The sequence below is a fragment of the Megascapheus bottae genome, chromosome 7, assembly GCF_031878675.1.
Source record: "Megascapheus bottae isolate mThoBot1 chromosome 7, mThoBot2.hap1, whole genome shotgun sequence".
NCBI classification, from domain to species: domain Eukaryota; kingdom Metazoa; phylum Chordata; class Mammalia; order Rodentia; family Geomyidae; genus Megascapheus; species Megascapheus bottae.
The window spans coordinates 13,148,143-13,289,077 of record NC_143515.1 but is presented as its reverse complement, the minus strand read 5'-3'; the positions used below and the strand labels follow the sequence as shown (position 1 = coordinate 13,289,077).

At 43.3% G+C, this 140,935-nt stretch overlaps 1 pseudogene; it reads left to right on the top strand.

Moving 5' to 3' along the window:
* The first annotated feature begins 21,916 nt into the window (after nucleotides 1-21,916).
* LOC150060342 (ubl carboxyl-terminal hydrolase 18-like) lies at nucleotides 21,917-135,526 on the top strand (annotated as a pseudogene).
* The last annotated feature ends 5,409 nt before the right edge of the window (nucleotides 135,527-140,935 follow it).

Sequence of the window (140,935 nt, the reverse complement as noted above, 5' to 3'; positions counted from 1 at the left end):
CTTATTTTGCTCATGGCTAGGTCTCTACCATTTGAGCCACAGTATCACTTCTGGGTTTGTTATTGTTGTTTTCCCAGATCTGGGCTTGAACTAAAGACCTGGGCACTGTCCTTGGGCTTTCTCAAGCCAAGGGCCCTGCTATTTGAGCCACAGCATCACTTCTTACTTCTTTCTTTTTCTATGTATGCGGTACCAAATCAAACCTGGGCCTTCGTGCATGCTATGTAAGCACTTTGCCATTAGGCCAAACTCCTGGACCCATTGCCAGTTTCTTTTGTGTATGTAGTAGCAAGGAATCAAAACCCAAGATTTCATGTATGTGAGACAAGCATTCTAACACTAGGACATGCTCTCAATCCCCATTTCTGGGTTTGAGGAGCTAGATAGAGACAGGAATTTTATGGGGACTTTTTTGTCCAGACTAGGACTGGGATTCTCAGAGCTAATCCTTGCTAGGATTATAGTCATGAGCACCAGTGCCCAGTACACACACACACACACACACACACACACACACACACACATATATATATAGAGAGAGAGAGAGAGAAAGAGAGAGAGAGAGAGAGAGAGAGAGAGAGAGAGAGAGTTTCTTTATTTCTTTATTTGTTTTTATTTTTGCCAGACCTGGGCTTCAGCTCAGAGCCTGAGCATGGTCCTTGGGTTTTTTCTCAAGACTAGAGCTCTACCATTTGAGCCTCAGCACCACTCCCAATCATCTCATTTTCCCCATTGAGAGAAACCGAGAGAGAGGGAGAAAGAATGAGAGAGAGTGAGAGAAAGGGAGGGTCCGGAGTTTGGCCTAATGGCCCCCTCCCAACCATCTCGTTTTCCCCAGTGATATCTTTTCCAGTTTTTAGACCAGTATGGGTTATTTAGTTGCAAGATTCTATCTCTGCCCCGGCCTGCAGGGTAGTCAACTGGAACTCTAGGAGGAGTACACCTGAATGAGAGACAAACCAGACACGAGAAAGGAGACCAAGACAGTATTCTGATCTAGGTCTCAATCTTTATTTTTGCACAGCAGAATATATACGTTTAGCAGAAAGGTGATTGAAGCAAGCAGGTTGCCTAGTGATATTGCTTAGTAACTATCTCTATTCAACATGTACCTGAAACAAACCTGGGGAGGGGGTCAGGAGGTGGTCAAAATGTTTTGCCAAACAGGATACATAAATCAAGTTCTTTTTGCTTACAGAATATTGCAGTTGAGTCATCATGGAAGGGGTAGTAGAAACAATAAGCAATTCTTTCAAGTTACAGACAGATTCTTACAAATAATAAGTTCTTTTTAGCTATTACTAAGTTCTTTCAGCTTACAGAAACTTATAGTTTCTGGATGTCATAGCAACAGCTGTTTGGTTCCCAGCATCTCCTCCATTTTTATTTAACTTATTAAAAGGCCAAATATTATTATAATACAGGAGAAGCAGTTTGAAGCAAAGCCATATCTTAGAAATATCAATTTTTAAGCAAGGTTGGCGTTAACTCATGGAAGGATGTAGGGACCCATCCCCCTGGAAAGCTTTACAGGATCCTTTTTGAGAGGAGGGGATTTTTGAAACCAGATCCAACCTCTACGCAGATGGGTTTGCTTCCACGAACACAAACGGCACTTTTGCATTGAGCCCTCGTCGGTAGATATCGCTCAGTTCTACCCTTCCATAGGTGCCTATGGCCTACATCTAGCCAGTTAGGGTTCAGGCCGCCTTAGTAGAAATGCTGTTCTTTGTTGATCTGCTTGGATAGTAGGAGATGGTGGCCTCCGTGCCTTCACCTGCCTCTTGAGTGGCTAAATCTAGCCTATGATAATGAATTTGAAGGGGTTTAGATGCCAGGGAGTCAATTTGTTGTTTTACAAAGCTCATGATTCTATTGAATATGCATGGTCCTATGGATAAAATAATCAAAATACCAAACAAAGGACCTAGGAGGGAAAGGAGATAAGGCAACATTCCATTTAATCCAGTCCAAAAGGGATGATCAAATAATTCTCGGCATCATTTAATCAAGTCCTCTTGGAGTTTCTAAATCTTGTCTCCCACAATCCCCGACTTGTTTGCATAAAAGCAGCACCGCTCCTGTAAAGCCAAACAATTTCCTCCCTGTTCTGTGGTGAGTAGATCTAGCCCCCTTCTATTCTGAAGATACCTCAGCCAGGGAATCAATCTGATCCTGCCGGAATATCCTCTATTAACTGATTGGACAATTTGGTGTAAGAGGGTAGTGACACTCCCAATCCTGCTGTTCCTGCACCTGGGGCTGCAGTGATTCCCAATCCTGCCAGGAGGGGAATAAAAACAACCCGCTTATGTCTTCCTCCTATCATTTCTAAGCTGGGAATTGGCAAAGTTTCACCTCCAAGAATAATGTCTATATCGGGGAGCAATGAAGCAAGTACACAAACTCTGGACCAATTTATAGGAAGTTGGGTCAAGGCCAAGTTGCCTCCACAAACAAATACCTTTCCTACAGGAGGGCAAAGGGAAATAGTAGGAGAGGAATAATTAATAACTGCTAAACAATCGCTAAAAGAAACTACTACATTTATATCAAAGGTATTATTCTGAGATTGACCAAAAAAGCACAAAGAAGCATTAAAGCCAATAGGTTGAATTTTAAAGAAATGGTTAAGGCTTCAATTTAAGGTAGAATTAATAGGGCTAAGGGAGTTATTGCTTGGAATAGCGATTGGGATTGGTGTGCCCATTGACATACACAACCAACAATTTTCTGCTAATGAAGTATTGGAATAATTAAGCATACTATGAGTAGCTTCTAAAATATTAGCAGTATGTACATCCAAATCTATCTGTTTAGGCTTGGGGAGGGCTAATGAATGGTAATTAATTTTAGGATATAATTTTCTTTTTAATTTTATTAACTTTTCATGAACTTTGGCATCTCTGGTAACATCATTTGGGCCTCCTCCATCCGAACTGTGAATTGATGCATGCTTGGGCCAACAGCTGTACTGTCCTACAACTCCCGAACAGGAGGCCTGGGTATATTTATTAGTGGAACCCAACACTTGAGGGCTATTACTCCAATCGCCATCTGCTACAGTATTTTTTGTTTATTTTAAAACAGCAATGAAATAATAAATATTATTAGAAACACATTCCTGTACTTTATCATAGCAGGGGGAATGCATCTGGTTTACATAGGAACATGAAGGAGGACATGATCCCGGTTTGCCTTTATAGGGGGGAATGGTCTTAGGCTTATCAGCACACTGCCATTCTGGTTGCTGAAATCCTCCCACACTACTGCTTATGAGTGGCAAATAAGCATCAAAAGCACCCCAGTCTACATGTTGAATATATTTAGTGGGAATACTACTAATCCATCCCCCATGACAATTACAGGGGTTGCCAAAAATGGAAAGTAGGAGGGCTTCTTTATCTAGTAGAGGTCTGTGTCCTCCGATGACTGATGGTGGCAGCAACAGCAAGACTGATATTTGTAGGATCCACAGCATTTTTGACGATTTCCTAGAATAAAAGAAAGGGTTTTTGTTCTCAGGGAGCTAGCCTTCCCTGGAAGGTGTGTTATCAATAGGCTTTACAAGGCGTTCTGAGAGCCAATGAGCTGCACCTTCTTTATTATCAAATATACAGGCTGATCCTCTTCCCCAGATTAACACTGGGTCAGGGCCCTTCCATTGGGATGTCAGAGGATCCTTCCACATGACAGTGGCATAATTATTAATGGTTTGGGGGTGCCAAAGGGGATCAGCTGCAGATCATTTATTAATGTCCAGTGTTAAAAAAGTAATAACAAATAGAGCATGGTAAAGAATATTTTTTGGATTTCCTTTAGTGGGATAAAAGGTTTGTGTTTTTAACTTTTGAAAAGTATTTGTAAGGGTTTGATGAGCTTCTTCAACAATTCCTTGACCTTGAGTATTATAGGGAATACCAGTGATGTGTTTTATTTGCATCTGGTGGCAGAAACGTTGAAAATTCTTGCCAGGATATCCGGGGCCATTATCAGTCTTAATAATTTTAGGCTTTCCCATAACTGCCATGCAATTAAGGACATGGGCGATAACATTCTTGGAAGCCTTACCAGAATGTGGTGTGGCAAAATAAATCCACTAAAGGTATCAACAGTAACATGAAGATATTTAAGAGTACCAAAAAGTGGAACATGAGTAATCTCCATTTGCCACAATTCATTAGGAACCAATCCTCAGGAATTGACACCTAAATGGGGTGTTGGCAACAGGGTAACACAATTTTAGCATTGTTTGACAATTTGCCGTGCCTGCTCTCTGGCGATTTTAAAAAGAAGATGAAGGGTCTGGGCATTAAGGTGATGTAGCGAATGAGCTTCTCTGGCGTGGACTATTGGATCATTTTCAGCTAAAAGTGCCAATTGGGTACCTTGGTCTATTGTTTATTGTTTCATTGCCTTTTGTCAAAGGTCCAGGGAGTACAGAGTGGGCACAGATGTGGCCTATAAAGAAGGGGCAACTTCTAGTTTGAATGTATTGTTGAATTAAGAAAAATAGGGGAGCAGCATTTGTAGATGGCTTAATAAAAGGCACTGTTTCAAGCAAAGGTATAGAATGAGCAATATAAGTGCTATCAGTGTACAGATTAAAAGCAGAAGTAGGTAACTTAGCAAAAACTTGTAAAACTGCAAATAATTCAACCAAGTGGGCAGAACAATAGGGGGATTTTGAGGAAGTAATTTTGCCATTGATAGAAAAGGCAGCTTGCTCGTTGGAGGAGCCATCTGTGAACACAAGGGAGGCATTAGGAAGGGGCTTTGGGGAGGTCTGTACAGGGAAGGTAATGGGCTGGTATCGCAAAAATTGAAGAAGTTTATCTGCAGGATAATGATTATCAAAGGTGCCTAAAAAGGAAATGCATGAAACAGCCCAATTATCATCATTTTGAATTAACCATTGAATCTGAGAGGGGGTATATGGTAAAATTATTTTATCTGGGTCTTTGCCAAATATTTTTCTGCTTTGTTCCCTTCCTATTTTAATTAGCTCCATCACCCACGGAGTGTAGGGTGTAAGGACCTTAATTGGTGCAGCAGGCAGGTGTACCCAATAAAGGGGTCCTTTCTGCCAAAAGACTCCAGTGGGTGTGGAATTAGAGGCACAAATGACAAACTGTAAGGGTAGTTCATAATTAACAAAGGTAATTTGCTGGTTGGAAATGGCTGCCTCTACTCTGGAGAGAGCTTCTCGAGCAGGAGCATTCAAAGAGCATTTAGAAAGGGGGTCAGAATTTCCTCTAAGAATATCAAACAAGGGTTTAAGCACACCCATAGTCAATTTAAGATAGGGGCGGAGCCAGCTGATGTCACCTAAGAGTTTTTGGAAATCATTAAAGGTTTTAAATTGATCAGTCCTAAGTTGAATTTTTGGGACAATATTTTATTAGTAAAAATCTCAAAGCCTAAAAATAGATATGGAGGTTTTAACTGAATCTTATCTGATGCGATTTGCTGACCTCCACTGGTAAGAGCATTTGATAGTTGCTGAGAAAAATGAAGAAGGTAATCAGCAACCGGTCAAGCAAGAATATCATCCATATAATGAATTATATAGAGAGAGGGATCCTTTAATCTGAATGGATCTGTAATTTGAGAAACAAATTTTTTAAAGAATTTATTAACGTTGATTTTTACGTCATATTTTAAAAGACAAGTTTAACATACAAGTGTTCAAGGAGGGAATCTATTTACAATCACTGGGACTTTTATGTCTATATACTTTTTATGTCTATATAGTTATGTTTATATTTCCATTACCATGTACATAGCTTTGGGTATGTGGTTATTGAGTCCTCGCTCCTGTACTCTTTGGATTTAATAGCCACATATTAAGGATACCATGCGCCTTTTGTTCCTTAGGTCTTGACTTGTCTCACTCAACATGATTCGCTCTAGATTCATCCACTTCCCTGCGAATGCCATTATTTTATTTTGTCTATTGGCTATTTAGAATTCCATTGTGTATATATACCATATTTTCTGTATCCATTCATCTGTAGTAGGGCATCTGGATTGTTTCCATCGCCTGGCTATTGTGAATAGTGCAGAGATGAACATAGCTGAGCAGGTGTCGTTATACTATCCTGGGTCATGCTGTTCAGGATAGATGCCCAGAAGTGGTATGGCGAAATCGTAGGGAAGGTCTATTTTCAGTTCTTTAAGAAACCTCCACACTGCTTTCAAGAGTGGCTGAACTGGTCTGCATTCCCACCAGCAGTGTAGTAGGGTTCCTTTAAAGACCCTAGGCATAGGGTCTTTAAAATTTACTACTGGTAAACTAAAGGCAAAGTATTGGCGATCCTCTGGATGTAGAGAGATGGTGAAAAAGCAATCCTTTAAATCAATGACAATTTTATAATATCCCTTAGGAATGGCAACTCGAGTAGGAAGGCCAGGTTGAAGGGCACCCATGGGAATCATAGCTTTATTAATTTCCCTAAGATCTTGAAGCAGTCTCCACTTTCTTGATTTCTTTTTAATTTTTTTATTTTTTTAAATATTTTTATTGTGATTAATAGAGGGGTTACATTACATTTACCAGATAGAAGGTGCATTACTTCAATGATTTCTTTTTTATTACAAAAATGGGTGTGTTCCAAGGGGAAGTGGTAGATTCAATGTGGCCTGCAGCAAGCTGTTCCTGTACTAACGTTGTGGCTGCAGCCAACTTTTCAATTGTTAGAGGCCACTGATCAACCCACACAGGCTCTGTCCTTTTCCAAGAAATCTTATCTGTTTGGCATACAGGCATGTCAATGGCCACTAAGGAAAATTTTTATACCCTATGCCAGCATGATCAGCTTCAGCATCGACCTGAATGGGCGACATAAGACCCTGAGAATTTTTTCCTAGCCCTTGGCCTGGACGATATCCTTGATTAAGCATCTGTTGAGTAATCAATTCATTGGGGATGCACATAATGAGTCCCATCTGAGAAAGAATGTCTCTGCCCCATAAGTTAACTGGGAGGCCGGTGACCACATAAGGCTGCACCGTGCCTTAGTTTCCTTCCTCATCTTCCCACAGAATAATTTTAGAACTCTGAAGAGGGTTAGAAGTTTGTCCAATTCCTTTTAGGTGAGTCATAGAAGGGTTAAGGGGCCAGACTGAAGGCCAATCACTATTGAAAATAATGGTAGCATCTGCTTCCGTATCAACAATGCCCTCAAAAATCCTTCCATCTAACTTTAACTTTAATAAAGGTCTCTTATGTATAATTTCTTGTGCCCAATAGGTATCTGAGGAACCAAAATTATGAGTGCCTCTCCAGTGTTTGTGACTGGGGTTGTCAGCAATGAGAGGTAGCAATGGCAATTGAACAATCCTGACCAGGGAAAATAGTTATAGGTCCTTGAGAAGCAGTTGCCACTATTCCAATGGAAAGGATCTGAGTCCCAGAATCAGGAGTTAATTTTTATTGGGAGGAGGCACAGAGGTCCAGTCCTGCACTACCTGGCATTGCTCGCATGAGGGAGATGACATTAGATGAGCTGGAGATTGGGGGACGAACCTGACAGCCCCAGGGTTCGGTCCCATAGTTGACTTGGGGCCCTGGGGTGGGCCCCTCATCAAGTTTCCCTGTTTCGGGGGTAATAGATTTCCCTGATTATCAGTTTTTGATCGGCATTCCGAGGACCAATGTTTCCCTCTTTTGCATTGGGTGCAAAGGGGCGGGAGAGGAGGCCACTCTGCCTTAGGGGCTGGGCATTCTCTCAAAAAGTGGCCAGGCTATTTGCAATGAAAGCATGTCTTAGCCTTGGGTCCCTGGACAAAATCTTTTAAGGCAGCCATGATACCCAATCCAATGTTGCAGGAGGCTGGGTCAATATCAGCACACAGTCTGGTGTAATCAGAAAGAGTTTTGCCACGGCGATGAGGATGTATTGCATCCTGACAGGCAGAATTGGCATTTTCAAAGGCAAGATGTCTAATGAGTTCATTGTCTGTTTCTTCACGCCCCATTAAACGTTCTGCAGCCTCACTAAGGTGCCTCACAAATTCACTGAATGGCTCCTGGGGTCCCTGACGAAATTTTGCTATGGAAGAACAGCCGATCCTTGAGAAGGGAGGCTCTTCCAAGCCTGAAGGGCTGCCTGCTGAATCTGAACAAGTAGTCCTGGGGGAAATTTGGCTTGTTTTTCCTTGTTGTCATAGGAGCTTTGTCCTAATAGTTTAGTTAGGGTCCATGTCTTAGATGGACCTGTAGCAGTCACATTGCGATGTGCAGTGTCCTGACATCTTTCATTATAATCAGCCTTCCATGAAAGATATTGGCCTCTGCTAAGTGCAGCTTTAGCTAGCATTCCCCAGTCATTTATTGTAAGCCAGTCTTCACTCATGGATTCTAAGAGAGAGAGAGTAAAGGGAGAAACTGGGCCATACATGGAGTCAGCGCTTTTAAGTTCCTTAATATATTTGAATTTTAAGGGACGGTATTTTTGGGCTTTAATGATTAGGGGAATATTTTCTTCCTCTTCTCTGGTGATTTCTGATTCTTTACTACCTGGATCCCCTTACTTCCTGTTCTCTTCCTCCTCCTCCTCTCCTGTACCATCTCTTTGATTTTCTGTTTCATTAGGGGGCCTCTTGGCTGATTTTACCTGAGATATAGTTACAGGAAAGGCATGGAGAGTCCGTCTATACTTTGTCTTAGCTTTCGGTGGGGTATTGGATGGGGAACTTATTACTATATCTAGTTCTCGAAGCTGCTTAAGCAAATCAGACTTTTCCTTTTTAACTTGAAGAAGAGTCTTTAAGGACTGGGCTTCTCTGGTAACTTTTACAATGGCTTGTCGGGTAATTTCTGTCAAGTCATTTATGTGCACAGAGGCAGGAGCACAGAAGGGAGGCACCATTTTATAACATGGAAGCTTGGTTGAAAGGGAGGCTGTTGGAGGCCAATTGGACTTATGATATTTGGCTGCCTCTTCCTCTAGTGAGGCCTCCTCTTCTGGGGAGAGGACATCATCACCAACATCACCAAAGTCTATACCCAAAAGAACAGGATAAATGGACTTTGGCTTATCTGGCTGAGCTCCAGTGCCACTACTATCGGTGGTTATAGGGATGGCGATGGAGGGACAAGGAGAGGTGGCAGCAGGGGGATGGGAAGCTTTGGAAGAATCTTTTTGAAGAGAAGCCTGGCTTCCCTTACATTTTTCCTTCAGGAAGGCTTCACTATCTTTTATTACCTCAGAGACATCTGCTTGATAATGGTGAATCTGTAGGACCTCATTTATAAGATTCCAATAAGAGAAGGCCTGAACAGGCACCTTTTCGGGACCAAAAGTGTGACAAAAGTGTTTAAGACAGTCACCCACACAATGCCATCTGTCTTCGTCTATGATTCCCTCTTGTGGGAGCCAAGAACAAAGATTTTCTAAGAACATAAAAAATCTACTAAATGCTTTTTCTTTATCTGTGTTCCTCGTGCCTTGAGAGACTCTTTAAGCCCCTGAATAAACAATTCGTGTTTACTAAGTGTTTGTCCCATAATTGCATCGCCTCTCTTACTCCATGGACCTGTATTGCAGAAAGGCGCTCTGTAGTGGCCCTTATGTGGATCTTCACTCACTGGCTGGGTGGCAATCCAATGAAAGTGATGGAGCTCTGCTCCTTTAGGTGACATTCAGCTCAGTGTTCTGTTCCTCGGGCCCCACGTTGGGCACCACTTGCTCCTGCCTGCAGGGAAGTCAACTGGAACTCTAGGAGGAGTACACCTGAATGAGAGACAAACCAGACACGAGAAAGGAGACCAAGACAATGTTCTGATCTAGGTCTCAATCTTTATTTTTGCACAGCAGAATATATATATTTAGCAGAAAGGTGATTGGTGCAAGCAGGTTGCCTAGTGATATTGCTTAGTAACTATCTCTATACAACATGTACCTGAAACAAACCTGGGGAGGGGATCAGGAGGTGGTCAAACTGTTTTGCCAAACAGGATACATAAATCAAGTTCTTTTTGCTTACAGAATATTGCAGTTGAGTCATCATGGAAGGGGTAGTAGAAACAATAAGCAATTCTTTCAAGTTACAGAGTCTTACAGTTACTAAGATCGTTTTAGCTATTACTAAGTTTCTGGATGTCATAGCAACAGCTGTTTGGTTCCCAGCATATCTCAAATTATTGAGGTAGAACATATCATAAATATAAAGTAATAGATACTGAACTGTTTTCCTCACAATGCAACAGAAACAATACAGGCCATAGAAGCCATTTTACATCGACAACTAATTTGTACTAGTTTGAGACCTAAAACAATATAGTAAACCATAAACCAGTTGCGCAAATTTTCAAGATTTTTACCTTTACTTGCACTTAATAATTCTTCACTTTCTAAATTCATTGTATTTAATTTTATGCTAATGATAGTAACAACCAAGAATTCTGTGATAGACAAGGAAGCTTAGAAACTGATGTTCTTACATAATGATAAATCTAGAATAAGATTCCAGTTCTACAGGCATCTTCTATTCTGCCAACTTACCCTGAAAATATAAATGAAAGCCAGATGTAGGAGCTAATGCCTATAGTCCTAGCTACCCTGGCATCTAAAATTGGAGGCATGCGCTTCAAATGCAGCCTGTGTGATTCTTATCTCCATTCGCCAGAAGATATGTGAAAGTAGAGCTGACTTAAGTGGGAGAGTGCCAGCCTTGAGAGAAATGTGAAAGGAGAGTGCCAGACCCTGAGCTCAAGTTCCAGTATTAGAGTGTTTTAGATTGTATTTTGTTCTTTGGGTGATTTAAAGAGGGGTTACAATTACATTTGTAATATTACTATTTTTCAAACTGAGTATTCTATAACTGTATCAAAAAGAGGAAATAAATAGGCAGTGAAAATTTTACTAAAATTATACTTTACAGTAGTTTCTAAAATTTTGTCTGGAGAGTGGTAATTCTGGAAGATAAGAGTGAGAAATTAGTAATTTTGAATCAAATTTTTTAAGCTGTTGGTGATATTTATATCAATTTTTTAATTGGATTACTTCTGGGAGGAAAATTTTAATATAATATCATACAATTCCTGCCTACAAACAAAAAAATGATCAGTTTACCAGATTGCTCCTCTGACTATTTCTCTCAGTGCTGCTTAAGATTTATATTTCTCTTTGATACTTCTGTGCCGAAAACTGTAGTGTATACAGCTCCTTTTTAGCATGATTGAATTGGCATTTAAAAAGAACAGTCACTGAGATATAAATTAAGGTAATTTGTTTTCAATTCAGTTTGATGACTTTTTAAACTGTAATTAGTTAACGAAAATTAAGCACTCAATGCAACTGTATGAAATCAGTTTTTCATACTACTATTTGCTATATGCAGGGCCTATTGAATTTTGATAAATATATATATATATATGTATATATATATGTGTGTATATATATATATAGTATTATTTATTTTGCCAGTCCTGGGCTTAAGCTCAGGGCCTGAGCACTGTCCTTGGGTTTTTTTCTCAAGGCTAGAGCTCTACCACTTGAACCTCAGCACCACTTTTGGCTTTTTCTTTATTCTATATATGTGGTACTGAGGAATCGAATCTGGGTCTTTGTGCATGCTAGGCAAGGACTCTACCATTAGGCCAAACTCCTGGCCCTCCCTCTCTCTCCCTTTTGCCACTCTCTCTCCCTCTCTCAACGTGGAAAACGAAATGATTGGGATTGGGTGGGTACCCATCCTCTCACAATCATCTCATTTTCCCCACTGATATCTTTTCCAGTTTTTAGGCCAGTATGGGGTATTTAGTTACAATAAACAGAAGAAATTGATCATTTTAATGTGATAAGACATTATTCTCACAGAATTCTTGGATCAGAGCTTAAGAAATACATTAATGCTATTTGAAAAGACCACAGAAGAGTGGTCTAATTTGAAATATTTTGAAATATTTAAAATATCAATTGTTCGGGAGATGGCACTGATACAATAGGAACCCAGCCTCTCTCTCTTCTACAAAAGGCGAGAAACAGGGAGTCCTACGAATCAATTACCTTAAGAAATCCACAACTACAAATTCAAGAAGCAATGGAGAAGGACTCAAACTGGAAAATAAATCCAGTTAAAACTTACATCCAACTATTTCATAGAATTTGAAATGCGAGGACACCTCCCCCACCCCTCACCACCCACTCCAAGCCAAGGAAGCTGAGACAGATGGCAGCACGCTGGGAAGACCCAACAGCCTCAAAAACCATCATAGACCGGGCCAGTGAGTGGCAGAATCCAGATGCAGGAACCAGCACAGAGCAGGCCAGCAAGCAGTGGCACCCAGATGCAGACAGGCCGCAGCTGAGATCAGACGGGAGTGAATGATTCTCCAACAACATGGAGCAGCTCACAGCCAAACACAGAGTAGAGAGTAGCCCAGCGGGTAGACCTGCCAGTAGCCCAGCGGGTTCCCCAAACCCATTGGGAAAGCAGAGCTGGTGTCGAGCAATAGAACTTAACTCAGACTCCTCCACCCCGCCCGAGAAAGACTGGCAAGTGCAGGGAGGCAAGGACTTTAGAACCATGTCCCATCCCCCAACAGACCCCTCTGCCAGGCCATAGACTGGAGACTGACAGGTGGGCGGGCGCTAAGACCCAGCACCCCTCCAAATGGGGCAAAGGTGTCCATGCTCCCACCTGCCCAACAGGTTCCTCTCCGAGGCCACAGGATCTGGAGACTGGAGGGCATTGAGACCTTGCCTTCCAACAGTAGGTGGGGTGTACCAGAGTCTAGGAGCCAGCACCTCTCCCATAAATCTTGAGGCAGGCACCCTGCTGCTGGGAATCTCCAGCAAGACAGCACCAAGGGGCCCCACAGAGTCACAGACAGACTCTGGGCAATAGCGGCTGCAACTCAACAGGAAACTGAAGGGCAGACCAGTAGCCAAGCTCGCCCCTGGAAGCAGGTTAGGAAAATCAACCATCCCTCAAGCGCGCTAAGACTGAAGGGTGCATATCCATCCCATGGCCCACTGTGAGGCCATGCGTTGGGCTGAGAGCTAGTTGGGCAGTGGAAAACAGCCTCTGAGAACAGGCCGAACACCTGCAAAAACTGAAAACTCTGACTTAGTCAGCAGCAGAATCAATTTGGCCAAGAAGCACAGATACACACAGATTCCCAGAACCACCGATCCCAATCCAAGTAAAGACTGCCACCTATCGACCACAGAGTGAACCTACAACAACAGTTCCTGATGCCTAGGAGTGTGCAAACACAAATCATAACATACATACATAATCAAAGTCCCACACAAAGCCCAAAATGAAACAAGAGGGAAGCAATGAGAGAGATGTCTCCATCCCAAGAAAAGACACCTGAAGAGACACGAAATATGATTCTAATCAAGGAGATGATTTTGGACATGACTAATGAATTCAAGGCAGAATTCCAAAAACAAAAGCAAGAAATTTCCAAGGAACTCTTTGAATTCAAAATAGAAATGGAAGAAAAGTTCAATACCCTCTCAGCAGACATGATCAGCTCTGTCCACAATTCAAGCAAAAATGGAGGCTTTCATCAGGAAATTGACTGAGATGGAGAATAGAGTACCAGACAAAACACAAGAGTTGGAACAGAGAATTGCCACCCCAGAAAGATTAGTCTCAATCCAATAGAGAGAACTATAGGACATGGCAGATGCAGCCAAGAAATCTAATCTTCATATGATAGGGATTGTTGAGAGTGCTGAATATCAGGACAAAGGAAGGCAACCCTTATTCACCAAAATCATAGCAGAGAACTTCCCCAACCTCAAAAGGGAAAATACATTATTGAAGGTTTCAGGACTCCAAACAGGCAAGATCCTAGAAGGAACTCGTCTAGACATATAATAGTAAAGACACTAGACCCGAATACCAAGGAATTGATCTTAAATGCTACAAAAACAAAGAAAGAGCTATACTACAATGGGAAAAAATTAGAATTACAGCAGATGTCTCTTTGCAAACCCTAAATGCAAGAAAAGCGTGGAAAAACATCATTCATGTCCTGAAGACCAACAATTGCCAACCGAGACTGATATATCCAGCAAAACTAGCATTTACATTTGAGGGAGAAACAAGAATATTTCACCCCAAAGAGATGCTTTATGAATATGTGCACACTAAACCAGAGTTAAATATATTAATTAATCAAGAACAAATTATAGAACATCAAGAACCCCATCAAGAAGCAAATATCTATAATTCACTAAACACAAAAGTGAAAAAAGAAAGAAAGTTAGAAACAAAAATAAATAATGACGAAGGACACTGACCACTCCTCCATAATTTCCCTAAATGTGAACGGGCTGAACAATCCAATCAAAAGACACAGAAGAGCAGACTGGATTAAGAAACACCACCCATCCATATGTTGCCTCCAAGAGACCCACATCGCTGCCAAAACAGAACAAAATTCCAAGTGAAAGGATGGAAATGAATTTTCCACTTCAAGGCACCATGCAAAAAAGAAGGAGTAGGGGGTGGGAGTTTGGTCTACTGGTAGAGTGCATACCTAGTATGCATGAAGACCTGGGTTGTATTCCTCAGTACCATACATAGAAAAAAGCCAGAAGTGGTGCTGAGGCTCAAGTGGTAGAGCTCTACCCTTGAGAAAGTACAAGGAAAGTTGTAAAGCCCTGAGCTAAATCCCAGGACTGACAAAAGAAAAAAAGAAGAATGGACTTTTGAGGCCGGGAGTTTGGCCTAGTCGTAGAGTGCTTGCCTAGTATGCATGGAGGCCTGGTTCAATTCCTCCACACCAAATACATAGAAAAAAGCCAGAAATGGTGCTGAGGCTCAAGTGATAGAGCTCTAGGCTTGAGAAAGTCCAAAGAGAGTGCTCAGGCCTTGAGCTCAAGCCCAGGACTGGCAAAAAAAAGCAGGAGTAGCAACTTTAATCTCCGACAAAATTAACTTCTCAGTAAAATCAGTAAATACAGATAGAGGTGGCTATTACATATTAATAAAGGGTACAATCCGTAACCACAATATTACAGTTATAAACATTTACTCCCCCAACATGGGAGTACCCAAATTCATCAAACAAGCCCTCTTACAGAACAAGATAGACTCAAACACAATCATAATGGGAGACCTCAATACACCACTCTCAACAAATGCCAGGTCTGCTCAACAAAAGTTAAGCAAAGACACCATCTACTTAAATGACACCATAGCCCAGCTGGGTTTAACAGACATACACAGAGTCTTCCACCCTAGGCAAAACTTATTACATTTTTCTCAACAGCACATGGAACACACTCCAAAATAGATCATATAATAATTCATGCAGAAAGCTTTATCAGATACATGAGGACTGATATAATCCCATGCATTCTATCAGACCACAGTGGAGTCAGACTGATTCTGAACAATAGAATCAAAGTCAAAAAACATTCAATAACTTGGAAGCTGAACAACACACTTCTGAATAACTCCTGGGTAACAGATCAGATCAGAAAAGAAATTAAAAACTTCCCTGAATGTAATGACAATCAAGAAATATCACAAAGGAACTTATGGGACACAGGAAAGGCAGTTCTAAGTGGCAAATTTATCGCACTAGGAACGCATATTAAACAGACAGAAGAAGAGCAGGTAAATAACCTAAAAAAACCCTGAAACACATAGAGAAGCAAGAAAAAGTGAATTCTAAAACAAGTAGAACCACAGAAACAACAAAAATAAAATCAGAAATATCAGAGATTGAAATAAGGTCTACTATACACAAAATTGGTAAATCAAAAACTTGGTTTTTTGAAAGGGTCAACAAAACAGACAGACCCTGGCAAGATTATTCAAAAAAAGGAGGGGGTGTTTCTTAATCCAGTCTGCTACTCTATATCTTTTGATTGGATTGTTCAGCCCATTCACATTTAGGGAAATTATGGAAAAGTGGTCAGTGTCCATTGTCGTTATTTATTTTTACTTCTAAGTTCCTTTCTCTCTATTCTTTCCCCCTTTTGTGTTTTATGAATTATAGATATTTGCTTCTTGATGGAGGTTCTTGATGTTCTACAATTTGTTCTCAATTAATTAGTATTTTTTCAATGATGGTTTAGTGTGCACGTGTTCATACTGCTTCTCTTTGGAGTGTTAATTCTAAAACAAGTAGAAGGACAGATATAACAAAAATAAAATCAGAAACATCAGAGATTGAAATAAGATCTACTATACAAAAAATTGATAAATCAAAAAGTTGTTCTTTGAAAGAGTCAACAAAATAGACAGATCCCTGGCAAGATTAATCAAAAAAAAAGGAAAGGGAGACTCAAATAAACAAGATTAGAGGCCCCACGGGAACAATCACAACTGATTCCAAAGAAATTCAGTCCACAATTAATAGGTACCACCAGGGCCTATATTCAAAGAAAGAAGAAAATCTAGTAGAAATGGATGATTTCTTAAACAAATATAGGCTACCCACTCTGAATAACGATGAGGTAAATAAATTGAACAAACCAATCACTTACAACAAAATTGTGGAAGCAATCAGGGAAATGCCAAACAAAAAGAGCCCAGGTCCAGATGGATTCATTGCAGAATTCTAGAAGACGTTTAAAGATGAAATAACGCCTATACTCTTGAAAGTCTTCCCAGAAATAGAAACAGAAGGAGCAATACCAAACTCATTTTATGAAGCTAATTTTACTCTCATTCCCAAACCAGGAAAAGACACAACAACAAAAAAACTACAGACCTATCTCTCTTATGAACACAGACGCAAAACTCCTCAATAAAATATTAGCCAACAGAATCCCAAAACAAATAAAAAAATCATACACTATGATCAAGTATGCTTCATCCCACAGATGGAAGGCTGGTTTAACATTCGCAAATCAATCAATGTAATACATCACATCAATAGAGCTAAGGATAAGGATCATATGATAATTTCTCTGGACGTGGAGAAGGCATTTGACAAAATACAACATCCATTCATGTTGAAAGCACTAGAAAAAATAGGAATACGAGGTACATTCCTCAAAATAGTGAAAGCTATATATGAAAAACCTACAGCCAGTATTATACTCAATGGTGAAAGACTGGAACCATTCACCTTAAAATCAGGAACTAGACAGGGATGGCCACTCTCTCCACGTCTCTTCAATATAGTGCTGGAACCCTTAGCCAGAGTAATAAGGCAAGAAAAGGACATCAAAGGCAAGAAAAGGACATCAAAGTGATCCACATAGGGACAGAAGAAATTAAACTACCCTATTTGCAAATGACATGATCCTCTACTTGAGTGACCCAACAGACTCCTCTCCCAACATCCTAGAATTAATAAACTACTTTAGCAAAGTGGCAGGATACAAAAGTAATCTTCAGAAATTAGTAGCCTTCTTATACACCAACAATACACAAACAGAAGGCCAAATCAAGAAAATGATCCCATTCACAATACCCCCCCCCAAAAAAATAAAATACTTAGGAATTAACCTAACGAAAGATGTGAAGGAATTATTCAATGAAAACTATAAAACACAAATGAAAGAAATTTATGAGGACACTAGGAAATGGAAAGACATCCATGCTCATGGCTAGGGAGAAACAAAATAGTGAAAATGGCAATACTGCCAAAATTGATATACAAATTCATCCATTCTTCTTTTTTCTTCTTCCTTATTTTTTCTTCTTGTTTTCTTCCCTCTTCCTTCTTTCTTCTTCCTTGTTCTTTCTTCTTTATTGTTCTTCTTCCTTCTTTCTCCTTCTTTCCTTCTCCTCCATTTTTGGGGGCCAGTATGGGGCTTGAAGTCAGAGCCCAGAGTCCTTCGGCTTTGTCAAGGCAAGTGCTCAACCACTTGAGCCACAACACCACTTTAACTTTTTGCTCTTTTTGTTACCAAATACTGGCTTTTATCTGTTTGTGGTACCAAAGAATTGAACCCACAGATTTGTGTATACCAGGCAGGCACTCTACTATTAGGCCAGGATCCTGGCCCCTCTCTAGTTGTCTTCTGATACTGGGTACATTTTCTCCTCAGAGGCACACAGGCAGAGGAAGTCAACGTACCACAGATTCTAGGCATCCAGGAGTCTGATTAAGGATAAACAGGACCTGGAACGTCTGACAGAGAAGGAAAAGTGCTAGGATATGCCTTCTGCTTTCCTCCAAAGATTGTTATTAGAAACTTGGCAAAACCCCACTTCTGAGGCATAAAATGGAGGTCTTAGTGTGGAGTTGCTGACCTAACCTGTGGAGAGCTGTGAACATAATTCCACTGGAATTCACCCATGCAAATTGAAATGCCTTGGAATGTCTGATAAAAATGTATGTTAGATGTATATAATGAAAGCATAAACAGCTGTCACACATCCCCTTACTCCCTAATCCCCATATCCTGTAGAGGACATTGCTGAAAGCTCAGTGAACACTCAAAGCTGAGGATACAGACTTAGAATAAGCCTGCTGTGGCAAAGGGTGTCCTTACAAGTACCAACTTAACAAGCAGGAAAGCATAGACTGCCCTTCCTCACACAAGTCTTCATTTCATTCACCAGGCTTTGGTATGAACATGACTGGAAGCACGGATACAAACCTGATACAGACTTAAGACACAAGGTTGGAGACCTAAATTTAGCATGAGTCTATGAAAGAAGCTGAGGGGAGGAGGTGTCAGTCAGGCCACTTCAACATTAGACCACAAATTCCGATTCTTCACACACAATTCCAAATGTCTGGACTCCACATTTTCTTCTGATACTCAGCACGTTTTGCCCCCAAAGTACTTCTGGTCAGAAGAAATCACCACGTAACAAAGCGTGAAGATGCTAGAACTGTTCCACAGGTCAGTGGGATTTTTTATAATGACAGAGGGAGACAAAACAGAAACAGTCACCCAGGAACCCCTAGTAGAAAACTGACATATAACATCAGTCTAAACGAACTGATTGAGTCACTAGACAGAAAGCAGTGAGGCTCAGTGTTGAGGCTCTTGCCTTGGTTGGGGGAGGCCATGAAACACAATAAAATTTAAATTCACCAAAAGAAATTTAAATGCATTGATAGGTTGAACAAAATGTGTATATGATCTATGTAATTACAAATGAAACTTCCCGCATTCCCTCAGCTCCAACCCACAGGCACTGAGAAGGACATGACCAAAAGCAGAAGTGAAAACACAATGATGATTCAGAGACCTGGGAAGGGCCCTAGGGTCATCAAAGTTATTCTGACAAGCACAAACTCACCCACTTCTCTAGGATCTAGAATGATCAAAGTATTGATGAAAACTTGATGACATTTGGAGAGAGAACAGGGGCCTGGGCAAAGTATGAATTCACCAGAACAAGTTAAAATGGAGTCCATCCAGGACATTCTATGTTGGGCCATGCCCACTAAACCTGTATTCACAATCCCAAGCTTCCAGTCTCTCCAAATTTTACCATGACACTGTGCATTTTCTTCTCAAATTGCCTATAGTCACAGGAGGACAACGTGCACAAAGGCTGGAAATAGTGAAAATCAAAGGCTGAGGTGCTTGCCCAGCTTGTGAGAGACCCTGGAACACAATATCACAGGAATTCACCAAACAGAAATTAAAATACCTTTGTGTGTCTATTGGACCTATACAAGCAAAACAAAAATCTTTCTGTGCTGGTCCTGGTGCTTGAACTTAGGACCTACGTGTTCTTCCTGACAAATGTTTGTTCAAGGCTAGTGTTCTACCACTTGAACTCCACTTTAGCTTTTTTACCCATTATTGGAGATAAAGAGTCTCAAGAACTTTCCTTCCAGGGCTAGGTTTGAATGGCAAACCTCAGATCTTGGACTCCTTAGCAGCTAGAATTACAGACCACCAACACCTGGCAAAAAACAATGCTTTCCACACATTTCCTCATACCCTAACCCCCATGCCCTATGCAAGACGTGTGCTGGGAGCAAGATGTGTTGGGATCCATACACCAATCCTACATTTGAGTGTACACCCGGATCCTACACTTATGATTTATTCAAAGGTTCTGGATTCTTCATCTTTTCTCATCACAGCACCTAAAATTAAAGGAGTCTCTGAAGAAAAATGGCTCAGCATCGTGAGGCCTCTTTTCTGCTGAGCAGGATCTGGGGTATAGCTGACACAAAGTAAAAAAGAAAAACTCATGTAGACCACACTTTCTGCTCCTGCCTTCTGCTACCCCACAAAGCTCCTCATGAGGCAGATCCCAGGCCAGGCCTGAGGCAATGATGTTGTCCTGAGACCAATGGAGGACATGGCTCAGCATCAAGTAGCTTGTCTGCCTGGGGAGACATGCACCAAAATCTAGAAAAATTCTGATAAGCCCAGTACAATGTGGGAAGCCCACAATACTGAGGATGAATGAATGATGTCCACAAGAACATCTACACTGGAGAATGATAGATGTCCCCAACAATGTCCACACCAGAGAATGAATGATGTCCCCAGCAATGACCCCAACCAACAGGCCTCAGGCCCTGAGAAGGGCAGGGAGGGGACATGAGGGACAGGAGATGGGGAGGGGACAGGAGATGGGGAGGGACAGGAGATTGTGAAAGGATTGTACATGGGGAGAGGACAGGAGAAGGGGAGGAAAAGGAGACAGGGAGGGGACAGGAGACTGGGAGAGGCAGAAGATGGGGAGGGACCGGACACATGGAGGGACAGGAGACAGAGAGGGGAAGGATATGGGGAGGGGACAGGATTCGGGGAGGGGATAAGACATGGGAGGGGACAGGACATGGGGAGGGGACAGGAAACAGGGAAGGGAAAGGAGATGGGGAGGGGACAGGACACGGGCAGGGGATAGGAGACGGGGAGAGACAGCAGACAGGGAGGGAGAGGAGACAAGGAGTGGTGAGGAGAGGAGGAGGGGACATGATCTGGGGAAGAGACAGGAGATAGGGAGGGATAGGAGATGAGGAGGGGACATGAGATGGGGAAGGGACAGTACCCAGGAGGGGACAGGAGAGGGGGAGGGCACAGGAGAGGGGAGGAGATAGGACAGGTGGAGGGGACTGGAGATGGGGAGGGACTGGAGATGGGGAGGGGACAGGAGATTGGGAGAAAAGAAAACAGGCAGGAGACAGGAGACGGGGAAGGACAGAAGCTGAGTAGGGACAGGAGGGGACAGGATACGGGAATGGACAAGAGATGGGGAGCGACAGGTGACACGGAGGGACAGGAGGGGAGAGGGGAGGGGACAGGAGAGGGACGGACAGGAGTAGTTGGAGAGGGGACAGGACACTGGGAGTTAGAGGAGACTTGGAGGGATAGGAGACAAGGAGGGGCAGGAGACAGGGAGGGAACAGGGCACGAGAGGTGACAGGAGTCGGGGAGGTTTAGGGTATGGGGAGGGACAGGAGGGAGAGGAGATGGGGAGGGACAATGGAAGGGAAGGGACAGGTGGGACAGGAAACAAGAGGGACAGGAGATGGGGAGGGACAGAAGATGTGCAGGGGACAGGAGTTAGAGAGGTACAGGAGACAGGGAAGGGACAGGAGATGAGTAGGGGACAGGAGATATGGAGAAGATAGGAGACAGGGAGAGAACAGGAGACAGGGAGGAACAGGACAGGACAGGAAGTGGGGAAGGGACAGTAGGGGACAGGAGATACGGAGGGGACAGGAGGGGACAGTTTTTGTCTAGAGGAAGAGACGAAGTGGAGCAGACCTCATCTCACACGTAGACTGGGGTGGGGCAGTAGTGGGGGGAGGTGGGAGAGTTTTACCAGGGCAGACAGAGGCCTTAAGTGAGGGGGGAGCATTACACAAGTGGACAGAAAACGGAAGTGAGGTTTGGGAGCATTATGGGAGCAGAGAGGCCGGAAGTAGGGTCGGGGAGCATTATGGGGACTGACAGAGACGGGAAATGGGGAAGGGGTAGCATTAACAGAGCAGACAGTGATCAGAAGTGGTGGTAGGGTAGCATTACAGGGGCGGACAGAGACCGGAAATCAGGCGATGACTGACAGGGGAAGCAGCACAGGCCTGGTCTGCACTGACTGCTTCCTGCCATTACAATGTCATCCGCGGGCCTGGAATGAGAAAAGTAAAACAAAAGAGGAGGAAGCGGCAGGTGGGTTGCCACGCCTCTCAACTCTCTACCAGGCCCTGGGCCTGCCTGCACTGAAAGCTCACCGCTGACTGGGAGCTGGCTCCAGAGGCCTGGCTTAGGCCTAACATGGCCGAAGCCACTTCAGGAAGAGGACAGACGAAGCAGCAGGCCCCTCTTCTCACAACTTCACAGAAACCACAAACCCAGGCCCCGGGCCTGTCTACACTGAAACCTCACCACTGACTAGAATCTGGCTCCGGAGGCCTGGCTTAGGCCTAACATTGCCAAAACCACTTCAGGAAGAGCACAAAGGATGAACACAGTGCAGCAGGCTCCACTTCACACACCTTCACAGGCACCATGCGCCCATGCCTTGGTACAGACCTGTCAAGAAGCACCGCTTTACTTCAAGAGCCCCGGCCTTGCTCACAAACACGCGGTGTCTGGTAGAGATAGCCTCCTTCAGGCACTTCCCCACAAATAAAAGCTGACGGCACCTGACAGGATTGGTGAACAGAAAACAGATGCCCTGCCTCAGGCCAAGAGTGACCCACCCAGCTCTGTAGGCCTGGAACAAACACTGCCCTCTCAGAGGATGGCAGCCACCCTAGAGCACTCAGGGGTCTGACTCATCCCAGGCAGAATCGATCCAAACCAGTTCAGAATCCTCAACCGGCCCGCAACCCCTCATGTCCTCACTCCACCCCACTCCTCTTATGCTCTGACCTGGCAAGCCTCACCCCTGACCCCTCACGTTGTCGCTCCACTCCACCACCCTTGGGCTCTGACCCCACAAGCCCCGCCCCTGACACCTCACATCCTCGCTCTGCCCCATCCCTCTTAGGCTTGACCCCACAAACCCCTAACCGTATCCTAACTCTCTAACACTAAACCTCTATCCCTAACCCTCTAACCCCCTAACCCTAATCCCTAACAATATACCCTAATCTTATACACTAACCTTATACCCTAACTCTATACCCTAACCCTTAACCCTGACCCTCACCCTCACGCCTAACCCCTAACCTCTAACCCTTAACCCCAAACCCCAACCCTTACCCTAACCCTAATCCTTAACCCTTAACCTTAACTCATTCCCTAACCCCTAACCCTAACCCTCTAACCCTAATCCTAACCCTAACTGTAACACTAACCATAACCCTCTTAACACTAACCATAACCCTCTTCACCCTAACCTTCTTCACCCAAAGCCTCAGCCCTAACCCATATCCCCAAACCCTAACCCCAAACCTCTGACCCTAACTGAAACCCCCTAATGCTAATCCACTAACCATACCCCCTAACCCTAAACCCTACCCTAACTCCTAAACTCTAACACGTAATGCAAACCCACACCCTAAACCCTAAACTCTAACCCCAACCCCCTAACCATAAACCAAACCCTCTAATGCTAACTTTAACCCTTAACCCTAACCCTTAACCCTAACCCTAAACCCTAACCCTAATCCCTAACTCCTTATACCTAACCCTAACCCTAAACCCTAACCACTAACCCTAAAACCTAACCCCAAACCCAGCCTTAGCCCTAGCCTTAAACCTAACCCTTAACCTCTAACCCCTAACCTTAACCCCTAACCCTAACCCCTAACCCAACCCTACCCCTACCACTTCTAACCCTACCCTTTCTAACCCTAACCCTAAACCCTGGTCCTAACCCTAACCCCTAATCCAACACTACCACTACCCCTACTACTACTCCTACCCCTACATCTACCCCTTCTAACACTTCTAACCCTTCTAACTCTTCTAACCCTAACCCTTATAACCCTAACCCTTCCAAACCTAACCCTAAGCCCCCTAACACTAACCCTAACCCCTAACCCCCTAACCTACCCCCAACCCTACCCTAAGAATAAACCCTAACCCTTCTAATCCTAAACATAACCCTAACCCCAAACCCAAACCTAACCCTACTGAAACCCTCTAACCCTCACCCTCTAACCCTCACCCTCACCCTCTAACCCTAACTCTCTAACGCTATCCCTCACCCTGACCCTGACGATAACCCTGACCTACATTTGACCCTACCTTGACCCTACCCAAACACTAACCATACCACTACCCATACCCCTACCCAACCCTACCCCTATCCCGACCCCTAACACTACCTGAACTCTACCCCTAAACCTAACCCCTAACCCTTCTAACCCTAATCCAAACCCTAACCCTAATAAAAACACTTCTAACCCTAACCCAAACCCATCTAACCCTGACCCTTGACCCTAACCCTAACCCTAAACCCTAACCCTAAGCTCTAACCCCTAACCATACAAATTCCCCTATTTAACCTACGACTACCCCTAACTCTACACCTACCCCCACACCTACCCCCTAACTCTAATCCTACACATAACCCTAACCTAACCCTAAATCAGCCCTAATCCTCTAACTTTAACCCTCTAAACCTAATCCTAACCCTCTAACCCTAACCCTAAACCCTATCCCTACCCATACCCCTAACCCTGACCCTGACCCTAACCGTAACAGCCTAACCCTAATCATAACCTAACAAGGAACCTAATATGGAACCTAAGGACTAAGGTTGGTGGAGGGACTACAATACCTCTTAAGGGTATGGGTCCTCTAAGCAAATTCTGACCCTACCATTAACATCAATAACCATGTTCCTGTACTCTGCCTTAAACCATACCAACAATAATAATAGTAACCCGAACAATTCTAACCCTTACCAGCACCTCCAACACCTAGAAACCTAAGTTTCTTAACCTACATTCCAACTCCAACTTACCTGGCACTTTCTACAGCATCCTGCATCCCTGGAGGTGGATGGCCTTCTTTTGCGGAACCTGCTTAAGGTGGGTCCAAGCTTCCAAACAGAGATGCACTGTACTCGATCCCCATCCATACCCTTACATGTGTCCACATGGCAGATGGGTCAACAGAGTGAAAGCACAGCTATGTGCTCCTGTCTCCAGTCTCCCACAAAGTTAGGCAGAGTGGGACCCATACCATCAAGCATGGTAGGGGAGGACCCTAACCATAATAATAACAACCCCAACTGCTAAGGACCCTCAAGAGTGGTCTGACACTCTCTCTAAACCATATTGGTTTGGAATCATGAACACTAAACTATACTTCAAACTTCCCCTAACTTTAACCCGTCATAACCTTAAAGAGATACTCTCACATGCGTGCTAACCCTAACATGTACTTTAAACCTAACATGTACTCAAAAGATAGTAAGTACCCAAACAGGTACTGTAAACTGTACAAGTATCCCTTATATACACGCTAACATTTAGCTAACAATGTACCCTAACACATATTCTAACATGTACACTAACATACTCTAACCCTAATACATATCCTAACATGTATCCTAATCACCAATACATACAGTAACAACTGCCCCTGAAGATCTACTGTAACAACATATACCCTAACAAGTACCCTAAACTTCGACCAATGCACATCCTAACATGATGCCTAACCCAAAACATAACCATCACCTTAACACATGCCCCAAAATGTACCCTGAACACATACTGTAAAACTTAACAGGTGCCCTAACATGTACTCTAATGTGTACTGTAATTCCTGTATGTACCATTACATGTACCCTAACATGAGTCTCAAATGTGCCCTAAGATTTCCTAATATGTAGACAAGACACTAACTCATATGCTAAAAAGTACCCTAACACAAACTCAAAGCCATATGCATACTCTTATATGCACTGTAACATGTATTCGAAACTAACCTAAGCTACTCCCTAATAGGTGAATACCTAGCTTTATTTTAACCCCAGCAGGTTTCTGAATAGTATATTCACTATAACACACTGAAGATGCTCTAGACCCTAATACATATAGTAATGAGTACCTAACACATACTAACTATAAACCATACAGGTAACCCTTACATGCCCCCTGAACATACCCTAACACACTCTAACATTAAATCAAACCTGACATGAATATACACACCCTAACATGTACCCTAACCACAAATATGTATTCTAACAAGTATCCTAAGATGTACCATGATAAATACAAGTACCCATACAAACATCCTAATATGTACTTCCAGCACACCCTAACATGTTCCTTAATCATAACATGTACTCTAACAAAGCATAGCAAGTAATCTATTCACGCAAGTACCCTCACATGTACCCTAACAGGTGTTCCAATGTACTGTAACACATAGCCTAACATGTGTCCTAACCCTAACAAGACCATAACCTTCAAAGATCCCTTATCAATGACCCTAACTCTAACACATACCGTAATATGTACCCCATACCATAGGCTGACACATATTGTAACACATATCTTAATCCACACTCTATAAACACTGACAGATATGGTAATGAAGACCCTAAGGTATAGTGTAAACTGTAATTACCCTTACACATACACTAACTCAGCTTAACACAAACCCTGATAACTGAACCCTAATCCAAATGCTAATAACCTTATATATACCCTGACCTCAACATGTATCCAATATGTACCCTAACCTGTAACACATACAGTAATAAGTACCCTAACATATACAGGTACTCTTAAGTGCATCCTAACATGTACCCCTGATGTACCCTAACATATGCTCTGACACTAACACTAACCAAAATGTATTGTATGTCCTAAACCTAATGCATAACTTAACATGTACCCTAATCATATCCTAAATAGATCCTTACCAGGAACTCTAAGACTAGATACCCTTACATGCACCATACGTGTACCCAAATGCACAAATATCCTAGCAGTATTCAAAAACACCCTTACAGGCACCCTAACATGTATCCCAAGTGTACACTCACATATACTCTAATATGTGTCCTATTCCTAAAAGGTACCTTAATCCTAACACTCACTAACATGTACCATAACTGTAACATGCACCCTAACATATTCCCTAGACATGAAATACATACAGAATCAAGTACTCAAACACACACTCTAAATCACATAGGTGTCCTTACATGCACCCTAGCATGCACCCAAAACCTACAGCAATGCTTGCCCTAACATGTAAACTAAACCCTAACACTAACAGGAACCTTAAACCAAACATTATCTAAACATGCCCCCTAATATGTACCCTGATATACACCCTAACTCTGCCATACTAACATCTTAACTTGTGCCCTAACCCAAACTACAACAAATTACTGTCATGTACCACCAACCTTATGCCTCACCCTAAAGCATCTGCTAGCCCAAATCCATATGTAACTGCATAACTCACACTTTTTACAATCCTAATCCACTCCCCAAACCTATATAACAACTTTCCTAACAAATTCTCTGCTCCTCACCTGTTCACTAACAAACTTTGAAGACCATTCCATAATATATCTGAAACCCTAACGCATCCAAATAGTTCTTCCTCACTCGTTCCTTAACCTTCAACCTTTCCTGAACCCTTAGAGAACATTTTCGTCCCCTACATCCCCAACTTCACATTTTGTCTACCATATGCCCTACACTCTGCCCCAACCTTAAACTTGACCTGTTCCATAATCCAAATGCTAATCTTTTCCACAACGACTACCAGATCCATAACATTAACCCATTCACTAAACATAATTCCCTGTCTTTCTGTAACACGTAACACTGACCCTAACTTATTAACCTGCTATGTAAGGATAACGGAAAACCCACCACCAGCTCAAACCTGTTTCTGAACCATGACTACAAATTTTATTAGAACTCCCATGCTGAGTAACCTCAATAATACCCAACCTTAACTTTATCCTTAACATCAACAACCCTACATCTGAACCCCAATCTCAACCATACCAACCCTAAACACAGTAGCCCTAACAACCCTAACCATGTAATATCACCATTGACACTAAAAACACTACTCCTTAAGCCTACTGCTCCTCCCCTGGCTTTTAGGGATGGGTTGGGGTTGCTGAAATGTGTTTGGAACACACCTATGCTACTAATTAGAGTTAGTAAATGGTTTAGGCTAAGGCGTAAGATTGGTGGGCAGCTTATGATACATGGTAAAGTTATGGATCCCCTATACAAATCCTGACCCTACCATTAACATCAACAAGTCTATTCTGTACCATTAAAATCAACAAGTCTGTTCTGAACCCTAATTTAAACCATAAAATCCCTAACAATAGTAAGCTTAACAACTCTACCACCTACCACCACCCCAGACAACTAACAACCTTAACTCCTTAACCTACATCCCTACCCCAACTTAACTGACACCACAGTGTCCTGCATCCTTGGACGTAGGTGGTCTTCTTTTGTCCAATATTACAGAGAAACATAGCACTCTATCCCACACCCTCACACATGTACACACGGCCGTGTATGAACAGAGTGTGTCAGAGTTGGTTAATGGGTTAGGCAACAGTGAACGTATGGATTTGCGGACAGAGAGCTTGGTTGGGGCCTAGAGTCATCAGTTGTTCTGACACTTCACAATTTACCAATCAGGAAAGAGGAGGCCTCCCTTCCTCATAAATGCTTTCATCCACTTTTCTCTAAGTACCAAAAGCAAAGACACTGGAGGCCTAAGTTGGACCTCGGTCCACCAAAGAAGATACTGGGCTGTATACCCAGACTCTACGCTCACAATTCAAAACATGAAGACTGAACAACTATAGTCATCATTGTCATCACTGTTGCTGTTTTCGTCATCACCATCACCTCTTCTTCTCCCTCCTCCTCTTCTTCTCTTGCTCCTCCTATTTCGCCTCCTCCAACTCCTCCTCCTCTTCTTCCTCTTCCTCCTCCTCCTCTTCTGCTTCACTTCCTCTTCCTCCTCCTACTCTTCTTTTTCTCTTCTTCCTCCTCCTCCTCCTCCTCCTCCTCCTCCTCCTCCTCCTCCTCCTCTTCTTCTTCTTCTTCTTCTTCTTCTTCTTCTTCTTCTTCTTCTTCTTCTCCTTCTTCTTCTTCTTCTTCTCTTCATCCTCTTCTTCTATTCTTCCACCTCCTCTTCTGCTTCACTTCCTCTTCCTCCTCCTACTCTTCTTTTTCTCTGCCTCCTCTCCTTCTCTTCCTCCTCCTCTTACTGCTTCTCCTTCTCCTCCTCCTCCTCCTCCTCCTCCTCCTCCTCCTCCTCCTCCTCCTCCTCCTCTTCTTCTTCTTCTTCTTCTTCTTCTTCTTCTTCTTCTTCTTCTTTTCTTCCTCCTCTTCTCTTATTCTTCCTTCCACTCCTCTGATTCAGTTTCTCCTCCTCTTCCTCCTCCTGTCCTCTATCTCCTCACCCTCTTCTCCTTCTCTTCCTCCTCTTCCTCCTCCTCTTATCTTCCTCCTCTTCTTCTCTTCCTCTTCCTGCTCCTCTTCCTCTTCTTCTCTTCCTCATGCTCCTTCTACTCTTCTTCCTTTCTACTTCTTCCTCTTCTTCCTCACCCTCCTTCTTCTTCCTGCTTCCCCTCCTCCCTACTCTTCTTCCTCCATTCATCCATTCTTATTTTTTCTTCTTCCCTCTTCTTTCGTCTTCCTTTATCCTTCTTTTTTCTTTTCGTCTTTCTTTCTTTCTTTCTTTCTTTCTTTCTTTATTCTTTCTTTCTTTCTTCCTTCCTTCCTTTCTTTCTTTCTTTCTTCATCTTCCTTCTTCCTTTCTTATTTTTTATTGTTCTTCCTTCTTCTTTCTTCTTTTTCTTTCTCCTTCATTCCTCCTCCTTCTTTTTGGGCCACTCCTGTGGCTTGAACTCAGAGCACAAGCACTGTCCTTTGGCTTTATCATGGCAATGCTCTAACACTTGATCCATAGCAAGACTTCTGGCTTTTTCTCTCTGTGGTACCAAAGACTGCTTTTTTCTGTTTGTGGTACCAAAGAATTGAACCCACAGTTTTGTGTATACTAGGCAAGCACTCTACCATTAGACCAGGCTCCTGGCCCCTCTTCAGTTTGTTTTCTGACACTGGGTACATTTTCTCCTCAGAGTACACACAGGCAGAGGAAGTTAACACACCACAAAGGCTAGGCATCCAGGAGCCTGGTTAAGTATAAACAAGACCTGGAAGGTCTGACAGAGAAGGAAAAGTGCTAGGATATGCCTTCTGCTTTCCTCCAAAGATTGTTATTAGAAACTTGGCAAAACCCCACTTCTGAGGCATAAAATGGAGAGCTTAATGTGGAGTTGCTGACCTAGCCTGTGGAGAGCTGTGAACATAATACCACTGGAATTCAACCATGTAAATTGAAATACATTTAATGCATGATAAAAATGTATAAAGATGTATATAATGAAAGCATAAGCATCTGCCACAGATCCCCTCATTCCCTAACCCCCATACCCTATACAGGACATTGCAAAAAGCAAAGTGAAGACTAAGAGCTGAGGATACAGGCTTAGGATAAAACTGCTGTGGCAAGAGGTGTTCTGACAATACCAGCTTATCAAGCAGGAAAGCATAGACTGCCCTTCCTCACACGTGTCTTCATTATATTCACCAGGCTTTGGTATGAATATGACTGGAAGCACAGTTAAAATTCTGATATAGATTTAAGACACGAGGTTGGAGACCTAAATTTGGCATGAGTCTATGAAAGCAGCTTAGGGGTAGGAGGTGTCAGTCAGGCCACCTCAACATTAGACCACAAAATCAGATTTATCACACACAAATCCAAGTGTCTGGACTCCACATTTTTTGATACTCAGCACATGTTGCCCCCAAAGTACTTACTGTCAGAAGAAATCAACAAACAACAAAGACTGAAGATGCTAGAACTGCTTCACAGGTGAGTGGGATCCTGTATACTGTCAGAGGAAGACAAAACAATTGCTAGTTCAGTTCAGTTCAGAACGTGTCATTTAAATCATTTGCTGACTGCTCAAGACTTTGAATTTTAAAGGGTGTTGGTTGGATATTCTCACTTACTGAATGTACTAGGACAGAAATGATTGGTAAAATACTCAGGCACTGTTTACCCTCATTTTTCTCGCTTAAATAAATGAACATAAAAGAAACACATAGTCATAAATAACTGTGCCATTAGTAGTTTCAACCCCAAACTTGAAACCTGAGGAAAATTTCTCAGTTAAAAGAAAAGGTATACCCAGCAACAACACAATATACATTTTTCTCAGCAGCACATGGAACATTTTCCAAAATAGATCACATCTTAGGCCATAAAACAAACCTGGACAGATTCAGAAACACTGAAATTATTCCATGCACATTCTCAGACCACAAAGGCATCAAACTGGAACTGAACACACATCTCCACCAATGAAAACCCTGTAACTCATGGAGACTGAACAACACATTGTTGAATCACCAATGGGTCATCGAAGAGATCAGAACAGAAATCCAACACTTTATGAAATTTAACAGTAAGGAGAACACAAAATACCAACTCCTTTGGGACACAGAAAAGGCAGTACTCAGAGGAAAATTTATGGCGCTGAGTGCCTACAACAACAAGTTGCAAAAATTGCAAACCAACAAGTTAATGTCTCACCTTAAGCTCCTGGAAAAAGAGCAACAAACCAACCCTAATCCCAGTAGAAGAAAGCAAATTATTAAAATAAAAGCAGAATTAAATGATTTGGAATCCAAAAAAACTATAGAAAGAATCAACAAAACAAGGAGTTGGTTCTTTGAAAGAATTAACAAAATTGACAAGCCCTTAGCAAATCTTACCAAAAAAAGAAGAGAGCATATAGAAATAAACAAAATCGCAGATGAAAATGGTAATATCAAGACAGAAATTACCAAGATCCAGAATATCATGAGGGAATACTTCTCAAACCTTTATGCCAACAAATTTGAGAATCTAGATGGAATGGATGAATTTCTAGACAATGTTAACATCCCCACACTGAACCAAGAAGACCTAAGCCAACTCAACAGGCCTATTTCAAGCTCTGAAATAGAAATGGCAATTAGAGAACTTCCACCTAAGAAAAGCCCAGGGCTAGATGGATTCACAGCTGAATTCTATAAGGTCTTCAAAGCAGAGCTCACACCAATACTCCTGAAGCTCTTCAATGAAATTGAAAATGAAGGTTCCTTACCAAACTCATTCTATGAAGCCAGTATAACCCTCATCCCCAAACCAGACAGAGATTCATCAAAGAAAGAGAACTACAGACCTATATCTTTTTTTTGCCAGTCCTGGGCTTGAGCTCAGGGCCTGAGCCCTGTCCTTGCACTTTCTCAAGGCTAGAGCTCTACCACTTGAGCCTCAGCACCACTTCTGGCTTTTTTCTATGTATGTAGTACCGAGGAATCGAACCCGGGTCTTCGTGCATGCTAGGCAAGCACTTTAACCACTAGGCCAAACTCCCGGCCCCAGACCTATATCTTTTATGAACATCGTTGCAAAACTTCTCAACAAAATACTGGCCAACCGTCTACAACAACTCATCAAAAAAATGATACACTATGATCAAACTGGATTCATCACAGGGAGGCAAAGCTGGTTCAACATATGCAAATCAATTAATATAATTCAACACATCAACAGGAGCAAGGACAAAAATCACATGATTGTCTCAATAGACGCGGAAAAGGCATTTGACAGGATCCAACACCCCTTTATGTTAAAAGCTCTGGAGAAACTAGGAATCCATGGCACATTCCTCAATGTAATAAAGGCTGTGTATGAGAAACCTCCTGCTAGTATTACACTTAATGGTGAAAATCTAAAGCCATTCCCTCTAAAATCAGGAATGAGACAAGGATGCCCACTCTCTCCACTCCTCTTTAACATAATACTAGAATTCCTAGCCAGTGCAATAAGGCAAGAAGCAAGCATAAAGGGGATCCAAATAGGGAAAGAGGAAATAAAACTATCCCTCTTTGCAGATGACATGATTCTGTATTTAAAGAATCCTATAGACTCTACTCTCAAGCTCCTTGAGCTGATTCAAAGCTTTGGAAGGGTAGCAGGCTATAAAATCAACCCTCAAAAATCAACTGCCTTCCTTTACTCCGACAGTGAGAGGAACAAGGCAATAATCAGGAAAGAAACTCCTTTCACAATAGCCTCAAAGAAAATAAAGTACCTAGGAATTAGCTTAACTAAGAATGTAAAGGACCTTTTTGACGAAAACTTTAAAACCCTAAAAAATGAAATTAAAGCAGAACTAAGGAAATGGAAAAACCTCCCATGCTCCTGGATTGGAAGAATCAACATTGTGAAAATGACAATCTTGCCAAGAGCTATCTACAAATTCAATGCAATACCCATCAATATCCCAATGACATTCTTTAAAGAAATAGAAGAGGCAATCCAAAATTTCATATGGAATAATAAAAGACCCCGTATAGCAAAAACACTTCTTAGCAGAAAGAACAGCGCTGGAGGAATTTCAATTCCAAACTTTAGACTCTATTACAGAGCTATAATTATCAAAACAGCTTGGTACTAGCACAGGAACAGGCCTGAAGACCAATGGAATAGAACTGAGGACCTGTTGGGGACCGACTGTGGGGTCAATAACCTTGGACCTGACCTTGGACCTACACAACTGTATACACAAGGAAGTAATTCTTATCAGGATGACTTTAAGCAATGTCAATCAGTTCTTATCAGGATGACTTTAAGCAATGTCAATCAGTTCTTATCATGATGACTTTAAGCAATGTTAATCCTTTCTCATTTATCCTGTATGTGATTTGTTTACTATTTTGTATGAATGTAGCCTCTGGCAGTTCCCTAGTTTTAAGAAGAGTATTTAAGGTCGGAACTTAAAATAAACAAGACAGAGTCTTAGGCGGAAGTCTGGAGCTCACAGCCTTCTTGGACTGCTGACTTGGGCTGTAGTCCTCCCGAACTCCATCTGTTTGTCTCTCTTCTATTTTTTCCTAGTCCTTGCCCCTATTTCAGGAATCCCAATCCGCGAATCCTGGTTTGCTGCCGGCTGGCCCCGGCAACTGGCGCGCCTGAACAGGGACCCTGAAAATCTGGGATGAAGGCGGAGGACCCCGCTGTGGTGAGTAACACATCGTAGGACTGATAAGAGAGGATTTTAAGAGAGTGAGAGAGTGGGAGGCTGTATTGTCCAGAGTAAAAATTATAGCTCAAGTTAATAGCTATACGTCATATTTACCGATCTTAACAGGCTTAATCGAAGCCCACGGAACGTGGGTGGAAAAAGGGGTGCTTCAGAGCTTCCTACAGTTTCTCGAGGAGGCATGCCCGAGGTCTATAGAGGAGGAATTCCAAAAAGCCTGGCAGCGGATAGGAAAAAGAATTCAAGATTATTATAATGTATATGGCCCCGAAAAGACCCCAGTAGAGGCTATTGATATATGGAATTTAGTAAGTGAATGCATAGATCCTCAACATGAGAATGCTGAACTTAATCTTGAATTAAGGGAACTTTATGAATTAAAGGACCCTTCTGAAAAACCTGAGGCTGAGCCATATGCCGCAGCCCAAGAGAGTCTAAGTGAGATCTTGAAAAGGGAACAACAACCAGTAGATATTGAGTATCAGAATTCAAATTTTAATATGAGGGAGGAAAGTTATGATGAGCCGATGGAGGACCGGATAGCTACGATAGAAAAGAGGTTAGAAGAAATCCTACATCTACTATCTAAAATGGGGAAAGAGCAGAGAGCCCCCCCAGAAGTAGGAAGGAAATATGACCCTCAGGCCACTATGGTGTCTGATTCTAAACCTTACCCCTCACACCCACCGCCTCTGGCTGCAGCCTTACGGCCCCAATCCCTTTTTCAACCTTTCAAGCCTAAAAGCCCTAGCAACAAGTCCCTTTTAACAGGCACTACAACCAGGCACAGTGCATCGCAATTAAACCTGGCTCAGGCTGCTAGAGAGAGGGAAGATATTTCAGGGCCTCGATGCTTCCCTAGTTTAGTTGATCATGATGAACAAGTATACCATCAACCTGTTACTGTTAAACTATTGCAGGATTTCAAGAGTGCCTGCTCCCAATATGGGCCAACTGCCCCTTTTACTCAAGTAATATTGGAGGCCGCGTGTGCTGGTATTGTATGCCCAAATGACTGGAAGCGGCTTGCCAGAGCATGCCTTAGTGCAGGAGAGTACTTATTATGGGAGACAGAGTTCACTGCACAGTGTCGGGCTAAAATTGAAACAAATAGGTCTAAGAACCTGCCTTACACTTTTGATCAGTTGTTAGGAGAGGGAACCTATAAAAACACCAAAGATCAATTGGGCTATGCAAAGGAAGCCTATTCACAAATAAATGCTGCAGTGAAAGAGGCTTGGAAAAGGTTACGTAATTCCAATCGTACAAAAAATTTAGTAGAAGTTAAACAGGGACCAAATGAACCTTATCTAGAATTTTTGTCTCCATTAATGGAGACTGCAGACTTCTTAGTACAAGATGAGAACGCAAGGAAGATTATAGTTAGACACATAGCCTATGAAAATGCCAACGCCGCCTGTCAGGCGGCTATCAGACCCCATAGGAATAAGGGAGGAATCACAGACTTTATTTCACTGTGTGCTGATATTGGACCCTCCCATGTACAAGGCCTTACTTTAGCCGCTGCTCCTCAAGGAAAGACTGTTACTGAATTTCTAAAATATAGAGGTCAGTGGCATTCCCGGGCTGCTAGACCCCTTGGGAGTTGCTTTTCTTGTGGACAAATAGGACATTGGATGACGCAATGCCCACGCCACGCCAGGCAAAAGAGAGAAAAATCACCTGACACATGTCCACGCTGTGGTAAAGGGAAGCACTGGGCTAAAGATTGCAAGTCAGCAACAAATCGCAATGGCCGCCCGTTTTCGGGAAACTGGAGAAGGGGCCAGCCTCTGGCCCCGTAAAACCATGGGGCAGTCCCTCCCTCTTCTCGGCCACAAGTACATCTTCTAACAACCCCCCAAAATCAGTCTCCAGCCTCTTCCGTGCCACCCCAGGCAGCGCAGGATTGGACCTCTGTTCCTCCACCTGCTCAGTATTGACCCCAGAGATGGGGACACAAGCTCTCCCCAAGGGGGTCTTCGGTCCCCTTCCCCCGGGAGTGGCTGGATTGCTGTTAGGGAGAAGTAGTTCAGCCCTTAAAGGGATACAGATTACACCTGGCAAAATTGACCAGGATTTTACTGGAGAAATCAAAGTTATGGCCTCTGCCACGAAACACGTGGTATCGATCCCAGCTAGTCAAAAATTAGCACAACTAATACTTGTCCCTTTATCTCATGGGGAGACTGCTAATTCTTCTGCCCCATGCAGACAGAGAGGATTTGGATCCTCTGATATCTATTGGGTACAAAGCATAAAACAAGAGAGGCCTGAGATGACTATATTTATACAAGAAAAACCCTTTAAAGGAATATTAGACACAGGAGCAGATGTGTCTGTAATATCTAAAAAGCATTGGCCAGCCCAATGGCCCCTGACAACCTCTATGACTTCCCTACAGGGGATTGGGCAAGCAACTGACCCACAGCAAAGCAGTGCGATCCTTGTTTGGAGAGATGAGGAAGGGCACTCTGGTCATTTTCAGCCATTTGTCCTGGATCATCTGCCAATTAATTTATGGGGTCGTGATATCATGGAAAAAATGGGAGTGTATATGTTTAGTCCTAGTGCTGTGGTCACTAAGCAGTTACTTGATCAAGGCCCCCTCCCCTTTAGGGGACTAGGCCGAGTAGTACAGGGGGAGCTAGAGCCACTCCAACCCCAGTCTCACCCCCCGAGACAAGGATTAGGGTATTCTTTAACGGGGGCTGTTGTTTGCCCTGCCCCTCATGCTGATCCCATAAATTGGCTCTCGGAAGAACCGGTATGGGTCAAACAGTGGCCTCTCTCTCTAGAAAAGATCGTTGCAGTTCAGCAGCTGGTACAGGAACAGCTGGACTTGGGACATGTGGCCCCTTCTAACTCTCCATGGAATTCTCCAATTTTTGTTATAAAGAAAAAGTCAGGTAAATGGAGGCTGTTACAGGATCTGAGAAAGATAAATGCAACTATGGAACTGATGGGAGCCTTACAGCCCGGCTTGCCTTCCCCCATGGCAATCCCAAAGGATACTTATAAGATTATTATAGATTTGAAGGATTGTTTCTATACTATACCCCTGGTGCCTCAAGACTGTAAGCGCTTTGCCTTCAGCGTCCCCTCTGTTAATTTTAAAGAACCCATGAAGCGATATCACTGGCTTGTGCTCCCACAGGGCATGGCAAATAGCCCAACTTTATGTCAAAGTTTTGTAGCCAGAGCCATTTCTTCCACCCGTGAAAATTTTTCTTCTGTTTATATTGTTCATTATATGGACGACATCTTGTTGGCTTGTTCTGACCCTATCATTGTACGACAAGCCTTTGCACAACTAAAACAAGATCTGAGCCTCTTTGGCCTTATAATAGCAGCTGAAAAGGTTCAGGAACACCCCCCTTTTACGTATTTAGGCCATATATTAGGCCCACACTATTTTAAAAGCCAAAAAATACAATTAAAAACTTCACACTTAAGAACGCTTCATGATTTTCAGCAATTTTTAGGAGATATAAATTGGCTTCGGCCTTATTTAAAGCTGTCCACAGGAGAGTTAAAACCCCTCTTTGATCTCTTAAAAGGAGATACCAACCCTACATCCTTGCGCAATTTAAATCCCGACGCCAGGAGGGCCATCCAAATCGTAGAAAAGGCAATTTCCCAGCAACAAGTGACCTATTGTGACTACTCTAAACCATGGGGAGTTTACATTTTAGCTACTTCTCACTCCCCAACTGCTGTATTGTGGCAGGATGGCCCACTTTTATGGTTTTATCTACCGTCAACACCCGGCAAAGTGCTGACCCCCTACTACGAATTGGTAGCTAATCTGATACATATGTGCCGAGTGGATTCCCGTAAATATTTAGGTGAGGAACCTCATTTTATCTGTGTCCCATATAATTCACAACAACAAGATTGGCTATTCGCCCATTGCGATTGTTGGGCCATTGCTTGGGCCAATTATACGGGAAAAATTTTGCATCACTACCCGTCTAACAAACTTCTCCAATTTGCTGCGTGTCATATGTTCCTATTTCCTTCCATAGTACAGGCCTCGCCGCTTTGGTTTTTACAGATGGATCCTCTAATGGAATGGCTGCTTTGACCATTAATGGGAAAACTCAATCATGGGTTATGGGGTTTTCCTCCGCCCAAGAGATAGAATTAGAGGCTGTTTTACAAAGCACTCGTCCTGTTACAAGATGAGCCCTTTAACTTATACTCAGACAGTCAATATGTAATTCGTGCTCTTCAAGTCATAGAAACTGTTCCCTTTATTGGAACTACTAACTCCAATATCCAGACCCAATTTTGCCAAGTACAAACTTTGCTTTGTTCTCGCAACCACCCCTGTTTTTTTGGCTTCATTCGAGCTCACACTAATCATCCTGGCCCTTTAAGTGAGGGTAACGCAGTTACTGATTCTGCCACCAGAGTTTATTTAACTCAAGTTGAACTTGCTAAGCAGTCACATGCCATTCATCATCAAAACAGCCGAGCCTTGTGCCGACAGTTTAAATTATCTAGAGAAGCGGCACGTCAAATAGTTAAAACTTGCTCCAACTGTGTGCCCTTCTCACCAGCTCCTCATTTAGGTATAAATCCACGAGGACTGCTTTCTAATCACATTTGGCGGATGTCACACATGTTCCATCATTTGGCCAATTAAAATATGATCATGTTACTGTAGATACTTATTCTAATTTTATCCTGGCCACCCCCCCTTGCTGGGGAAGCTACTAAACATTGTATTTCTCACTGCATTCGATGTTTTGCTGTGATGGGGATTCCCTCGCAAATAAAAACAGATAATGGCCCTGGCTATGCAGGCCAAGCTTTCAATCCTTCTGCCATTCTTATAATATCACTCATATTACAGGCATTCCTTACAATCCTCAAGGTCAAGGCATCGTGGAGAGAGCTAATGGATTATTAAAACATCAAATTGCTAAAATACAGAAAGGAGAGTTGTATCCTGCTACCCCTGTGAATATACTTAATCATGCTTTATTTGTTTTAAATTTTTTGAATCTGAATTCAAATAATTTATCTGCTGCTCAGCGATTCTGGGAAAAAAAAGAGAGCAGCGTGCTTTTGCTTTAGTAAAATGGAAGGATCCCCTAACTGGTGCATGGCACGGACCAGATCCTGTTCTAACCTGGGGTAGAGGGCATGTATGTGTTTTCTCACAGGAAGAAAATGATGCCCGTTGGCTGCCCGAAAGCTATGTTCGGATTGTGGAGAGTGACAGTGGTCATCCAAGCAGCGACTCATTGGACCTTCACCCCCAACCCTCCAGTATTGCATCCAGTAATGGGGAAAAGACCTGAATTCATGTTTTTGTGTTAAGTGTAAAAGTCTCTGTTTCTTTGTCTTGTTCGTGTTACATATTTTTTCTTGTCCAGTTTTGTCTTTGAAATTGGTACCAGTTTTAAATATGGATCCTTATGATTTTTCTAAAGTTTTGTTTTGAACCTGGTTCTCACCTGCAAGAGTAAAATTGGCAAAGCTCTCTTGACACAAACTTCCGGAAAATGAATGGCCAATATTAATTTTGTGCACTTTAAAATCTTTGAGTATGAGTGTGTATGAATGAGTGAGTGAACATGTTCAAGGTTTAATCAAGAAAATCATTTAGGTTTGAATTATTGCATTGTTTTAAAGAAGGGGGAGAATGGAACATTAGCAAAAAAAATGTACTTGATGTTCGTATGACAGCTCTTAAGTCCCATTAAGAAGGTCGAATCAGTAGATTGGAGAGAGAACTCCGAGAGCATCAAGGGAGACACTTGGAGCAGAGAAAAGAGCCTCAAGAACCTACTAGTAAGGTCCCAGAACAGCAGAGACAGATCACGTTGAAAACTACTGCAGCTTCTGAAGAACGAGGAATTGCCAGCACTTCAGATCCACCAACAGCCAATATCAAGCCAACTCCTGTTGTTTCTACTCCAAGTAAAGTGACAACTGAAGCTATGGCTGGGAACAAATCAACACCTATGGCCAGTAGCCGTCCAATGGTCACATCTGCAACAGTCACCAATCGAATCACTCCGCAGATCTAAGCCCCAGATGGATGAATTCCCCCCCGAGAGGAATTGCAGTCAAGTATGGGATAAGAGGGGATGCTCTCTGACCAACCTAAGACAGGGCCTTCAGCTTCATCTGAAGAAGTTCCCCATGACGGGTAAGGCAGAGTCAGCGATCCACCCAACCTAAGACAAGCAAGTCCGCATCTTTTAAAAGAAAGACGGGGGAGATGTTGGGGACCGACTGTGGGGTCAATGACCTTGGACCTGACCTTGGACCTACACAACTGTATACACAAGGAAGTAATTCTTATCAGGATGACTTTAAGCAATGTCAATCAGTTCTTATCAGGATGACTTTAAGCAATGTCAATCAGTTCTTATCATGATGACTTTAAGCAATGTTAATCCTTTCTCATTTATCCTGTATGTGATTTGTTTACTATTTTGTATGAATGTAGCCTCTGGCAGTTCCCTAGTTTTAAGAAGAGTATTTAAGGTCGGAACTTAAAATAAACAAGACAGAGTCTTAGGCGGAAGTCTGGAGCTCACAGCCTTCTTGGACTGCTGACTTGGGCTGTAGTCCTCCCGAACTCCATCTGTTTGTCTCTCTTCTATTTTTTCCTAGTCCTTGCCCCTATTTCAGGAATCCCAATCCGCGAATCCTGGTTTGCTGCCGGCTGGCCCCGGCAAGGACCCAGATATTAAACCACAGACGTATGGCCACCTAATCTTTGACAAGGGAGCCAAAATTAGAATGGAAGAAAGACAGCCTCTTCAGCAAGTTGTGCTGGCAGAACTGGTTAAGCACCTACAGAAAACTAAAGTTGGATCCTTTTTTGTCATCCTGCACTAGAATTAACTCCAAATGGATCAAAGACCTGAAGGTAAAAGCTGACACACTGAAAACTTTACAGGAAGGAATAGGAGATACACTAGGCCTCCTTGGCACAGGTCGAAACTTTCTTAATAAGGACCAAGAATCACAACAAATCAGAGAAAGGCTGGATAAGTGGGACTGCATTAAACTGCAGAGCTTTTGTATGGCAAAGGACATAGCTAGTAAACTAATCAGGAAGCCTACAGAGTGGGAGAAGATCTTCACCAACCAAACAACGGACAAAGGTCTCATATCTAAAATATATCAACAACTCAAAAAATTGAATCACTCCAAAACTAACCTCCAAAGTAACAACCATCCCATTAAAAAAATGGGCCAAAGACTTAAAGAGAGTTTTCTCTGAAGAAGAAATGAAAATGTCCTATAGACACATGAAGAAATGCTCAACATCTCTGGTCATAAAAGAAATGCAAATCAAAACAACTCTAAAATTCCACCTCACTCCAGTTAGAATGGCCAGGATCAGGAAAATGAATAACAACAGATGCTGGAGGGGATGTGGCCAGGAGGGATCACTACTACACTGTTGGTGGGAGTGCAAACTGGTTCAACCAGTAAGGAAAGCACTATGGCAGTGCCTCAAAAGGCTAAACATAGAACTCCCCTATGACCCAGCAATTCCACTACTTGGCATTTACCCAACCATCCAGAAACAAGGACATACTAAATCCACTAGCACAACAATGTTCATTGCAGCACTATTCACCATAGCAAAGATATGGAACCAACCTAGATGTCCCTCAGTTGATGAGTGGATCAACAAGTTGTGGTATTTGTACACAATGGAATTATATGCTGCTTCAGAAAGAATGACATCGCCCCATTTGTTAGGAAATGGAAAGACTTAGAAAAAATCATATTAAGTGAAGTAAGCCAGACTCAAAGGAACTTAGGCTCAATGGTTTCCCTCATTTGTCATAATCAGTAGAAACCTTGGGCTCTACTAGCAGAGATCTGCAATAGAGCAAAATCTTGATACATAAGGCCATATAATCTGAAGCTAATTGAAAGGACCTCCAGGATATTGAAACAAAAGCCACATAATGAATGATTGTTGTCCTTAAAGTACTATGTTGTATCTCATCTCCTTTGCTGTCCCTTGGTTATCTCATATTGGTATAATATCTCACTTTGTTATCTGATATATTGAATTTATTTGTATTTGGATATTTGAAATTTGATAGGGAAGGGGGGAAAACCAAGACGGGTGGGGGTGTGGGGGGGGAGGGAAATGGGTACCAAGACATGTGAAAGGGTATCAATGTATGTGAATTAATGCACCTTCTATTTGGCAAATATCATGTAACCCTTTTACTAATTACAATAAAAAATTATTAAAAAAAAAGAAAAGGTATTAGGCAGTATTAGGTGTAGGTATTAACTATTAGGTGACTTAACCTGAAAGAGAACAAAATGGGGGAATGGCTTTTTTTTAAAAAAGCATATTGGCCCACTCCAGCAAAAAAAAAAACCTAACAACCTTACAAAAACACAAGGCAATGGCAGGGCACAAGTGGCTTACACTTGTAATCCTAGCTACTCAGGAGCCTGAAATATGAGGATTACAGTTCAAAACCAGCATGGGCACTAAAGCCTGTGAGTCGCTTATCTCCAATTAATCACAGGAAAACCAGAAGTGGCAACTGTAGCTTAAGTAGTAGAATGCTAGCCTTGAGCTGAAGAGCTCAGAGACAGTGTCAAGGCCCAGAGTTCTAGCTCCAGAACAGAGCAAAAATGAATAACTAAACAAATAAAACCACAAGGCAAAGTGGGCAAGCAGGACAGATAGGCCATCTACTCACGAGAAAACCTTACTTCGTTCTGTTTAAAATTCCATTTTGGAGGGCCCTCTTCCATTGTTGGTAGAAGTAGGAAAATCAAGTTTCTAGGCCTAATGGGGCAAAATCTAGAGATCCCATCTAGAAAAAAGAAACAAAAGCAAAAATGGGCCAGAGGTAAAGCATTAAATGATAAGCATTTCCTGATAAGTTGTGCCCCTGAGTTGAAATCCTAATACCTTCAACAAATTCCAAACTATAAAGTATATTGTTCTATTGTTTTCTCTGAACTGAAAGACAGTGGGGCTGTTCCTCTTTACATATGAACTCACCCAAACAACATGGGTTAGAAACAAGAATGCAACGCTCCACGAAGTGCGCTTCATTACATAATTGAGAATATTTGATTCTAACTGACTAGTTTGCAATCCTAGTAAGTAAAGCTACTTTTAGCAATTTTTATGACTCTAATGAAGAATGTGCATACATACAGGGAAGACAATCAAATTCTCTTACCCTTTTATAAATGGAGTTGAACAGGTCTTAACTTTAGGAAAGGTACAGTAGTAAGTATAAAGTCATGTCTTTGTTCCAAAATCACAGAACTTATGCATCACTACATTTGATAACCATTAAGAACACTGAGATTAGTCTCGGTTTATGGGCAAGATAATCAATAGCATGGGTGTTTGTTCTACTTCATTATCTCTACTTAGATCTCTTTATCTTAGATGAGCCCAACTGACAGGGGAGGATACAAAGGAGCCAGGATCTGAGCTTGGTGATGCACTTTACGAACAGTGGTATCTCAGGATGATGGGCTACTACCTGGAAGTCTAAGACCAGGATGTAGCATCATATGAGCAGCATGTGCCTGGGGTCATTTTCCCTGATGTCCAGTTGCTCATAGGCTGCAGATTGACAGCTTCCCCTGATATGGGCATCAGAGACTTAACTTCCCAGCATCCTCCAGGTTTTTCAGTGACATATGAATGTGCTTAACCTAATCCCCCCCTTGTGTCCTCACAGACTCCTGAGACCACGCCCACTGAATACTTGCCATATTCTCTTTCCATCCCTTGCAATTCTCACAATCATTCCCCTAGACAAATATTCTTGTCGTCATTCTGCAACTGAGGGAAAGAGACTGGGAGACATTAATTGACTTGTCAATACAATGCCATTCAGTTTGGTGGCATTTTGAATCTCCTATTGTTACCCAAAGCCCTTTCTTTTTTTCTTTTTTTTTGCACATGGCCTCATAAGCACCTACTGCACATGATAGGTTTATAGTTCACTGGTGTCTTTTTTCCAAGTAACATACTTGAGAAATTAAAGTCAAACTAATAATAACTCTGACAGTGCTAACGAAATACTGACTTTAGAAGTCAAGTCAAAAGAAGAATGACGTTATGTAAGTTCCCCTAAAATGAGAAGCAAGTGTGTTCAAGTCTTTCCCATCACCACTTTTGATGTTGACTTACAAGGTCTACGTTTCCTTAGAAAATTATGAAGAAAAACAAACCCTTCCATTTTATAGCACAGTGATAAATATCATACTGGACTATGGATTGTTAATTTGGCAATGAAAGCATAATCAAAGGTTTATAGAGGGTTTAGACTGATTTTATCTTGGTCATTAATAATCACATTTATTTAATGCTAAATTTCTTTTTTCTTGCAGGCAGATAAGCTTGAAAGTTCTCAGTAAAGTAAGTAACTATTTTTGAGTTTGTGGGTCATGGGGTTGAACTCAGAGTGGGTGCTGTCCCTGAGCTCTTTAGCTCAAGGCTACCTCCCTACCCTGGAGCCAAGTCCCACTTCCCATTCTCTAGAGGTTATTTGGAGATAAGAGTCTCAGGTCCTTTTGTGCCCTGGCTGGCTTTGAATCTTGATCCTCAGATCTCAGCCCGGAAGGATGACAGGCCATTATTATTTTTTAAACAGTGAGTCACAGCTGTGGGGAGAGGACTGAACTGGGGGATTTCAGGACTGGCCCTATCTTCTGCCTGTGCAAACTGCAGAAATTTTCTAGCTCTCTACCACTTCACTTTTCTCCTAGGGCTTGTAAGGCAAAAGGAGAGTACTAGTCTCTACTTTGGAATCTGGGGTGTGCCTTGTGAACTGACCTGGTACAGGTCACACATTGTTTGTGCTAGAATAGACTCTACTAGGTATAATCAAACAAGTACTTATTGTATAAACATGTGCATTGCACTTCGTGGAGGGCTTTTGCAATGCAGAAATAGTCTTGGATCACAGCCCTCACTAAGAGGAGAAGCATCTTTGCAGAAGATAAACAGGAATGTGTGTGTGTGTGTGTGTGTGTGTGTGTGTGTGTGTGTGCTTTAAAGTATAAGTTGGCTAGAACCTTGTGGCTACTTGTGTAATCCTAGCTTCTCAGGAGGCTGAGGTTTGATGATAGTAGTTTGAAGCCAGCTTGGGTTTCCAGTATTTTACTTTTGGAATGCTGGTGTTGGAAGCAGTAGGGAGGGGCAGGGATTTATGGATGGCTTCCTCCTCCTAGAGCTAGTCACTATTGAATGGGCAGGCTGGCATTGTGGCATACCAGTTTAAAATCTGAGTCTTCTTTCAATTTAGTTTTCTCTTTAGATGCATGAGAGATAGTACTACTGTGAGAATAAAATGTGCCAAAGTATCTAAAGTAAATAGATCTTGCTTATTCTAGACACTTGAAGTACAAAGTTTGCCTCGCTTCCCCATTAAAAATCCAGGGCAAAATAGATACTTACTGATCCGAGCATGGGTGGCTCATGCCTGTGATCCTACGTACTTAGGAGGCTGTGATCTGAGCATCAAGATTCAAAGCCAGTCTGGGCACAAAAAGACTTGAGACACTAATCTCCCATTAACCTCCAGAAAAGATGGGAAGGTGGGGCTTGACTCCAGGGTAGGGGCCCTAGCATTGAGTTGAAGAGCTCAGGGACAGAGCCCAGGCTGAGTTCAAGTACCATAATCTACAAAATAATAATAACAATAATAATAATACAAGCTAGGTGCCAGTGGCTCAGGCCTATAATCCTAGCTACTCATGAGGCTGGATTTGAGGAACTCAGTTCAAAGCCATCGCAGTCATAAAAAGTTCATGAGGTTCCCATCACCAATTAAGCACCAAAAAACCGGAAGTGGTGCTGTGGCTCAAAATATTAGAGTGCTAGCCTTAAACTGAAGAGCTCAGGGTGTCTTCAGGCCCAGAGTTCAAGCCCCACTGCGAACAAATTAATAATAATACAGAGATAGTGAACACTGGTGCCTGTAATCTTAGTTATTTAGAAAGGTGAGATCTGATGTCACCATTCAAAGCCAGGCCGGGCAGGAAAGTCTGTGATACTCTTAATCTTAAAGTAAACTAACAAAACAAGACAGTAAAACTGCAGCCCAAGAGCTAAAGCACTATTTTTGAGCAATAGAAACTCTGGGACAATATCCAGGCCTGCAAGTACCAAGACCTGCATAAACACACAAAACAAAACACACAAAAACACCACCATGAACACCAACAACAAAAATAGAGACAAACAGACCTAAAATATTTTTTAAAGGAAAACAGAAAGAAGGGAAAGGAAGAAAGAAAGAAGAAAGATTTAAAGGAGGAGGGGGAGGAAAGGAAGAAGGTAAAGAAAAAGAAGAGGGGAGGAGTATGAAAGGGAAAGTTGGATATGTTTATTTTATAACAGAAAATTAAAAGTAGAAAACCTAGAGATTTCACTCTGCTTTTCTAATTACACATGATTTTTCAAGTTCAGAGCCCTCAAGCAAAAAGTCAGCTGTGTCTTGATGAAATCAAACCAGGACTCCCCTTTCCACAGTCTTCAGGCAGTACTCATGGGCTTTCTAGCCCTCTCCTGGGAGTTGCCTGAGAGCCCAGGTCCATCGGATTGAGCACTTTGAACTCAGGTTCAAAGACCCCAGAAGACTCAGTGGGGAGTTTAGAAAATCACTTATTAGCATGGATACATTGCCTTTGTGATTAATCCATAGATTTACTTTGCTTTGCTATCCATAATGAAATGTGTATTCTATTTCTAGAGCCATGAGGGACAACAAAACCTTTCAAAGAAAGCAACTGAACTGTTGGCTAGATTCATACAGAGCAGGCATCTATTGGCAAATCGTTGCTGGATGTTTCTTATCTATGAAGTACATGTGACTCAAAACAAATTCAAGGTCATCCTAGGTTACAAGATATCTTAAGAACCTCCCTAAATAGCCCCAGCTCTTGGGATCTCATCTGCATAGCCCTGATTTATAATGTTTCTTAGACTTCAGACACCTGTGAAAATATGTGACCTCATCCAACAAAAAATGCACATTTATTTGATGACGTATAAATATATCATAAGGCAAATGCATAGGTATTGGTACTGAGGGCCTAGCACCTGCGTGGCTTCCTTGATCATGCTTCATGCTATACCACTTGAGCAGTGCCTCTAGCCTGACTTTTTATTGTTTAATTGCAGATAGAGTGTCTGGGACTTTTCTGCCTGGCCTGGCATTGAGTCTTGATCATCTAATCTTGGTCCTCTGAGCAGCTAAAATTATTATCACTTGTCCCAACTCCCCCCCCCATTTTTTGCCAGTCCTGGAGCTTGAACTCAGGGCCTAAGTACTAACCTAGGGTTTTCTCAAGGATAGATCTCTACCACTTAAGCTACCCCACTTGTCCTGGTGTTTTCTATGTATGAGATACTGAGGAATTGAACCTAGGACTTTGCACATGCTAGGCAAGTTTTCTACCACAAGGACAAACACTGAGCCCCTAGATAGGCTCATTTTAATGGACTTTTTTCTTGTAAGCTTGAGGCATACATACAGTGTAATGCTTCATGCATGCTAGGCAAGTATTCTAGAACTAGGACAAACTCCTGGCCCCAAACTCCTGGACTTATTTCCAGTTTTTTCTGTGTATCTTGTACCAAGGAGTCAAACCCAAGAGTTCATGTATGCTAGACAAGCATTCTAGCACTAGGTCATGCTCTCAACTCCCACTCTGGTTTTGAGTGGCAATTTAGAGACAGGAATTTCATGGGGAATTTTCTGCCCAGACTAGCTTTGTACTGGAATCCTCAGAGCTAATCCTTGCTAGTATTGTAGACATGAGCCATCAGTGCCATATATATATATATATATATATATATATATATATATATATATATATATCTTTATTTCTTTGGTTTCTCTTGCCAGTCCTGGGCTTGAGCTCAGTGCCTGAGAACTGTCCTTGGGTTTTTTCTCAAGACTAGAGTTCTACCACTTGAGCCTCAGCATCAGTGTTCGCTTTTTTTCTAAGTATGTGGTACTGAGGAATTGAACCTGGATCTTCGTGCATGCTAGGAAACACTCTACTATTAGGCCAAACCTGGCCGTGCATGCTAGGAAACACTCTACTATTAGGCCAAACCTGGCCCTCCCTCTCTCTACCTCTCTCACTATTTCTCTCTCTCTCATTCTCCCTCTCTCATTCTCCCTGTCTCCTAAAGCAGCAAACAAGATGATTGGGAGGGGGAAGGTACCCTCCTCTTCTCAATCATCTTCTTTTCCCTACTGATATCATTTGCACTCTTTAGGCCAGTATGAGCTATTTAGTTGCCATATCATATCTCAAAATATTATGGTAGAACATATCATAAATGTAAAGTAATTGCTATTGAACTATTTTCCTCACAATGGAAAAGAAAACAATACAGGCCATAGAAGCCATTTTACATCGACAGCTAATTTGTACTAGTTTGAGACTTAATCATTTGTAATAAAAATTAATTGATCAGTTGTCTGGAAAACAGATTTCATACAGTTGCATTGAGTTCTTAATTTTTGTTAACTAATGACAGTTTAAAAAGTTAGAGGGGAGGACGATGGCACCGCCACAATAGGGATGCTGCCTAGCTCTCTCCCACAAAAAGAGAGAACCAGGGAATCCCACGAGCCAACTACCTTAAGAAATCCACAACCACAACTTAAGAAGCAATGGAGGAGGACTCAAACCAGAAAAGAAATCCAGATAAAGCTTATATCCAACATTCTCAGAGAATTTGAAAAACAAGGACCCCCTCCCTCCCCTTGCTACCGGCTCCAAGTCGGAAAAGCCGTGGCGGAAGGTGCTGGGCCAGGAAGCCCAGACCGCCAAACAAACCACCATAGACAGGGCCAACAAGCGGCAGAAGCCAGACTCAGGAACCAGTGCAGACCAGACCAGCAAGCAGTGGAACCCAGATACAGAGCACAGGCTGCAGAGCAGCTCACAGCCAAACGCAGAGAAGTGAGTAGCCCAGGGGGTAGCCCAGTGGGTAGACCAGCAGTTCCCCAAACCCATCGAGAAGCAAAGCTGGTGGCAAGCTATAGAACTTAACTCAGACCCTTCCACTCCGCCTGAGAAAGACTAGCAACTGCAGGGGCAACATTCTCCTCCCCCAGGCCATTGACTGGAGACTGACAGGCGGACAGGGGCTAGGACCCAGCACCCCACCAAGCGAGTTGGGGTCGTCCCAGCCCCACTCTCCCAACAGCCTCCTCTCCCAGGCCATTGACTGGAGACTGACAGGCATTTGGACTCTAAGACCCAGCACCACCAAAGGGGGCAGAATTGTCCCAGCTGACCCGCCCAACAGGTTCCTCACCCAGACCACTGATACGGAAGTGGGGAGCGCTGAGGTCTTGCCTTCCAACAGCGGGTGGGGTGTGCGGGAGTCTAGTATCCAGCATCTCTCCCACCCAAATCTTGAGCAGGGCACTCTCCTGCTGGGAATCTCCAGCACAACAGCACCAAGGGACCCCACAAAGTCACAGACAGACTCTCGGCCAAATTGATGGAAACACAGCAGGGAACTGAAGGGCCGACCCGTAGCCAAGCTCACCTTCTGAGAATCAGAAAGGCGTGGCCCCGTCCTTGGAGTCAACGTCTTCGGCTGGGCCCGGCCCCTGAGAACAGAGCGGAAAACAGCTGATCTAGGGGAGAACCCATGGAAATTCCCAAACTCCAGACCCTTGGACTGGGGCCCGCCCCTATAAGCAGCCCAGGAAAACCAACCATCCACCCAACCTGCTGTGACTGAAACGCGCTGATCTATCCTATGGCTCACTGTGAGGTGACTGGTTGGGCTGAGAGCTAGTCATGCAGCAGCACACAATCTCTGGGAACAGGCCGAACACCTGCAAAAAGTGCAAGCACTGACCTAGTCAGCAGTGGAATCAATTTGGCTGAACCACAGGTATAAACAGATTCCCAGGACCACCAGTCCCAGTCCAAGTAAAGACCTACCGACCACAGAGCGAATCTACAACAACAGTGTTCGATGCTTAGGAGAGTGCAAAGACAAATTATGACATACCTAAATTATCAAAGTCCCACACAAAGCCCAAAAGGAAACAACAGCATCCCAAGAAATGACCATGATGAGACACGAAATATGACTCAAATCAAGGAGATGATTTTGGAAATGACTAACGATATTAAGGCTGAATTCCAAATACACAAGCAAGAAATTTCCAAGGAACGCTTCGAATTCATAAGAGAAGTGTCTCAGCAGACATGATCAGCTCAGTGTCCACACTTCAAGCAAAATTGAAGGCATTAATCACCAGATTGACTGAGATGGAGAGTAGAACATCAGGAAGGAAGATAAATCACAAGAGCTGGAACAGAGTATCACCACCTTGGAAAGATTAGTCAGAATCCACCAGAGAGAACTCCAGGACCTGGCAGATGCAGCAAAGAATTCAAATCTTCTTATAATAGGGATTGATGAGGGTGCCCAATTTCAGGAAAAAATCATAGCATAGAACTTCCAGAACCTCAAAAGGGAAACTACTCACATTATTGAAAGATTCAGGGCTCCAAATAGGCAAGATCCTAGAAGGAACTCATCTAGACATATCATAGTAAAGACACTAGACCCAAATAACAAGGAATTGATCTTAAATGCTGAAAAAACAAAGAAAAAGCTATACTACAATTGGAAAAAACTAGACTTAAAACAGATCTCTCCATGCAAACCTTAAATGCAAGAAAACTTGGAAAAGCATCATTCATGTCCTAAAGACCAACAACTGCCAACCAGGACTGATATATCCAGCAAAACTAGTATTTACATTTGAGGGAGAAACATGAATATTTCACTCCAACGAGAAGATTTATGAATATGTGCACCCTAAACCAGCATTACAAAATTATTAATTAATCGAGAACAAATTGTAGAATATCAACTACCCACCATCAAGAAGCAAATATCAATAATTCACTAAACACAAAAGGTGAAAAGCAGAGAGAGAGAAAGGAACTTAGAAATAAAAATATATAATGACAATGTACACTGACCACTTCTCCATAATTTCCCTAAATGTGAATGGGATGAACAATCCAATCAAAAGACTCAGAGTAGCAGACTGTATTAAGAAACACCACCCATCCATAGTTGCCTCCAAGAGACCCACCTCATTGCCAAAGACAGAAACAAATTCCAAGTGAAAGCATGGAAACAAATTTTCCACTCCAATACACCATGCAAAAAAGCAGGAGTAGCAATCTTAATCTCTGACAAAATTAACTTCTCAGTAAAATCAGTACATAAAGATAGAGATAGCCATTATATATTAGTAAAGGGTACAATCCATACCCATAATATTACAGTTATAAACATTTACTCCCCCAACACGGGAGCACACAAATTCATCAAACAAACTCTCTTATAATTACAAAACAAGATAGATTCAATCACAATCATAGTGGGAACCCTCAATACACAACTCTCAACAAACGACAGGTCAACTCAACAAAAGTTAAGCAAAGACACCACTGACTTAAATGACACCATAGTCCAGATGGACTTAACAGACATAAACAGAGTCTTCCACCCTATGTCGAAACTTATTGCATTTTTCTCAACAGCACATGGAACACACTCCAAAATAGATCATACAATAGTTCTTACAGAGAACTTAAGCAGATACAAGAGGACTAATATAATCCCATGCATTCTATCAGACCACAGTGGAGTCAGACTAATTCTGAACAATAGAATCAAAGTAAAAAAACATTCAATCACTTGGAAGCTGAACAACACACAACTGAATAACTCCTAAGTAACAGATCAGATCAGAAAAGAAATTAAAAATTTCCTTGAATGTAATGACAATCAAGAAACATCACAAAGGAACTTATGGGACACAAGAAAGGCAGTTCTTAAAGGCAAATTTATCGCACTAGGAGTGCAAATTAAAAAAGACAGAAGAAGAACACGAAAATAAACTAAAAAAACTGAAGAACCTAGAGAAGCAAGAAAAAGTGAATCCTAAAACAAATGGACAGAAATAACAAAAATAAAATCAGAAATATCAGAGATTGAAATAAGTTCTACTATACACAAAATTGATAAATCAAAATTTGGTTCTTTGAAAGAGTCAACAAAATAGACAGACCCCTCACAAGATTAATCAAAAAAAGGAGAGGGGAGATTCAAATAAACAAGATTAGAGACCCCACGGGAACAATCACAACTGATTCCCAAGAAATTCAGTCCATAATGGATAAGTACTATCAGGGCCTATATTCAAAGAAACAAGAAAATCTAATAGAAATGGATGATTTCTTAAATAAATATAGGCTACCCACACTGAACAATGAAGAGGTAAACAAATTGAACAAAGCAAACTCTACAGATTGAAATTGTGGAAGCAATCAGGGAAATGCCAACCAAAAAGAGCCCAGGTCCAGATGGTTGCACTGTGGAATTCTACAAGATGTTTAAAGATGAAATAACACCTATATTCTTGAAACTCTTCCGAGAAATAGAAACAGAAGGAACAATACCAAACTCATTTTATGAAGCTAATATTACTCTCATCCCCAACAACAACAAAAAAAGAAAACTACAGAACTATCTCTCTAATGAACACAGACGCAAAACTCCTCAATAAAATATTAGCCAACAGAATCCAAAAACAAATTTGAAAACGTCATACACTATGCTCAAGCAGGCTTCATCCCACAGATGCAAGCCTGGATTAACATTTACAAATCATTCAATGAAATACATCACATCAATAGAGCTAAGGATAAGAATCATACGATAATTTCTCTGGATGCAGAGAAGGCATTTGACAAAATACAACATCCATTCATGTTGAAAGCACTAGAAAAATAGGAGTAAGAGATACATTCCTCAAAATAGTGAAAGCCATATATGAAAATCCTACAGCCAGTATTATACTCAATGGTGAAAGACTGGAACCATTCACCTTAAAATCAGGAACTAGACAGGGATGCCCACTCTCTCCACTTCTCTTCAATACAAGGATGGAACCCTTAGCCAGAGCAACAAGGCAAGAAAAGGACATCAAAATGATCCACATAGGCAAAGAAGAAATTAAACTATCCCTATTCGCAGATGACATGATCCTCTACTTGAGTGACACAACAAACTCCACTTCTAAACCTTGAGAATTAATAAACTATTCAGCAAAGTGGCAGGATACAAAATTAATCTTCAGAAGTCAGCACCCTTCTTGTACACCAACAATACACAAACAGAAGGCCAAATCAAGAAAATGAGCCTGTTTGCAATAGCCTCCAAAGAAAAAAATACTTAGGAATATACTTAACCAAAGAAGTAAAGGAATTATTCAATGAAAACTATAAAAGCCTAATGAAAGAAATTAAAGAGGACACTAGGAAATGGAAAGACATCCCATGCTCATGGCTAGGGAGAACCAACATAGTGAAAATGGCTATACTGCCAAAATTAATATACAAATTCAATGCCATTCCCATCAAAATCCCAAACACATTCTTTACAGAAATAGAAGATATAATCCAAAGATTCATATGGAACAAGAAAAGACCTAGAATAGCCAAAACAATTCTAGGAACAAAGAGCAAGGCTGGTTAGAATTCCAGACTTCAAACTCTATTATAGAGTCATAATAAGAAAAACCGCTTCCTATTGGCACAAAAGCAGACCAGAAGATCAATGTAACAGAATAGAAGACCCAGAAATAGAACCACATACCTATAGGCAACCTGTATTTGACAAAGGAGCCAAAGATATACAGTGGAACAAACACAGTCCATTCAATTACTGGTGCTGGCAAAAGCTTGCGTTCTGAGAATCAGAAAGGCGAGGCTCCGCCCTTGGAACCCACATCCTCAGCTGGGCCCCACCGGTGGGAACAGAGTGGTCTCCTGCTGGTCCTGCTGAGAGCCCCTGGAAACTCCCAAACCCCAGACCCTTGGCCGGGGGCCGCCTCTGGAAGCAGCACAGGAAAACATCTGCACACCGTGCTCAGACTGAAGCTCGCAGATCCATCCCACAGCCCATTGTGAGGCCACTGGTTGGGCTGAGAGTTAGTCGTGTAGCAACGCATAAGTTTTATCTAATAATTTCCAAATTTTGTACTCAAATATGCTACCTACTTACCAACTTAGGTCAGTTATCCTTACACTATAACTTTTCTTCATTACTATAATAATCTTACACTCCTAAGTTAATCCTCTTGTACCTCCCCTGATCTCTCTCATTCTATTTTTCTATCTCTGGACCTCTGTTCATCTTTCAACCCTTATAATGCATGGATCTACACTTGATTGCTGTAGAGCAATACTGTATATCTAGGTGTTCAATTATACTCTAGGTTCAAAGGGACTTAGATACAATAGAGATTGGATTGAGGGGATTATTGTTTTGGTCATAAATCACTGATCAGTGGTTTTATTAGACTGGTCTGTAAGTACACAATAAGAAAAAGTGATAACACCAATCAAAAATTATGAACATCTAGAGTCTGCTAGCTAAAGAGGTCTAGGTCGGTTGTATCTGAAAATCTATAATTGTGTTTAGTATTTATCTTGCTCCCATTTTCAAATGGGCAGAACAAGAAACTCAAGACAAATGTCAAACCAAGGAATAACACCCCCCATCCAATATAAACAGACAATGGAACAGTCACTGGCAAACCTAGAGGAGAGTCTTCTAAGTGCTATACAAATGCAATTGAAAAACATCATTAATGAAAAATGTGAAAATATAAAGAAAGAGATAAGGGAGGAAGCCATAGCTAAACAAGAGGAAACCATAAACAAGGTGATAAGTGAAAAAGAAGAAGCCATAAAGGAGGCCATAATAAAGGTTTTTCAAAGAAAAATGGATGAATTCATAGAATCCACAAATAAAAAGATGACCGAACTCCAACAAATGTCCAAAGAAAATAAAGCTACTGAGCTAACCACTCAAATGGAAATGAAGGAGCTAAAGAAATCCCTACATGATCTAAAAGAAGACATGCAAGGCATCAAAAATGAGCAATTAGAAGCAAGGGAGATGAAAAATAAAGTAGATAGCTTTGATAGGCTAGACAATGCAGAAGAGAGAATTTCCGGGCTGAATATAATTTAGTTGTTATACAGAAAGAACAGAAAATGAGTCAATCCAAACCTAGGAAATATGAGAGAGCGCTTCAGGAGGTCCAAGATATAATTAGGAAGCCTAATTTAAGGCTAATTGGTATTGAGGAGGGTCTGGAGAAAGAGGTCAATGGTATTGGAAATATACTTCAGGGAATCATCTCAGAGAATTTCCCAAATATCCAGAAGGGCAGGCCCATCCAGATACAAGAAGCTTTAAAACCCCAAACAGACCTGACCAGAAAAGAACATCCCACCGCCACAGAGTAATCCGAACTGGATCAATAGAGACAAAAGAAAGGATCCTAAAGGCAGCCAGGGAAAGAGAACAATCACCTACAAAAGCAAAGCAATCCAAATAACCCCAGATTTCTCACCAGAGACCAAGCAAGCAAGAAGAGATTGTAAACATATATGTCATGTCATAAAGTCAAATAACTACCAACCAAGAATACTGTACCCAGCTAAGCTCTCATTCATAACTGAGGGAACAATAAAAACATTCCATTCCAGGGAAAAGCTGCAACAATATGTAGCAACAAAAACAACATTATAGAAAATTCTCAGAGATGTTCTACACATAGAAAACCAAAATAAATGAAATATAGGGAAAGAAACGGCACCTAAACATCATACCATCTAAGGACCACAAGAACTGTCAAGACACAGGCCCTAATAAAAGCTTTTAAAAATGGTAGGAACTAATAAATATTTCTCAATCCTAACTCTCAATATCAATGGACTTAACTCTCAATTAAATGGCATAGGCTGTCTAGTTGGATCAAAAAGCAAGACCCATTGTTCTGCTGTCTTCAAGAGACACATCTTACCCAAAAAAACAAGCATCTTTTGAAAGTGAGAGGCTGGAATAAACACTATCAAGCTAATGGCTCCCATAAACAAACTGGAGTTGCCATTCTCATATCAGATAAAATAGACTTCAAACGAAAATTAGTAAGGAAAGACAAAGAAGGTTATTACATACTACTAAAGGAATCTTTCCTCCAGGAAGACATAACGATCCTAAATATCTACACACCCAATCCCGGAGCTCCAAAATTCATCAAGCAAAATTACTTTCACTGAAACCATACATAGATCGAAACACAGTGATTGTTGGTGACTTTAACACACGACTCTCACCTATGGACAGATCAACAAGGCAAAAACTCAACAGAGAAACCTTAGAACTGAAAATGGGTGCAAGATTCATACTAAACGAGGTTATATTTTTTCACATATAACCAACCTAGACCTCTTTATCTGGCTGACAATAGATGTTCACAATTTTTTATTGGTACTATCACTCTCTCTTTCTTTTTGTGCACTTACAGAAAAAACTAATACAACCACTGATTACCAATTTATTACCAAAACAATAATGCTCTCAATCCACTCTCTATTGTATTTAAGTCCCTCTGGACCTAGAGTATATTTAAACACCTAGATAGACATTATTGCTCAACAACCATCAAATGTAGATCCATGCATGATAAGAGGTGAAGGATAAACAGAGGGCCAGACATAGGGGAGGTAGGAAAAGAATAATGTAGGAGTGTACAATTATTATAGTAATTAAGAGGTGGCATAGCATAAGGATAACTGACCTAAGGTGATGGGCAGATAGAATATTTCAGTACAAAGGTTAGAAAAGATTAGATAAAACTTATGAAATTAAGTGTAATAAGAAGAATATATAGAGAAAAGAGGGAGGGAGGTATAGGTGATTTCAATGATAAAAAATTTTAAAAAGAAAGGAAAAAAAAGAAACAAAGCAAAACAAAAACAACAACAAAAAACCAAAAACAATACGAAGTAAAAAACAGAAAAACAAACAAAAAAGAAAAGAAAAGAAAAAGAAAAACGTGGAAGTAGATTCCTCTCTATTTTGAGCTCTTACCCAAGAAATACCAGCATTGAGAACCAGGAAACTAAAAAGCATCTGACTGTGTCAGTGTAGATATCGTTTGTATTCAGACTGTCCCCAGAGCTGTCATTATTTTTCCAGGAACAACCACAGTGACATAGGAATGCGGGAAAAGAAAGAGAAAAAAAATTATCATAACATTAAAAAAGGTGTAGTTAAAATGGGAAAGAGAAAATAAGAACACCAAAAATGCAAATGAAAAGTGGTAGAAGAAAAAACTACAAAGAAGAAGAACAATATCAACAACAAAAACCAAAAAAGAAAAAAAGGGTATTCTTCAGGTTTGTTTTTTGGAGGGAAAGGTGGGATAGGAAGCATGTGTCTCTACTAAATTCGGGATCTAAACACTTCAGAAAGTCTTTTTCTCTTGTAATTTGGCTTTGCAGTTTTTCGGATCAGATTACTTGCTTGGGAAAATGAAGCTGAGGAGAGACAGAAGGTGGCGCAGAGACAATAGGGATGGTGCCTAGCCCTCTCTCACAAGAAGAGAGAACCAGGGAGTCCCAAGAGCCAACTACCTTAAGAAATCCACAAAAACAAACCCAAAAATCAATGGAGAAGGACTCAAACCCGAAAAGAAATCCAGATAAAGCTCACATCCAACTTTCTCAAAGAGTTCGGAATGCGATGACCCCTCCTCCACCCCTCGTCGCCAGCTCTGAGCCACAGAAACCAGTAAGTGCACAAAAAGAAACCAATAACACCAATCAAAAATTATGAACATCTAGTGTCTGCCAGCTAAAGAGGTCTAGGTTGGTTTAGTATTAATCTTGCTCCCATTTTCAAATGGGCAGAACAAGAAACTCAAAAAAAATGTCAAATCAAGGAATGACATCACCCACCCAATATAAACAGACAATGGAACAGTCACTGGCAAACCTAGAGGAGAGTCTTCCAAGTTCTATACAAATGCAACTGATAAACATCATTAATGAAAAATGTGAAAATATAAAGAAAGAGATAAGGGAGGAAGCCATAGCTAAACAAGAGGAAACCATAAACAAGGTGATAAGTGAAAAAGAAGAAGCCATAAAGGAGGCCATAATAAAGGTTTTTCAAAGAAAAATGGATGAATTCATAGAATCCACAAATAAAAAGGTGACTGAACTCCAACAAATGTCCAAAGAAAATAAAGCTTCTGAGATAACCACTCAAATGGAAATGAAGGAGCTAAAGAAATCCCTACATGTCTTCTAAAAGAAGACATGCAAGGCATCAAAAACGAGCAATTAGAAGCAAGGGAGATGAAAAATAAAGTAGATAGCTTTGATAGTAAGCTAGACAATGAAGAAGAGAGAATTTCTGGGGCTGAAGGTGATTTAGTTGTTATAGAGAAAGAACAGAAAATGAGTCAATCCAAATCTAGGAAATATGAGAGCGCTTCAGGAGGTCCAAGATACAATTAGGAAGCCTAATTTAAGGCTAATTAGTAGGAAGAGGGTCTGGAGAAAGAAGTCAATGGTATTGGAAATATACTTCAGGGAATTTCCCAAATATCCAGAAGGGCAGGCCCATCCAGATACAAGAAGCTTTAAAACCCCAAACAGACCTGACCAAAAAAGAACATCCCACCACCACATTATAATACGAACTGGATCAATAGAGACCAAAGAAAGGATCCTAAAGGCAGCCAGGGAGAAGGGATCAATCACCTACAAAGGCATTTAATCAGAATAACCCCAGATTTCTCAGCAGAGGCCATGCAACCAAGAAGAGATTGGAAGCATATATGTCATGCCCTTAAGTCAAATAACTATCAACCAAGAATACTGTAGCAAGCTAAGCTCTCATTCATAACTGAGGGAACAATAAAAACATTCCATTCCAGGGAAAAGCTGCAACAATATGTAGCAACAAAACCAACACTATAGAAAATTCTCAGAGATGTTCTACACATAGAAAACCAAAATAAATGAAATATAGGGAAGGAAATGGCATCTAAACATCATACCATCTAAGGACCACAAGAACTGTCCAGACACAGGCCCTAATAAAAGCTTTTAAAAATGGTAGGAACTATTAAATATTTCACAATCCTAACTCTCAATACCAATGGACTTAACTCTCCAATTAAACGGCATAGGCTGTCTAGTTGGATCAAAAAGCAAGATCCATCATTCTGCTGTCTTCAAGAGACACATCTTAACCAAAAAAAACATCTTTTGAAAGTGAGAGGCTGGAATAAACTCTATCAAGCTAACGCCCCCATAAACAGGCTGGAGTTGTCATACTCATATCAGATAATAGACTTCAAATGAAAATTAGTAAGAAAAGACAAAGAAGGTTACAACATACTACTAAAGGGATCTTTCCTTCAGGAAGACATAACCATCCTAAATATCTACACACCCAATCCCGGAGCTCCAAACTTAATCAAGCAAACTTTACTTTCACTGATACCATACATAGATTGAAATACAGTGATTGTTGGTGACTTTAACACACCACTTTCACCTATAGACAGATCAACAAGTCAAAAACTCAACAGAGAAACCTTAGAACTGAACAACTATATAGACCAACTTGATCTAACAGACATCTGCAAAATATTCCACCCAGCAACAACACAATATACGTTTTTCTCAGCAGCACATGGAACATTTTCCAAAATAGACCACATTTTAGGCCATAAAACAAACCTACACAGATTCAGAAACACTGAAGTTATTCCCTTCATGCTCTCAGACCACAAAGGCATGAAATTGGAACTGAACACACATCTCCACCAATGAAAACCCTGTAACTCATGGAGACTGAACAACACATTGTTGAATCAACAATGGGTCATCGAAGAGATCAGAACAGAAATCCAACAGTTCATGAAGTTCAACAATAAGGAGCACACAAAATACCAACTCCTTTAGGACACGGCAAAGGCAGTACTCAGAGGAAAATTTATAGCGCTGAGTGCCTACAAGTTGGAAAAATCGCAAACCAACAAGTTAATGTCTCACCTTAAGCTCATGGAAAAAGAGCAACAAACCAACCCTAACCCCAGTATAAGGAAGCAAATCATTAAAACCAACGCAGAATTAAATGATTTGGAATCTAAAAAAACTATAGAAAGTATCAACAAAACAAAGAGTTGGTTCTTTGAAAGAATTAACAAAATTGACAAGCCCTTAGCAAATCGTACCAAAAAAAGAAGAGAGCATACTGAAATAAACAAAATCGCAGATGAAAATGGTACAATCATGACAGAAATTACCAAGATCCAGAATATCACGAGGGAATACTTCTCAAACCTTTATGTCAACAAATTTGAGAATCTAGAAGAAACGGATAAATTCCTAGCCAATATTAACATACCCACACTGAACCAAGAAGAACTAACCCAACTCAACAGGCCTATTTCAAGCTCTGAAATAGAAATGGCAATAAAAGACCTTCCACCTAAGAAAACCCCAGGGCCAGATAGATTCACAGCTGAATTCTATAAGGTCTTCAAAGCAGAGCTCACACCAGTACTCCTCAAGCTCTTCAAAGAAACTGGAAATGAAGGTTCTTTACCAAACTCATTCTATGAAGCCAGTATAACCCTCATCCCCAAACCGGACAGAGATTCATCAAAGAAAGAGAACTATAGACCTATTTCTTTGATGAACATCGATGCAAAACTTCTCAACAAAATACTGGCCAACCATCTACAATAACTTATCAAAAAAATTATACACCATGATCAAACAGGATTCATCACAGGGAGGCAAAGCTGGTTCAACATATGCAAATCAATTAACATAATTCAACACATCAACAGGAGCAAGGACAAAAATCACATGATTGTCTGAATAGATGCGGAAAAGGCATTTGACAAGATCCAACACCCCTTTATGTTAAAAGCTCTGGAGAAACTAGGAATCCATGGAACATTCCTCAATATAATAAAGGCTGTGTATGACAAACCCACAGCTAGTATTATACTTAATGGTGAAAAGCTAAAGCCATTCCCTCTAAAATGAGGAACGAGACAAGGATGTCCATTCTCTCCACTCCTCTTTAACATAGTATTAGAATTCCTATCCAGTGCAATAAGGCAAGAAGCAAGCATAAAGGGGATCCAAATACGGAAAGAGGAAGTAAAACTTTCCCTCTTTGCAGACGACATGATTCTGTATTTAAAGAATGCTATAGATTCTACTCCCAAGCTCCTTGAGCTGATTCAAAACTTTGGAAGGGTAGCAGGCTATAAAATAAACCCTCAAAAATCAACTGTCTTCCTCTTCCCCAACAGTGAGAGGAACGAGGCAATAATCAGGAAAGCAACTCCTTTCACAGTAGCCTCAAAGAAAATAAAGTACCTAGGAATTAGCTTAACTAAGAATTAAAAGGCCCTTTTTGATGAAAACTTTAAAACCCTAAAAAAGGAAATTAAAGCAGAACTAAGGAAATGGAAAAACCTCCCATGCTCCTGGATTGGAAGAATCAACATTGTGAAAATGACAATCTTGCCAAGGGCTATCTAAAATTTCAACGCAATACCCATCAACATGCCAATGGCATTCTTTAAAGAAATAGAAGAGGCAATGCAAAATTTCATATAGAATAATAAAAGACCCCGTATAGCAAAAAACACTGCTTAGCTGAAAGAGGAGTGCAGGAGGAATTTCAATTCCAAACTTTATACTCTATTACAGAGGTATAATTATCAAAACAGCTTGGTACTGGCACAAGAACAGGCCTGAAGAGCAATGGAATAGAACTGAGGACCCAGATATTAAACCACAGACTTAGAGTCACCTAATCTTTGACAAGGGAGCCAAAAAATAGACTGGAAGAAAGACCGCCTCTTCAACAAGTTGTGCTGGCAGAACTGGTTAAGCACCTACAGAAAACTAAAGTTGGATCCTTTTTTGTCATCCTGCACTAGAATTATCTCCAAATGGATCAAAGACCTGGAGGTTAAAGCTGACACACTGAAAACTTTACAAGAAGGAATAGGAGATACACTAGGCCTCCTTGGCACAGGTCGAAACTTTCTTAATAAGGACCAAGAATCACAGCAAATAAAAGAAAGGCTGGATAAGTGAGACTGCATTAACTGCAGAGATTTTGTATGGCAAAGGACATAGCTAGTAAATTAATTAGGAAGTCTACAGAGTGGGAGAAGATCTTCACCAACCAAACAACTGACAAAGGCCTCATATCTAAAATATATCAACAGCTCAAAAAATTGAATCACTCCAAAACTAATCCCCAAAGTAACAAACATCCCATTAAAAATGGGCCAAAGACTTAAAGAGAGTCTTCTCTGAAGAAGAAACAAAAATGACACATGAAGAAATGCTCAACATTTCTGGTCATAAAAGAAATGCAAATCAAAACAACTCTAAGATTCCACCTCACTCCAGTTAGAATGGCCAAGATCAGGAAAATGAATAACAACAGATGCTGGAGGGGATGTGGCCAGGAGGGATCACTACTACACTGTTGGTGGGAGTGCAAACTGGTTCAACCAGTAAGGAAAGCACTATGGCAGTGCCTCAAAAGGCTAAACATAGAGCTCCCCTATGACCCCGCAATTCCACTACTTGGCATTTACCCAACCATCCAGAAACTAGGGCATACTAAATCCACTAGCACAACAATGTTTTTGAAGCATTATTCACCATAGCAAAAATACAGAACCAACCTAGATGTCCCTCAGTTGAGGAGTGGATCAACAAGTTGTGGTATTTGCACACAATGGGATTCTATGCTGCTGTCAGAAAAAATGACATCACCCCATTTGTTAGGAAATGGAAAGACTTAGAAAAAATCATATTAAGTGAAGTAAGCCAGACTCAAAGGAACTTAGGCTCAATGGTTCCCCTCATTTGTCGCAATCAGTAGAATCCGTGGGCTCTACTAGCAGAGATCTGTGATAGAGGAAAACCTTGATACATAAGGCCATATAGTATGAAGCTAATTGAAAGGACCTCCAGGATATTGAAACAAAAGCCATACAATGAATGATTGTTGTCCTTAATGTACTATGTTATCTCTCATCTCCTTTGCTGTCCCTTGGTTATCTCATATTGTTACAGTATCTCACTTTGTTATCTGATATATTGGACTTATTTGTATTTGGTTATTTTAAATTGGATAGGGAAGGGGGGGAAACCAAGAAAGGGGGGGTGGAGGGGAGGGTAATGGGTACCAAGACATGTGAAAGGGTATCAATATATGTGAATTAATGCACCTTTTATCTGGCAAAATTCATGTAACCCTTTTATTAATTACAATAATAGAAAGAAAGAAAGAAAGAAAGAAAGAAAGAAAGAAAGAAAGAAAGAAAGAAAGAAAGAAAGAAAGAAAGGAAAGGAAGGAAGAAAGAAAGAAAGAAAGAAAGAAAGAAAGAAAGAAAGAAAGAAAGAAAAAAAGAAAGAAAAAATGAAGCTGAAAGATTTGCTTGTGGCTATGCTTACCAGGCCTGTGGCTGGTGCAGGGGATGGAGTTCAGCAGCTCTGGGCCAGATTTCCGGATAAGGGATATCTGGGAAATCCTTTGCCCTATAGAATGATGGCGCTGCCAGAACCAACTCTCAGGTTACTATTGCTTTGCCTGGGTCTTTCCCAGCAGTAAAGATGGCTCTTCTCTCAGCTTTTGGGGGAGGGGGCACCCTCACAATGCCGTTCCGTGAGCAGAAGTGGAAACTTCTCCTCGGAGGTATCCACAAATTGTTGGATTCTCCGGTTCCATGAAGCTGGCAGGTCCGTGCATGCCCGGGTGACGGCACTGGAATCGCGCAGGCTGTGTGGCTGTATCTGCAGCCAGCAGGTCTGTGCCGCAAGAAGCCCTGACTGCTCAGATTCAGAAGAGCAGCTTTGTCTCCGCAGCAGCTCTGAGCAGCTGCCGCCCTTCCACCCTGTCTTCTTGTGAGGGGTTTCTGCCCTTTTCCTCTGTGACTAAGATCTCTGTGTTGCTAAAGCTTACTTAAGATCAATTTTTTGGTTGTGAACTTTCCCCTACGCTGCCAGAACTGGTATGAGAGAATGTTCTTGTTAAATGTCAATTCTACATTTCTAAATAAGAGACACTAGAGTTCTCTGCACAGAAGTATCAAAGAGAAATATAAATTTTCAGCAGCACTGAGAGAAAGAGTCAGAGGAGCAATCTGGTAACCTGATCGATTTTTTTGTTTGTAGGCAGGAATTTTAAGATATTATATTAAAATTTTCCCTAAGGAAGTAACCCAATTAAAAAATCTATATAAATATCCCCAGTAGCTTAAAGAATTTGATTCAAAATCACTAACTTCTCACCCTTATTAACGTGTCTTCCAGATGTACCACTCTCCAGACAAAATTTTAGAAACTACTATAAAGTATAATTTTAGTAAAATTTTCACTACCTATTGATTTTCATAGGAGTTCTTTCCTCTTAGTGATACAACTATAGAATACTCACTTTGAAAAATACTAATATTACAAATGTAACTCTAACCCTTCATTACATCACCCTAAGAACAAAATACAATCTAAAAAACGCTAATACTGGAACTTGAGCTCAGGGTCTGGCACTCTCCTTTTGTATTTCTCTCAGGCGTGGCACTCTACCGCTTAGGTCAGCTCTACTACCAGATATTTGCTGGTGAATGGAGATAAGACTCACACAGGCTGGATTTGAAGCTTAAGCCTCCAATTTTCGACCCCTGAGTAGCTAGGACTATAGGCATTAGCTACTGCATCTGGCTTTCATTTATATTTTCAGGGTAACTTGTCAGAATAGATGATGCCTCTAGAACTGGAATCTTATTATAGATTTGTCATTATGTAAGAACATCAGTCTCTAAGCTTCCTTGTCTATCACAGAATTCTTGGTTGTTACTGTCATTAGCATAAAATTAAATACAATAAACTTAGAATCTGTAGAATTATAAAGTACAAGTTAAAGGTAAAAAAATCTTGAAAATTAGCACAACTTGTTTATTGTTTACTCTAAATCACATAAAATTTATGATATGGAAGAGGAAAAACTTAGGTCTAAGCTATATTTCCATATAAAGTTGTATGATATTTTAAATATTAAAAAGTAGTTCAAATTAGACCACTCTTTTGTGGTCTATTCCTTCAAATAGAATCAATATATTTCTTAAGCTCTGATTCAAGAATTCAGTGACAATTTTGTCTTTATGGCATTAAACTTATCAATTACTTCTGTTTATTAATGAGTTAATAAAAACCAAATACCAATTTAATGATATCAGTTATTTTTTGTGAGAATTCTATCTTTATGGCATTAAACTTATCAATTACTTCTGTTTATTATTGAGTTAATAAAAACCAAATACCAATTTAATGAGAAAAGTTATTTTTTGTTACAAATAATTAGGTCTCAAACTAGTAAAAATTAATTGTCGATGTAAAATGGCTTAATGGCTTTATTGTTTTCTTTACCATTGTGAGGAAAACAGTTCAGTAGCTCCTACTTTATATTTATGATATGTTCTACCTCAATATTTGAGATAGAATCTTGCAGCTAAATAACCCATACTGGTCTAAAAACTGGAAAAGATATCGATTGGGAAAGCTAGATTTTGGGAGGGTTTGGGTACTGACCCCTCCCAATCATCTTGTTTTCACAATTGTGAGAGAGGGAGAGAGAGAGGGGGAGAAAAAGGGAGAAGAGGGAAGGCTGGGAGTTTGGCCTAATGATAGAGTGCTTGCCTAGCATGCACAAAGAGCCAGGATCGATTCTTCGGTACCACATCCATAGAAAAAAAAAGAAAAGGCAATAAGTGGTGCAGATGCTCAAGTGGTAGAGGTCTCATCTTGAGAAAAATCCCAGGACAGTGCTGTGGCTGTGAGCTCAAGCCCAGGGCTGACAAAAAGACAAACAAATAAAGAAAAAATGAATTATGTGTGTGTGTGTGTGTGTGTGTGTGTGTGTGTGTGTGTGTGTGTGTGTGTACTGGGTACTGGTGGCTCATGCCTATAATCCTAGCAAGGATTAGCTCTGAGGATCCCAGCTCAAAGCTAGAATACCACATACATAAAAAATCCCCAAAGCAGTGGTGTGGTTGAAGTTGTAGAGCTCTATCCTTGAGAAAGCCCTAGGGTAGTACTTAGGCCCTGAGTTCAAGCCCCAGGACTGGCAAAAAAGGAGGAATTGGGCAAAGTGCCAATAATCATAGCTGCTTAGAGGACCAAGATTAGAGGATCAAAACTCAATGCCAGGCCAGGCAGAAAAGTCCCAGACACTCTATCTGCAATTAAACAGTAAAAAGTCAGGCTAGAGGCACTGCTCAAATCGTATAGCATCAAGCATGATCAAGCAAGCCACAAAGGTGCCAGGCCCGAGTACCAATACCTATGCACATGCCTTAGGATAGATATATTTATACATCATCAAATCAATGAGCATTTATGTGTTGGAGGAGGTCACATAAATTCACAGGTGTCTGAAGTCTAAGAAACATTGCAAATCAGGGCTATGCAGATGAGATCCCAAGAGCTTGGGGCTATTTAGGGTGGTTCCTAAGATATCTTGTAACCTAGGATGACCTTGAATTTGTTTTGAGTCACTTGTACTTTATAGATAAGAAACATCCAGCAAGGAATTGCCAATAGATGCCTCCTGTGTCTGAATCTAGCCAACAGATAGGCTCCTTTTTCTGAAAGACCGTGGTGTCCCTCAGGGCTCTAGAAGTAGAATACACATTTCATGATGGATAGCAAAGCAAAGTCAGTCTATGGAATAAGTCACAAAGACAATGAATCTATGCTAATAAGTCATTTTCTAGTCTCCCCACTTCTTGCCCAGGAGAGGGCAAGAAGGCCCATAAATATGGCCTGAAGCCTTCGGCAAGGGAAGTCCTGGTTTTATTTCATCAAGACACAGTTGACTTTTATGCTTGAGGGCTCTGAACTTGAAAAATCATGTGTAATTAGAAAATCAGAGTGAAATCTCTCTAGGTTTTCTACTTTAACTTTTTTTGTTAGAAAATAAATATATTCAACTTTCCCTTTCATTCTCCTCCCCCCTTCCTTTTCTCTCCCTTCTTCCATTCCTCCCCTCCTCCTTTACACCTTTTTTCTTTCTTTCTTCCTTTCCTTTCTCCCTGTCTTCCTTTAAAAAATATTTTAGATCTGATTGTCTCTATTTTTTGTTGTTGGTGTTGGTTGTGGTGTTTTTTTTTTATTTTTGTGTGTTTTTACAGGTGTTGGAATTTGCAGGCCTGGGTATTTACCCTGAGCTTCTTTTGCTCAAGGCTAGTGGTTTAGCACTTGGGCTGCAGTTCTATTGTCTGCTTTTGGTAGTTTACTTAAGATTAAGAGTATCACAGACTTTCCTGCTCAGACTGGCTCTGAATGGTGATCATCAGATCTCAGCCGTCTGAATAGCTAGGATTACAGTCATGAGCCACCAGCATTCACTATCTCTGTATTATTATTATTTTGTTGGTGGTGGAGCTTGAACTCTGTGCCTGCAAACTGTCCCTGAGCTCTTCAGTTCAAGGCGAGGACTCTAGCACTTGGAGCCACAGCACCACTTTTGGTTTTCTGGTGCTTAATTGGAGATAAGAACCTCAGGAACTTTTTATTCCTTGGCTGGCTTTGAACTGAGATCCTCAAATCCAACCTCCTCAGTAGCTAGGATTATAGGCCTGAGCTACTGGCACCTGGCTTGTGTTGTTGTTGTGTTAATATTATTATTGTTATTGTTGTTGTTGATATTATTATTATTTTGTGGGTCATGGGGCTTGAAATCAGCCTGGGCTCTGTCCCTGAGCTCTTTAGCTCAAGGCTAGGGCCCCTACCCTGGAGCCAAGCCCCACTTCCAATCTTTTGTGGAGGTTAATTGCAGATAACAGTCTCAGATCCTTTTGTGCCCGGGCTGGCTTTAAATCTTTATGCTCACATCACAGCCTCCTGAGTAGATAGGATTCCAAGCATGAGCCACCCATGCTCAGCTCAATAATTAACTATTTTGCCCTGGACTTTTAAGAGGGAAGGGGGCAAACTTTGTACCTTAAGTGTCTAGAATAAACAAGATCTATTTACTTTGGATACTTTGGCACATTTTATTCTCACAATAGTCCTATCTGTCATGCACCTAAAGAGAAAAGTATAGCGAAAGAAGACTCAGATTTTACACTGGCATGCCACTTGGCCAGCCTGCCCATTCAGTGTTGACTGGCTGTATCAGGAGTAAGCCATCCATCCATCCCTGCCTGTTCCCCACAGCTTTCAACACCAGAATTCTGAAAGTACAATGGTGGAAACCTAAGCTGGCTTCAAAGTATGATCATCAAATTTCAACCTCCTGAGTAGCTAGGATTACAGACAATAGCCACAAGGGTCCAGCCAAGTTCTACTTTAAAACACACACACACACACACACACACACACACACACACACACACACACACACACACTCCTGTTTATCTTCTGGAAGGATGATTTTCCTCTTAGTCAGGGCTGTGATCCAAGACAATTTCTGCATAGGAAAAGTCCTCCAGTAAGCACAACGCACCTGTGTATACAGTACTTGTTTGATTATGCCTTGTAGAGTCTATTCTAGCACAAACAATGTGTGACCTGTCCCAGGTCAGTCCATAAGGCACAACCCAGTTTCCAAAGTAGAGACAAGTACTCTCCTTTCACCTTACAACACCTAGGAGCAAAATGAGGCCCTAGAGAGCTAGAAAATTTCTAGATTTTGCACAGGCAGACAATAAGGCCAGTCCTGAAAATCCCCAGTCCAGTCCTCTCTCCACAGCTGTGACTCTCTGTTTAAAAATAATAATATCCTGTCATCCTACCAGGTTGAGATCTGAGGATCAAGATTCAAAGCCAGCCAGGGCACAAAAGGACCTCTTCAGTGGGCATGGTCTCTGGAGTCAGTGAGGACACAAGAGAGGGATTAGGTTAAGCACATGCATATGTCTCTGAAAAGCCTGGAGGATACTGGGAAGTTAAGTCTCTGATGCGCATACCAGGGAAAGCTGTCAATCTGCAGCCTATAAGCACCTGGACATCAGGGATAATGATCCCAGGCACATGCTGCTCAGATGATGCTACATGCTGTTCTTAGACCTCCATCCTGATATGCCACTGTTTTTAAAGTGCATCACAAAGCTCAGATCCTGGCTCCTTTTTATCGTCCCCTGTCAATTGGGCTCATCTAAGATAAAGAGATGTAAGTAGAGATAATGAAGTAGAACAAATACCTATGCTATCGATTATCTTGCCAGTACACAGAGACTAGTTTTTAATGGTTATCAAATGTAGTCATGGATCAGTTCTGTTATTTCATTTTGAAGCAAAGAATTGACTTTAGACTTACTACTATACCTTTCCTAAAGTTATGACTTGTTCAACTCCATTTATAAAAGGGTAAGAGAATTTGATTGTCTCCCCTATACATATGCACTTTCTTCATGAGAGTCATAAATATTGCTAAAAGTAGCCTTGCGTAGTAGGATTGCTAACTATTCAGTCAGAATGAAATGCTTATCATTTAATGCTTTACCTCCAGCGCATTTTTGCTTTTGTTTCTTTTTTCTAGACAGGATCTCCAGATTTAGCCACATCAGGCCTAGAAACTTGATCTTCCCACTTCTACCAACAATGGAAGAGAGCACTCCATAAATGGAATTTTAAATACAACAAAGTAAGTTCTTCTTGTGAGTAGATGGCCTTTCTGTCCTGCTTGCCCACTTTGCCTTGTGGTTTTATTTATTCATTTATTTATTTATTTATTTATTTATTTTTGGTCTGTTCTGGGGCTAGAACTGTGGTCCTGGGCACTGTCCCGGAGCTCTTCATCTCAAGGCTAGCACTCTACTACTTAAGCTACAGTACAGCGTCTGGTTTTCTTGTGATTAATTGGAGATAAGTGTCTCACAGACTTTAGTGCCCAGGCTGACTTTGAACTGCAGTCCTCATGTCTCAGCCTCCTGAATAGCTAGGATTACAAGTGTGAGCCACTGATTCCCTGCCATTGCCTTGTGTTTTTGTAAGGTTGTTATGTTTTGTCTGCTGGAGGGGGCCAATATAGTTTAATAAAAAAGCCATTCCCCCGTTTAGTTCTCTTTCAGGTTAAGTCACCTAATACCTAATACCTACACCTAATACCTGCCTAATAGCTTTTCTTTTAACTGAGAAATATCCCTCAGGTTTCAAGTTTGGATTTGAAACTACTAATGCCACAGTTATTAATGATTATCTTTCTTTTAGGTGCATTTATTTAGGTTAGAAAAATGAAGGTAACAGAGTGCCTTTGTATTTTACAAATCATTTCTGTCCTAGTACATTCAGGAAGTGAGAATATCTAACCAACACACTTTAAAATTCAAAGTTTTTACCTGTCAGCGAATGATTTAAGTGACACTTTCTGAACTGAACTGAACCAGCAATTGTTTTGTTTTCCTCTGTCCATATACAGGATCCCACTGAGGTGTGGAGCAATTCGAGCATCTTCACTGTCTGTTTGTGTTGATTTCTTCTGACCGTAAGTGCTTTGGGGCAAAATGTGCTGAGTATCAGAAAAATCTTGGAGTCCAGACACTTGGAATTGTGTGTGAAGAATATGATTTTTGTTGTCTAAGGTTAAACTGGATTGACTGACACCTCCTAACCCTAACCTGCTTTCATAGACTCATGACAATTTTCTGTCTCAAACCTCGTGTCTTAAGTCTGTACCAGGTTTTTAACTGCTTCCAGTCATGTTCATACCAAAGACTGGTGAATGGAATGAAGACATGTGTGAGGAAGGGCAGTCTATGCTTTCCTGCCTGTTAAGTTGGTACATGTCAGGGCACCTTTTGCCACAACAGCTTTATCTTAAGTCTGTAACCTCATATTTGAGTCTTCACTGAGCTTTTAGCAATGTCTTCTATAGGTCATGTGGGTTAGGGAGTGAGGGGATGAGTGACAGCTGTTTATGCTTTCATTATATACATCTGACATATATTTTTCAGGCATTCTAAGGTATTTCAAATTGCATGGGTGAATTTCTGTGGTATTATGTTCACAGCTCTCCACAATCTAGGTCAGCAACTCCACACTAAGCCCTCCATTTTATACCTCAGAAGTGGGGTTTTGTCAAGTTTCTAAAATGAATCTTTGGAGGGAAGCAGAAGGTATATCCTAGCACTTTAACTTCTCTGTCAGACCTTCCAGGTCTTGTTTATCCTTAACCAGGGTCCTGTATGCCTAGCATTTGTGGTACATTGACTTCCTCTTCCTGTGTTCACTCAGAAGAGAAAATGTACCCAGTGTCAGAAGGCCAACTGGGGAGGGGCCAGGAGCCTTGACTAATGGTAGAGTGTTAGCCTAGTATACACAAAACTGTGGGATCAATTCTTTGGTACCGTAAACAGAAAAAAAACCAGTCTTTGGTACCACAGACAGAAAAATCCAGAAGTGGTGCTGTGGCTCAAGTGGATGAGCACTTGCCTTGACAATGTCCAAGGACAGTGCCTGGGCTCTGAGTTCAAGCCCCAGGACTGGCCCAAAAAAAGGAGGAGGAAAGAAGGAGAAAGAAAAAGAAGGAAGAACAACAATAAAGAAGAAAGGAAGAAAGAAGGAAGAAGGAAGACAAAAGAAGAAAGGAAGAAAGAAGAGGGTAGAAAAGAAGAAAGAAGGAAAGGGGAAGAAAAAAGAAGAAGGAAGAAGAACAATGGATGAAAGCAGAAGAAGAGGACGGAGGAGGAGGAGCAGGAATAAGAAGGAGGGTGGAAGAAGAAGGGGAAGAAGTAGAAAGGAAGAAGAGTAGAAGTAGGAAAAGGAAGGGATGAAGAGGAATAGGAGGAGGAAGAGGAACAGAAGAAGAAGAAGAAGAAGAAGAAGAAGAAGAAGAAGAAGAAGAAGAAGAAGAAGAAGAAGAAGAAGAAGAAGAAGAAGAAGAAGAAGAAGAAGAAGAAGAAGGGATGGTGGCAACAAGGACAATGACAGTGATGACAATGATGACCACAGTTGGAGAGTCTTCATGTTTTGAATTGAGAGCATAGAATTCAGGTATATAGATCAGTACCTGCTTTGCTGGAGCGAGGTCCAACTTAGGCCTCCAGTGTCTTTGCTTTTGGTACCTAGAGACAAGGGGATGAAAGCATTTATGAGGAAGGGAGGCCTACTCCTTCCTGCTTGGTAAATTGTGAACTGCCAGAACAACTGATGACTCTCGGCCCCAACCCAGCTCTCTCTCTTCAAATTCATATGTTCACTGTTGCCTAATGCATTTATCAACTCTGACCCACTCTGTTCATACACCTGCTGTGTGTGCATGTGTTAGGGTGTGGGATAGAGTGCTATGATTCTCTGTAATATTGGCTAAAAAGAAGACCACCTACCACCAAGGATGCAGGACACTCTGGTGTCAGTTAAGTTGGGGTCTAGATGTAGGTTAAAGAGTTAAGATTGTTAGTTGTCTGGGATAGTGGTAGGGGGCAGAGTTGTTAAGGCTACTATTGTTAGGTTAGGGTTCAGAATAGACTTGTTGATGTTAATGGTACAGAATAGATTTGTTGATGTTAATTATAGGGTCAAGATTTGTTTAGGGGATCCATAACCTTAACATGGATCATATGGTGCCTACCAATTTATGCCTCATCCTAAACCATTTACTAACTCAAATTAGTAGCATAGGTGTGTTCCAAACACATTTCAGCAACCCCAACCTATCCCTCAAAACTAGGGGAGGAACAGTAGGTTTAAGGAATAGTGTTTTTAGTGTCAGTGGTGATGTTACATGGTTAGGGTTGTTAGGGTTGGTATGATTGAGGTTATGGTTCAGGTCTAGGGTTGTTGATGTTAAGGGTAGAGTTAAGGTTGGGTATTATTGAGGTTACTCAGCATGGAAGTTATAATGAGCTTTGTAGTCATGGTTCAGAAACAGGTTTGAGCTGGTGGTGGGTTTTCTGTTACGCTTATATAGCAGGTTAATAAGTTATGGTTAGTGTTATGTGTTACAGAAAGATAGGGAATTATGTTTAGTGAATGGGTTAATGGTATGGATCTGGTAGTCGTTGTGGAAAAGATTAGCATTTGGATTATGGTACAGGTCAGGTTTAAGGTTGGGGCAGAATGTAGGACATATGTGAGACAAAATGTGAAGTTGGGGATGTAGTGGGGGGAAATGTTCTAATAAGGGTTCAGGAAAGGTTGAAGGTTAAGGAACTTGTGAGGAAGAACTTTATGGGATGGTTTAGGGGTTTGGATGTGTTATGGAACGGTCTTCAAAGTGTGTTAGTGAACAGGTGAGGAGCAAAGAACTTGTTAGGAAAGGGGTTATGTAGGTTTGGGGAGTGGATTAGGATTGTACAAAGTGTGAGTTATGCAGTTACATATGGATTGGGGCTAGCAGATGGTTTAGGGTGAGGCATAAGTTTGGTGGTGCATGACAGTAATTTGTTAGGGTATGAGTTTGGGTTAGGGCACATGTTAAGATGTGAGTATGGCAGAGTTAGGGTGTATAGCAAGGTACATTTTAGGGAGCATGTTAAGATAATGTTTGGTTTAAGGTACCTGTTAGGGTTAGGGTCTAGTTTACATGTTAGTGCAAGTGTTGGTGTAGGTGTCGGGGACATGCTAGGGTGCATGTACTGCACCTATGCGATTTAGAGTGTGTGTTCAAGTACTTGATTCTGTATGTATTTCATGTTTAGGGTATATGTTAGGGTACATGTTACGGTTATGGTACATGTTAGGGAGTGTTTTGGATTAAGGTACCTGTTAGGGATAGGACACAGATGAGAGTTTATGTTAGTGTACACTTGAGGTACACGTTAGGGTGCCTGTAAGGGTGTTTTTGAGTACTGCTAGGGTACTTGTACTTGTTAGGCAGGGTGGTACATGTTAATTTTTAAAGTTCATTTAAAGTACACTTTAATGGTCAGGTACATTCTGAGGTACACGATAAGATATAGGTTAGGGTACATGTCAAGGAGTGGTTATGGGCAAGAATTAAAAATGTATGATGGAGTGTATGTTAGGGAACATGTTATGATACATATTAGGGTTAGGGAAAACTCTAGGGTTGTGTTATATCATGCATTTGGGGTACATGTTGGGGTATATATAATTTAGGGTCTGTATTAGTGGTTAGGGTACATATCAGGATAGGTATTAAGTTTAGGGTACATGTTAGGATATGTGTTAGTTCATTGGTTACATTTAGTATGTGTTGTTAGGGTATTGGTTAGAGTTGTTGTTTTGGTTACTATTAAAGCATGCTTAGGTATGTCTTGGGTTACATTTGGGTACATGTAGGGTGCAGGTAAGAGTACCTAGCCTTAGAGTTCATGGTAATGATCTATTTAGGATATGATTAGGGTACATGTTAAGTTATGCATTAGGTTTAGGACATACATTACTGTATTGGTTAGTGTTAGTGTTAGAGCATGTGTTAAGGTACATCAGGGTACACGTTAGGATGCATTTAAGGGTACCTGTATGTGTTAGGCTACATATTGGATACATGTTGAGGTCAAGGTATGTGTAAGGGCATTAGGGTTTGGCTTAGGGTTCAGATATCTGGGTTTGTGTTAAGCTATGAGTTAGGGTACCTGTAAGTATAATTATGGCTTACACTATACCTTAGGGTCCTCATTACCATATCTGTCAGTGTTTATAGAGTATGGGTTAGGATATGTGATAGGCTATGTTTGGCTATGTGTTGCAGTACATTGGAGTACCTGTTAGGGTACATGTAAGGGTATTTGCATGAATAGAGTACTTGCTAGGCTGTGTTAGAGTGCCCAGGAGAACATAGTGAGACAAATGAAGACAACAGCATGAAGAGAAAAAAGAGAGTGCAGCTAAGAGAATGTCTCAGTCCCTGGGACTACCCTCATGGTCAGGAGTGTCTCATTTCTCTCTTTCGAACTGTGCAGCAACATTTTTCTCACTGACAGTACTCTGAAGCCTCAGAGCCTGTGATTGGTAAGTCTTTGTCTCCCGTACTTCAATTTGTACATCTGAAATGGAGCAAACAGTTTTTAGCCTAGCAGGTTGGGAGCATTCAGTGAAGTAACTTGTGACATTGCTTTCAGTGAATGTGTTGCAGATAGTAGCCATCCTATTACCTTTCCACAGGAATTTTGAGATCACCTGCATTCTCCCCTGTTTTTATTCTTTTTTCTTTCTTTCTTTTTTTGCGTCCTTCCCCTTTTCAACGGCTCATCTTGACAGCACCTGAGTTATAGCTAGGAGATTAGTTGCTATTGTGTCAGGATTGCTAATAGCCCCTAAATTTGTTTCTGGTTTTTCATCACTTGGCTAGAAATGTTGCAGCAGGTGAACCTTCCTCACTCAGATCTGTCCTGTTTGTTTTTTCCTTCCTCTAGCTCCTTTCTTTTCTTTCTTTGTTTTCTTTTTTTGTGTTATATGGGTCTTTAACTCTGGGCCTGGCACTGTCCCTGAGCTCATCAGCTCTAGGCTAGCGCCCTTCCCTTGAGCCACAGCCCCCTTCCGGTTTCATATAGGTTAACTGGAGATAAGAGTCTCAATGTTTTTTGTGCCCACGCTGGCTTTGAACCTTGATCTTCAGATCTCAGCCTCCCCAGTAGGGAGGGTGACAGGTGTGAGCCACTGGGTCCGGTGTTCTTACTCCCCATTTTTGTGGTGGGGATTCTGCCACTGGAGTTTGACACAGATAGGTTGATATTTCACCTGTCCCAGAACCCCAAGGACCCATGAATCCCTCAGATAAGCAGTCAGTAATTTTTTTCCCAGTCCTGGGTCTTGAAGTCAGGGTCTGGCCACTCATCTTGGGCTTTCTCAAGGCGAGAGCTCTATCACTTGAGCCATTTACAACCATTTACAACCTTTTCTGTGTATGTGGTACTGAGGAATTGAACCCAGGACTTTATGCATGCTAAGCAATCACTCTACCACTAGGCCAAACTCCCAGCCGTAATGTTTGCTTTTTGAATTTTCTCTTTCTCTAAATGCTTACACTACTACTTTTTTTCAATCAATAATACTCTTTTTGTGACATCTGTTTTTTTCCTAATAGGCTATTCAAACTTACCTCATCAGTTAACATTCCAAAGTTTCATGCTTGATATCATCTCTCCTAATTATTTAAGGGTTATCTAGTGAATTCTTTGTATCTCAGAGAGAATTTCACATGTCATGGCCTTACTAGATTCTAGAAAAACATATGAATTTTGACGAATGCTTTATCTTTCTTTTGGCATTATTTTCTTGCTCCTTTACAGTCCCAGTTGGTTTACACAACATTGGAGATACTTGTCTTAACACCCTGATTCCAGTATGCTTTATGAACCTGGACTTCACAAAGATATTGAAGGGGCAAGACTTTTATTCATGGTGATAAAATTGTTGATTAGTTTTTTTTTCATAGTGACCTGGACTTTAGAGCATTCTGTCATAAATTGCCAGAATAGGAAGATACTTTCCTGTGCATTCTGGGCTGCAAATTAGAATCTCTAAAGGGTGCATGTGTCTGTCTGTCTGTCTGTCTGTCTGTCTATCTTAGGGCTTGAACTCAGAGCCTGGGTGCTGCCCTTGAGTGTTTTTTGTTCTCAAGGGTCCTGCTCTATCTAGCTTTCTTGATGGTTAATAGGTGCTAAGAATCTCACAGACTTTCCTGCCTGGGATTGAATGTGAACCGTAATTCTCATGTCTCAGCCTCTCAAGAGGCTGGGATGACAGCTGTGTGCCCCTGGGACCTGGCAGGATTATTTAAGAAATGTACAAATGGTTGGTGACATCTTCAGTTATCTATGTTCAAGTGGCCTGGGTTGGGGTCTGGACATTGGCTCCTTTCCTTTCGCTTCCCTTCTCCCCTTCCCTCCTTTACTGCTGCCTCAGTTTGTCAAGGCTGACACACCTTCTATGCCTATCCACTTGGTTGGGGATTGTATTTGTTTATTTTTGCTAGTTTAGGGGCTTGTTCTTAGGGCCTAGGCACTGTCCTTGTACTTTCTCATGGCTAGGGCTCTACCACTTGAGCTACAGTACCACTTCCAGCTTTTTCTCTGTATGTGATACTGAGAAATGGAACCCAGGGCTTTATGTATGCTAGGGAAGCACTCTGCCACTAGGTCACACTCCAGGCCACTTATTTTATCTTATTTATTTAATTTGCTGGTCATGGGTCTTGAACTCAGGGCCTGAGTGCTATCCCTGAGCTTCTTTGTACAAAAGAATGGATCTCTACCACTTGAACCACAGTGATACTTCTGGCTTTTTCTGAGTAGTATATTGCAGATTAGAGTCTCACAGATTTTTCTGTCCAGGCTGACTTCAAACTGTGATCCTCAGGTGTGACCCATCTAGCATCAGGCTGGCTGTGATTTGCGCTAACTAACAAGAGCTTAGAACTGCCTATTCCAGTTCACTGTTCTCTCCTTGATGAGATGGATGGTAGGTGATGGATAGATGAAGATTTTCCAACTCACAAGAGCATAGAAGTGACTTTCCCAAGTCACTGTTTTCTATCCCTTGATGAGATGGGTGGTAGGTGATTGGATGAAGACTTGCTCTGCTCACCTGGAAGCTTGATGACCCTCATTCCTGCTGTCCTTTAACCACATGTGTTTAATTTTACTATACTCATAAATCTCTCTTTTTAGGCAGGAAACTGCATATCTTCTGGTTTATACGAAGAGTGAAGGCAATGGAAATTCTTCAGACTCAGAGACTGACACATTCATTTCCTTTTCTGTCCTGGGATCTGCTAAGTCTTCTAGGAGATTCTACAATGAAGAAAAAATAATTTAAAAAATTGCATAATAATTTATATCTTGAGTTATAACCATGGGTGATTGCTGATGTGATTTGAATGAGGGTTGTCTCTCAAAAGTCATGTGACAGGAGCCTGGTCCCTTGTATACCAGTTTTGTGGGGCATAATCTTGTGAGCGGTGAGGCTTGTGCAGGGCATCTGGCTCATGCTTGTAATCCTAGCTGCTCGGGAAGCTGAGATCGTTCAAAGTCATATGGAGTAGAAAAATCCACCAGACAGACTTTCAGCTGACAATAGAATCAAAAAGCTAGAAGTGGAGTTGAAGTGGTAGTGTGCAAGGCTTGAGTGATACAGCTATAGGACAGCACCTAAGCCCTGAGTGCAAGGCCTAGTGGTGTGACCCAAGTGAACAATTTCTTTCAGCTAGGCCCCCATTCTGGATTCTTCAAAACCCTTGAAAATACCACTGCCATCTGGAGAGTAAGCATTTTTCAACGGAGACTATGGAGGACATATCTTATTCAATCCATCTCATTAGTGAAATAGGTACCATATGCAAATAAAGTTGTTTCTCTCAAAAAGAATGTGGAGTGTACAGCTTAATCTGGGAGTAATGAAAACACATAAGATGCAAAGGATTTGTGCTATAGAAATTGGAAAGAAGGGCCAGGAGTTTGGCCTACTGGTACAGTGCTTGCCTAGCATGCACAAAGGTGCTGGTTCGATTCCTCAGTACCACATACATAGAAAAAACCCAGAGGGGTGCTTAGGCTCAAGTGGTAGAGCTCTACCTTTGAGAAAGCCCAAGTACTCAAGCCCCGAGCTCTATGCTAGGATGGGAAAATAAAGAAATTGGAAAAAAGCTGGGATTCCTTCTTTAGTAGAAATCTTGAGGCTGTAGAGAGGTTTAAGGGTTAGGATAGTTCATATACTCTGAAAATACATTCAAAGACACAACTGAGAAAGTCACAGAAATCCACAAACCTAGGTTAGGGTGAGAGCTAGAGTTATTCAATTCACAGAGAAGAGGACAGTGAGCACCAGCCCAGCATGCCCTCTGGTGGTAAGTGGACCTCACAGCACCACGGAGGGGAGGAGGGTAGTGAGCATTCACCCAGACCTCCCTCTGGTGGGTAGTGGAGCTCATTGCAACACTGGGGGGTGGGGAAGGAAGTGAACCTTCACGCAGAGCACCCTCTGGTGGCAAGCGGAGTTCACTGCATCACGGAGGGTAGGAGTGTGATGAGCATTCAATCAGAGTGCCCTCTGATGGGAAGTGGAGGTCAGTGCACCATAAGGGGGGGTGAGGCGGTGATCATTTGTCCAGAGCGCCCTCTGGTGGGAAGCAGAGCTCTCTGCAAAACAGTTGGGGGAGACTATGAACATTTTCCCTGGGCGCCCTCTGGTGGGAAGGGGATCTCAGTGCATCATAGAATGCTCTAGGGCAGTGAATATTCACCCAGAGAGCTCTCTGAGGGCAATCGAAGCTCACTGCTCCAAGGAGGGGTGAATGGAGGTGAGCATTCACCCAGAGCACCCTCTGGTTTGAAGCGGAGCTCACTGCAACACGGGAGGGCGGTTAGTGAGCATTCACCCAGTTTGCCCTCTGGTTGTGAGTGGAGGTCACTGAACCAGCGATTGGTCTAAGACTATTAGCATTCGCCCAGAGCGCCCTGTGGTGGTAAGCAGAGGTCACTGCACCACGGATTGGTCTACAACTGTGAGCATTCAAGCAGAGCACCCTCTGCTGGGAAGTGGAGTTCACTGCACCACAGTCTGGAGTATAGGGGCCTCTGGTGAGAAGTGGAGCTCCCAGCTCCACGGAGTCATCAAAGGGAGTGAGCATTCACGAAGATCTCTCCCTGGGGGGAAGTCTGTGACCATTTGGCCAGATCATCCTCTGGTGGTAAGCAGATGTCACTGCACCACGGATTGGTCTAGGGCTGCGAACATTCACCAAGAGCGCCCTCTGTTGGGACTCAGAGCTCATTGAATCATGGAGGGGGGGCAGTGAGCATTAGCCCAGAGCACCCTCTGGTGGGAAGGGAAGCTCAATGCATCACAGAATGCTCTAAGACGGTGAATATTCACCCATTGAGCCCTCTGGGGCAATCAGAGCTCACTGCTCCATGGACGGGTGAATGGCGGTGAGCATTCACACAGAGTGCCCTATGGTGGGTAGTGGAGTTCCTTGCACCACGGAGTGGGGATGGCAGTGACCCTTCATGCAGAGCACCCTCTGTTGACAGGCGGAGCTCACTGCTCCATGGAGGAGTGAAAGGCAATGAGCATTCAGCCAGAGCACCCTCTGATGCCAAGAGGAGCTCACTGCACACTGGGAAGTCGAGGAAGGCAGGGAGCATTCATACAGAGCTCCCTCTGGTGGGAAATGGAGCTCTCGGCTCCACGGAGGTGTCAAAGGTGGTGAGCATTTACCCAGAGCGCCCTCTGGTTGGTTGTGGAGCTCATTGCAGCATGGAGGTGGGGAAGGCAGTGACCCTTTAAGCAGAGCACCCTCTGGTGGCAGGCAGAACTCACTGCACCAAGTGGGGAGGAGGGTGGTGAATATTCACCCTGATCACCCACTGGTGGCAAGTGGAGCTCATTGCACAATGGGAAGACAGGGAAAGTGGTAGCATTCACCCAGAGTGCCCTCTGCTAGGAAGTGAAGCTCAAAGCTCCACGGAGGAGTCAAAGGCAGTGAGCATTCACCCAGAGTTCCCTCTGTTGGGAAGCAGAGTTCAATGCACCATGGGGTGGGAGGGCAGGCTGTGAGCATTTGCCCAGAGCACACTCTTGTGGGAAGGGGAGCTCACTGCACTGCTGGGCCTCTACGGTGGTGAATATTCCCCTAGAGGGCCCTGTAGTGGCAAGCGGAGCTCACTATTCCATGGAGGGCTGAAAGGCAGTGATTATTCACCCAGAGCGCCATCTGGTGGGATGTGGAGTTCACTGACCTGGGATTGGTGTAGGGCGGTGAGATTTTGCCCAGAGCGCCCTCTGGTGGGAAGGGGAGCTCACTGCATTACGGAATAATCTAGGGCAGTGAATATTCACCTAGAGACCCTTCTGGGGGTAATCAGAGCTCACTGTTCCATGGAGGGATGAATGGCTGTGAGCATTGACTCAGAGGGCCCTCTGGTGGGAAGCAGAGCTCAGTGCAACACGGGAGGGAGCATTCACCCACTTCGCCCTCTAGTGGTAAGCGGTGGTCACTGCACCATGGAGGGGAGGAGGGTGGTGAGCATTCATCCAGCTTTCCTCTGGTGGGAAGAGGAGTTCATAGCACTACGGAGGGTAGGAGGGTGGTGAGCATTCACTCAGATAGCCCTCTGGTGGCAAGTGGAGCTCACTGCACAACATGGAAGGGGGAAGGCGGTCAGGATTCACCCAGAGCATCCTCTGGTGCGTACTGTACCTCACTGCTAAACGGGGGTGGGGGAGGAATGCATTGACCCAGCACACAGAGCACCCTCTTGTCAGAAGCAGAGCTCACTGTAACTCTGATTGGTGTAGGGCAGTGAGGATTCACCATGAGCACCCTCTGGTGACAAGCGGAGTTCTCTGCACCACAGAGGGGAGGAGGGGGTGAGCATTTACCCAGAGCGCCCTCTGGTGGCAAGTGGAACTCTCTGCACCACCGGGTGTGTGGGAAGGTGATGAGCATTCACTGAGAGACCGCTATCGTGGCACGCAGAGCTCATTGCACCATGGAGGTAAGGAGGATGCTGAGCATTCACACAGAATGCCCTCCGGTGGCAAGCGGAGATCACTGCATCATGGAGGGTGTACAGCAGTGCACATTCACCAGAGTGACCTCTGGTGGCAAGGGGAGCTCAGTGTGCCAGGGAAGGCAGGAGGGTGGTGAGCATTCACCCAGAGTGCCTGATGGTGGGTAGTGGACCTCACTGCAACATGGGTGTGGGGGAAGGCGGTGAGCATTAACCCAGAGTGCCCTCTGGTGGGAAAGAAAGCTCACTGCACTACGAAGGGCAATAGCACATGGCGCCCTCTGGCTGAAAGACTGAACCAGGGAGGTGAAAATGGCTGTGAGCATTCACCCAGAGCGCCCTCTGGTGGGCAGCTGAGCTCACTGAACCAGGAAAGAAGTCGCTGTGAGCATTCACCCAGAGCATTCTCTGGTGGGAAGCAGAACTCTATGCACTACGGAAATGTGAAAGGTGGTGAGCATCACCCAGAGAGCACTCTAGTAGCAAGTGGAGCTCACTGCAGCACAGAGGGATTGAGGGTGGTGAGCACCCTCTTTTGGGAAGTGCCGCTCATTGGACCACACTGGGTGTGGGGAAGGTGGTGAGCATTTATGCAGAACGCCCTCTTGACGAAAGCCGAACTCACTGCACCAAGGAGCAGAGAAAGGTGGTGATCATTAACCCAGAGTGCACTCTGGTGGGAAGTGGAGCTAACTGCTCCACGGAGGGGAAGAGGGATGTGAGCATGTACCCAGAGTACAGTTTTGTGGGAAGCAGTGCTCAGTACACCCCGGAGGGGAACAGGGTGGTGAGCACAGGCTGAGATCCCCGTCTGGTAGGAAGCAGAGCTCAGTACACCACGGATGTGAGGAGGGTGGTGAGCTCGGGCTCAGCCAGTCCTCGGGTGGGAAGCTGAGCTCACTGCACCTTGGAGGGAATCCACTACTGTTCACGAGGAAATGTCAGTGTGGCATGTGAACACCATGTGTGGAATAGTGTGGTAGTCATACATCCATAGTTTTCTGTAATTCTGTATTGTGGGTGGGTGGGTGGGTGCGCGCGCATGTGCGCGCGCACTGCTAATAGAGTTTGAATATAGGGATTGGGTGCTGTTTCTTAGCTTTTTCACTTTAGATGGTGCTGTAGTACTTGAGCCTCAATTCCTCTTCTGGCTTCATATTGTCCAAATGTGTGTATGTATGGGTGTGTGTTTTGTCTCTCTGTGTTTTCCAACATGCATATCGTTCTTTAAGATCTTCTTACTCTGTTGGACTGAGGAAAGTAAGAAGACAGGAAGAGAGGGAGAGAGGGAGAGTGCAAGCTAGTTGTCTCTCCCTTTTACACTCGTTTTTTGCAGTTAATGAGGGAACATGAAATAAACTAATAAATAAACTAATCTTGGATGGAAGCTGTGAGACAGCTCTTGTTTTCTCTGAATACGTGGCTGCTGTGTCTCCCTGGCTTAAATATTTGAAGGAAACATTGGTTGATGGAGGCAGAAGATGGAATGTTTTAATTTAAATTCATCCTTTACCAACTGGATTCTGTAAAGGTATATTTTCCCACACCTACCTGAAAACTGGAAACAACAACACATCAGTCTGTGTTTTGTTCTCTTGCTTTGCTCTCTGGTCTAGTTTCCTCCCTGTTCTCCACTCACCCCCCCCACGCACCGCACAAACACACTGATAATCCGGGATACAGGAGAGAGGCCATGCAAGTCCCTAAGAGACTGTCCCTAGCAAGTGTCCATGGAAGGTCGGGGCCTGCCTGTCCCATTGGCTCTCCAGTTCTAGTGGCAGCAGAGTTTTTCCAAAGGCTTGTGGGCTGCTGCACAGTCCGGGGTTGATCTCAGGTCTTCTGATAGGCAGACAGGTTGTCAGGCTGGCAGTGAAGCGGGAACCTCCTTGGGGGAAGAACCGGGCTGGAAGGGGAGGCAATGGCCTGGGTTCATCTTCCTCAGCTGCTACTGAGCCTCCTGTCTGTCTGAAGGGGCTGGGAGGCTTCAGAAACTGGACCTGAGCAGCTGGCTAACCACTTCTCCCCTCCAGGTGCTCACAGCCTGGGCCTCCATGCTTCCCCGGGTAGAAGTAAGTGGCGGCACTCAGCCTCAGGATCTGGAGCGACAAACAGGTCCCCTCCATGCTCACCCCTGGACTCCAACCCCATCCAGGACCACCGAAGCAGACCACCTCCCAGAAGCTGTCCTCATTCATATGCTGCTGCTTTCTTCATCCCGCCTCTCCATGGGCAAAGGGGCAGAGGCAGAGCCCTGTGGCTGAGAGCAGAGCAGCCAGAGGCAACAGGAAGAATAGCCAGAGAAAAAGGCTGGCTGGGGCCGGAGTGGGGCTGAGGCTTGAGAAGTGCGGGTCTTGTGGGGGGCAGAGAATGGGGTGGTAGGGCCAGGACGAGGAAGGGAGGTGAGCGGTCTGGAGCAGAGTTTGGAAGGAGAGCTCCAGAGGGGTGGAGCTGGGGCATGGAAGTGATGGTTCAGGGACAGGGCTTGGAGGGTCAGAGCACGACAGGAGTGGGGCAGAGGGAGGAGGTGAGGGGTCGAGTGCAGGTCTTCTAGGGTCACAGCTGAGAGGGGTGGGGTGGAGTGAGGACATGAGGGGTCAGGGGCATGGTGAGGACACTGAACTGGTTTGGGCAGTTCTGCCTGGAACGAGTCAGAACGCTCTGAGGCTCTGGGGTGGCAGCCTTCCTGTGAGAGGGCTGTGTTTGTTCCCGGCCTACATAGCTGGGTGGGGCACTCTCGGCCTGGGGACGCGAGTGTGTTGTCTATTCACTGGTCCTGTCAGGTGCCGGCAGCATTTCCTCGTGGGGAAGCGCCTGAAGGAGGCTGTCTATACCCAGATGCCGCGTGTGTCTGAGGAAGGACGGGACTCTTAAAGTAAAGAGGTGCTTCTTGACAGGTCTGTACCAAGGCCTGGGCACGTGGTGGCTGTGAAGGTGTGTGAAATGGGGCCTGCGGCTATGTCTGTCCTCTTCCAGAAGTGGCTTCGCCCATGTTAGGCCTAAGCCAGGCCTCCGGAGCCAGCTCCCAGTCAGCAGTGAGCTTTCAGTGTAGGCAGGCCCAGGGCCTGGTTTAGAGTGAAGAGGTGTGGCAGCCCACCTGCTGCCTCCCTCTCTTTTACATTACTTTTCTCATTCCAGGCCCAGGGACGCCGCCGCCATAGCAGAAAGTGGTCAGTGCAGACTTGACCTGTGCTGGGTACCTTCACCGCCTGACTTCCGGTGTTTGTCCTCCCCCTTAATGCTCCCCAACCGCCACTCCTGGTCTCTGTCAGCTCTGGTAATGCTCCCCTTTCCCCATTACCCGTCTCTGTTCACTCCCTTAATACTCCCCACCCACACTTCTGCTCTCTGTCCACTCGCATAATGCTCCCCCATCACTTCCGGACTCTGCTCCGGTAAAGCTTCCCCTCCCTCCCCTCCCTAATTTCCGGTCTCTGTCGTGCTCAATCTAAGTGTGAGATGAGGTCTGCTCCACATCATCTCTTCCGCTAGACTACACTTGTCCCCTCCTGTCCCTCCACATCTCCTCTCCCCTCCTGTCCCTTCACCACCTCCTGTCCTCTCTTGATCCTCCCCATCTCCTTTCCCTTCCCTGTCTCCTGCCCCTCCCCCTGTCCTGTCCAGTTCTCATCTACTCCTTTCCCCTCCCTGTTGGGAGCCAGAGTGGAATCAAACTGTACCTTGATTTGCATCAGACAATGGCTTTATTGTGTTATTGTTTTCTGGCCTTATTCTGTTTAAATGACCTGAGATTTACCATATGAATGTAACACCTGGAAATTCCCTGGGTTTCAAGAAGGGAGACAAGCCTGGAGTGGAGAAAAACGAGAGGGGAGCTTTTACCTGGGCTGCAGACCTCCCAGACCCGATGTGTTTGTCTCTCTTCTATTTTTTCCAGTCCCTGCCCCCTATTTCAGGAACCCCAATTTGCTGCCGGTAGGCCCCGGCAAGTGGCGCCCGAACAGGGACCCTGAAAATCTGGGACGAAGGTGGAGGACCCCGCTGTGGTGAGTAACACATCGTAGGACTATTAAGAGAGAAACTTAAGAGAGTGTATAGTCAGGAGTAAAAATTATGGGTCAAACTCATAGCCATAGGTCATATGTACTGATCTTAACAGGCCTACTTGAAGCCCATGGAACATGGGTGGAAAAAGGGGTGCTTCAGAGCTTCCTACAGTTTGTCGAGGAGGCATGCCAGAGGTCTATAGAGGAGGAATTCCTAAAAACCTGGCAGCGGATAGGAAAAGGAATTCAAGATTATTATAATGTATATGGCCCCGAAAAGTATGGAACTTAGTAAGTGAATACATAAATCCTCAACATGAGAATGCTGAACTTAATCTTGAATTAAGGGAAATTTATGAATTAAAGGACCCTTCTGCAAAACCTGAGGCTGAGCCATATGCCGCAGCCCAAGAGAGTCTATGTGAGATCTTGAAAAGGGAACAACAACCAGTAGATATTGAGTATCAGAATTCAGATTTGAATATCAAGGAGGAAAGTTATGATGAGCCAATGGAGGACCGGATAGCTACGATAGAGAAGAAGTTAGAAGAAATCCTACATCTTCTATCGAAAATGGGAATAGAGCAGAGAGCCCCTCTGGCTGCAGCCTTACGGCCCCAATCACTTTTTCAACCTTTAGGCAAGCCTAAAGGCCCTAGCAACAAGTCCCTTTTAACAGGCACTACAACCAGGCACAGTGCATCGCAATTAAACCTGGCTCAGGCTGCTAGAGAGAGGGAAGATATTTCAGGGCCTCGATGCTTCCCTATACATGATGAACAAGTATACCATCAACCTGTTCCTGTTAAACTATTACAGGATTTAAAAAGTACCTGCTCCCAATATGGGCCAACTGCCCCTTTTACTCAAGTAATATTGGAGGCCGCGTGTGCTGGTATTGTATGCCCAAATGACTGGAAGCGGCTTGCCAGAGCATGCCTTAGTGCAGGAGAGTACTTATTATGGGAGACAGAGTTCACTGCACAGTATCGGACTAAAATTGAAACAAATATGTCTAAGAACCTGCCTTACACTTTTGATCAGTTGTTAGGAGAGGGAACCTATAAAAACACCGAAGATCAATTGGGTTATGCAAAGGAAGCCTATTTACAAATAAATGCTGCAGCGAAAGAGGCTTGGAAAAGGTTACGTAATTCCAATCGTACAAAAAATTTAGTAGAAGTTAAACAGGGACCAAATGAACCTTATCTAGAATTTTTGTCTCGATTAATGGAGACTGCAGACCACCTAGTACAAGATGAGAACACAAGGAAGATTATAGTTAGACCCATAGCCTATGAAAATGCCAACACCGCCTGTCAGGCAGCTATCAGACCCCATAGGAATAAGGGAGGAATCACAGACTTTATTTCACTGTGTGCTGATATTGGACCCTCCTATGTACAAGGCCTCACTTTAGCCTCCGCTCCTCAAGGAAAGACTGTTACTAAATTTAGAAAATATAGAGGCCAGCGGCATTCTCGGGCTGGTAGACCCCCAGGGCATTGCTTCTCTTGTGGACAAATAGGACATTGGATAGCACAATGCCCATGCCAGGCCAAGTTAGAGAAAGAAACATCACCTGGTACATGTCCACGCTGTGGTAAAGGGAAGCACTGGGCTAAATATTGCAAGTCAGCAACAAATTGCAATGGCCGCCCGTTTTCGGGAAACAGGAGAAGGGGCTAGTCCCTGGCCCCACAAAACTATGGGGCAGTCCCTCCCTCTTCTCAGCCACAAGTACATCTTCTAAGAAACCCCCAAAATCAGTCTCCGGCCTCTTCCATGCCACCCCAGGCAGCACAGGATTGAACCTCTGTTCCTCCACCTGCTCCGTATTGACCCCAGAGATGGGGATACAACCTCTCCCCACGGGGGTCTTCGGCCCCCTTCCCCCGGGAGTGGCTGGATTGCTGTTAGGGCGAAGTAGCTCATCCCTTAAAGGGATACAAATTAACATGGCATAATTGACCAGGATTTTACTGGAGAAATTAAAGTTATGGCCTCTGCCCCGAGACATGTAATATCGATCCCAGCAGGACAAAAAATAGCACATCTAGTACTTCTGCCTTTACCTCCTGGGGAGACTGCTAATTCCCCATGTGGACAGAGAGGATTTAGATCTTCTGATATCTATTGGGTACAAAGCATAAAACAAGAGAGGCCTGAGATGACTATATTTATACAAGAAAAGCCCTTTAAAGGAATATTACACACAGGAGCAGATGTGTCTGTGATATCTAAAAAGCATTGGCCAGCCCAATGGCCCCTAACAACCTCTATGACTTCCCTACAGGGGATTGGTTATGCAACTGACCCACAGCAGAGCAGTGCGATCCTTGTTTGGAGAGATGAGGAAGGGCACTCTGGTCATTTTCAGCCATTTGTCCTGGATCATCTGCCAATTAATTTATGGGGTCGTGGTGTCATGGAAAAAATGGGAGTGTATATGTTTATTCCTAGTGCTGAAGTTACTAAGCAGCTGCTTGATCAATGCCTCCTCCCTTTTGGGGGACTAGGCCGAGCAGCACAGGGAGGGCCAGAGCCACTCCAACCCCAATCTTGCCCACTGAGACAAGGATTAGGGTATTCTTTAACGGGGGCTGCTGTTTGTCCTGCCCCTCACGCCGATCCCATAAATTGGCTTTCAGAGGAACCGGTGTGGGTGGAGCAGTGGCCCCTCCCCCTAGAAAAGATCATTGCAGCTCAGCAGCTGGTGCAGGAACAGCTGGATTTGGGGCATATAATCCTTTCTAACTCTCCATGGAATTCTCCAATTTTTGTTATAAAGAAAAAATCAGGTAAATGGAGGCTGTTACAAGATCTAAGAAAAGTAAATGCAACAATGGAACTGATGGGGACATTACAGCCTGGCTTGCCTTCACCCATGCCAATCCCAAAGGATACTTATAAAATTATTATAGATTTAAAAGATTTCTTCTGTACTATACCCCTAGCACCTCAAGACTGTAAGCGTTTTGCCTTTAGTGTTCCCTCTGTTAATTTTAAAGAACCCATGAAGCGGTATCACTGGCTCGTGCTTCCACAGGGCATGGCAAATAGCCCAACTTTATGTCAAAGTTTTGTAGCTAAAGCCATTTCTTCCACCCATGAAAATTTTTCTTCTGTTTATATTGTTCATTATATGGATGATATCTTGTTGGCTTGTTCTGACCCTACTGTCATACGACAAGCCTTTGGACAACTAAAGCAAAATCTGAGCCTCTTTGGCCTCATAATAGCAGCTGAAAAGGTTCAGGAACACCCCCCCATACAGGTGTAAATCCACGGGGTCTGCTTTCTAATCACATTTGGCAGATGGATGTCACGCACATTCCATCATTTGGCCAGTTAAAATATGTTCATGTTACAGTAGATACTTATTCTAATTTCATCCTGGCCACCCCCCTTGCTGGGGAAGCTACTAAGCATTGTATTTCCCACTGCCTTCGCTGTTTTGCTGTGATGGGTATTCCCTCACAAATTAAAACAGATAATGGTCCTGGTTACGCAGGACCATTTCAATCCTTCTGCCAATCTTATAACATCACTCATATTACAGGCATTCCTTATAATCCTCAGGGCCAGGGTATTGTGGAGCTAGCTAATGGATTACTAAAACATCAAATGTTAAAATACAGAAGGGGGAGTTGTATTCTGCTACCCCTGTGAATATACTTAATCGTGCTTTATTTGTTTTAAATTTTTTGAATTTGGACTTAAATAATTTATCTGCTGCTCAGTGATTCTGGGAAAAAAAGAGAGCAGTGTGCTTTTGCCTTAGTAAAGTGGAAGGATCCCCTAACTGTTACTTGGCATGGACCCGATCCTGTTCTAACCTGGGGTTGAGGGCATGTATGTGTTTTTTCACAAGGAGAAAATGACGCCCGCTGGCTGCCTGAATGCTGCGTTCGGATTGTGGAGAGTGACAGTGGCCATCCAAGCAGCGACTCACTGTGCCTACACCTCCAACCCTCCAGTGGTGCACCCTGCAATGTGGGAAGGACCTGAGTTATTTGTGCATGTCAATTGGGACTGCTACTGATCCACTTGTTCAACACATTCATATGAGCTGTGCTTCTCCTCCTTTTACTATTATGTAGGGACCTTTTAACATATTCATTGACTCTACACAATTTAATATGTGACAATTGTTCTTTTACAAATTGTATAATACTGAGATAAAGGATTGTTCTTTTTATTTTGTCTTTACCATCCCTCTTCTTAATAACCTTTTTTGTAAAAGATGCCCAGGTGAAAAGCAAAGGCCTCCAGAGGTAAGTAGAAGTCGGCCGACCCCCTGTATGTCTGTGTTTTGTTTTATTTTTTATTTTATTTTATTTTATTTTTTTTAAAAAAAGGTGCACTGTGGGCCTAAAATAGAGGCCTGGGTGGTCAAGGGACGCCTTGACTCCCCCTCCCCTTCTGAGTTTCTTTTCGATAACAAGGCATATCTGAGAGCCCCACCAGCAAGACATATCTAAATCTAAAAATAGCTGTTTGGTGAAAACATTCATCTGAGCTCATGTTTTTTGTGTTAAGTGTATCTGATTGAGTCTAATTTTCTTGTTATATATATGTCAATGTCTGATTATTTAAAAGTCTCCGCTTCTCTGTCTTGTTCATGTTACATATTTTTCCTTGTCCAGTTGTGTCTTTCAAATTGGTACCATTTCTAAGTATGGATCCTTATGGTTTTTCTGTGCATACTCAAGCACACATCCTTGTTATTTATTTGAACATTTCTGGGCCTAGTATGGCCGCTCCCCCATGTCTGCAGTTGTAACAAGCCCTGGAAAAATAAATTCCAGCTAAGTTGCCTTGCAAAAAGTTTTGTTTTGGACCTGGTTCTCACCTGCAAGAGTAAAATTGGCAAAGCTCTCTTGACACAAACTTCCGGAAAATGAACGGCCGATATTAATTTTGCGTGCTTTATGATCTTTGAGTATGAATGTGTGTGAATGAGTGAGTGAATATGTTCAAGGTTCAATTATCAGCATGCTGTATAAAACAATAGATAAATTTATACTTAAACACAAAGGCAATTGGGTAAATCTAAGCTTAAAACTTCAAGAAAAGTATTAGGTTTGAATGTTTTACAATGTCTCAAAGGATTATTACGTTGTGTTAAAGAGAAATTGGTAAAAGTATTTTTCTAAAGAGCCTGAAATCTGCATTTTAAAAATCTGGTATTGCAATGCATACAGTTGTTTACATTGTAAACATTGTATCCTGTTTAGCCCAGAGGTATTAGGGAATTTGGGATTTATTACCTTTAAAGTTTGGAGACATGTATTAGAAATTTAAATGTAAAATTGTTCATTAATGTCAGAAACTTTGCCTATCTGTCTTTTCTTACAGACTGACACTGGAAGTCTGTTGATAACTTTTGGTGCACTGATGTTTGTAATTCTTGCATTAGGGAAAAACTGTTATTTGAGTTTCAACTGTTGATGGAGTTCTAGGCAGTAATAATCTAAACTGCAGAATAAAACAAAAAGCCTCTTCTAAAGGCAAAGGGAGTGACCTGGGCCCTAGGGGGCCTGGAGGCAAAGGGAATTCCTTTAGCCTTAAAGGTTTCTCAAATGCAAATAAAGACCGAAGTGTTAAGAGTTTAAGTTAAAAAGTGTAAAAGTTTTAAAGAAAAGTAGAAATTGTTTCTGAACAAAATTTAAAAGTAAAGTTGTCCAAAAGTTTTGTTTCTAAAAAAGAAACAAGGAAAATTAGGACTATCAAAATGGTTGCTTAATTGCTATTTCAGCTTACTCTTGTAAGTTACTTTATAGCAATCTCCAGCAGGCCCATGGAGAAGGACAGCAGATCCTTATTCAGATGTAAGTTTGGCCCTCACCAAGTTCCAGGTAAGATCATGCTTAGAGACTATTTCTGAGTTGACCACCTTGTTGCTTCTAATTGGAGTAAAGTGGCCTTTTGTAGGACTCATTGATCTGAAAGCCGCAGCTTTGAGCCTGCCCGGGCAAAGCAAAGTCCCTGTGAGACTGTGGAGTCTAATCTGCCAGCAGGATGCTGGGACAGAGTTGCTTTGGAGCTTGAAGTGGCAGAGTGCTAGCTCTGAGCTGAAAAGCTGGGGGGAAGCACTCAAACACCAAGCTCGGGACTCACATTGGCAGGGTGCTAGCCTTGAGCTGGAGGGCTGAGAGACAGCGCCCAGACCCTGAGTTCAAATACAGCAACCAACAAAATGAAATGCCAATGGGATGTTTATCCCTGTGTGGAGAGACACTACTGGGACACAAAAGCCTCTGCTTGGATGGCAGAGATGGTGTCAGATCTTAGAGTCACTTGTGCTTGGCCATTCAAATTAATCAGAGCCGGGAGGTCATAGAATAGTTTGTAAGCATGCCTTACTAATGCCCGTGCCTTTCATAACTGGGCAGGAACTTGTCAATCTTTTGTGATAGTGGGTAGTTTAAAGCCCTAATTGAGCGAATTTTTATTTTGACACCAGCCACAAATTCAGGAAAAGTTTGTGGATCTGGGGCTTGTGTCTCTATTAATCTGTTTAGATCTGACAACTGAAGCATTGTTAAGGTTGCAGAGATTTAGTTCCCCAGACAATAAAGAAAAAGCCTTTGCAAATGGGTGCTAAGTAAGTTACACTATTGTAGCCAAAGATGGTTTGTGCAGTTATTAAATGTTAAATATGATCTCTAGTTTGGAGTAAATGATTGTTCCTGATATCTAATCCTTGCAACCCCTTGATAAAACAGGCTAGGCTTCTTAAGGTCCCCGGTCAAGCACAGAGACAATGCCCCTGAGTCAGCTTGAAGAAGTCAGAGAAGCTGAATCTCCGTCCATCAATCCCCTCTAGATGAAGGGACCAGAGTCATTTTTGGAAAATGAGACAGGATAAATTAGAGGTATAGGAAAGAGTAAAAATTGCACTTGTGTTTCTTTTAAAATAAAAACGGGGTTTATGTTGGGAGCCAGAGTGGAATCAAACTGTACCTTGATTTGCATCAGACAATGGCTTTATTGTGTTATTGTTTTCTGGCCTTATTCTGTTTAAATGACCTGAGATTTACCATATGAATGTAACACCTGGAAGTTCCCTGGGTTTCAAGAAGGGAGACAAGCCTGGAGTGGAGAAAAAAGAGAGGGCAGTTTTTACCTGGGCTGCAGACCTCCCGAACCCGATGTGATTGTCTCTCTTCTATTTTTTCCAGTCCCTTCCCCCTATTTTCAATTTGTTGCTAGTAGGCCCCGGCACCTCCCCATCTCCTGTATCCTCCCCAGCTCCTGACCCCTCCTGTCCCCTCCCTGTCTCCTGTCTGCTGACCATTTCCTGTCCCTCCCCATCTCCTGTCCCCTCCCCATCTACTGTCCCTCCCTGTCGCCTGTCCCTCTTGTCTCCTGTCCCCTCCCTGTCTCCCTTGTGTTGTGTAATCCCCATCTCCTGTCCCCTCCTGTCTCCTGTACCTCCATGTCTCCTGTCCCCTCCCCATCTCCTTTTCGCTCTCCATCACCTGTCCCTCCCCTTCTCTTGGCCCTCTCTGTCTTCTGTCTCTCCATGTCTGCTATCCCTCCCATATCCTTTCCCCTCCTTTTCTCCTTTCCCCTCCACATCGCCTGTCCCTCTCTATCTTCTCTTCCTCCCCGTCTCCTGTCCCTCCCCATGCCCAGTCCCCTCCCTGTTCCCTCTGTCACTTCCTTGTCTCCTTTCCCCTCCTGATCTCCTGTCCCTTCTGTCCCTCCCCATCTTCTGTCCCTTCCTCTATCCTGTCCCTCCCCATCTTCTGTCCCTTCCTCTATCCTGTCCTTCCCCATCTTCTGTCCCTCTCTGTCTCCTGTCCCTCCCTATCTCCTTTCCCCTCCTTATCTCCTGTCCCCTGCCCATCTCCTGTCCCCTGCCTGTCTCCTGTCCCCTCCCCATCTCCTGTCTCTTCCTGGTTTCCTGTCCCCTCCCCATCTCCACTCCCTTCCCTGTCTCCTCTCCCTCCAGGTCTCCTGTCCCTCCCCATGAGCTCTCCCCTCCTCTCTTCTCCTGTCCCCTCCCCTCTCCTGACCCCTCCTGTCCCTCCCTGTATCCTCTCCCTCCTCGTCTCCTGTCCATTCCCATATCCTGTCCCTCCCTGTCTTCTATCCCTCCCCATCTCCTGTCCCTCCTGTCTCCTGTCCCCTTCTCATCTCCTGTTCCTCCCCGTCTCCTGTCCCCTCCCATGTCTTGTCTCCTCCCGGTCTCCTGTCCCTCCCCATCTCCTGTCCCTTCCCCATTTCATGTCCCCTCCCCATCTCCTGTCCCTCCCTCTCTCCTGTCTCTTCCCCAGCTCCTGTCCCCTTCTCCAGTCTTCTCCCCTCCCTGTCTCCTCTCCCTCCTCATCTGCTGTCCCACCCCGTCTCCTGTCCCTCCCCGTGACCTGTCCCCTCCCCATCTCCTCCTGTCTCCTCACCTCTCCTTTCACCTCCCCTCTCCCCTCCTGTCCCTCCCTGTCTCCTGTCCCTCCCCGTCTCTTGTCCATTAACATATCATATTCCCTCCTGTCCCTCCCCGGCTTCTGTCTCTCCCTGTCTCCTGCCTCCTGCCCGTTTCCTGTCTCTCCCCATTTCCCCTGTCCCTCCCGGTCTCCTGTCCCCTGCCTGACTCCTGTCCCTCCCTATCTCGTCTCCCTCCTGTTTCCTGTCCCCACTTTGTCTCCTGTCCCTCCCTGTCTCTTGTCCCTCCCTGTCTCCTGTCCCCTCCACCTGCCTGTCCCCTCCCAATACCTGTCCGCTCCCCTTCCCCTGTCCCCTTCCGTGTCCTTTCCCTTCCCAGTCTCCTGTCCTTCCCTGTCTCCTGTCTCTTCCCCAGATCCTGTCCGCTCCTCCACTCCTCTCCCCTCCCTGTCGACTCTCCCTCCCCTTCTGCTGTCCCTCCCAGTCTCCTGTCCACTGCCCATCTCTTATCCCCTCCCCTCCCCATCCCTTTCCCTTCCCCATCTCCTGTCCCTTCCCCATCTCTCTGTCCCTCCCCTTTTTCTGACCCTCCAGTCTCATGTCCCCTCCCTGTCTCCTGTCCTCTCCTCATTTCCTGTCCACTCCCTGACTCCTGTCCCTCCCTATCTCATCTCCCACCTGTTTCCTGTCCCCTCCTTGTCTCCTGTCCCTCCCCATCTCCTCTCCCTCCCTGTCTCCTGTCCCCTCCACCTGTCCTATCCCCTCCACAACTCCAGTACCTCCCCAGATACTTTCCCTATCTGTCTCCTGTCCATTCGTGTGTCTTGTCTCTCCACGTATTCTGTTCCTCCCCATCTCCTGTCCCCTCCCCAACTCCTGTACCTCTCGGCCTCCTGTCCCTCACCATCACTTGTCCCTTCCATATCCTGACTCTCCCTGTCTCCTGTCCCCTCCCTGTCTCCTGTCCCTCCCTTCTCCTGACCTCTCCACATGTCCAGTCCCCTCACAATCTCCTGTCCCTCCCCTTCTCCTGTCTCCTCCCATCTCCTGTCCCTACTGTCCCCTCCATGCCCCTCTCAGGGCCTGAGGCCTGTTGGTTGGGGTCATTGAGGGGGACATCATTTATCCTCCAGTGTGGACATTGTTGGGGACTTCATTCATTCTCCACTGTACACATTCTTGTGGACATCCTTCATTCATTCTCCAGTATTGAGGGCTTCTCCACATTGTACTGGGAATATCAGGATTTTGTCTAGATTTTGGTGCATGCCTCCCCAGCCAGACAAGCAGCTTTATGCTGAGCCATGTCTCTTATTGGTCTCAGGACGCCATCATTGCCTCAGGCCTGGCCCGGGATCTGCTTCATGAGGAGCTTGTTGTGGTAGCAGAAGGCAGGAGCAGAAAGTGTGGTCTACATGGATTTTTCTTTTTTTTCCTTCTGTCAGCTCTACCCCAGATCTTGCTCAGCAGAAGAGAGGCCTCAGGATGCTGAGCATTTGTTCTTTAGAGACTCCTTTCACATTAGGTGCTGTGATGAGAAAAGATGAAGAATCTAGAACCTTTGAAACAATCATAACTGTAGGATCTGGGGAGACACTCAAATGTAGGAGGGGCTATATGGATCCCAACACACCTTGCTCCCAGCCCAGGTCTTGCATAGGGCATGGGGTTTAAGGTATGAGGGGATGTGTGGAAAGCATTTTTGCCAGGAGTTGGTGGTCTGTAATCCTAGCTGCTAAGGAGTCCAAGATCTGAGGTTTGCAGTTCAAACCTAGCCCTGGAAAGAAAGTTCTTGAGGCTCTTTATCTCCAATAATAGGTAAAAAAGCTAAAATGGAGTTCAAGTGGTAGAACACTAGCCTTGAACAAACATTTGTCAGGAAGAAATCCTAGGTCCTAAGTTCAAGCCCCAGGACCAGCACAGAGAGATTTTTGTTTTTATTGTATAGGTCCAATAGACACACAAAGGTATTTTCATTTATGTTTGGTGAATTCCTGTGATATTCTGTTCCAGGGTTTCTCACAAGCTGGGCAAGCACCTCAGCCTTTCATTTTCACTGTTTCCAGCCTTTGCTGCAAGTTGTCCTCCCATGACTATAGGCACTTTGAGAAGAAAATGCACAGAGTCAGGGTAACATGTGGAGAGACTGGAAGGTTGGGATTGTGAATACAGGTTTAGTGGGTATGGCCCAACGAAGAATGGCCTGGATGGACTCCATTTTAACTTGTTCTGGTGAATTTATACCTTGCTCAGGTCCCTGGCCTCTCTCCTCCAAGTGTCATCAAGTTTTCGTCTATATTTTGATCATCCTGGTGCCAGTATCATCTGGAAAACCAATTTCACGCAGTGGGAAGGCCACTGTGGAATCAGGAAAGCGTGGGCTCGCTACTCGTTGGGTATGTCCCCATGTCCTACCCGCTGGGCCTTCAGTGGCATTTAGGGAAGCCACTTTTGCCTCCACCTCGCCCGAGGAAGGAACCTCTGCTCCTCCTGCTGGCATAGGAAATTGTGGATTGAAAGGAGGAAGAAAATATGGAGGGGGTTCAAGGAGAAGGGGGTCTGCATTACTGGCCAGGACCGGATGAAGAGGAGCTGAGGGCTTGGGTCGGGAGGCATCAGCTTGGCGCAGGGACAAAACATCGCTTGTTGAGAGAAGAAAGGGAGATAACCAGGCAGGGGGATTTTCTACCAAATCCTGCCAAACAAGAATATAAGGAATCTGATCAGAGTGGCCAGACTCTTCTGGTATCTTTTCCCTTACCTTCTGTATTATGGAAAAGGGGGTGAGGGCATGGGTAGTCTCTCCCTCCATGCTTGGTGATTTGGTGCTTGTCAGAATAATGTTGATGACCCTAGGCCCCTACCTTGGTTTCTGAATCTTCATCGTGTTTTCACTTCTGCTTTTGGTCATGTCCTTCTCAGTGCCTGTGGGTTGGGGCTGAGGGAATGTGAGAAGTTGCATTTGTAATTACATAAATCATACACACATTTTATTCAACCTATCAATGCATTTAAATTTCTTTTGGTCAATTTAAATTTTATTGTGTTTAATGGCCTCCCACAACCTGGGCAAGCACCTCAACACTGAGCCTCACCCCATTCTTTCTAGTGACTCACTCAGTTCCTTTAGACTGATGTTATATGTCAGTTTTCATGTAGTAGCTTCTGTGTGACTGTTTCTGTTTTGTCTTCCTCTGTCAGGAGACAGGAGCCCACAGACCTGTGGAGCAGTTCTAGCTTCTTCACCCTTTGTTACGTGGTGATTTCTTCTGACTGTAAGCACTTTGGTGACAAAACGTGCTGAGTATCAGAAAAAAAAATTTGGAGTCCAGACACTTGGAATTGTGTGTGAAGAAAATGATTTTTGTTGTCTAAGGTTAAACTGGCTTGACTGACACCTTCGACCCCTAAGCTGCATTCGTAGACTCATGCAAAATTTAGGTCTCCAACTTCGTGTCTTAAGTCTGTACCAGGGTTTTATCTGTGCTTCGAGCCATGTTCATACCAAAGCCTGGTGAATGGAATGAATTCTCATGTGGAGAAGGGCAGTCTATGCTTTCCTGCTTGTTAAGTTGGTACTTGCCAGGACATCTTTGCCACAGCAGGCATATCCTAAGTCTCTATGCTCAGCTTTGTGTCTTCACTGAGCTTTTAGAGATGTCCTGTGCATTATTGCACTGGCTAGGAATTCTAATATTATGTTAAAGAGGAGTGGAGAGAGTGGGCATTCTTGTCTCATTCCTGATTTTAGAGGGAATGGCTTTAGCTTTTCGCCATTAAGTGTAATACTAGCTGTGGGTTTGTCATACACAGTCTTTATTATACTGAGACATGTTCCATGGATTCCTAGTTTCTCCAGAGCTTTTAACATAAAGGGGTGTTGGATCTTGTCAAATGCCTTTTCCGCATCTATTGAGACAATCATGTGATTTTTGTCCTTGCTCCTGTTGATGTGTTGAATTATATTAATTGATTTGTGTATGTTGAACCAGCTTTGCCTCCTGGTGATGAATCCTGTTTGATCAAAATGGCCTTTAGACACATGAAGAAATGCTCTACATCTCTGGTCATAAAAGAAATGCAAATCAAAACAATGCTAAGATTCCACCTCACTCCAGTTAGAATGGCCAGGATCAGGAAAACGAATAACAACAGATGCTGGAGGGGATGTGGCCAGGAGGGATCACTACTACACTGTTGGTGGGAGTGCAACCTCATTCATCCATTGTGGAAAGCAGTATGGCAGTGCCTCAAAAGGCTAAACATAGAGCTCCCCTATGACCCCGCAATTCCACTACTTGGCATTTACCCAACCATCCAGAAACAAAGACATACTAAATCTACTAGCACAACAATGTTCATTGCAGCATTATTCACCATAGCAAAGATATGGAACCAATCTAGATGTCCCTCAGTTGATGAATGGATCAACAAGATGTGGTATTTGTACACAATGTAATTCTATGCTGCTGTCAGAAAGAACGACATCACCCCCATTTGTTAGGAAATGGAAAGACTTAGAAAAATCATATTAAGTGAAGTAAGCCAGACTCAAAGGAACTTAGGCTCAATGGTTTCCCTCATTTGTCAAAATCAGTAGACTATCAGAGATCTGCAATAGAGCAAAACCTTGATACATAAGGCCATATAGTATGAAGCTAATTGAAAAGACCTCCAGGATATTGAAACAAAAGCCATATAATGAATGATTGTTGTCCTTAATGTACTATGTCATCTCTCATCTCTTTTGCTGTCCCTTGGTTATCTCATATTCTTACATTATCTCATTTTGTTATCTAATATATTGAATATATTTGTATTTGGTTATTTGAAATTGGATAGGGAAGGGGGAAAACCAAAACGGGGGGGGGGGGGGAGGAGGGTAATGGGGACCAAGAAATGTGAAAGGGTATCAATGTATATGAATTAATGTACCTTCTGTCTGGCAAATATCATGTAACCCTTCTATTAATTACAATAAAAAATATTAAATAAAAGAAATGTCTTGTGTAGGGCATGGGGGTTAGGGAGTGAGGGGATTTGTGACAGCTATTTATGCTTTCATTATGCATCTTACATACATATTTATAGGCATTCCAAGATATTCCAATTTCCATGAGTGAATTCTAGTGGTATCATTTTCATAGCTCTACACAGGCTAGGTCAGCAACTCCACACTAAACCCTCCATTATGTGCCTCAGAACTGGGGTTTTGTCAAGTTTCTAATAGGAATCTTTGGAGAGAAGCAGAAGGCATATCTTAGCACTTTTCCTTCTCTATCAGACCTTCTAGTTCTGTTTATCCTTAACCAGGCTCCTGGATGCCTAGCCTCTGTGGTGCGTTGACGTCCTCTGCCTGTGTGCACTGTGAGGAGAAAATGTACCCAGCATCAGATGACAACTGGAGAGGGGCCTGGAGCCTGGCCTTATGGTAGAGTGCTTGCCTAGTATACACAAACCTATGGTTCAATTCTTTGGTACCACAAACAGAAAAAAAGCCAGTCTTTTGTACCACAAACAGCAAAAACTGAAAGTGGCGCTGTGTCTCAAGTGGTAGAGCCCTTGCCTTGACAAAGCCCAAGGACAGTGCCTGGGCTCTGAGTTCAAGACCCAGGACTAGCCCCAACAAAATTAGGAGGAGGAAAGAAGGAGAGAGAAGAAGAAAGAAGGAAGAGGAACAATAAAGAAGAAAGAAGAAGGAAGAAGAAAGAAGAAAGAAGGAAGAGGGAAGAAAGAAACAGGGAAAAGGAAGAAAGAGGAAGAAGTTAAAAGAAGAATGAATGAATTTGTGTGTCAATTTTGGCAGTATAGCCACTTTCACTATGTTTCTCCCTAGCCATGAGTATGGGATGTCTTTCCATTTCCTAGTGTCCTCTTTAATTTCTTCCGTTAGGCTTTTATAGTTTTCATTGAATAATTCATTTACATCTTTGGTTAATTTAATTCCTAAGGATTTTGTTCTTTTGGGAGTTATTGCGAATGGGATCATTTTCTTGATTTGGCCTTCTGTTTGTGTATTATTGCTGTACAAGAAAGCTACTGACTTCTGAAGGTTAGTTCTGTATCCTGCCACTTTGATAGAATAGTTTATTAATTCTAGGAGTTTGGGAGTGGAGTTTGTTGCTTCACTCAAGTAGAGGATCATGTCATTTGCGAATATGGATAATTTCATTTCTTCTTTCCCTATGTGATCACTTTCATGTCCTTTTCTTGCCTTATTGCTCTGGCTAAGCATACCAGCACTATATTGAAGAGAAGTGGAGAGAGTGGGCATCCCTGTCTAGTTCCTGATTTTAAGGTAAATAGTTCCAGACTTTCACTATTTAGTATAATACCAGCTGTAGGTTTGTCATATATGGCATTATCTATTTTGAGGATTGTACCTCTTATTCCTATTGTTTCTAGTGCTTTCAACATGAATGGATGTTATATTTTGTCAAATGCCTTCTCCACGTCCAGAGAAATTATCATGATTCTTATCCTTAGCTCTAATAATGTGGTGTATTACATTGATTGATTTGTGAATGTTAAAACAGCGTTGCATCTCTGGAATGAAGCCTACTGATCGGAGTGTATGATTTTTTAAATTTGTTTCTGGATTCTGTTGGCTAGTATTTTACTGAGGAGTTTTGTGTCTGTGTTCATTAGATAGATAGGTCTGTAGATTTCTTTTTTGGTTGGATCTTTCTCTGATTTGGGGATGAGAGAAATATTAGCTTCATAAAATGAGTTTGGCATTGCTCCTTCTGTTTCTATTTCTCAGAAGAGTTTCAAGAGTATAGGTGTTATTTCATCTTTAAACGTCTTGTAGAATTCTGTAGTGAAACCATCAGGACCTGGGCTCTTTTTGGTTGGCATTTCCCTGATTGCTTCCACAATTTCATGTAAGAGGTTGGTTTGTTCAATTTGTTTACCTCTTCGTTGTTCAGTGTGGGTATCATCTATTTATTTAATAAATCATCCATTTCTACTAGATTTTCTTGTTTCTTTGAATATAGGGGGAGTACTTATTCATTGTGGAGTGAATTTCTTGGATATCAGTTATGATTGTTCCCATGGGGTCTCTAATCTTGTTTATTTGTCTCCCCTCTCCTTTTTTTGATTAATCTTGCCAAGGGTCTGTCTATTTTGTTGACTCTTTCAAAGAACCAAATTTTTGATTTATCAATTTTGTGTATAGTAGAACTTATTTCAATCTCTGATATTTCCAATTTTGTTTTTTTTTTATTTCTGACCTTCTAGTTGTTTTAGAATTATCTTTCTCTTGTCCATCTAGGTGTTTCAGATTTTTCAGGGTTATTTACATGCTCTTCTTCTGTCTTTTTAATATACGCTCCTAGTGTGATAAATTTGCCTTTTAGAACTGCCTTTGCTGTATCCCGTAAGTTCCTTTGTGATGTCTCTTGATTGTCATTACATTCAAGGAAGTTTTTAATTTATTTTCTGATCTGATCAGTTACCCAGGAGTTATTCAGAAGTGTATTCTTCAGCTTCCAAGTGATTGAATGTTTTTTGACTTTGACTGCATTGTTCAGAATTAGTCTGTCTCCACTGTAGTCTGATAGAATACATGAGATTATATCAGTCCTCTTGTATCTGCATAAGTTTTCTGTATGAACTATTGTATGATATGTTTTGGAGTGTGTTCCATGTGCTGCTGAGAAAAATGTGAAAAGTTTCGCCGTTGGGTGGAAGCCTGTGTATATCTGTTAAGCCCAGCTAGGCTTTGGTGTCGTTTAAGTCTGTGGTGTCTTTGCTTAACTTTTGTTGAGTTGACCTGTCTTTTGTTGAGAGTGGTGTATTGAGGTCTCCCACTATGATTGTGTTTGAGTATATCTTGTTCTGTAATTCTAAGAGAGTTTGTTTGATGAATTTGGGTGCTCCTGTATTGGGGAAGTAAATGTTTATAACTGTAATATTGTGGGTATGGATTACACCCTTTACTAATATATAAGGGCTGTCTCTATCTTTATGTACTGATTTTACTGAGAAGTAAATTTTGTCAGAGATTAAGATTGCTAGTTATGCTTTTTTGCATGGTGCATTGGAGTGGAAAAATCGTTTCCATCATTTCACTTGGAATTTGTTTCTGTGTTTGGCAGTGAGGTTGGTCTTTTGGAGGCAACATATGGATGGCTGGTGTTTCTTAATCCAGTCTGCTTCTCTGTGTCTTTTGATTGTTCAGCCTGTTCACATTTAGGGAAATTATGGAGAAGTGGTCAGTGTTCATTGTCATTATTTATTTTTACTTCTATATTTCTTTCTCTCTGTTTTTTCCCATTTTGTGTATAGTGAATTACAGATATTTTATTCTTGATGGGGGTTCTTGATGTTCTACAACTTGTTCTCGATTAATTAATATTTTTTGTAATGCTGGTTTAGTGTGTACGTATTCATAAAGCTTCTCTTTGGAGTGAAATATTCTTGTTTCTCCCTCAAATAAAAATGCTAGTTTTGCGGGATATATCATTCTGGGTTGGCAGTTCTTGATCTTCAGGACATCAATGATGTTTTTCCAAGCTTTTCTTGCATTTAGGGTTGCATGGGGAGATCTGCTGTAATTTGAATTTTTCCCATTGTAGTATAGCTCTTTCTTTGTTTTTGCAGCATTTAAGACTAATTCCTTGGTATTCAGGTCTCGTGTCTTTACTATGCTGTGTCTAGATGACTTCCTTCAAGGATCTTGCCTGTTTGGAGTCCTGAAACCTTCAATAATGTGAATATTTTCCCTTTTGTGGTTGGGAAGTTTCTCTGCTATGATTTTGGTGAATAAGGGTTCATTTCTTTGTCCTGGAATTCGGCACCCTGTCAATCGCTATTATAGAAAGATTTGATTTCTTGGCTGCATCTGCCAGGTCCTGGAGTTCTCTCTGGTGGATTCTGACTAATCTTTCCAGGGTGGCCGTTCTCTCTTCCAGCTCTTGTGATTTAACTTCCGTTCTAGATGTTCTATTCTCCATCTCAGTTAATCTGCTGCTTAATGCCTCCATTTTTGCTTGAATTGTGGTCAATGAGCTGATCATGACTGCTGTGAGGGTATTGAACTTTCCTTCCCCTTCTCTTTTGAATTCGAAGAGTTCCTTGGAAATTTCTTTCTTTTGTTTTTGGAATTCTGCCTTAATTTCATTAGTCATGTCCAAAATCATCTCCTTGATTAGAGTCATATTTCGTTTCTCTTCTGGTGTCATTTCTTAGGAAGGTAACATCTCTTTCATCCCTTCACCCTTGTTTCCTTTTGGGCTTTTTGTGGGACTTGGATTATTTATGTATGTCATAAATCATCTTTGTACTCTCCCAGGCATTGGGAACTGTTGTTGTAGGTTTGCTATGTGGTCGGTAGGTGGCGGTCTTTACTTGGATTGGGACAGGTGATTTTTGGGAATCTGTGTATACCTGTGGTTCTCAGCCAAATTGATTCTGCTGCTGACTAGGTCAGAATGTGCAATTTTTGCTGGTGTTCGGCCTGTTCCCAGAGGCTGTGTGCGATGCATGACTAGCTCTCAGCCCAACCAGTGGCCTCACAGTAGGCTGTGGGATGGATCTTCATGCTTCAGCCTCAGCACGCTGGGCCCATGGTTGATTTTCCAACCCTGCTACAAGGGGCAGGCCCAGGCCAAGAGTCAGGGCTTTTGGAGTTTCAGGGTGCTCTCAGTGAGATCAGCTGGTTTCTGCTGTATTCTCAGGGCCTGGGTCCACCCAAAGACATGGGCTCCAAGGGCGGAGCCACACCTTTCTGACTCTCAGAAGGTGAGCTTGGCTATTGGTCTGCCCTTCAGTTCCCTGCAGTGTTTCAGCCGCTTTGGCAGAGAGTCTTCTGTGATTGTGTGGGGCCCCTTGGTGCTGTCTTGTTGGAGATTCCCAGAACGAGGGTGCCCAGCTCAAGATTTGGGTAGGACAGATGCTGGCTCCTAGACTCCCACACACCTCAACCACTGTAGGATGGCAAGGTCTCAGCGTCCCCCAGTCTCCAGATCCAGTGTCCTGGGAGAGGAGCCTGTTGGATGGGTGGGAGCAGGGACACCTCTGCCCCCTTTGGAGGGGTGCTGGGTCTCAGCGCCTGCCCGCCTTTTGGTCTCCAGTCAATGGCCTGGGAAAGGAGGCTGTTAGGCAGATGTGAGCAGGAACACCTATGATCCCTTTGGTGGTGTGCTTGGTCTTAGAATCCACATGCTTGTCTGTCTCCAGTCAATGGCCTGGGAGAGGGGGCTGATGGGGGAAGGGACAGGATTCTAAATTCCTTGCCCCCCTCATTTGCCAGTCTTTCTTGGGTGGGGTCAAGGGGACTGAGTTAAGTTCTATAGCTCGCCACCACCTCTGCTTTCCCAATGGGTTTGGGGAACCAGCTGGGCTACCAGCAGATCTATCTGCTGGGCTACTCACTCCTCTGCGTTTGGCTGTGAATTGCTCCGCGGTGTTGGAGAATCATTCACTCCCTTCTGATCTCAGCCGCAGCCTGTGCTCCACATCTGTGTTCCGCTGCTTGCTGACCTGGTCTGTGCTGGTTCCTGCATCTGGATTCTGCTGCTCGCTAGCCCAGTCTATGCTTGTTTTTGTGGTGGTTAGGGCTTCCCAGCCTGGCGCACTCGGCCACGGCTTTCACAGCTTGGAGGCTGCGACGAGGCGTAGGGGAGTGTTCCTCGCGTTTTGAATTCTATGAGATAGTTGGATGTAAGTTTTAACTGGATTTATTTTCCGGTTTGAGTCTTCCATTGCTTCTTGAATTTGTTTTTGTGGATTCCTTAAGGTAGTTGACTTATGGGATTCCCTGGTTCTCTCTTTTTGTGGGAGAGAGCTAGGCTGGGTCCCTATTATCTCAGTGCCATCTTCCAACCTCTCAATATTTTAAATACTTAAAAGTAGTTCAAATTAGGCCATTCTTTTGTGGTCTTTTCCATCAAATTCTATCAATATATTTCTTAAGCTCTGATGCAAGAATTCCGTGAGAATTCTGTCCTATGGCATTAAAATGATTAATTATTCTGATTATTAATGCATTAATAAAAACCAAATACCAATTTAATGAGATCAGTTATTTATTTGTTATAAATGATTAGGTCTCAAACTAGTAAAAATTAGTTGTCTATATAAAATGGTGTGTATGGCCTGTATTGTTTTCTTTTCCATTGTCAGGAAAACAGTTCAGCAGTTACTGCTTTATATTTATGATATTTTCTACCTCAATATTTTGAGGTAGGATCTTGCAACTAAAAAACCCACACTGTTCTAAAAAGTGGAAAAGATATCAGTGGGGAAAACGAGATGATCCCAATCATCTGGTTTTCCCCATTGAGAGAGAGGGAGAGAGACAGAGGGAGAGAGAGGGAGAGAGAGGGAGAGTGAGGGAGAAAGAGGTAGGGCTGGGAGTTAGGCTGAATGTTAGAGTGCTTGCGCAGCATGCATGAAGACCCAGGTTAGATTCATCGGTACCACATACATAGAAAAAAGAAAAAGCCAAAAGTGGTGCTGAGGTTCAAGTGATAGAGCTCTAGTCTTGAGAAAAAAGCCAAGGAAAGTGCTCAGGCTCTGAGCTCAAGCCCAAGACTGGCCAAAAAATATTAAAATGAAAAAAAATATATATATGTATCAGAATGTTCAATAGGCCCTTCATATACCAAAGAGTAATCTTGAAAATAGATTTCATAGAGATGCATTGAGTGTTTAGTTGTTGTTAACTAACGACAGTTTAAAAAGTCATCACACTGTGAATTGACAAAAAAATTACCTTAATTTAAACTATGTCTCAGAGACAATTCTTTTTAAATGTCAATTCAATCTTGCTGAAAAAGAGCTGTAGACACTACATTTCTCTGCACAGAAGTATCAAAGAGAAATATAAATCTTAAGCGGCACTGAGAGAAAGAGTCAGAGGAGCAATCTGATAAACTGATCAATTTTTTGTTTGTAGGCAGGAATTTTAAGATACTATATTAAAATTCCCCCCCCAGAAGTAACCCAATTCAAAAATCTATATAAATATCACCAATAGCTTAAAGAATTTGATTCAAAATCACTAATTTCTCACGCTTATTAATATTTTTTAAAGATTTACCACTCTCCAGAAAAAATTTTAGAAACTACTGTAAAGTATAATTTTACTAAAATTTTCATTGCCTATTGATTTTGATAAGAGTTGTCTTTCCACTCAGTGATACAACTATAGAATACTCACTTTGAAAAATACTACTATTACAAACATAACTGTAACCCTTCTATACATAAGGCTAAGAACAAAATACAATAAAAAATGCTAATACTGGAACTTGGCTCAGGGTCTGGCACTCTCCTTTCGCATTTCTCTCAAGGCTGGCACTCTACCACCTAAGTCAGTTATACTTCCAGATATTTGCTGGTGAATGGAGATAAGACACACAGGCTGAATTTGAACCTCAAGCCTCCAATTTTAAACCCCAGCGTAGCTAGGACTATAGGCCTTAGCTACTGCATCTGGCTTTCATTCATGTTTTCAGGGTAACTAGGCAGAATAGAAGATGCCTATAAAACTGGAATCTTATTCTAGATTTGTCATTATGTAAGAACATCAGTCTCTAAGCTTCGTCCTGTATCACAAAATTCCTGGTTGTTACTGTCATTAGCATAAAATTAAATAGAAAGAATTTAGAAAGTGAAGAATTATAAAGTAGAAGTTAAAGGGAAAAATCTTGAAAATTTGTACAACTTGTTTATGGTTTACTCTAAATCACATAAAACTAATGATATGGAAGAGAAACAACTTACGTCCAAGCTATCTTTCCACATAAATTTGTATGATACTTTAAATACTTAAAAGTAGTTCAAGCTAGTATTAATAGTATTAATGTATTTCTTAAGCTCTGATCCAAGAATTCTGTGAGAATTCTGTGTTTATGGAATTAAAATAATCAATTACTTCTGTTTATTATTGTGTTAATAAAAACCAAACACTAATTTATTGAGATCAGTAATTTTTCATTACAAATGATTAGATCTCAAACTAGTACAAATTAGCAGTTGAGGTAAAATGGCTTCTATTGCCTGTATTATTTTCTTTTGCATTGTGAGGAAAACAGTTCAGTAGCTACTACTTTTTCTTTATGATATATTCTACCTCAATATTTTGATATAGGATCTTAAAACTAAATAGCCCATACTGGTCTAAAAACTGGAAAAGATATCAATGGGGAAAATGAGATGATTGGGAGATGGTGGGTACCCCTACCAATCATCTCTTTTTCAACAGTGAGATAGAAGGAGAGATACAGAGTGAGAAAGAGGGAGGGCTGGGAGTTTGGCCTAATGGTAGAGTGCTTGCCTAGACTGCACGAAGACCCAAGTTCTATTCCTTGGTACCACATTCAGAGAAAAAAGAAAAAGCCAAAAGTTGTGCTGAGACTCAAGTGATAGAGCTCTAGTCTTGAGAAAAAAACCCAAGGACAGTGCTCAGGCCCTGAGCTCAAGCCCAGGACTGGCAAAAAATATTAAATATATATACATATATATATGTGTGTGTGTGTGTGTGTGTATGCATGAGTGTGTGTGTACATGTGTGTGTGTGTGTGTGTGTGTGTGTGTGTGTGTCTGTGTGTGTGTATCAAAAAGTTCAATAAGGCCCTGCATAAACAAAATTGTAGTCTGGAAAACCTATTTCATACAGATGCATTGAGTGCTTCATTTGTGTTAAATAATGACAGTTTAAAAAGTCATAAAAGTGTGAATTGAAAACAAATTACCTAAAATATGACTATATCTCAGAGACCGTACTTTTTCTCATATATTTTATTGTAAATAATAGAAGGGTTAAATTATATTTGCCAGATAGATGGTGCATTAATTCACATACATTGATACCCTTTCTCATGTCTTGGTCCCCATTTTCCTCCCCCTCACCCCCACCGCTCACCTTGTTTTCCCCCTTCCCTATCCAATTTCAAATAACCAAATACAAATATATCCAATATATCAGATAACAAAGTGAGATACTGTAGCAATGTGAGATAACCAAGGGACAGCAAAAGAGATGAGAGATAACATAGTATATTCAGGACAACAGTCACTCATTATATGGATTTTGTTTCTATATCCTAGAGGTCCTTTCATTTAGCGTCATACTATATGGCCTTATGTATCTAGGTTTTTCTCTATTGCAAATCACTGCTAGGAGAGCCCAAGGTTTCTATTGCTTATGACAAATGAGGGAAAACATTGAGCCTATGTTCCTGCCTTATTTCACTTAATATGATTTTTTTCTAAGTCTTTCCATTTCCTAACAAATATTGCGTGTCATTCTTTCTGACAGCCGCATAAAATTTCATTGTGGACAAATACAACATCTTGTTGATCGACTCAACAACTGAGGGACATCTGGGTTGGTTCCATATCTTTGCTATGGTAAATAGTGCTGCAGTGAACATCGTTGTGCTAGTGGATTTAGTTGAATTACTGGGTCATAGGGAAGCTCTATATTTAGTCTTTTGAGGAACTGCCATACTGCTTTTCATAGTGCTTGAACGAGTTTGTACTCCCACCAACAGTGTAGTAGTGATCCCTCCTGGTCACATCCCCTCCAGCTCTGTTGATATTAGTTTTCTTGATTCTGGCCATTCTAACTGGAGTGAGGTGGAATCTTAGAGTTGTTTTGATTTGCATTTCTTTTATGACCAGAGATGTTGAGCATTTCTTCATGTGTCTATAGGCCATTTTTGTTTCTTCTTCAGAGAAGACTCTCTTTAAGTCTTTGTCCCATCTTTTAATGGGATGGCTGTTACTTCGGAGATAAGTTTTGGAGTGATTCCATTTTTGAGCTGTTGATATATTTTAGATATGAGGCCTTTGTTGGTTGTATGATTCGTGAAGATCTTCTCCCACTCTGTAGGCTTCCTAATTAATTTACCAGCTATGTCCTTTGCCATACAAAAGCATGCAGTTTAATGCAGTCCCACTTATCCAGCCTTTCTCTGATTTGTTGTGATTCTTGGTCCTTATTAAGAAAGTTTCGACCTGTGCCAAGGAGGCCTAGTGTATCTCCTATTCCTTCTTGTAAAGTTTTCACTGTGTCAGCTTTTACCTCCAGGTCTTTGTCCCATATTTTGATGGGATGGTTGTTTCTTTGGAGATTAGTTTTGGAGTGATTCAATTTTTTGAGTTGTTGATATATTTTAGATATGAGGCCTTTGTCCGTTGTATGGTTAGTGAAGATCTTCTTCTATTCTGTAGGCTTCCTAATTAATTTACTCGCTATGTCCTTTGCCATACAAAAGCTCTGCAGTTTAATGCAGTCCCACTTATCCAGCCTTTCTCTGATTTGTTGTGATTCTTGGTCCTTATTAAGAAAGTTTTGACCTGTGCCACGGAGGCCTAGTGTATCTCCTATTCCTTCTTGTAAAGTTTTCAGTGTGTCAGCTTTTACCTCAAGGTCTTTGATCCATTTGGAGTTAATTCGAGTGCAGGGTGACAAAGAAGGATCCAACTTTAGTTTTCTGCAGGTGCTTAACCAGTTCTTCCAGCACCACTTGTTGAAGAGGCTGTCTTTCTTCCATTCTAATTTTTGGCTCCCTTGTCAAAGATTAGGTGGCCATAGGTCTGTGGTTTAATATCTGGGTCCTCAGTTCTATTCCATTGCTCTTCAGGCCTGTTCTTGTGCCAGTACCAAGCTGTTTTGATTATTATAACTCTGTGATAGAGTCTAAAGTTTGGTATTGAAATTCCTCCAGCGCTGTTCTTTCTGCTAAGAAGTGTTTTGCTGTATGGGGTCTTTTATTATTCCATATGAAATTGCCTATTCTATTTCTTTAAAGAATGACATTGGGATGTTGATGGGTATTGCATTGAATTTGTAGATAGCCCTTGGCAAGACTGTCATTTTCATCATGTTGATTCTTCCAATCCAGGAGCATGGGAGGTTTTTCCATTTCCTCAGTTCTTCTTTGATTTCCTTTTTCAGGGTTTTAAAGTTTTCATCAAAAAGTTCTTTTTCATTCTTAGTTAATATAATTCCTAGGTACTTTATTTTCTTTGAGGCTATTGCAAATGGAGTTTCTTTCCTGATTGTTGCCGCATTCCTCTCACTGTTGGCGTAGAGGAAAGCAGTTGATTTTTGAGGGTTAATTTTATAGCCTGCTAGCCTTCTAAAGCTTTGAATCAGCTCAAGGAGCTTGTGAGTGGAGTCTATAGGATTCTTTAAATACAGAATCATGTAATCTGCAAAGAGGGAAAGTTTTGCTTCCTCTTTCCCTATTTGGATCCCCTTTATGCTTGATTCTTGCCTTACTGCACTGGCTAGGAATTCTAATACTATGTTAAAGAGGAGTGGAGAGAGTGGGCATCCTTGTCTTGTTCCTGATTTTAGAGGGAATGGCTTTATCTTTTTGCCATTAAGTATAATAGTAGGTTTGTCATACACAGCCTTTAATATACTGAGGAATGTTCCATGGATTCCTAATTTCTCCTGAGCTGTTAACATAAAGGGGTGTTGGATCTTGTCAAATGCCTTTTCCGCATCTATTGAGACAATCATGTGATTTTTGTCTTTGCTCCTGTTGATGTGTTGAATTATATTAATTGATTTGCATATGTTGAACCAGCTTTGCCTCCCTGTGATGAATCCAGTTTGATCATAGTGTATAATTTTTTGATGAGTTGTTGTAGACGGTTGGCCAGTATTTTGTTGAGAAGTTTTGCATCGATGTTCATCAAAGATATAGGTCTATAGTTCTCTTTCTTTGATGAATCTCATCTGGTTTGGGGATGAGGGTTATACTGGCTTCATAGAATGAGTTTGGTAAGGAACCTTCATTTTCAATTTCGTTGAAGAGCTTGAGGAGTATTGGTGTGAGCTCTGCTTTGAAGACCTTATAGAATTCAGCTGTGAATCCATCTGGCCTTGGGCTTTTCTTAGGTGGAAGTTCTCTAATTGCCATTTCTATTTCAGAGCTTGAAATAGGCCTGTTGAGTTGGCTTAGTTCTTCTTGGTTCAGTGTGGGTATGTTAATATTGGCTAGGAATTCATCCATTTCTTCTAGGTTCTCAAATTTGTTGGCATAGAGGTTTGAGAATTATTCCCTCATGATATTCTGGATCTTGGTAATTTCTGTCGTGATATTACCATTTTCATCTGCGATTTTGTTTATTTCCCCAACACTAACCCTAAGCCTAACCCTTAACCCTAACCCTAACCCTAACCCCCTAACCCTAACCCTCTAACCCTAACCCTAACCCTAAGCAAAACCCTAACCCTCTTAACCCTAACCCTAACCCTCTAACCGTAACCCTCTAACCCTAACCCTAACCCTAACCCTAACTGTAACCCTAAGAAAAACCCTGACCCTCTTAACCCTAAAACTAACCTTCTTAATCCTAATCTTAACACTCTTCACCCTAACCCTCACCCCTAACCCCTAACCACAAACCCTAATCCCAAACCCATGACCCTGACCCTAAACCCCTAACCATGCCCCCTAACCATAACCCCCTAACCCTAACCCTAATATTAACCCATAACCCTAAACCTGAACCCAAAACCCTAACCCTAACACTACACTAACCCCTAACCCTAATCCCTAACCCCAAAATCTAAACCCTAAACCCTAACCCCTAATACCTAACTCCAAATTCTAAACCCTAAACCCTAATCCCTAACCCCTAACCCAAATCCTAACCCTCTAACCCTAACCTTAACCCTTAATCCTAACCCTAAACCCTAGCCCTAAACCCTAACCCTAATCCCTAACCCATAATCCCTAACCCTAATCCTAATCCCTAACCACTAACCCTAAACCCTTACCCTGAACTCTAACCCTAAATCCTAAGCCAAGCCCTAGACCTAACCTTAACTAATAATCCTAACCACTAACCCTAATCCGAACCCTTCTAACCCTACCCCTTCTAACCCTACCCCTAACCCCTAACCCTGACCCCTAAACCAACCCTACCCTACTCCTACTCCTACCACTACCCTGACACCTACCTCTTCTAACCCTTCTAACACTTATAACCCTTCTAACACTTATAACCCTTCCAACCCTATCCCTTCTAACCCTAACCCTAACCCCCTAACACTAACCCTAACCCCTAACACTAACCCTGAACCCCAACCCTAACCCTAACCCCAAGCCCAATCCTAACGTTACCCTAACCCTCTAACCTTCACCCCTAACCATAACCCTACAACCCTCAACCTCACCCTCATCCTCTAACCCAAAAACTCTAACCCTATCCCTCACCCTGACCCTGAACATGACCCTGACCCTGACCGTAAAGCAGACCCTGACCCTAGCCCTGAACCTACCCTTGACCCTACCCTAACCCTAACCCTACCCCTATCCCTACCCAACCCTACCCCTAAACCTACCCTAAACCTACCCCTAACCCTAACCCCTAACCTTTCAAACTGTAAACCTAAAACTAACCCTAACACTAACAATTCTAACCATAACCCTAACCCTTCTAACCCTGACCTCTGACGCTAACCCTAACCCCTAACCCCTAACCATACAAATACACCTATCCCTAACCCTACCCTTACCCCTAACTCTACATCTACCCCTACCCCCAACCCTAAACCTATGCCCTAACAATAGCTTTACCCTAACCCAACCCTAAGCCCCTAACCCTAACCCACTAACCTTAACCCTCTAACCCTAATCCTAACCCACTAACCTTAACCCAAAATCTTACCCCTACCCCTACTCCTACCCCTGACCTTGACCCTAACCATAACACCCTAACCCTAACCCTAACCTAACAAGGAACCTAACATGGAACCTAAGGACTAAGGTTAGTGGATGGCCTACAATACAAATTTTGACCCTACCATTAATATCAACAACCATGATCCCAAACCGTAATTTAAACCATACCAACAATAATAATAGTAACCCTAACAATTCTAACCCCTACCGGCATCTTCAACACCTAGAAACCTTCGTTCCTTAAAATACATCCTAACTCCAACTTACCTGGCACTTACCACAGCATCCTGCATCCCTGGAGGTGGATGGCCTTCTTTTGTGGAACCTGCTTAAGGTGGGTCCAAGCTTCCAAACAGAGATGCACAGTACTCGATCCCCATCCATACCCTCAAATGTGTCCACATGGCAGATGCGCCAACAGAGTGAAAGCACAGCTATGTGCTCCAATCTCCAGACTCACCCAAAGTTAGGCAGAGTGGGGCCCATACCATCAAGCATGGTAGGGGAAGGACACTGACCATAACAACCCCAAATGCTGAGGACCATTAAGAGTGGTCTGACACTCTCTCTAAACCATACTGGTTTGGAATCATGAATACTAACCTGTACTTCAAACATACCCTAACTTTAACCCGTCATAACCCTAAAGAGATACTCTAATCCTAATATTTACCTTAACCCTAACATGTACTCAAAACCTAGCAAGTACCCAAACAGGTACTGTAAACTGTACAAGTATCCCTTACATACATTTAGCCCACAATGTACCCTAACACATACTCTAACATGTACCCTAACATACTCTAACCATAATACATATCCTAACATGTATCCTTATAACCAACATATACAGTAACAACTATCTTAACACATCCTATAAATCATACAGGAACCCTTTCATACACCAAAACATCCACATCTTTTGTATCCTAACACATACACTAACATGTGCCCTGAAGATCTACTATAATAACATATACCCTAACAAGTACCCTAAACTTTGACCGATGCACATCCTAACATGTTGCCTAACCCAAAACATAACCATCACCCTAACACATGCCCAAAAATGTGCCCTAAACACATACTGTAAAACTTAACAGGTGCCCTAACAAGTACTCTACCATGTACTGCAATTCCTGTATGTAACATTCCATGTACCCTAACATGTGTCTCAAATGTGCCCGAAGGTTTCCTAACATGTAGGCAAAACACTAACTCATATGCTAAAAAGTACTCTAACACAAACTCAAAACCATACTCTTTCTTATATGCATTGTAACATGTATTCCAAACTAATCTAAGGTATTAACTAATAGGTATTCTAGCTTTAATATGTATTTTAATCACAGCAGGTTTCCCAATAGTATTTTCACTATAACACGCTGAAGATGCTCTAGACCCGAATACATACAGTAATGAGTACCCAATACATACTAACTATAAACCATACAGGTAACACATGCTCCCTGAACATACCCTAACACACTCTAACTTTAATCTAACCTGATACAAATGTACACACCCTAACATGTACCCTAATCACAAATATGTATTCTAACAAGTATCCTAACATGTACCCTGATAAATACAAATATCCATACATACATCCTAACAGGTACTTCCAGCATACCCTAACATGTTCCTTAAACCTAACATGTACTCTAGCACGCACTCTAACACAGCCTAGCAAGTACTCTATTCACGCAAGTACCCTTACATGTACCCTAACAGGTATTCCAAGGTACTGTAACACATAGCCTAACATGTGCCCTAAACCTAACAAAGACCATAACCTTCAAACATCCCTTATCAATGAGCCTAACTCTAACACATACCCTAACATGTACCCCATCACATACACTGACACATATTCTAACACATATTCTAATGCATACTCTATAAACACTGACAGATATGGTAAGGAGGACCTTAAGGTATAGTGTAAGCCATAATTACCCTTACATGTACCCTAACTCATAGCTTAACACAAACCCTGATATCCGAACCCAAATCCAAATCCTAATATCATTACACATACCCTGACCTCAACATGTATCCAATATGTACCCTAACCAGTAACACATACAGTAATAAATACCCTAGCACATACAGGTACCCTTAAATGCATCCTAACATGTACCCATGATGTACATATGCTCTAATACTAACACTAACAAATACTCTAATGTATGTCCTAAACCTAATGCATAACTTAACATGTACCCTAATCATATCCTAAATAGTTCCTTACCATGAACTCTAAGACTAGGTTCTTTTACCTGCACCCTACGTTTACCCAAATGTAACACAACATATACCGAAGCATGCCCCAATAGTAACCAAAACCACGACTCTAACCAATACCCTAACAACACATACTAAATGTAACCAATGAACTAACACATATCCTAACATGTACCCTAAACTTAATACCTATCCTAATATGTACCCTAACCATTAATACATACTCTAAACTATATATACCCCTAACATGTACCCCAAATGCATGATATAACACATACCCTAGAACTTGCCAGAACCCTAATATGTATCCTAACATGTTCCCTAACGTACATTCCATCATGCATTTTAACTCTTGCCCATACTCACACCTTGACATGTACCCTAACCCATATCTTATCGTGTACCTCAGAATGTACCTGACCATTAAAATGTACTTTATGCATTAACATGTACCACCCTGACTAACAAGTACAAGTATCTTGGCAGTACTCAAAAACACCCTTACAGGCACCCTAACATGTACCGCAAGTGTACACTAACATATATTCTAATATATGTCCTATTACTAATAGGTACCTTAATCCTAACACTCCCTAACACGTACCATAACTGTAACATGTACCCTAACATATACCCTAAACATGAAATGCATACAGAATCAAGTACCCGAACACACACTCTAAATCGCATAGGTGCCCTTACATGCACCCTAGCATGTACCTAAAACCTACACCAATGCTTGCACTAACATGTAAACTAAACACTAACACTAACAGGTACCTTAAACCAAATATTATTTTAACATGCCCCTAACATGTACCCTGCTATACACCCTAACTCTGCCGAACTCACATCTTAACCTGTGTCCTAATCCAAACTCATACCCTAACAAATTACCGTCATGTACCACCAAGCTTATGCCTTACCCTAAACCATCTGCTAGCCCCAATCCATATGTAACTGCATAACTCACACTTTGTACGATCCTAACTCACTCCCAAAATCTGCATAACCCCTTTTCTTACAAGTTCTCTGCTCCTCACCTGTTCACTAACACCCTTTGAAGACCATTCCATAACATATCCAAAAGTGTAACCCATCCCATAAAGTTCTTCCTCACATGTTCCTTAAACTTCAACCTTTCCTGAACCCTTATTAGAACATTTTCCTCCACTACATCCCCAACTTCACATTTTGTCTACCATATGCCCTATACTCTGCCCCAACCTTATACTTGACCTGTTTCATAATCCAAATACTAATCTTTTCCACAACGACTACCAGATCCATACCATTAACCCATTAACTAAACATAATTCCCTATCTTTCTGTAACATGTAACACTAATAGTAACTCATTAACCTGCTATGTAAGGATAACAGAAAACCCACCACCAGCTCAAACCTGTTTCTGAACCAAGACTACAAAGTTCATTATAAATTCCATGCTGAGTAACCTCAATAGTACCCAACCTTAACTCCACCATTAACATCAACAACCCTACACCTGAACCATAACCTTAATCATACCAACCCTAAACACGGTAGCCCTAACAACCCTAACCAGGTAACATCACCACTGACACTAAAAACACTATTCCTTAAGCCTACTGATCCTCCCCTAGCTTTGAAGGATGGGTTGGATTTGGTAAAACTTGTTTGGAACACACATATGCTATTGATTTGAGTTAGTAAATGGCTTAGGATAAGGCCTGAGATTGGTGGGTAGATTATGATACCTGTTAAGGTTATGGATCCATTAAAAAATCCTGACCCTACCATTAATATCAATAAGTCTATTCTGCACCATTAACATAAACAAGTCTATTCTGAACCCTAACTTAAGCCATACCAACCCTAACGATAGTAACCTTAACAACTCTACCCCCTACCACCACCCCAGAAAACTAACAACCTTAACTCTTTAACCTACATCCCGACCCCAACTTAACTGACACCACAGTGTCCTGCATCCTTGGAGGTAGGTGGTCTTCTTTTGTCCAATATTACAGAGAAACATAGCACTCTATCCCACACCCTCACACTTGTACACACGGCCGGTGTATGAACAGATTGGGTTAGAGTTGGTAAGTGCGTTAGGCAACAGTTGAAGTACGGATTTGAGGAGAGAGAGCTGGATTGGGGTCTAGAGTCATCAGTTGTTCTGACAGTTCACAATTTACCAAACAGGAAGGAGTAGGCCTCCCTTCCTCATAAATGCTTTCATCCCCTTGTCTCTAGGTACCAGAAGCAAAGACACGGGAGGCCTAAGTTTGACCTCGGTACACCAAAGCAGGTACTGAGCTATATACCTGAATTCTATGCTCTCAATTCAAAACATGAAGACTCTCCAACTGTGGTCATCATTGTCATCACTGTCATTGACCTTGTCGCCACCATCCCTTCTTCTTCTTCTTCTTCTTCTTCTTCTTCTTCTTCTTCTTCTTCTTCTTCTTCTTCTTCTTCTTCATCTTCTTATCCTCCTCCTCCTCTTCTTCTTCTCTTCCTCCTCTTCTTCCTCTTCTTCTCTTCCTCTTGCTCCTTCTACTCTTCTTCCTTTCTACTTCTTACTCTTCTTCCTCCACCATCCTTATTCTTCCTGCTCCGCCTACTCCCTCCTCTTCTTCCTTCTGTCATCCATTCTTCTTTTTTCTTCTTTTCTCTACTTTCTTCTTCCTTTTCTTTCTTTCATCTTTTCTTCCCTCTTCATTCTTCCTTTCTTCTTTCATCTTCCTTCTTCCTTCCTGGGTTTCCAGCATTTCACTTTCGGAATGCTGGTGTTGGAAGCTGTGGGGAAGGGGTAGGGCTGGATGGATGGCTTCCTCCTGATACAGCCAGTCAACATTGAATGGGCAGACTGCAGAGTGGCATGCCAGTTTAAAATCTGAGTCTTATTTCACTGTAGTTTTCTCTTTAGATGAATGACAGATAGGACTACTGTGAGAAAAAAAGGTGCCAAAGTATCTAAAGTAAATAGATCTTTTTCTAGACACTTAAGGTACAAAATTTTCCCCGCTTCCCCCTTAAAATCCAGGGAAAAATAGTTATTTACTGAACTGAACATGGGTGGCTCATGCCTGTAATCCTATCTACTCAGGAGGCTGTGGCATGAGCATCAATATTCAAAGCCAGCCTTGGCACAAAAGACCTGAGACTTATCTCCAATTAACCTCCAGAAAAGATGGGAAGTGGGGCTTGGCTCCAGGTTAAGGGCCCTAGCCTTCAGCTGAAGAGTCTCAGGGGCAGAGCCCAGGCTGATTTCAAGCCCCATTACCCACAAAATAATAATAATAATAATAATAATAATAATACAAGCCAGATGATAGTAGCTCAGGCCTATAATCCTAGCTACTCAGTAGGCTGGATTTGAGGCTCTCAGTTCAAAGCCAGCTAAGGCATAAAAAGTTCCTGAGGATCTTATCTCCAATTAAGCAGCAGGTTGCTGTGGCTCAAAGTGCTAGAGTGCTAGCCTTGAACTTGGGAGCTCAGGGACAGTGTGTAGGCCCAGAGTTCAAGCCCCACCACCAACAAAGTAATAATGATACAGAGGTAGTCAATGCTGGTAGCTCATGCTTGTAATCAAAGCTATTCAGAAAGCTGAGATCTCATGATCACCATACAAAGCCAGTCCGGGTAGGAAAGTCTGTGATACTCTTAATCTTAACTGAACTACCAAAAGAAGGCAGTAGAACTGCAACCCAATTGCTAAAGCAATAGCCTTGAGCAAAAGAATCTCAGAGACAATTTCCAGGCCTGCAAGTACCAAGACCGGTAAAAACACACACAAAACAAACAAAAAACCACCGCCTCCAACAGCAACAACAACAAATAGAGACACGGTGACCTAAAATATTTTTTAAAGGAAGACAGGGAGAAGGGAAAGGAAGAAAGAAAGAAAAAAGATGTAAAGGAGGAGGAGATGAAAGGATGAAGGGAAAGAAAACAAAGAGGGGAGGAGTATGAAAGGGAAAGTTGTATATGTTTATTTTCTAACAAAAAAGTTAAAGTAGAAAACCTAGAGAGATTTCACTCTGCTTTTCTAATTACACATGATTTTTCAAGTTCAGAGCCCTCAAGCAAAAGGTCAGCTGTGTCTTGATGAAAATAAAACCAGGACTCCCCTTGCCGCAGGCTTCAGGCAGTATTTATGGGCCTTCTTGCCCTCTCCTGGGAGTTGCCTGAGAGCCCAGGTCCATCTGATTGAGCACTTTGAACTCAGGTTCAAAGCCCCCAGAAGATTCAGTGGGTAGACTAGAAAATCACTTATTAGCATGGATTCATTGCCTTTGTGACTTTATCCATAGACTGACTTTGCTTTGCTATCCATCATGAAATGTGTATTCTACTTCTAGAGCCCTAAGGGACACCAAGGTCTTTCAGAAAAAGGAGCCTATCTGTTGGCTAGATTCAGACACAGGAGGCATCTCTTGGTAAATCATTGCTGGAAGTTTCTTATCTATGAAGTACACATGAATCAAACCAAATTCAAGGTCATCCTAGGTTACAAGATATCTTAGGAACCTCCCTTAATAGCCACCAGCTCTTGGGATCTCATCCGCATAGCCCTGATTTGTAAAGTTTCTTAGTCTTCTGACACCTGTGAAAATATGTGACCTCATCCAGCAAAAAATGCACATTTATTTGATGACGTTTAAATATATCATAAGGCAAGTGCATAGTTATTGGTATGGGGCCTGGCACCTGTGTGGCTTGCTTGATCATGCTGTATGCTCTACCACTTGTGCAGTGCCTCTAGCCTGACTTTGTATTGTTTAATTGCAGATAGAGTGTCTGGGACTTTTCTGCCTGGCCTGGCATTGAGTCTTGAACCTCTAATCTTTGTCCTCTGAGCAGCTAAGGTTATTGGCATTTGGCCCAACCCCCCCTTTTCTTGCCAGTCCTGGGGCTTGAACTCAGGGCCTATGTAATACCCTAGGGCTTTCTCAAGGATAGAGCTCTACCACTTAAGCCATACCACTGCTTTGGGCGTTTTCTATGTATGTGGTACTGAGGAATTGACTGGCCTGGATGCTGACCCTGACCTTTTTTGTGCTCATGGCTAGGGCTACACCATTTAAGCCACAGTATCACTTCTGGGTTTGTTGTTGTTGTTTTCCCAGTCCTGGGCTTGAACTCAGGGCCTGGGAACTGTCCTTGGGCTTTCTCAAGGCTAGGGCCCTGCTATTTGAACCACAGCATCACTTCTGGCTTTCTCTATGTATGTGGTACTGAGGAATCAAACCTGGGCCTTCGTGCATTCTATGCAAGCACTTTGCCATTAGGCCAAACTCCTGGCTGCATTTCCAGCTTTTTTATATGTATGTAGTACCAAGGAATCAAACCAAAGTGTTCATGTATGCTAGACAAGTATTCTAACACTAGGCCATGCTTTCGAACACTTCCGGTTTTGAGGGGCTAGTTAGAGACAGGAATTTCATGGGGACTTTTCTGCACAGACTAGTTTTGAATTGGGATCCTCAGGGCTAATCCTTACTATGATTATAGGCATTAGCCACCAGTGCCATATATATATATATATATATATATGTATATATATATATTCATTATTTCTTTATTTGTTTATTTTTTGTCAATCCTGGGCTTAAGCTCAGAGCCTGAGCACCATCCTTGGTTTTTTTCTCAAGACTAGAGCTCTCCCACTTGAGCCTAGCACCACTTTTGGCTTTTTTTCTGTGTGTGTTGTACCAAGGAATTGAACCTTGGTCTTCGTGCATGCGAAGCAAGCACTCTACCATTAGGCCAAACTCCCAACCCTCCCTCTTTCTCCCTATCTCTCTCCACCTCTCTCTCAGTGGGGAAAATGAGATGATTGTGAGGGGGTGGGTATCAATCCAATCCCAATCATCTCATTTTCCCCACTGATATCTTTTCCAGTTTTTAGACCAGTATGGTTTATTTAGTTGCAAGATCCTATCTCAAAATATAGAGGTAGAACATGTCATAAATATAACGTAGTAGCTACTGAACTGGTTTCCTCACAATGGAAAAGAAAACAATATAGGCCATGGAAACCATTTTACATTGACAGCTAATTTTTACTAGTTTGAGACCTAATCATTTGTAACAAAAAATAACTGATCTCATTAAATTGGTATTTGGCTTTTATTAACTCCATAATAAATAGAAGTAATTGATCCTTTTAATGCCATATAGACAGAATTCTTGGATCAGAGCTTAAGAAAAACATTGGAGGAGACTGGAAAATGGCGACGAGACAATAGGGACACTGCCTAGCTCTCTCCCACAAAAAGAGAGCACCAGGGAATCCCATGGGCCAACTACCTTAAGAAATCCACAACAACAAACTCAAGAAACAACAGAGAAGGACTCAAACCAGAAAATAAATCCAGATAAAGCTTACATCCAACTTTCTCAAAGAATTCGAAACTCGAGGACCCCGCCACCAGCCCCGAGCTGGGAAAAGCAGCGGCTGAGGGCGTCTGGCCGGGCAACCCCGACTGCCGCAGAAACCAGCATAGATCTATCGGGCCAGTGGCAGAAGCCAGACACAGGAACCAGCAGAGACCAGAACAGCAAGAAGCAGACCACAAGCAGCAGCAGAGATCCGAGGAGAGTGAATGATTCTCCAACACTGTGGAGCACCCACAGCCAAATGCAGAGGAGTGAGTAGACCAGAAGGTAGCCCAGCGGGTAGCCCAGCGTGACCCCAAACACATCAGGAAAGCATAGCTGGTGCCAAGCTATAGAACTTAACTCAGACCCCTCCACACTGCCCGAGAAAGAGAGTGGGAGGGAACCAGAGAAAGGGAAGGGACAGGAAACGGGGAGGGTACAGCAGACAGGGACAGGAGATGGAAAGGGGACAGGAGACAGGAAAGACAGGTGACAGGGAGGGAAAGGAGACGGGGAGGAGACAGGAGATAGGGAAGGGACAGGACATGGGCAGAACACAGGAGACGGGGAGGGATAGGTGATGGGGAGGGACAGAAGGGGATAAGATACAAGGAGGAACAGGATACAGGGAGGGACAGGAGTTGGGGAGGGCACAGGAGACTGGGAGGGGACAGAAGAGAGTGACAGGTAAAGCTAAGGGATAGGAGATGGTGAGGGACAGGAGACAGGGAGGGGACAGGACACAGAGATGTGGATGGAACACAGAGACGGGGAGGGGACAGGATATGGGGAGGGAACAGGAGACTGGGAGGAGACAGGAGATGAGGAGGGACAGGTGGGATAGGAAACAGGAGACAGGAGTTGGGGATGGACAGGAGATGGGGAGGTACAGGAAACAGGAAGGGCACAGGAGACGGGGAGGGGACAAGAGACAGGAGGGGACAGGATAGGGGGAGGAGACAGGAGACGGAGAGGAAAAGACAGGAGGTGGGGAACGACACGAGGGTACAGGAGATGCGGAGGGGTCAGGAGGGGACAGGTGTAGTCTACAGGAAGAGAGGAATTGGAGCAGACCTCATCTCACACCTAGACTGGAGTGGGCAGAGACTGGAAATGAGGGGGGGGAGAGTGGAGGAGCTTTACCAGGGCGGACAGAGGACAGAAGTGAGGGGGGAGCATTATGCAAGTGGACAGAGAGCGGAAGTGAGGGTGGGGAGGATTTTGGGAGCGGACAGAGACCGGAAGTGGGGTGGGGGAGAATTATGGAGGCCGACAGAGACAAGAAATAGGGAATGGGGAGCTTTACCAGAGCAGACAGAGATCAGAAGTGAAGGTTGGGGAGCATTACGGGGGAGGACAAAGACAAGAAGTCAGGCGGTGACTAACTGAGTGGCAGCAGCACAGGCCCGGTCTGCACTGACCGCTTCCTGCCATGGCGGGCCTGGAATGAGAAAAGTAATGTAAAAGAGGAGGCAGCTGCAGGCTGGCTGCCACGCCTCTCCACTCTTGACCAGGCCTTTGGCCTGCCTACACTGAAAGCTCACTGCCGACTGGCAGCTGGCTCTGGACGCCTAGCTTAGGCCTAACATGGCCGAAGCCACTTCAGGACAAGGAGAGATGGAGCTGCAGGCCCCACTTCACACACCTTCACAGCCACCACACACCCAGAACCCGGGCCTGCCTACACTGAAAGCTCACTGCAGACTAGGAGCTGGCTCTGTAGGCCTGGGTTAGGCCTAACATGGCCAAAGCCACTTCAGGAAGAGCACAAAGGACGAACAGGTTGCAGCAGGCCCCACTTCACACACCTTCACAGCCACCATGCGCCCATGCCTTGTACAGACCTGTCAAGAAGCATCGCTTTACTTCAAGAGCTCCAGCCTTCCTCACACACAGGCAGCATCTGGGTAGAGACAACCTCCTTCAGGTGCTTCCCCACGAAGAAAAGCTGCTGGCACCTGACAGGGCCAGTGAACAGACAACAGACACCCGTCCTCAGGCCGAGAGTGCCTTGCCCAGCTCTGTAGGCCTGGAACAAGCACACCCCTCTCAGAGGAAGGTGGCCACCCCCGGGGACTCTCAGGGGTCTGACTCTTTCCAGGCAGAACTTACCCAAACCAGTTCAGCATCCTCACCCAGTCCCCGACTCCTCAAGTCCTCGCTCCACCCCACCTCTCTCAAGCTCTGACCCCACAAGCCCTGCCTCTGACCAATCATGTCCTCACTCCCCCCAACCTTTTTCAGGGCCTGACCCCACAAGCCCCGCCCCTGACCCCTCACATCCTAGCTCTGCCCCACTCCTCTGGTGCTCTGATCCTGCAAGCCCCACCCCAGGACCCTCACTTCTGAGCCCTGGATCCACCCCTCTGCAGCTCTCCCTCCAAGCCCTGACCCAGACTGCTCAACTTGCTTCCTTGTCCTGGCCCCACCAGCTGTGCTCCGCCCCCACAAGCCCCACCTCTCTCAAGCCTCAGCCCCACTCCGGCTCCAGCCATCCTTTTTCTCTGCCTGTTCTTCCCACTGCCTCTGGCTGCTCTCCTCTCAGCCACAGGGCTCTGCTTCTGGCCCTTACCCCCTGGAGATGCGGGGTGAACAGGGCAGAAGCAAGTGCCCTGAACCAGGACAGCTTCCACGGGTGGTCTGCTTCATTGGGCCTGGATGGGGCTTGAAGTCGGTGCTGTGGGTTGGGCATTGGGGAACCCACTGTCCGTTCTGGGGTAGTGGGGAGGAATCGGTTTCTTGCCCAGGGGTAGGCATGGAGGGGACCCATTAACCACTCCAGATCCTGAGGCCGAGTGCTGCCGCTTACTTCTACCTGGGGAAGCATGGAGGCCCAGGCATGTGAGCACCTGTTGGGGAGAAGTGGTTGGCCAGCTGCTCAGGTCTAGTGGCTGAAACCCCATAGCCCCTCCAGAGGGCCTGGAGGCTCAGTACCTGCTGAGAAAGATGAGCCCCGGCTGTGGCCTCCCCTCCCAGCCTGGTTCTTCCCCCCAGGAGGTTCTGGCTTCACTGCCAGCCTGACAACCTGCCTGCCTAGCAGAAGACCTGAGAACAACCCCTGACTGTGCGGCAGGCCACACGCCTTCAGGAACACTCTGCTGCCATTAGAACTGCAGAGCCAATGGGCCAGGCAGGCCCGGAACTTCCACAGACACTTATTAAGGACAGTCATTTTGGGCCTTGCATGGCCTCTCTCATGCATCCTGGATTATCACTATGTTAGAGCGGGCCGTAGGGGGGGTGAGTGGAGAACAGGGAGAAAACTAGACCAGAGAGCAAAGCAAGACAAGAAAACCAGGCTGAATTGTTGATGTTTCCAGTTTTCAGGTAGGAGTGGGGAAATAAACCTTTACAGAATCCAGTTGGTAAAGGATGAATTTAAATTAAAACATTCCATCTTCTGCCTCCATCAACCAATGTTTCCTTCAAAAATTTAAAACAGGGAGACACAGCAGCCACGTATTCAGAGACAACAAGAGCTGTCTCACAGCTTCCATCCAAGATTAGTTTATTAGTTTATTTCATGGTGCCTCATAATCTGCAAAAATGAGTGAAAAACAGAGAGAAGACTAGCTTGCACTCTCCCTCTCTCCCTCTCTTCCTATCTTCTTCCTTCCCTCTGTCCAACAGAGTAAGAAGATCTTAAAGAATGATATGCACATTGGAAAACACAGAGAGACAAAACACACACCCATACATACACACATTTAGACAATATGAAGCCAGAAGAGGGGCTGAGGCTCAAGTACTGCAGCACCATCTTAAGTGAAAAAGTTAATGAACAGCACCCAGTCCCTATATTCAAACTCTATTAATAGTGTGTGTTCTACACACACACACACACACACACACACACACACACACACACACACAGAATTAATGTAAAGAAAACTATGGATGTGTGACTACCACACTATTCCACACATGGTATTCACATGCCACACTGACATCTCCCACGTGAACAGCAGAGGATGCCCTCCAAGGTACAGTATGCTGAGCTTCCCACCAGAGGGCTGGCTGCGACCGAGCTCACCACCCTCCACCCATCCGTGGAGTAGTGAGCTCTGCTATCTACCAGAGGGTGGGCTGGGCCGGTGCTCACCACCCTCCTCCCCTCCTTGGTGTACTAAGCACCGCTTCCCACCAAAGGGTGCTCTGGGTGAATGCTCACCTCCCTCCTCCCTTCCGCGGTGCAGTGAGTTCGGCTTGTCACCAGAGGGCGCTCTGCATGAATGCTCACCGCCTTCCTCCCCCCTGTGGTGCAATGAGCTCTGCTTGTCACCAGAGGACACTCTGAGTGAATGCTCACCACCTCCCTACCCTATGAGGTGCAGTGAGCTCTGTTTTCCACCTGAGGCCTCTCTAGGTCAATGTTCACGACCCTACTACCCTACGTGGTGCAGTGAGCTATGCTTTCCACCAGAGGATGCTCTGGGTGAATGTTCACCGCCTTTCAAGCCTCCATGGACAGTGCGCTCTGCTTGGCACAAAAGGGCGCTCTGTATGAATGCTCACTGCATTTCACTCTTCTGTAGTTCATTGAGCTCCGCTTCCCACCAGAGGGCGCTCTGCGTGAATGCTCACCACCCTACTCCCCTCATGAAGCAGTAATCTACGCTTGCTACCAGAGAATGCTCTGGGTGAATGCTCACTGACTTCTTCCCCCTGTGGTCTAGTGAGCTCCACAACACACCAGAGTGTGCTCTGGGTGATTGCTTACCACCATTCTCCCCTCCGTGGTGGAGTGAGCTCTGCTTGTCACCAGAGGGCCCTCAGGGTGAATCCTCACTGCCCTACACCAATCAGAAGTACAGTAACCTCCGCTTCCCACCAGAGGGCGCTCTGCATAATAGGTCAATACTTTCCTGCCCCCACTCCCATGTAGAAGTGAGCTCCATTACATACCAGAGGACACTCTGGGTGAATACTTACCACCTTTCCCCCTCCCTGTTGTGCAGTGAGCTCCCCTTCGCACCAAAGGGCACTCTGAGTGAATGCTCACAACCTTCCTCCCCTCCGTGGTGCAGTGATATCCACTTACCACCAGAGGTCGCACTGTGTGAATGCTGACCACCTCCCCATCCCATGTTGCAGTGAGCTCTGCTTCCCACCAGAGGGCGCTCTGGGTGAATGCTCACCGCCATTCACCCCTCTTTGGGTGAGTGAGCTCCGATTGCCCCCAGAGGGGACCCTGGGTGAATATTTACCGACCTAGAGCATTCCGTGATGTAGTGAGCTCCCTTTCCCACCGGAGGGCGCTCTGGGCAAATGCTCACTGTCTCCCCCATTGTGGTGCAACGAGCTCTGATTCCCAACAGATGGTGCTCTTGGTGAATGCTCGCAGCCCTGGACCAATCCATGGTGCAGTGACCTCACTTACCACCAGAGGGCGCTCTGGGTGAATACTCACCGCCCTACACCAATCTGATGTCAGTGAGCTCTGCTTCCCACCAGATGGTGCTCTGGGTGAATAATCACCACCTTTCACCCCTCCATGGAATAGTGAGCTCCGCTTGCCACTACAGGGAGCTCTGGGTTCATATTCACCGCCCTACAGCCCCCGAAGTGCAGTGAGATCCTGCCACCAGAGGGAGCTCTGGGCAAATGCTCAGAGCCTGCCACCCCACCCCATATTGCAAGGAACCCTGCTTCCCAACAGATGGAACTCTGGGACAATGCTCACTACCTTTGATGCCTCCATGGAGCTGTGAGCTCCACTTCCCAGTAGAAGACGCTCTGGGTGAATGCCACCGCTGTCCCCATTTTCCTGTTGTGCAGGGAGCTCCACTTGCCACCAGAGGGCAATCAGTGTGAATATTCACCGCTCTCCTCCCCACTTCGTACAGTGAGCTTCACCTGCCACCAGAGGGTGCTCTGCATGAAGGATCACTGCCTTCCCCAACCCCCGTGGTGCAATGAGCTCCATTATCCACAGGGCTCTGTGGGTTAATGTTCACTACCTTTCACACTACATGGTGCATTGAGCTCTACTACCCACCAGAGGGCGCACTGGGTGAATACTCACTGCCTTTCACCGCTCCGTGCAACAATAAGCTCTTATACCCTTCACTGTAATGTGACTATGGAGCTGGGGGCTTCTCGGTAAAGCAGTCATGGGGCCCTTCTCAACCTTAGCTACCTAAGGTACCCCATCCTCTGTCAGATGTAATTCATGGTGGGGGGGCATAGCCTGTAGATGGAAATTTTTCCAAGTGATGTAATGCTCGACTCCCAAGGAGAATGGTGGGGGTGCAGAGGCTCCTGGCTGTTCTTACTTGACAGGATAGCAGTGCCAAAAGGAGCAGAAGAGCAACAGAGAAGCATCCCATTCCAGCTGATTTTACTACTGGAGAAGATGCAGGACAGCCGGCAGAAAGCAGTGCGACCATGGAGCTTGCATACTGTCTCCAGAAATACAATGAGCCATGTAAGATACTCCTCTAAGCAGTGGCTCCTGTCTGCTTATCTAAAGAGGGTAGAAGCCAGAGAGAAATTGTGAGAGGTAGAGAAAAGGTAAGGGGAGAAGAAGAGAGTGAGGGAGTGAGGGAGATGAGTGGGAAGAGGCAGCTGAGGGGAGGGGAGATGGAGGAGGAGAGAAGGTTCAAATGGGCAGTATTCTATGATGCCATTGAGAATTAGCAATTCTCATTCCTCATTCTATCATCAGTTCACCTCAGTGATACAGTCCTCCTCTACTTCACTGTGATTCTGACCCTTGTGTGTGACTGTTGACTTATTTTGAGGTGTCATGTCTTTTCATACCTGTTGTGTTCCTATGATAAGATTTGCTCAGCTGTATGCCTGTGGCTCACGCCTGCAATCCTACCTCCTCAGGACACTGAGATCTGAGAATCACAGATCAAAGCCAGCCCAGGCAGAAAAGTCTCAATGAGACACTTATCTCCAATAAAATACTCAGAAGAAGCTATAAGTGGTACTGTGGCTCCAGTGGTAGAGTGCTAGCCTTGAAAACAAAGGCTCAAAGACAGTGAATGTCCAGGCCCTAAGTTCAAGAAAAAAAGATTTACTCATTAAACACAATTTATAGTTTGCAATTTGGGTTGTCTGAAATATTTCCATTGAAAATTTGTATTCTGACACAAATGGGTATTATCTGTGTTGATAATCCATTTTTTGCCAGTCCTGGGCTTGTACCCATGGCCTGGTTACTGGCCTTGGACTGTCTTAGGCTAGAGCTCGACCAGTTAAGCCTCGAAACCACTTCCAGGTTTTCTATGTATGTTGTACCAATGAATCGAACCCGGGTCTTTGTGTATGCTGGGCAAGCACGCTACCACTAGGCCAAACTCTGGCCTGATAATCCATTTTTTTACATTGGCTTATGGATATAACTTAATATTAACAATCTCATTGATTCATTAACTGAACAAATATTAGCAGTAAGTAAAGTTCAGTTGGCATGTGGGAACCCATGTTCTTATATAATGCAGTAGGAGACTGGAAGAATACAAGATGGGTGGGTGCCATTGGCTCAAGCCTGTAATTCTAGGTATTCAGGAGGTTGAGATCTGAGGATCACTATTCAAAGCCAGTCCAGACATGAAAGTCCATGGAACTCTTACTTCCAATTAACCACAGGAAATCTTGATGTGGGGCTGTGGCTCAAGTGGTGGAGCACTAGCTTTGATCTGAAGAGCTCAGAGAGAGTGCCCAGGCCCGGAGTTCAAATCCCATGCCTCTTTCACACACACACATACATAAAATAAGTAAAGAATTGCCATGGCAAGAAAAGCTAGGGATAAAGAAGGAAAAAAAGAAGATAGAATAAATATATAGTAGAATGCTTTGTAAGTGTAAGACAGGTAAAGTGAAAAGAAAAAACTACAGAGAATGACAATTTTAAAAAGGGATAAAGGGTAAAACATTAAAAAGAAAGTCATACACCGTGGCTCACGCCTGTAATCCTAGCTACTTGGGAGGTTCAGATATTAGGATCACCATTGAAATCAGCCAGGTAAGAAGTCCAAGAGATTCTTAGCTTCAATTAACTACCAAAGAGCCTGGAAATGGGCTGTAGCTGTAGTTGTAGAGTACTAGCCTGGAGTAAAAATCTCAGGGCCAGTGTCCAGGCCCTGAGCTAAGCCTGAAGAGCCAGTATTAAAATTTCTTTTTTCTTAGAATGAATGCGTGTTGGCCCTATAAGCAAAATTTTAGTTGTGGTGTTGTATTCTCTGGGTCCTTTTGGGGTTCTGGCATGACTGGGTGTGCCCCGGGTGCAGTGTCCTGTGGTCAGGGAGCGAGGGCAGCTACTGGGGTGGGGTGTGGCTGGCCCTGTGCAGTAGACATCCCTGGAGGTGGTCTGTCCTCCTGGAATCCAATGTGTCCACCCTGGCCCTGCCAGGCAGCTGCTGGTGCTGCTGGTGGTGTCTGAGAACACAGCTAGCATGTCTGAACTTGCTCTGTCACTCCTGGATCCTGCAGTTGACCCAGTTCTTGCCCTGGCTATTTTGTGGCAGGCTTTTGCCTTTCCACCTAGGCTGCCAGTTTAACCGATCCTTTTGAATATGTAGAGAGGATGAGTTGCAGACTTTGAGCCCTGTTCCATCCTGGTGTCATAACTTTAAGAGGAACTGTCCAATTCTGTACCAAGAATACTTTTCATTTCCTGAGCAGCTCATAGGTAGTACACACTGACCTTTGGCAGAGTTGGGGAAAGAGAGTAAAAGTAAAGTGGTGAGTGTTGGTGCAGCAAGGGCGTCTGGTCTTTGGACAACTCCAGTGCCCTAACTGCTGTGCTGTTATTTCTTTCTAACTGTTGTTTGTCCAGCATTATGACGCTCAGCTTTACCTCACGTTCTGGAACCTAATTATCAAATACCTGATGTGGACTTGGTAAGCGCATGAAGCTGGAGGATACAGAGGACCCATAGATGTCTCTCACCATTGTTTATGCCACGTGCAGTGAAGCCCAGTGTGCTTCCCCCCACCGACTGCACCCCTGTATGTAGGGCAACCAGTGTAAGGGGCTAGGCAATCTAACAGGTCCAGCTCTGGACACTAGCCTAACCTCTCCTTGGCTACTACTTAAAGGTGGAGAAGCTGCAGTCCCTGTACTCGATGTAGGTCAAGGATTCCTTGGTTTGCCTCTCCTGTAACGGAGGGAGCAGTAGGACCAGCGGTGTGCTGACCCTCCCTCTTCCTCTGTATGACATGGACTCAAAAGCTCTGAAAACACTGGTGAGACCTGGTGAATCTGCACACTCCAATTTACCAATGCTCTGTTGTTTGCATCATTTCCGCTTTAAATCAACAATAATTCTGTTTCACTTGCATAGTTCCAAAGGGTCAATTTCATTGATCAGAAAAAGTTCTCTCTCCTATTTCTACTTTTCTTAAACTGTTCTACTAACAAGGGCCCCTAACATTTTTCCCCTCCAATTGATTGAAGTTTGTGGCACCTGTAGAAGTAATAGTGGGGGCTATTTAGAACACTGTGAAGGAAGGTGGAAGAAAAGCTTGAACCCTCACCTGCAGGGGAAGGCTGCTTTCTTGATGGAAATGGTCTGGTAACATTGCCTGTCCCTTGTTCCCATCCACCGGGCAGGAAGATGTCCTGCCTGGCCTTTTCCACCCTAGGGAGTTAGCCAACCAAAGCAAGTGGTTCTGTGATAACTGTGGGATGAAGACACGTGGAAACCAGGTCTCACACCTCAGATTCAAATACTTCCACTGTGGGTTTCCTGGCCAAAGCTTCCCAGACACCTTCATTGCACTTCATGATGCGTTGTGGGGTGAGGTCCGGATAGGGCTAGTGCCAGGATCCCTGGGCTTCTCATGTAGCTTCGCCGAGAGCTGAAGGGCAGAGAGAGTGCAGGGCCAGGTGGTTTGGGGTGGGTGGCAGGTGGGGTTTTCTCTCCAGGTTTAGACCAGCTCCCTACAACAGATGCCTGCTCCTAAGGTTTCAAGGGCCAGTATGCAGCCCTGGGAAACTCATGGCTTTTGTCTGAGATCTATAGTGCTATGACAGTCAAGTGTCACTTGAGTCTTATAGGAGATGAACAGTTTCCCTGATGGAAGCATTTAGCCATGTAGTGTGTCTCCTACGCATCTCTTCCTGGGGAGAAGTGTAAACTTCCAGACCTGGCATTTTACAGAGATTTTTTCTTTTGCAGGTCTTGAAGATGATACATTTACCCCAAACTTTGACTATTCACCGTATGTGATTCTCCATTAAAAATTCATAGCCTGAGAAAATCAGCCATTCATTGCATTTCCCTCAGAACTTGGATCTCAGTCATGTTCTCCTGACTGAGCAACAAGACCTCAGTGAGGCCACAGAGCAGGTGAGGTATTCCCACCTTTCTGGATCCATCTCACCAGATAGGACTTCCTTCAGGCTAGCTGTTGTAACCCCTCACCTGTCAGATGGCACCTACTCAAGAATTCCCCAGTTCTAGGTTCTTATCAGCCAAGGGCAGTGATTGGGTCTCTTGCTGGCTTCCACTGCTGAGGTGCGGTGAGGTGAGCAGCTGTGCTGGGTGCACACTGGCTAAGAAAGGGCAGCATCAAATTCAGTGAGGTCTGCCTCCTCTGAGCACTACTGTCATCTGAGAATGTATGTTGTTTTCTGGCCAAGCCAGTGGTGTACGTAGGAAGACAGGTGGTCCTTAGGTTATTGTGAGTCACAGGAGCTAAGGTGTATTTTAGGCAGAGTATTCATTTATTTACTTATTTACTTATTTATTTTACGAGCATAGTGGCACTACCTATAGTCTTTGCAGTTGGGAGACACAGGCCAGAGGATCCTTGGTTCAAGGCCAGCTTGGGTTACATTGCTTTCATTGCTTCTCAAGAAACAATGCTCAAGCATGCTCAAGCATGCTTCCTGTATTACTTCCAAAAAATTTTCTTTGATTATATGACTCTTCCCCCACAGCAGACCATGTAATTTCTAAAAAAAATTATTGGTGCTGGTTCTGAATTGTGAAGTCCAGTCCTGGCCATCGTCACTGAGCTTTTTTGCTCATGCTAGCTCTCTACCACATGTCCTGCTTTTTGGTGGGTAATTGGAGATAAGGGCATTAAAGACTTTCCTGCTCTACTGGCTTTGAGCATAAATCCTTAGATCTAAGCTATGAGCCATGGTGCCTAGCAGACCAAGGGACAGGACCACTCTTCTCATCTTTCCCAGCCTAGCATACCGTCATGCACTCAGTAAGCATGAAGACATACTTTTTAGTGGCTATGGAGGTGAAACTAGAGAGAAAAGCTGAAGAAAGTTAATGCAAAGAGGTTTTATATGTGCCCATAGTGGCACTGGAGGTCGTACTGGAGGGCATACTGAGCCACACAAGGAGGCTTGATTAATTCAAAATTAATGGCTTAGGTGCTGTTTATGTTTGATGCTCTCCTCTAACCTACTTTTCCTGTTTCTCTTTCATTTATCCTGAGCATTTCTCTTAGGTACCTGTTCTTAGCCAATTTTGGCCTATTGATTTCTCTGTGATTTAGAACAGGGGTTAGCACACTTTACATGACCATGGCTAGAGAGAAAAAAACTTCAGAGTTTGTGGGTCACAGTTTTTGTAGATTTTATTTGCTTTGGCCTTATAACTCATTGGCTGCCATAGACAGTGTGTTCCAATAAAAGTTGTTTTCCAAAAACAGGGTTGGAGTTGGCTTATACTTCCACTCTCATGATTTGTCTGTCCCTGATTTATTATTTTATATTATTTATGTATTTATTTGTTTATTTTTGCCAGTTTAGGGGCTTGAACTTAGGGCCTAGGTACTGTCTTTGCACTTTCTCATGGCTAGGGCTCTACCACTTAAGGCACAGGACAACTTCCAGTTTTTTCTGTTTATGTGGTACTGAGGAATGAAACCCAGGGCTTTATGCATACTAGAGAAGCACTCTGCCACTAGGCCACACTCAAGGCCCCTTATTTTATCTTATTTATTTAATTTGCTGGTCATGGGTCTTGAACTCAGGGCCTGAGTGCTATCCCTGAGCTTCTTTGTACAAAAGAATGGAGCTCTACCACTTGAACCACAGTGATACTTCTGGCTTTTTCTGAGTAGTATATTGCAGATTAGAGTCTCACAGATTTTTCTGTCCAGGCTGGCTTCAAACTGTGATCTTCAGGTGTGACCCATCTATCATTAGGCTGGCTGTGATTTATGCGAAGTAACAAGACGTAGAAGAGACAATTCCAAGTCACTATTCACTCCATGATGAGATGGATGGTAGATGATGTGTAGATGAAGATTTGCCAACTCACAAGAGCATAGAAGTAACTTTCCCAAGTCACTGTTTTCTCTCCCTTGATGAGATGGGTGGTAGGTGATTGGATGAAGACTTGCTCTGCTCGCCTGGAAGCTTGCTGACCCTCGTTCCTGCTGTCCTTTCACCACAGGTGTTTAATTTTACTATACTCATAAATCTCTCCTTTTAGGCAGGAAACTGCATATCTTCTGGTTTATACGAACATTGGAGGCAATGGAAATGTTTCACACTTTCAGAGACTGACACATTCATTTCCTTTTCTGTCCTGGAATCTGCTAAGTTTTCTAGGAGAGTCTACAATGAAGAAAAAATAATTTAAACAATTGCTTAATAATTTATACCTTAAGTTATAACCATGGGTGATTGCTCATGGGATTTGAACGAGGGTTGTCTCTCAAAGGTCATGTGACAGGAGCCTGATCCCTTGTATAGCAGTGTTGTCGGGCATAATCTTGTGAGCGGTGAGGCTTGTGCTGGGCATCTGGCTCATGCTTGTAATCCTAGCTACTCGGGAAGCTGAGATAGTTCAAAGTCAGATAGGGTAGAAAAATCCAGGGTACAGACTTTCAGCTGACAACAGAAACAAAAAGCTACAAGTAGATTTGAAGTGGTAGTGTGTGAGGCTTGAGTGAAAAAGCTGTAGGACAGCACTTAAGCCCTGAGTGCAATGTCTAGCGTTGTGACCCTAGTGAACAATTTCTTTCATCCAGGCCCCCATTCTGGAGTCTCCAAAACCCTTGAAAATACCACCGCCATCTGCAGAGTAAGCATTGTTCATAGGAGCCTGTGGAGGACATATCTTATTCAAACCATCTCCTTAGTCAAATAGGAACCATACACAAATAAAGTTGTTTCTCTCAAAAAGAGTGTAGAGTGTACAGCTTAATCTGGTTGTAATGAAAACACATAAGATGCAAAGGATTTGAGCTATAGAAATTGGAAAGAAGGGCTGGGAGTGTGTTCTATTGGTACAGTGCTTGCCTAAAATGCACAAAGATGCTGATTCGATTCCTCAGTACCACATACATAGAAAAAAACCCAGAAGGGTGCTTAGGCTTAAGTGGTAGAGCTCTAGCCTTGAGAAAGCCCAAGGACTCAAGTGCTGAGTTCAAAGCCAGGACTGGAAAAAAAATAAAGACATTGGACAAACCTGGGATTCCTTCTTTAGTAGAAATCTTGAGGCTGTAGAGAAGTTTAGAGGTTAGGATAGTCCATATTTTCAGAAAACACATTCAAAAACACAGCTGAGAAGGTCACAGAAATCCACAAACCTAGATTAGGTTGAGAGCTAGAGTTAGTCAATTCAGAGAGTAGTGGATGGTGAGCACTGACCCAGCGCACCCACTGGTGGTAAGTGGACCTCACTGCACCACCTGCACCACGGAGGGTAGGAGGGTGGTGAGCGTTCACCTAGAGCGCTCTCTGGTGGGGAGTTTAATGTATTGCAACACTGGGGGGGGAAGGTAGTGACCCTTCACACAGAGTGCCCTCTGGTGACAAGTGGAGCTCAGTGCACCACAGAGGGTATGATGGTGATGAGCATTCACCCAGAGCGCCCTCTGATGTTAAGCGGAGGTCACTGCACCATAGAGGGGAGGATGGTGGAGAGAATTCACCCAGAGCGCCCTCTGGTGGATAGTGCAGCTCATTGCACCTCAGGAAGTGGGCAATGCAGTGACCATGCATAGCGCCCTCTGGTGGGTAATGGAGCTCACTGCACAACGGAGGTGGGGAGGCAGTGAACCTTCACGAAGAGCGCCCTCTTGTGGCAAGCGGAGCTCACTCTTCCAGAAGGAGTGGAAGGCAGCAAGCATTCACCCAGAACGCCCTCTGATTATAAACGGAGGTCACTGCACCACGGAGGGTAGGGGGGTGGTGAGCATTCACCCAGAGTGCACTATGATGGGAAGCAGAGTCCATTGCAGCACCGGGTGAGGTGAAAGGCGGTGAGCATTCGCCCAGAGAGCCCTCTGGTGTGATGTGGAGCTCACTGCCTCATGGAAAGGTGAAAGGCAGTGACCATTCTCCCAGAGCATCCTCTGCAGATAAGCAGAGCTCACTGGACCACGGAGGGGTGGATGGTGTGAAGATTCACCCAGAGCGCCCTTTGGTGGGAATCAGAGCTCACTGCAACATGGGAGGGGGAGACAGTGAGCATTCACCCAGTTCACCCTCTGGTGGTAAGCAGAGGTCACTGCACCACGGATTGGTCTACGGCTGTGAGCATTCACCCAGAGCACCCTGTGGTGGTAAGCGGCGGTGACTGCACCACAGATTGGTCTACGGTTGTGAGCATTCACTCAGAGCGCCCTCTGTTGGGAAGCGGAGCTCACTGCAACACGGCAAGAGGACGCGATGAGCATTCATTCAGAGTGCTCTCAGGTGGCAAGAGGAGCTGACTGCACAACGGGAAGGTAGGGAAGGCGGTGAGCATTCAACCAGAGCACCCTCTGGTGGGAAAGGGAGATCACAGCTCCACGGAGGTGTCAAAGGTGGTGAGCATTTACCCAGATCTCTCTCTGGTGGGAAGCGGTGTTCATTGCACCACGGGGTGGGGGAAAAGGCTGTGAGCCTTTGTCCAGAGCAATCTCTGGTGTAAAGTGGAGGGCACTGCACCACGGATTGGTCTAGGGCTGCGAACATTCACCAAGAGCGCCCTCTGTTGGGAATCAGAGCCCATTGAATCACGGAGGGGGAGGTGGTGAGCTTTTTCCCAGAGCACCTTCTGGTGAGAAGGGGAGCTCACTGCATCACGGAATGCTCTAGGGAGTTGAATATTCAGCTAGAGAGCCCTCTGGGGGCAATCGTGGCTCACTTCTCCACGGAGGGGTGAATGGCGGTGAGCATTCACCCAGTTTGCCCTCTGGTGATAAGCGGAGGTCATTGTATCACAGATTGGTCTAGGGCTGAGAGCATTCACCCACAGTGCCCTCTGGTGGGAAGGAGAGCTCACTCTCCACGAAAGGGTGAAAAATTTCCATTGAAAACTTGTATTATGACAGAAATGGATATTATCTGTGTTGATAATCCATGTTTGTTTGTCCAGTAATGGGCTTGAACTCATGGCCTGGGTACTGTGCCTGGACTTTCTCAAGGCTAGAGCTCGACCACTTGAGCCTCAGCACCACTTCCAGGTTTTTCTATGTATGTGGTACCAAGGAATTGGACCCAGGTCTTCATGTATGCTAGGAAAACACTCTACCACTTGGCCTAACTCCCGGCCTGATAATCCATTTTTTTACACTGGCTTGGGGATATAATTTAGTATTAACAATCTCATTGATTCAATAACTGACCAAATATTTACAATAAGTAAAGTTCAATTGGTATGTAAGAACTGATGTCTTTATTCATACACTAGGAGACGGGAAGAATAAAAGTTGGCTGGGTGCCAGTGACACATGCCTCTAATTCTAGGTACTCAGGAGGCTGAGATCTGAGGATCACTATTAAAAGCCAATCCAGGCTTGAAAGTTCATAGAACTCTTACTTCCAATTAACCACTAGAAAACTGGAAGTGGGGCTGTGGCTCTAGTGGTAGAGGACTAGCTTTGAGCTGAAGAGCTCAAGGACAGTGCCCAGGCCTGAAGTTCAAGTCCCCTGCCTCTCTCACACACACACATACAAAAAATAAGTAAAGAATTGCTATGGCAAGAAAAGCTAGGGAAAAAGAAGGAATAAAAAGAAGGCAGAATAAATATGTAGTAGAATCCTTTCTACATATAAGACAGGTAAAGTGAAAAGAAAAAACTACAGAGAATGACAATTTTAAAAAGTGATAAAGGGTAAAACATTAAAAAGAAAGACAGACACCTGCGGCTCAAGCATGTATACCTAGCTACTTGGGAGACTGAGATATTAGGATCACCATTGAAATCAGCCAGGTAAGAGAGTCCATGAGATTCATGACTAGAAAAAAGAGCCTGGAAATGGGCTGTAGCTGTAGTTGTAGAGTACTAACCTTGAACTAAAAACCTCAGGGCAAATGTCCAGGCCCTGAGCTCAGCCTGAAGAACCAGTATTAATTGTTTTTCTTAGAATCAATGCGTGTTGGATCTATCAGCAAGATTTTAGCTACGGTGTTGTATTCTCTGTGTCCTTTCAGAGTTCTGGCATGAATGGTCATGCCCCGGCTGCAGTGTGTTGTGGTCAGGGATCGAGGGCAGTTGCTGGGGTGTGGTGTGGCTGGCCCTGTGCAGGTAGACATCCCTGTCCTCTGGGAACCCAGTGCGTCCACCCTGGCCCTGCCAGGCAGCTGCTGGTGCTGCTGGTGGTGTCTGAGAACACAGCTGGCATGTCTGAACTTGCTCTGCCACTCCTGGATCCTGCAGTTGACCCAATTCCTGCTCTGGCTATTCTGTAGCAGGCGTTTGTCATTCCATCTACGCTGCCAGTTGAACAGATCCTTTAGAACATGTAGAGCGGATGGGTTGCAGACTTTGAGCCCCGTTCCATTCTGGTGTCATAACTTTAAGAGGAACTGTCCAATTCTGTACCAAGAATACTTTTCATGTCCTGAGCAGCTCATAGTACATACTGACCTTTGGCAGAGTAGGAGGAAAGTGTAAAAGTAAAGTGGTGAGTGTGGGTGCAGCCAGGGCATCTGGTCCTGGGACAAGCCCAGCGCTCTCACTACTGTGCTGTTACTTCTTTCTAACCGGTGTTTGTCCAACATGATGCCGCTCAGAGGTGGTTGGGTGGCGGTTGTGGTTTTCTCCAGGTTTAGACCAGCTCCCTACGACAGATGCCTGCTCCTACGGTTTCAAGGACTGGTGTGTAGCCCTGGGAAGCTCATGGCTTTGTCTGAGATCTGTAGTGCTGTGACAGTCAAGTGTCACTTGAGACTTGCAGGAGCTGAACAGATTCCCCGATGGAAGCCTTTAGCCGTGTAGTGTGTCTCCTACACACCTCTTCCTGGGGAGAAGAGTAAACCACCCGCCATGGCATTTTACAGTGATTTTTGCTTTTGCAGGTCCCCAAACTTTGACTATTCACCATATGCAATTCTCCATTAGAAATATGAGAAAATCAGCAACTCATTGCATTTCCCTCAGAACTTGGATCTCAGTCATGTTCTCCTGACTGAGCAAGAAGACCTCACTGAGGCCACAGAGCAGGTGAGGTATTCCCACCTTTCTGGATCCATCTCACCAGACAGTACTTCCTTTAGGCTCAGCTGCTGTAACCCCTCAGCTGTCAGATGGCACCTACTCAAGAATTCTCCAGTTCTAGATTCTTATCAGCCAAGGGCAGTGATTGGGTCTCTTGCTGGCTTCTGCTACTGAGGTGCGGTGAGGTGAGCAGCTGTGCTGGGTGCACATTGGCTGAGGAAGGGCAGCATCACTTGCAGTGAGGTCTGCCTCCCCTAGCACTGCTGTCATCATCTGATTATGTATGCTGTTTACTGTCCAGGCCGGGGTGTAACTGAGGAGACAAGTGGTCCTTAGGTTGTTGTGAGTCACAGGAGCTAAGGTATATTTCAGGCAGAGTATTTATTTGTTTTTACCAAGCATAGTGGCACTACCTATAGTCTTTGCAGTTGGGAGACACAGGCCAGAGGATCCTTGGTTCAAGGCCAGCTTGGGTTACATTGCTTTCATTGCTTCTTAAGCATGCCTCCTGTATTACTTCTTTGATTATATGACTCTCTGCTAACCAGTAGACCATGTACTTTGTAAAAAAATTATTGGTGCTGGTTCTGAGGTTGGAAGTTGAGTCCTGGCCATCGTCGCTGAGCTTTTTTGCTCATGCTAGCTCTCTACCACATGTCCTGCTTTTTGGTGGGTAATTGGAGATAAGGGCATTAAAGACTTTCCTGCTCTACTGGCTTTGAACATAAATCCTTAGATCTAAGCTTCCTGAATAACTAGGATTAAAAGTATGAGCCATGGTGCCTAGCAGACCAAGGGACAGGACCACTCTTCTCATCTTTCCCAGCCTGGCATACCGTCATGCACTCAGTAAGCATGAAGACATACTTTTAATGGCTATGGAGGTGAAACTAGAGAGAAAAGCTAAAGAAAGTTAAGGCAGAGAGATTTTATATGTGCCCATAGTGGCACTGGAGGTCGTACTGGAGGGCATACTGAGCCACACAAGGAGGCTTGATTAATTCAAAATTAATGGCTTAGGTGCTGTTTATGTTTGATGCTCTCCTCTAACCTACTTTTCCTGTTTTTCTTTCATTTATCCTGAGCATTTCTCTTAGGTACCTGTTCTTAGTCAATTTTGGCCTATTGATTTCTCTGTGATTTAGAACAGGGGTTAGCACACTTTACATGACCATGGCTAGAAAGAATGAACTTCAGAGTTTGTGGGTCACAAACTGTTACTCGCTTTGGCCTTGGAACACATCGGCTACCATAGACAGTACAGGAATGAGTGAATGAATATAATTGGATGTGTTCCAATAAAAGTTGTTTTCCAAAAACAGGGTTGGAGTTGGCTTATACTCCCACCTGCCGAGACCTGCAGGGTAGTCAACTGGAGCTCGAGGAGGAGTAGACCTGAATGAGAGACAAACCAGACACAAGGAGGGAGACCAAGACAGTATTCTGATCAAGGTCTCAGACTTTATTTTTATACAGCTGCTTATACATACTTTCGTGAGAAGGCAGTTAACACAAGTGGGTCGCCTAGTAACGATCATCATGTGCTTGAGTCAGGTTTGGGACGTCAGATAGGGTCAAGCTGTTCTACCAAACAGGATATTAGTCAAGTTCTTTCTGTCAGACAAGATATCGCGGTTTGGCCATCGTGGGAGGAGTAGAACAGATACTATTTTCAATCAAGGATTTACAGAGAATAACTATTTGGTTCCCGGTACCCACCCTCATAATTTACCTGTCCCTGATTTATTATTTTATTTTATTTATGTATTTATTTATTTTTGCCAGTTTAGGGGCTTGAAATTAGGGCCTAGACACTGTCCTGGCAATTTCTCAAGGATGATTTTTCTGCCCAGTGGTAAGTACTGAGGAACCTCGCGGAGGGTGAGAAAATAGTCATTCCCAGTCCACCTCTGAAGCTCCAGTCACTTCAGCATGGTGGGGAAACTGAGGAACCTCACGGATGTCTCTGGCCAGAGTGGACAGGGCAAGGCAATGAGGGGTTCGGTAAAGAACCAGGAATAAGGGATTTGGTAAAGAACTGGGAATAAGGCCTTCAGTAAAGAGCCAGGATTAATGGGTTGACCAGGAGAGGCAGAGAAGAGAGGAGAGAGAAATAAAAGACCACTGCTTGCAGCGATTTGAGTTTGTGATCATTCCCAGTCCTCCTTTGAAGTGACGTGTCATTGCGGCAGTCAGCAACAGGCACCTTTCACTATGTTAGACTCATTGGTAAATTTAAATTTTGTTCCTGATGATTGGAAAAAATTATGTAAGGCAGGGATTAGTGGAGGACAATCTTTGATTTGGAAGACTGGCTGGCAAGAGTTATCTTTAGAAACAGCATGTAGTAATGCTGTTGCTGGTTTCCCACAAAGAAATATTGAGATGCTTACAGAAGAAGGTCAGTATGCTGCGTTAGAGGCACAGCTTCAATATGAACCCGGAACATATGTGCAGATTCCTACTGCAGCTATCAGAGCATGGAAGACCTTACAAGGTTCTGGTGATTTACAAGGCATCTTCAGGGACCTAACGATCCGTAAGTAGATTTTGTAGATAGA